Source organism: Rhipicephalus microplus, chromosome 3 (genome assembly GCF_043290135.1).
Source record: "Rhipicephalus microplus isolate Deutch F79 chromosome 3, USDA_Rmic, whole genome shotgun sequence".
Classification (NCBI taxonomy): Eukaryota; Metazoa; Arthropoda; class Arachnida; order Ixodida; family Ixodidae; genus Rhipicephalus; species Rhipicephalus microplus.
Window position 1 is genome coordinate 167,742,431 of NC_134702.1, and position 123,179 is coordinate 167,865,609.

The window sequence follows — 123,179 nt, forward strand, 5'->3', positions numbered from 1 at the left end:
TTGCACAGGGGAACAACGATACGGCTTGCTACGGATTGACTCCTCACCGCTTAGCTCGATATCGTGTTCGATCACCCTCGTGTTTCCGGGGCGGTCCGAAAACACGTATCCAAACTCGGAAACAATCCTTCTCGGGTCCTCCTTCCGGGCTTCACTTAACCTAGGCTCTAGGTTTATTTGCTCCCAGATTACCTTCGATCCCCCTTCGATTACCTCACTAGTACTCAAAACTTCCGCTCCCTCTTCCTCTGAAGCACTTAAAAGTAAATTAACGACTGCTTTCAAGTTACTGTGATAAATTTTGTTCCGCCGCCTTCCTAATTTCACTTCATAATTCGTATCGGGAAGCTTCGATATCACTTTGGCGGGCCCTTCCCAATGAATCTCAAGCTTGTTCCTTTTGGACGGCTGCAGCAGCATTACCTGAATATCAACTTCAAAAGCGCGCTTCTTCACCGATTGCTCGTAGTGCTCCTTCGACAGCACTTGTGCCGCGTTTTTGTGGCTTTCCACTAGCGCTTCAATCGAGAGATCCTCACGCTGCTCTCGATCAACTCTCGGCAGCTCGCTCCAACTTTCCGCTACAGGCGAGAGCGTTGCAACCCTCTCGCTCTGACTCAATGGCGCCATGTCGTCTCCCCCTACGCATACCTTGCCGGCCGCTTCCGCGACGGGCCGCTCGCGTGACCGCTCACATGACTCATGCGGAAAATTTCCTTTCTGGGGTTCCGTCGACCCGCCGACAAGGTCACTTGAGAGTTCACTGCATTGAACCAGATCAAGCTGCCGCGATAGCTTCCGCGCTTGCGATCGCGTGAGGGCCATGCACGCTAAGTTGGGGAAGAACGATTTGCCCTGCTCTTTGAGAAGCTGCTCTGAGTTGTTGGAGAAAAGATAAGGAAAACGATCATTTAGCGCGGCAGACACAGCCGCTTCGGTGCGAAGCTTACCGAACGGGCCTTCAATGACAACCGTGGCGATCGGTAAGCGAACACTCTGCTCCTCGGCGACTTGCCTGATCCACGCGCATTCTCCTGTAAAGTCATCCGGAGACACCAATGAAGGATGGACAACGTCCATGGTTGCGGTTGAGTCTCTAAGTGCTCGGCACGTTTTCTCATTCACCCTAATTTCTTGGAGATACGGCTCCAACAACCGCATGTTTTTTTCTGATTCTCGGATTGTTGCGAAGGCAAACTTTTCCTGACAGTTTCTCGCGATGTGTCCTTCCTTTTTGCAGTTGTAGCAGATTAGCGGCTTCCGTTTGTTTTCCGATTCAAATGCTTGTGTGGTAGAAACCTCACTCGATTTCTCCGCTTCTGTTTGCCCTTCCCCTACACTGTCCTTCGTAAGACACGGGTCCTTGAAATTACGGTGCGGAGCGGGTCTCCGTTGATCAGGTTTCTTTGAAAAGCCCTCTTTTCTCTCATCCTTTTCAACGCGCACTGCCCTGCTGTGCAACTTTCGGCGAGTATAATACTCCTCAGCTAACTCTGCTGCCTTGTTTAGCTGTACTTCACCAAGTCTGTCCTGCAGCCAAAGCCTGACATTATCCTCGATGCAGCGGTAGAATTGCTCCAATGCAACGCATTCCACCACTCTATCGCGGTCGTCATAAACACCTTCGCCATTGAGCCATTCAATTAAATCGGCCTTAAGACGAAACGCGAAGTCAACGTGTGACTCATTCCCCTTTTCAGCATACCGGAACCTTTGCCTGAAAGCCTCGGGTGACAACTTATAACGTCTCAAGAGCACTTCCTTAACCTCGTCATAGCTCTCAAACGCTTCCCTCGACAAGCAAGTTATCGCGTCGGACACTTCGCCGGGAAGAAGAGCTAACAGGTTCCGCGCCCAAAGAGACCGCTCCAAAGCGTTTCGCTCACAGACGTGTTCAAACTTGACGAGATACTTCGCCATGTCCTCGCCTACTGCGAACGGTGGCAGTTCGTCCCGAATTCTAAAACCGCTGACCTGAATCGTCGGAGAAGCTACGCTAGGCGCCTGCGAACACTGTAGGATTGCCAATTCTAGTCGTTTCATCTCGAGGCGCTCCTGTCTCTCGGCCTCCTCGCGCTCGCGACGTTTGCGCCTTTCAACTTCTTCACGTTCGCGAGCTTCGCGCCTTTCAGCTTCTTCACGAGCTTCTCGCCTTTCAGCCTCCTCGCGGCGTGCTTTGATATCCGCCCAGGCCTCATCGACTTCCTCCGCCGACACTCCCTCATCCTTCATGATCTCAAGGATCGCTTGCTTTCGTTTCGCATGGCCCAAATTAATGTCGAGTTCCTCACAAATTTCGATGAGTTCCTTCACTTTAAGGTTCTCTATCGTTCACACTAGCCTCTTGCTGTTTGCCCCTGTTAACAATTTACTTGCCGTACCCACTATAAGTCAACTAGCAAGACGCGCAAGCAATTTTTCACACTCCCGTGTTTACCCCCTCCGCATTAACTTTGGTTTCAAAGCGCTTCGACTTGGCTTAAAACGATCAAAGCTCACTTCAATGCTTCACACAGCCCTTCTCTAAACTACTACAACCTGAGCTAGAGTAGTCTGGTGAACTGAGGGGAAAACATCACGCACTCACCGCATCGATGTCGCTGACGCCGGCCGATCCCGCAGCTGCCAACCACTGTTGTGAAGCGGGCCGATCCCGCCGAAGCCACCACTGTTGCGAAGCGCACCTCCGACGACGTTACGAAGGGCGCTACGAATTCTCACTGCTGCAACCACTGTTTCGAAAGACGGCGACGCCAACACGGTCCCGAAGGCGCCACTGCTTCCAACTCCGCCGGGAAGGTCACCAGCCGTTTGGTAGCGTATGTTTCTCAGCTCGCGACTGCTTCTGCGCAGAGCTGATAAGACGAGCGGACGAGACGACGGTGAGTTAAACAAGGTTTATGTACAGCATATATACAGAGGCGTTATAAATTCGGCACTGGGGCCGACAGAGACTCGGAGAGCCGAGCTCCCCTCTCTAACACATAGGTCTGCTCTCAAACGGGTCCGCTCTGACACACATGTCAGCTTTTACCTAGGACCGCCGATCGCGACGCGCCGCAGGGCTTCTTTTAAATGCACCGGGTCCAACCAAAATGTCCAATCAGAAGCGCCGCTGGTCGTCAGGGCAGACTCCTCCAATGGGGTCGCCGCTGGGCCGCGTCAGACCCCCAGACATGAAGACGCCCGTTGTTTACTCGACGGGCTCGCTGGCGCTGACTCACCGCACGTGCGCGCCAGAAAGGCGCCGCGCGTGTTTACGCCGTTGAGTCGTTCGCGTCAGGCGGACTGCGGGCCGGCCTTGACACAGATTGCCTTTTCCAGAGGCACGGACGTTCGCTGTCGACTCGCAGGCATAACAAGCCGTTTCAATGAAACTGTTAACTATAACTTTTCTTACCGCAATACCACTTTGGACAACAATGGCGACGCCACCCGACAGCCGGTTGCTTTGCGAGCGGTCGTGGCGTATAACAGTGTAACCTTTTAGTATTTTGTTGTTTTTTTGGTCTCAGATTTGTTTCCTGCAAGCATAACGCTACAGGAGAGAAGCTTGTAGATATGTCCTTAATGTCGCTTTAGTTTCGTATCATGCCTCTGCAGTTCCAATGGATGATGTATGCCATTACGTGAAATGATGTGTATAAAATTTAGTATTTTGAGTTATTTGTGCATAAGCCAAAAAGCGACACTATTCGTGTGCTTCATCACTTCTTTTTTGTGGGGCCGAAAATGTGTTTCGGCTCCCTTTCTCTCCTTGGCAGGGAAGAGTGATGGGCTGCCTGATCGCCCTGCTAGTTGAAGCAGGGTCTGTGAGGCTTTCAGTGTCCGATGGACTCACGTCCATGGACTCAGCACCACCAGGGTGCTGAACAGTGTTGGTGCCCGGTGAGGATTCTGGCCTCCTCAAATGAGGCCGGCTACTCGGCACCGTTGTTATGACCTCTTTTGCCTCGACATTAGGTTGGCAGACACCAACACTGGTCGAGGCTTTGGGGCCTCCCTGAAAGAAGGCATTTGGTGCCTTTTTTCGCTCTTGTCTGGGGTACGGACCGTGGCCACTAGGTCTTGGAGTTCAACCTGTGTGCCTACAGAGACCGTCGGCGGTGCCTTCTCCCTTCGCACCGCTTCAGCGTAAGTGCCCTTTTGGGCAAGAACCACTCGCTTGCGCGCTTCTGGATACGGTATGCTTTCTTTGGTTTTCAGTGTAAGTATGTCTTGTTCTTTTTGCCATTCTGGGCAGGAGCGTGAGTACGCTGCATGGGGCCCCTTGCAGTTCACACAGTTTAAAGCGTTCGTGCACTCGCCGTCATCATGTTCATTCTGGCCGCATTTCATGCAGGTTGGATTACCACGACATGAATGAGACCTGTGCCCGAACCTCTGGCACTGGAAGCACCTGCGAGGATTAGGTATGTAGGGCCTCACACGTAGGTAAAGGTACGCTACCTTAACTGCAGCAGGAAGCGTCGTGCTTGGGAATGTTAGTATTACATTCCTTGTGCGGGTTTCCTTCTTATTTCTACGAATGATGATTGCTCGTGCGGCAAGTACACCTTGATCCGCTAAAGCATCCTCAATTTCTGCGTCAGTGCACTTGAGCAGTTCATTGTCCGATATTACACCTCGCGTGTAATTGAGAGATCGGTGAGCTGTTGCACGGACTTCATGTTGTCCGATGTTTCCTAGGTGTCTAATTTTGTCACTTTCTTCTTTGTTTTTCACTTCTATGAGGAGATCTCCTGAACTCATTTTTTTGCACTGTAATTGCTTCCAATGCATTCTTTGATTGCTTTTGCAATCGGGAATGGTGATATGTCCTGAATCTTAGTTCCAGTCATTGATGTTACAACAAAGAATTTCGTGTAATCGCTCTCTTTAGTAAGAAAGTTTCTATTTGCTTCGGTACGACCCCCTTTACGGGACCGATCATTGTGGAAAAGGGGGGGTACTTTTTTCCATAGAAAAGCATGTTCATTCGGTAGCTATGCTGGCCACCCACCATGAAGTCCAACAAGGGGAACGTATACACACATTAGCCATACATTGCTACTATAACCCTGTGGTCCTGACCAAGGGAAGTCAGTCCCCCAGGGTTAACCCTAGCCGCCAAGAAATTCGGAAGTAAACGGAAAAGAGAGGACGACAGGACAGGTAAGAAGTGAGCGATAAGGACGAAGATGTAGGGAGAGAGAAATAGGAAAAGGCGACTGCCGATTTCCCCTGGGTGGGTCTGCCCAGGGGTGCCATCTACGTGAAGCCGGGGCCAAAGGGGTGTGTTGCTTCTGCCGGGGGACCTTAAAGGTCCTATCACCCAGCGTCGGCTCAACCCCCAGGATCCCCTTTTCCCCGGACATGGCAAAGCCACACACGGCTAGGCGTGGGAGGGAGCCAAAACTCCCCCGTTAGCTCGGGTCCGAGGTGTCGTTACACACCAAACGCCTACTTGCGCAGGCACCCCTGCGGGGGAACGAATAAGTGTACGTTTCTCATGATGCCTGAGTGCCGACGTCGTCGGCTATGGTCACCTCTATGAAAACTACGGGGGTTGAGCGCACTTCTTTTTAAAAGGTAATGAGCCATTCTGGTTTTTTAATTGAATCATCAAATGGGCATTTACACGTGCTGGCGGCGAAGAAATGTATTTTGCCTGCAAGGTCATGCTACATTTACTGTAAGTTTGCATCTATAGATGGCCGTGGTTGAGAAGACGAGCATGCACAAATTTACTTTTCTGCTTAGCACTCATAGCGCTATATACCAAGCACATCTGAAGCGAAATACAATGTATATGGTAAGCAGCTTAGCGTTCTTGGAGCTGCATGCAGTCGCAAACTTTCTGTTATGACTGCAGGCAAACGCAGAAGAGTCCCACGCATGAGCGTGCCTCCTTCAGAGTTGTACCTAGTTAAAATTTCACTTGAGGAAACTTTTATGTGTGGCGTTCCGCAAATTTTTTACGCTTGTCACACGTGCACATTCAGTTGCCATCGAGCCGATAGGGGTGAAATTTTTGAATGACTTGCTCATAGCTGCAGCCAATCGCGATCATAAAATGCGATCCTGACCGCCGCTCGATCCCGATATGAAATGCACCGTGTACCAGCCAGTCGTATTACTTTACGTCCTTGAAGGAACATGCTGCGAGGTCTTGCTTACCACGATTTAAATGGCGATTTAATGTTTCAGTAAAGATACCTGTGTCAAGTTTTGACAGCTTCATTCACAGGCTGTATGACATTTTACGGCAGTTTTCAGAAGGCTAATTGGTTTCTGAAGGGGACCACGTTCTCGCCTGTTGCCGAAAACAACAGAGAGAACAAAAGACAGTGGATTTGGGCGCAATCTACAAACTTAATTCTTAAGCAAGGAAACCCGTAAGCTCAAGTCGACAATCACGGACGGAAAAGGAAACCCGGTCGGGAGCACGCATATGGACAACTAACACAGACACCCATGGGCAGAGGTGAATATTGTGGTAATAGTTAGCTTGGCAAGAGCAGTGACCTTTAAAAAAGATTCAAGTGGCACATTCATGCTGCAAGGAAGACGGTTTCGTCGAGTACGCTGGCTACATATGCAGAGACAACAGGCAATGAAATCGACTGGAATAAGGCACAAAAATAGAAAATAACTGCACTTCTCGGATTTATCTTCAATCTCCGACATTTCAAACAACAGTGCACATTCGTAAATGTAATGATAACAACTCCCGCCCCCCCCCCCCCCCGCCCCATGGATACGCATGTACCGTCCTAGACAACAGTTCCCGAGCCACGCTTTCATAGAAATACATAGGAAAGCGGCCTGGGAACTGCATGCGAACACATGCAGACAACGAAAGTGGCAGAAAGCACCCACTCAGATTTTAAGCGCAGGGCAAGTGGTGCACTAGACTGACTCGGACAACGTCATATATCTTCTGGAATGGCTGGTATGTAACGTGCAATACGTGGGCCAAACGACACGCTGTTTGGAATTAGATTCAACAAGCATCGGGAATATATGCGTGGCCTGCCAGGCCTTACAGATTCTAAACATAGCACACTGCTAGATCACAGCTTCGATGGCATCAAGGTTACACTCATAGAAAACAATTTTCGAACAATCAGTAACGAGAATAGCGCAAATAATACTTCATCTAGAACTTCAATACGATAAAAAAAGAAATGAGTGAACACCCAGGCACCCTGTCAGCGTTACGATCACTTAAGGACGCAAACGCCTCTCTCTAGTCAATTCTTAATCCCTACCCTTTCATTGCGACAGTAATATTACCCCCCACACAGCTGTAAGCGTATGCATCTGAAATGTAGAATTGTTTCGTCGCTTCAAGCACAGTCAGCACGCACAGAAAAGTGGTCCCGGATATCGTTGTTTTTTTGTTTTTTTACACACCTTTCTTTTCCCTTCACTGAGGGGAGCCAATAGTTATAATGAATATTGATGGCAGTGCCACATTACCGGTTTCGGCTTTTTCATTTCTTCCGGCGCCGCCGCCATGCACTCGAAGCGTTTAAGCCCCCCCCCCCCCTTCCTCACCAATTCGTCCTAAACTTCAAAGGTGGACAAGCCGCGAGCGGATTGCACCGAAAGGTGCAATACCGTGTCCCCTTGTGTCCACACTGTGCCCATACTGTGTCCATACTGTGTCCACTTAGGGTAAGGGTGGGTGCGTGGGGGTTATTGTTGTCAATAGAGGGGGAGGGAGTGATTTGAAATGAAGAGAAAAGTGAACCGCATAACTCCCTCTCAGGGGGAGCACACCTCAACAGTAGCTCACGAGGGATGAAGGTAGAGAAGGAATAAAAGAATAGGATTAAATGGTAAAGAGATAAAGAGAGAGGACGGAGAGAGCGAGGCGCAGGGACAGCAAACGACGGAAGTAAGGAGAAGACAGGAAAGATGGACATGGTTGCAGGAGTACGAGGACGGGGCACCACTGGCGAGAGCTCTTGTCGGCGACAGGAGATGGCGTAGGGCAAGTCCACCAGGTCATAGCTACGCTGTCGTCGACGATCGGCGTCAGGAGATGACGTAGGGCGAGCCCAGTCGGCCAGAGCTACGATGACGTTGGAGATCGCGAGGGCACAACCGGTCGACACGAAATCCAGCGAGCGAGTCCATGGCTCCTTTACTAATACAATGTTCACGTTGGCCTCACTCACTTGAGAGGCCGCCCCTTTCTAAGCTCGTGGCGTTCTTTTTCTTCTTCCGCTACATTTTTTGTTTTTTATTTTCTTTCTTTATGCCTTTTTACTCCTTCTTTCAACTTTTTACCCTTTTTCCTTCTTCGTTAATCTTTCCCGTCTGCCCGGTTTTTTCCTGTCTCAACAAGCTATAAGAAGACAGGACACACACACACACACACACACACACACACACACACACACACACACACACACACACACACACACACACACACACACACACACACACACACAGATATATATATATATATATATATATATATATATATATGTGTGTGTGTGTGTGTGTGTGTGTGTGTGTGTGTGTGTGTGTGTGTGATCTAACAGACAATAATGCCAAGGAATGTATAGGGGAAAATATTAGAACCAATATAATGTAAATAAGAAGAAAGAAAAGTGGGTGAAAAATAACTTGCCGTGAGCAGGAATCGAGCCTACGACCTTCAAATAACGCGTTCGAGATTTTTCCACCCACTTTTCTTTCTTCGTATTTACATTACATTGGTTCTAATATTTTCCTCTATACATTCCTTGGCATTATTGTCTGTAAGATCTCGTTAATATTGTGTCAAAACACGGGAAAACGAGCCCTTAGGTATACACTTCTTTCCCTTATTTATATGTATATATATATATATATATATATATATATATATATATATATATATATATATATATATTTATATATTCATCGTTGTCGCGTAGCATCATCATCTTGGAAGTGTGGCAGATTGGGCTAGTTGGTACGGTATGACGATAGTTATAGCGTGAGAGAACGAAACGACGATGCAGAGACAAGAAGGCCAGGAAGGACACGCTCGTGTCTTTCGTGCTCGTTCATCGTAGCTGTCGACTGCCGGTTCCTCGGGCCTAATAAATGCCTCCCAAACCAAGACTTCGTACGTGGTGGAGGTGCTGGGTAATCGACGCAAAATCGTACGGAACCGTCTTTTTTACGCAACAGAACGATGGGAGACGACGAAGAACTGGTTGAGGGTCGGATTATCTCCCGTTGCAGCATATCGTCTACGTTTTCCTCAATATTTTTCGTTTGACTAGAGAGACGTGGTACGGACGGTGATGCACAATGGATGTTTTGTCAGTTCGATTACGATGTGCTGTAGCGGTTGTCTGGTCCAGGATTTATGAATGAACGTCAAAAGAGTTTGCATGCTTTTCCACCAAATCAAGCAGCTGCTGCTTCTAAGAGTCTGTCAAGTCTTTGTTGATGGTGGCTGTAATGGCCGAGGAAGGAGCATGGTCTGCAGGATGGCTTTTAGAGGAGATAGGGGTAAGAGGCACGATGCACACAGGCTCCAGATTGGCAACGCAGGTGACAGTAGTGCCCCGCGGCAGTAAAATTTTATCTGATGTGGTGTTCGTAGCAGCGAAGACAGTTGATTCATTGTTGAAGTGAGCCATAGCTGATGTGAGAGCTATGCCTTTATTAAGGCAATGGGGTGACAGAGTGACCAAAATGTCACCAGAGTCGACGTCGTTGGAAAAAACTGGGACTAATTGATGTTTGTGTGGTGGTAACTCGATGTCTACAGCAGTGATGAGTCGAAGTGGTCTGTAGGTTTCATTAATAAACAAGTGGTCTGTGTCAGTAAGATGGACGACAGGTTGCGCACAACAAATAGCCGTAGAAGCAGAGGAAAGAAAGTACCAGCCTGAAATGAGTTCGTGGGAGCGCGGGGATAGCACAGCGAATTCTATATGATGAAGAATTTCGTCGATTTGCACACGGCCAGTGCCGAGAGAGGAAGGGCGAATCATTGTTCTCTGGTCTGTAACCAGTGTAGGTCCATCATAAGGCGTCGGGAATTTTCGAAGATGGGCACACGAATCAGCACAGACAGAAAACGCAGCCCCAGTGTCCACCAAAGCATCAACGTCTACTCCCTCAACTGTGACTGAAATTATAGTGTAAGGGCGCGATGGAGGAATTGGAGTCCTGTGTTGGAATGCAGTTCGTCCTCCAAAAACTGCATCGCTTAGTTTTGCGGATGCCGATCACAAGCGAGGGAAGCAGGCTGAAGAGAAGAGGAGCGACGGTAGGGCGACGGTGAACAGCGTCGGGTTGATCGATAACTACTGCGCAGTTCACCCGATGCTGGCGGAGACGGAGACCGACGTTGTGGTGACGAATAACGGCGGCCCTGGTACAGGGCTCCTGCGGTAGAGTCCCATTCGCGTATGTCGTACCCTCGACGCTCATCTTGCTGGCGCTTGCGGCAAAAGCGTGAAATGTGACCACGATAGCAGCAATAATAGCACGTAGGGCGAGTCGATCGATAAGGAGGGTAGTAGCTTGCGCTAACTGCACCGAGTGAGAGAGAGAGCAGTGAGAGGGACAGATGACGGCTCAGGCGGTGGTGATGGAAAGCTTGAGAAAGCTTGCGGGAGGTGCGGCAGCAACCAACGCGTGCGTTCGTGGCGGCGACGGCGAGCTGACGGTGCCTGATGGTGCGGCGGCGGCATGCGAGAACGATGGGAGAGTATGAGCGACAGTGGGCTGCAGGTGGGCCATGTGGGTCATGGACGTGAGCTCCTTCCTGATGACCTCCCAATGTCGTGGAAGAAGACTGAATGGGACACACTGAAGGTAGTGTGAATCCCATTGATTCTAATTATTCGCGTATGATCACCCTTATTGTGTCTCGTAGGTTTCGATACGCCGTAATACGGGCCGCGTCACTGTCCGGTTGTAAGCGCATAGACTCAAGTTCTTCGAAGCGCTGACATGTTGTCGCAACGTCAGCAATAGTAACCGGATTCTGGAGTTCAGGGGCATTGAATGCGACGGGTGCAATTCCCTTAAGGAGCTGGCGTACCTTGTCTGACTGTCATTGGTGTGTTAACCCAGCGGCAAAGTGAAAGAACATCCTCGATGTTCGGCTCCCCGACGTCCTCGATACGAGCATCCTCGATACGGCTCCCCGATGTGCTGTTTCTGAGTCGCGAGAGCTTTCTTTGCGTGAACGGAACGAACGGCCGGTGTGCCAAAGACATGGCGAAGCTGATATTTGAAGGCTGACCAGTCGGGGATGTCGATGAAGTGGTTGAGGAACCCCGTCTTCGCGACACTCGTTAGGTAGAATGATACGTGAGCGAGTTTGTAGGTGTTATACCACTGGTTAGCAGTGCCGAAACGTTTGAAATCGTCCAGCCATTCCTCCACATCTTCCTCGCGCATACCAGCGAAGGGATGGGGCTCACGCTGGAGGCTGTTAATGACGTGAGAAGGCGTGGCACGTGGGGGCGGAGTGGGAACAGCTGCAGCACCGACCTCATCTTGGTGCGATATATTTCCGGACACCTGGCCCAAGCAGCGGCCTGAGCGTAGCTCCAGAGGGTAGAGAGGTCGAGAAGACGACGCGGGATCTAACGGCACCATCCACCACGTATGAAGTCTTGGTTTGGAATACCTTTATTAGGGCCGATGAACCGGCAGCCGACAGGTACGATGAACGTACCAAGATGATGACGCTACGCGACAACGATGAGGATGCATGAGCTATATTACAGCAATAAGATACCGAAAATCAGCAATAGAAAAAATAACTACATGGACAGAATATAACCACCTCAAGTTTTCATGGCAACCCCACTGGAGCCAGTCCAGAAAGCTCGAAGTTTTAATTACTAAATTCTGATGTCGTGCCCCCCCCCCCTAAACATGTATCTACAGAGAGCTGGTCAGGCTATATCCTCCCACTGCGCATTCTGTGTAAAAATGGAATTACTAGAACATTATTTTTTGTATTGTCGCCGATACGCTATACTTCAAAAAAGGTTTCTAGTTATTCAATTTCTGAAAATAGGCGTTAGATTGACGGCGAAAAATGCACTAAGCTTTGGTGCCTCAGTTTTGGGACAATGCCACAGAGATGCTTTCAATGCCGTTTCCGATTATATTCAGGCATTCAAACGTATATCTTTGTGATCTCCAATCAAATAATTAATATTTATTCCTCCCCCGAAAAAATCCTAAATGGCAAAGAGAAGTAAACGCAGGTGAGTGGTAATCACAACACCTGAAATCTCAAAATTTCTCAACTTGACTTTTCTATTTTTCTCTCGTTCGCTCTCTATTTATGTGGTTTTGCTTACATTAGTCATATTATATTACAAATTCATTACACATAGTTAAAATGATCCCAGAAAAACTGCACTACGCTTTCTTGGCCAATCCCCCTTAGGGGGTATAAGCCATCAGTCCAGGAAAACAAACAAACAAACACCACATGATGATGACAAGTACAGGTGAAGAGGATGGGTATACTAAATGCCCACAATATATATATATATATATATATATATATATAGCGGGAGTAGTATTTCAATGGGCCAGTTAGTTTTCGTGAAGGTATGGAATATGGCACAACGGGAGCGTTGTCAACAATGATAAATATATTCATTTCCCAACAGTTTCGGGAGGGGTCCTCCCTTCATCAGGGGATGAGTTATACTAACGTGAACTTCCAAAATTCGTTGCTGCCGCGTCCCTCTCGCCTTAAAGGTTGTTTGCGAGAGTGAGAGAGAACTAAAAAAACAAAGAAAGAACAAAAGAGAAGAAAAAAAGAAAAAAAAAGAAAGAAGAAAAGAGAAAAAGAAGAAAAAGAAAAGAAAAAAAAACACTGTGAACACTGACTATGAAACCAAATGTCGGTGTACGTCCACATCCGGTTCTTATCCCGCGCTGGCCAGTTCTCGACGTGTGTCGGGCCACCCAAGATTGTCGCCGCGGTGGCGAGAGGGGTCCGCGACGGCGTGTGTAAGGAAAGGGTTTCGCCTTAATGTGTCAGTCGGCTCTTTACCTTTCATCTTCATCCGTTTCCCTTCAATGGCCATCAAGTGATAGGCGACCGTAAACACTTTGTATGTGCACGTGAGAGAAAAAAAAACAAAAAAGGATAGTGTACACGTACGAGTCAGTCAGAAAAAACAAGCATGGTCTCCAGCTATCAATCTTTGTCACCAGTTTCCTCCTGGCTTACTTCTCGGAGGCAGGAGAGTCTTCCGGGATCCTCGTTGATGCCGGATATATATATATATATATATATATATATATATATATATGAGATCTAACAGACAGTAATGACAAGGAATGTACAGAAGAAGTTATTAGAACCTAAGGAATATAAATAAGAAGAAAGAAAAGTGGATGAAAATATAACCAGCCATGAGCAGGAATCGAACCTACGACCTTCGAGTAACGCATCGAACGCGTTGTTCGAAGGTCGTAGGTTCGATTCCTGCTCACGGGTGGTTATTTTTTCATCCACTTTTCTTTCTTCTTATTTACATTTCATAGGTTCTAATAACTTCCCCTGTACATTCCTTGTCATTACTGTCTGTTAGCTCTCATTATTATTGTGTTAAAACACGGAAAAACGAGATACACTTCTTTCCCTTATATATATATATATATATATATATATATATATATATATATATATATATATATATATATATATATATATATATAATATATATATATATATATATATATATATATGAAACACTTGCACTAAGCCGGGCAGTGCATCACACAGCAATACTGGACGTCATGCATGAAAAATTCAATTAATTTTTTTATTTATACACTATTTTTGCGCAAATAAAGGTGCGGCCGGTAGCCAAAGGTTACTGTAAGTTTATAGTCAATATACCTGTAGTCGCTAAGTCGTTGTGTGCATATCTAATTTTTAGTAATAAAATCTTAATGGTCTGGCAAAATACGTAAACTCAGCATCAAATAGAATGAAAGTGTATCGCACACTAGCTGCGAAAAGAAATAAGCTAGCACACTATGAAACGCTTAAGAATTTGGAAAAATTACGCTATTTTGAGAGGTGCCGTTACTCGTATATGGTTGCTTACAGCCTGTTTCGAGGCCTTAGCTAGGTGATGAGAGTTGTCTCCAGGTGGCCTCTTCATATTTGCTATGTGCTTTATCTATAGGTGATGCTATAGGTTGTTTCGACGTTGATTCTCAGTGCGGATAGGTTCGAGTTATTCATTCATATAGTTTGAATGCACAGAAAGCGTGAATACACAGAGGTATTGGTGAGGGAAACAGGCTGGCAACTGCCAATTGTAGGGGCACAACGCCAGCCTGCTTAGAAAGTCACAGCCACGACGCTGATGCTCAAAGTTGTGGGATATAAACGCGCGCTCAAACCAGGCGTTCGCACCTATCTACAGACACTACATTGATGGCGTAGTGACATTCCACCACTTCGGGGTCTTCTCGCTGCCACCATTGTTTTTCCTGTGTCCTAGTATTGTTTTGTTGCTTCCCCTAACAGAAGTGTTGACCTAACTGTAGTGTTCTTGTGTTTTCGTGAGTAGTTTGATTTACCGAATTTCTGACACATACTCGTTTATGATTACTATAGTTTTCGTAAAGGTCACACAAATTTCTATTGTACATACCAGCTTGTCGAGCAGTCGCCTCTTTCAGTTTTCGTGGACTTGGAATTCACACAATTTTGCTGACAAATACTTGATAGGCCGCAAAAATTACGACCACCTTAAACAGCTTCCCTGTTAATACCCTCGACCGGACTATTTTTAAATTGCTTCCTCTGACCAACGCCCCCTTGACACCATAAATGTGTCAGACTTAAGAAGCTAGCACAGTCGAGAAAGCTAGCACATGAAAAGAAGAAGTGCCGAAGGATGCAGCCGGATGAACAAACAGAAGAACAGCAAAGCGAACAGGGATTGGATCACGGACCACCATGGTGTCACCAGTCCAGTGCGTCTTTGGGAAGACGTCTGACGATGGCGTCCTCACAAGGTGCCACCACGGCGAGCTCCATTGGAACCAATCGTGTGGTAGCCGCTGTCCTCATCCTGGCTGCAGTGGCCTTTGTCGCCTACTTGGTGCTGGGGCCACCTGGATCTCGGAGAAACGAAGTCCTCATCGGCAGAAACGCCGTCGGTAAGAGACGAGCGTAAGTGAACCGATTTCTGTCTTCTCGTGTGAGAGGAGTCCGCAATACGGTACCTCATTGCCAGGCGTCTTGCCAAGCTTCCCTGTAGTATCATAAGTGTCGTTCGCCTCTAATAATGATGGGTGCTGTATGATTACGACTTCGGCATATTGAGGTGTTCGAGAAATTCGAGAAAGTAAATACATCGATTACTCGATGGATTCAGCAGCTTCGTTTCAATTCGGCGTTTGCGTGCTTCAGTGTTAGTTTTTGTGATATGGCTCCTTTGCTGGTCGCCTAAGCTAATCGGCATGGCTGTACCATCACGCAATCGAAGTTGAAGTTTGCAGTTTATTCATCATTGAAGCATACATCTTCATTCAATGGTTTAAGGGGAAAGGAGAGCGAAAAGGCAATTAAATGCCTGACAATGCGTCAATCCCCGCCCAGACTTACAAATTATTAGATCGTTATGTCACATCACGGCACCATACTGCGCTCTCAGAGATACAATGCGTGATCTCAGCTTTTTGCTCTGTTCGCCTGTCCACGAGCAATGTCAGTGTTGTGTTCTGCGTGAGTTTCCAGGCAGGTCAACAACCTTGAGTGCAATACATGCAGAGCCACACATTTGCTACGTCTGAGTAGCGTACGTGCGCCTAGTATCATTCACTTAGGCCCGTTTGTATTGTTTGTGAAATATCAAGGCATGTGGACGTCACCCTCGAAAAATAAGCAATAATTGCCTGTATTGAGGTGACCATGTCTAAATGTAGTAACGTAGTTTGCTGATCCCATGGCGCAGAGCTGTCGTCGACAACAGCACTGAAAACGTAGTCACCGAGGAGGATGAGCACGGTCAAGCAACCGAGACGGACATTCCGGACAGCGACTGGATTCCGGCGGAAGAGGAAGCGAGGAAGATGGCTGCGCGTTCCGTCATTCAGGCTCCGGCTTCACGCAAAGGACGTCGCAGAACACCTCATCAGAGCTTCGGGGCAGGCCGCAATCGTAGTTTTGTGGCCGCGATGTGGGATAGGCGCGCAGCTACAAGCTTCGAGTTTCCTGCTCGCCTTCGTTCTGTAACTCGTCACAGAACAACATTTTCTACGTCGATGTAGTGAACGTGTACCTGCTATCTTTCGGCAGATGGAATTTTGTATTCTTAACATATTAGAATGATTACATCTGTTTATGTAACTTTATACCTTGCATCAAGGCTGTTCTCGGGAGCGCAGCCAGTGCCTTCTATATATTAAAGAAGGCGCTGGCCCAGCTTCCGCAATAAAGACTAACGAGAAGACATGGTTGTCAAGGAGATGCTTCTGTCAAAAAAAAATGGCAGATACCGTGTGCAGTGGGAATTGATAATATGCGAAGCACAAATGAGGAAGGTTGATTTCTCACTTCATAATCAGCATGATGTTACGATGCCGACGGACGTAGTACACAGTAAACACAAGTAGAAATGTTATGCACACTCGCCTATGTAGATGACATGCAAGTATGTTGTTTAAGGTTGCGTAACGACGGCACTACTGATATATGCAATACCAGCACCCAGTAGTGGTAGGCATGTAGATTAGGCCGTACAGGACTTCCGCGTCACGATTATCATGTTTGCGCCCGGCATTTGTGTTCGTCGCCCATTCATGTTCCTCAGTACAAACTTTTGTATATGTGAAGCGATCGAAACGGCCAGGAACGCACGTGCGGGGAGCGTAGCATGTAGTCATGTAATACATGACACGCATGTCAGGTATAAAATGTTTCGACCTGTCATTTACCTTCTTCGTTTATTGATACACGTAATACCAAATTTGGTATATGTGAAGCTAGCGAAACTGCCGCGAGCGCATCATGAGTGTGGCATGTAGTCATATTGTTACATGACATGCATCTAATCATTATCATGTTTGTATGTGTCATTTACCTCCGTCATCTATTCACGTCCCGTAATACCAAATTTGGTATATGTGAAGCTATCAAAATGGCTGCGAGCACATCATAAATGTGGCATGTATTCATGTTCTTACACGATACGCATATAATAATTATCATGTTTGCAGCAGTCACATACCTTCGTCTACCATTCACGTCCCGTATTACTAATTTTGATATATGTGAGGCAAGCGAAACGGCCGCGAGCGCATCATGAGTGTGGCATGTAGTCATGTTGTTGCATGACACGACTGCCATGATTTTATTGTTAAGGTCTATCGCTTGTGTTCAGCACGCAATCATGTCATATTATACCAGTTTTGCAACATGCCATGTGAGCAAAACCACCGCAAGAGCAGCAATACCAGGAAATGTAAATCATGACATTCATGACATACGTGGCATGAATTTCATGTTACGACCAGTCAATTATTCTCACCATGCAGTCACGTTATGCCGTAACACTTTTGGTATATATCTCATCAAAGAAACGGCTAGGAGAGCTAAAAGTCGCAGACGGCTAGATAATTGATTGATCGATATATAGAGTTACTTTCCTCCCCCTTGACTAGCTTCAACACTAGCTAAGGAGGGAAGATGTTTGAGGTTTGGAATGGGTCCCCTCGATGACTCGAGTGCACGGTGGCAGCGCGAAGGAAGAGCCGTAGTCCGGTGAAGAGACGTTTTATTGCAGCCTCAGGCTACTGCCCGAGTCCAAGCCCCAACATTCGCTCTCATTTCAAATTCAAACATCCTCTTTTCAACTCTCGGTTGAACAAAGAGTCTTTACAAACACCAATTACATGTTGGGACTCGTATCATCGCAACCAATCGCAGAAACACCTTCATAACAGGTACTACATTGGTTAAAACCACGTTACCATATAAAACACGCAAAGAGATAGGTTCTGCACGTGTGACACTCTCTCCCATGCCAGGCCGTGCTACCTCCTTCGGCCGAGTTCCGTGGACAGGACAGCCGTTCTCACGCTCCAGCCCCGTCAGTTCTCTCATTATTTGTTGCTTCTTAGAAGCCTCCTTAAGAGCGGTGGGTACATCGTTGGGCTTCGTGCACTTGCCAGGTGTGCATGCGACAGCGAGGCGCCCCGACATCCTAACAACAGCGGGGGAGATTATGGTTCTTTCCCTGCCGCCACTATGTCTCGGTCAGCCAAGTGGTCGCGTCCCCGCGTCATTCTCAATGACACGCGTGCATGACAACAATGGCTTAAACTCAGACGTTGGCGCCTGACCTACCTCTTGCCAGACGCTTTTTCGAGCAAGCTTCCCCCTTCTAATCCCGAACGGGGGCGACCTTGACGGCTCCGTTCATGGACTGTGCGAACGAAGAAGTCTCCTTTCTTTCTCATGCTCGGGGTCTTCCGCGTTCGCCTTCGCGGAACCGATCGGCTTCGCTAGTTGACGGGCCAGGAACTGGCTACGTGCTCTACATCAGCCGCATTAATTGCGCTGCACCCAACACGCTGGTAATTGGTGTCTCATACTAACTTATGGGGTTGAACACTCTTAAAAAACAGATTTGACCTTCCTGTCACCCACGAGTCACCTATCAGTCACCCCAGTCACACAATACCTTGTATTGTAAACTCGACCGATACAAGATACCTTGTGTGAAAACTCGACCGTTCTGTAGACCTGGTCTGCAGATTTCGTGCAGAAGCCGAGCAGACGGAAAGCACACTTTTCTGATAATGTACATCCAGAGTGCGTGCGCGTAGACGTATATAACATATATGTATGCATCTACAAATTTTCGAAGGTGGCATGTTTGATGATAATGATTTAATTGATTCACCTTTTAGTCACCCATCAGTCACCCACCAGTCACCCCAGCACATACCTTGTATGCAGATTATATGCAGATGCCGAGCAGAGGACAAGCAGACTTGTTTGTTAATCTGGGCCCTTTGAGCGCGTGCGTGGGTGCATATAGTAATGCGTATATATCAATACATTTTGGGTCATGAAGACGCCGAGCAGACGGCAAGCAGACTTCTCTGTTTATGTAAGTCGTGTGTGTGAGTGTGGGGATGTATATATTACATTCGTATATATCTATACATTCTTGGTCATAACACAAATAATAACAATAACTAAATGAGCTTCACCTTTCAGTCACCAATCAGTCACCCACCAGTCACCCCCGTACAGACTTAGTCGGCAGACTTTCTGCATACGCCGAGCAGACGGCAAGCTGACTTGTCTGTTCATGTGGGCCCGGTGAGTCCGTGTGTGGATGTATCTATTATATACATATAGGAAGTATTCACATGACGTCATCCACAAGGGGCGCTAGTGCTCGGCACGGCAGTCATCATTTTCGTGGTATCGAAAGTAGACGCCCTCGTAGGACCACAACAGAAAAGCCTGGCTTTTGCGTGTTTTTTTTTACAGTTTTGTCAAGATTAAGATGCAGTAAGGCATTCAGAAGACTTGCTTTCATTACCATGTGGTTAATGCTTACGCTCGTGGGCTGAAAGAGCCTGAAAAGTCGCGTTACGTGGAAAAAGTGCGCCTGTGCGGTGGTGTTGACTCCCTGGACTTGAACGAAGTGGAGGTGAAGTGCGGCGTCAATCTTTTGCCATCTGTAGATTTCACAGACATGAAGGATTACCTCGTCCACGCGACGAGCTTCATAACTCGTGAGCAGCTGAGATCTTACAAGGCTTTGGAAGCTCACAATTATCTGACCAGCGGTTGGGTGCCTCAAAACACTCGCTGACAACGAAGTGGTCATTGTTGGCAGGGTGAGCAAATTTATTTCATTTCAAAACCGGCACGTGTTGTGTAATAAAACGTTGGTGTGAACCCGAGCAGTGATTTTTTTTAATCGCCGCGTTACTTCAATAATTTCATGACTGTGTAGGGGAATATGTAGTAGTGGTGGTATGCCGACATTTAGAAGTAGCGACGGTCAATTTTATCGCATTTCCTCCCTTATTGGCGTTGTGTGCCGCAGTGATCGCACAGTGTAGTTGCTAAATATGCCCGTTATGCGAACAACTTTTTACGATGCATGTTGCGTCGGCAGCTGCGTATACATTGCGTCGATTTTTCGGTCGCACAACGAGCACTTTCTTATCATAGGGGCACGGCACTGCTTCCGCCATGCGCTGCTCACAAATGATCTTCTTCCAGGCCACACTGTAATGGACCGTACACTCTTGGCTGCCTGGCTTTTTCCCGCTGCACTTCGACGAGCCACCACCGCTTAGTCCGGTCCTGCTCGGATCCCCGCCGGGTCTGGATGCATCCGCTCCCAACGCCTGGCAACCCGGATTGGGCATGTTTACCGGTGACGCAAGCGGAGCAAAGCATAAATTGGAGCCAGCCGCCAACACCATCGGGCACGGCACTGCTTCCGCCATGCGCTGCTCACAAATGATCTTCTTCCAGGCCACACTGTTATGGACCGTACACTCTTGGCTGCCTGGCTTTTTCCCGCTGCACTTCGACGAGCCACCACCGCTTAGTCCGGTCCTGCTCGGATCCCCGCCGGGTCTGGATGCATCCGCTCCCAACGCCTGGCAACCCGGATTGGGCATGTTTACCGGTGACGCAAGCGGAGCAAAGCATAAATTGGAGCCAGCCGCCAACACCATCGGGCACGGCACTGCTTCCGCCATGCGCTGCTCACAAATGATCTTCTTCCAGGCCACACTGTTATGGACCGTACACTCTTGGCTGCCTGGCTTTTTCCCGCTGCACTTCGACGAGCCACCACCGCTTAGTCCGGTCCTGCTCGGATCTCCGCCGGGCCTGGATGCATCCGCTTCCAACGCCTGGCAACCCGGATTGGGCATGTTTACCGGTGACGCAAGCGGAGCAAAGCATAAATTGGAGCCAGCCGCCAACACCATCGGGCATGGCACTGCTTCCGCCATGCGCTGCTCACAAATGATCTTCTTCCAGGCCACACTGTTATGGACCGTACACTCTTGGCTGCCTGGCTTTTTCCCGCTGCACTTCGACGAGCCACCACCGCTTAGTCCGATCCTGCTCGGATCCCCGCCGGGTCTGGATGCATCCGCTTCCAACGCCTGGCAACCCGGATTGGGCATGTTTACCGGTGACGCAAGCGGAGCAAAGCACAAATTGGAGCCAGCCGCCAACACCATCGGGCACGGCACTGCTTCCGCCATGCGCTGCTCACAAATGATCTTCTTCCAGGTTAGTTACTTGAACCATGCCGTGTGTTACAAAACGAACAATTACTGCCTTATTGCGGTGTCGTGCCCATTAGAGTTGTCTTGCGTTAAAAACATATCTTGAATTGTTCATTATGCATATCTTCTTCCCTTGTTCACTTGCTGCTCTTGCTGGAGGGCGATGTTGAATCGAACCTTGGCCCGATGAGTAAGGCAGAGGGTGTTGCCTTCGAATCGGCTTTGGGGGCAATTGAGAAACTGCGTACTGAACTGAAGTCTGTTTTGCTTGAACTTCAGGGTATTAAGGCGGAACAAGCAACTACTAATGGAAAAATCCAGAATCTTATAGCGAAAGTAACTGCTCTTGAAACCGGTGAAATCGATCCAGCTTCCCCTGAAGTAGTTCTTTCTCAAAATGCCTTGCATGATATCTCAAGTCAGTTACAACAAATAACTTCCAGATGCAACGATGCAGAAAACAGATTAAGACGTTCCAACGTGATATTTTTCGGTTTAGAGGACGACGAAAAAGAAAATTGGGCAGCGTCTGAAGAAAAGGTCATCAAATTCTGCCCAGAAAAACTCGAACTTGCCACTACAAGTGTGCAGTATGAACATAGCATCTACCTGCTGAGGCACTAATATTCGTGTATTGTGCTAGCACGTTCGCTCTCACATTTCTGGTGAATGTGCGTGTACTGGTGGGTTGATAAAGCTCACTGGTAAATGGTTGCCTGAAGCACAACAGTGCTGTTTATGTGCAAGTGTCACCTGCATGGCTTGTCCGAAAGTGGTCCTAGGTTAAGGAAAAGCTTTCATAATTGTTTTCTCACCACCTTATTCTCCCTTTTGTACAGGTTCTTCATTCTCAGTCCCTTAGTGAGAAACCACTGCACCCCTTGCTCCTTTTGAAAGAAGACGGGTATGTATGAAAGAAGACAGGTACATGCAAGGCTGGCTTAGGGGAAGCCTGTTCTCACATTGGCACTATTTTGTTTTACATACAGGCTGTTGTGAAGAGGCGAGATGAACAAGCTTGCACCGATAAAGAAAATGCATGGCTACCACCACCTGTACCGCTTGTTGAAGCCGAACGTGTGTCAGAGGTGAGATTTTCCTCCTCGAAAATGAAAAAAAAACGGGTAATGGAGGGTGAAACACCACATCGTGGGAAACTGCGCAGGGTGCACGTTGAACCTACCACCGATGAAGAGAGGTCAAACTTTTTATCAGCCTGCCACCAAAGTGGGAGCAAGCCGGCAGTGCTATCCCTCGACCCGCAATGCGCTCATCACGTCATCCCTCAGGGATGAAGTGATGAGCGCATTTATGAGCGATGAAGATGAAGTGAATTTTGTTGCAGCGGCTGCAACAAAATTTACAAGTGCCGTACTCACAGACATGCAGCAGGATGATCAACCCAAAGCATGGAGTGCCATGATGAAGCAATGCTCCAAGCTGGCTGAAAGCATCACAGTTGAGCTACAGGTACCGTATTTTTTTTTATTTATTTCGTTCACAAAACTTACATGCTTCCGCAGGGGTATGTGTGAGAGGGGTGAATTATATAGTGTTGGAGATCACGTTACTGCAAGCATCAAGACACCTTTGTACTTAATTCACACCTCTGAGCATCAAATATTGTAATGGCGTGTGAACGAAATGGCTTTGGGAAACCAGTGAGTAGACTTGAGTATAAATGTGAATCCAAATAATAGTAATAGTAATGCTGATTTTGACTAGATGGGACCTTAGGTGGGCAAAAGAAAGAGACACTCACCTGGAATCACTCAAGAAATACATATTGTGCTTTGGACTCTCTCAGACTCACCAAAATTAACCTCAGCTGAATTCGGACTCCCACTCATGAACAGTTTCTTAAGCTGTGCTCACTCGGGCTCTCAGAGAGAGAGAGAGAAACAACACTTATTTACGCATCCGGCGTGCAGGAAATCACCGGCCACGCAGGGCGCGGGTATTCCTTATCTGAAGACTATGGCTAATACAGTGCTATAGTCTCAGGGCCTAGATCTTGAGGACGTTGTGCTCCGGCTAGGCGTTGGATACTCGGGCTACTCCGCTCCCTTTTTCTTCTGCTTTGCCAGGGCCTCCTCAAGCCGCTGGATGGCCCTTCGTTGCGGGAGGAAATGCGATAAAATTGTAATGTGTGAGAGTATTACCTGCAAGTATGTGTAATTCCACTTCAAATATGTTAAGCTGAACAAAGCACCCCGAGGAAGTTGGTTCTGTTCTGAATATAAAGAGAAATGCAAAAAAGTATAACATGTTTTATGCATATAAGCATTTAGTTTTCCTCTCATTACCTGTATGAAACAAACAACATCTGAAAAAGCTAAATCATGAACATCGTCTCTCTTTACAGTGTACCAGACGGAACTGCAGAGTTGCTCAAATTGCACAGTGCTGCACAAACAAAGACCACTTTGTCAAGCACAGTGGCGCCATCCTTCTCTGACGCAAGCATATCCACAGGCAGTGTGTATTTTAGTGTGCGTTAATTATTCCGGAGCAGTCCAATCACTCTTTCAACATGAATTTTCAGATTATCAAGCTTTTTTCTTTTCTCCACTTCACTAGCTGAAAGCTGGGGCATGTATTTATTGAAAGCAGGACTTGCAATCTTTGCACAGTGTAGTCCAACACTCACCAATGGTGAAGCCCCTATCTGCCAAAGCATAATCCCCAGGCTGGAGATTATTAAGCACGCCACATTTCTCTGTTATCACCATGTCACTTGACTGACCACAGCATCCACGAGAAATAAACGTAGCAACGTATCACCTCCTTCATAATAGGTATTTCTGTTTGCTGAGTTTTTGATTATTTGGTTGATTTTTTGTATAGTGCCTGTCTTTGTACGCGCAATAGCCTAAAACACTGTATTCGTTCGCGTAACATGTATTTGTTCTACCCTGTTTTGCTTTATTGCCTGCATTTGTTCAATGATATGCTGTGTTTCCACCCTGCTAAAACCTCCCATGAGGATTGCAGTATCTGTAAATAAATAAATAAATAAATAAATAAATAAATAAATAAATAAATAAATAAATAAATGAATAAATAAATAAATAACACCCTGCTAGGTGATGCCGATGAGATACCTCAGTGCAGAGTGGGGCGTTTATTGTTCGACCACGTGTGCGATCTAGGCAAGAGGACAGTGGTCGCTCTATAAACACCTCAAAACAGTCAAGTATTACGGCTAGACTTTTACCAAAACATTGTCGAAATGCCATAGGCCTTGCTTGCTGCAACTGTTCGGATCCTGGCCACTTTATAGCCTGGTCGAGGAGCACAAAGGCCTCGTCAATCCGCGTGCTGAAGACCATTGACACAGTAAATTGGGATACATTGAACCTGCAGATGGCAACGGATGCTGTAAATGCAACACCACACTGCCCGTGACAGAGTGCACTGGTAAAAAATAATAAACACTGCGCAGCACTCCTTAGATCAATGTAAAAAGGTGAGTGCCTGTAGGCCAGGTCCTGCATTGACACATTCAAACGAAGACGGATGAGAAATATTAGCATTTCCTGGAAAAGGGTGAGGCTGTGTCGACTTGTTCGTTCCATTCCTGCTTTGAGCATTTCAAGGAGGGACATCAAAACAGTGAAATTCGGCAGTCCCGTGTAGAACTGCAGCATGTCTTCATTTTCTTTCAGGCAGTTTTTGGTGATTATTTGCTTGTTTAATTTGTTTCTCACTTCCCCGATCTCTGAAAGCAGGTGCCGATTTTCAGTCTCATTGATATGAAGGGTTTAACGTCCCAAAACCACCATATGGTTATGAGAAACGCCGTAGTGGAGGGCTCCGGAGATTTCTACCACCTGGGGTTCTTTAACGTGCACCCATATCTGAGCACACGGGCCTACAACGTTTCCGCCTCCATCGGAAATGCAGCCGCTGCAGCCGGGATTCGAACCCGCGACGTTCGGTTTAGCAGCCGAGCACATTGGCCACTAGACCATCGCGGCGGGGCGCCTATTCTCATTCTCTAGGTTCTCTAGTTGTTCTATTGTCAAGTCCGTCCCTTGAGAAAGGTCTACCTTCCCTGAAAAATTCACTCAACAGTGCACAATCTACCTAGCAAAGCACAATCAAAAATACAGCAGTCTAGCATGATGATTCAAAACTTTTGTTCGCCTATTTTCATTAAAAAGGCCATAAGGGTACTGTTACAGTGTAATGAAACACAAGCAATTTTAACTTTATGCAAATACCACCTCCGTTATTGCATTCTTGATCTGGAGACTTCGGGATGTGAGGCTCATCAGCAAGAGGCAGTTCATTTTCGGCGGGCACAGGCGAATCAAGCACAGCACTGGTTTCTTTGGGTGGATTCAAATGCAGTTCCTTTAGGGGACTTGCCGACCGCTCTGTTCGTCACCGTTTCCTAACGTACCTGGAAAGAAACTTCCATTCAGCTACTGGAGAAAAGCAAAACCACCAATCTCCTTTTTATTGGTGAGATTAAAAGCTTTTCTGAATTCAGAACCATTTAAGGGTGGACAATTTGTCAATGGGCAGACATACCGCGATAGCAAGCGTTGCCATCCATTTCTTTGCATGCCCCAAATGAGGCGACGGCGCCCAGTTGGGATTGGACTCGTCCATCAGATATTCCGGATGACCTGCGTAAAGTAGTGATGTCGGTAAGATATATATCCTAAACGCCCAGCAGCTGTTTACGGTCGCCAACGGCGACCGAAAACGAACGTGGTACAACGACCTGCGAACATTTAGGACTTACCAGAAATGAAGTGCTTCCCGCACACTCTGTAGTGGTCTGCACCGTGGTCGATGTGTAGATGTTCTTGCGGTTGATACGAGCAAGCCATTGCGTTCTCCTCCGAATGGATAATTCCTTTGTGCACGCACAATTGCGAGTGATCACTTTAGGAAGGCAGAAAAAACAAAGCCCTGCCACATTTCCGCTGTTCCCACTTTTTCGCGAGCGGGAACTGCATCCATACACAGCGCAGTTTACTATTTTGCCAGAAAAAACGAAGCTTAAAGGAAAAAAAAACACGTTTTGAAGCATAACATAGCGGCTACCGTACACCTCACTGTCCTTTGGCGCACCGCTGAGCCTGCTGAGCTAGCTTTAATACTACAGCTATGGCAACCGGAAGTAGCCACTCACTGTCGCCACCTGGCGGGCCGGCAGCAGTGAATACCTCCTATACATCTATACATTGTGGGTCATGACACATTCTATATTAATAACTAAAGGGGCTTCACCTTTCAGTCACCCACCAGTCACGCTAGCGGCCCTCGTCTGCAGATTGTCTGCAGAAAGGCTGCGGCTTTCCTGCATTTACATGAGACAGCCTCTCAACTGGTAATTAAATGTTACTATTTAAAAGAATGTTGCATATAAGACCAGTGTAGACTCAAAGATCTGTGTATTTTATTGTTACCTCATAACCGCCATAATTCTGCACGCATTTTGGCAACATATAATTGTGAAATTTCGAAGCATAAGAATTTTCCTACTGACACTCAATGACTGGTCAAAATACCATGGCTATATATACCGGTTGCTCGGTGTTAGGTTGTAAAGTGCGAGTAAATATGCATTTGGGGTTTACTTTGCTGTTGTTGTGTTTATGTGTTGGGCACGTGTTTGCTGGGTGTCTGAAAGGTATATTACCCTTCCGCGCTGCCTGTTCATTGAATGTTTGGGCTAACGCAAATAGAAGCTATTAATTACTTTTAGTTCACCGGGACAAAACACTGCGGGTATTCCGCAGAAATGCTACAGAATTTCTGTAGACTTCCTGTAGATGTTCCGCAGATATTCTGCAGGAATGCTGCATCCTGCGCGGCTACAAATGCTCTGCAGAATTTCTGCAGAACGGGTGTACCAATTGCCTACTCGGAGGTGACAGGGGGTGACAGGAGGTTTGTCACTTGCCTTCACATATTCCGTATTGCGGGTGATTATTGGTCTGTATAAGTTCTGCAGGTAGGATGCAAGTTTTCTTGTAAGGGCGTCCCAAATCCACAATATGATTATGAGACACAGCGTAGCGGAGCGCTCCGGAAATTTCGAACTCCTGGGGTTCGTTAACGTGCACCTAAATCTGACCCCACGGGCCTACAGCATTTTCGCCTCCATCGAAAATGCAGGCATCGAAGCCGGGATTCGATCCCATGACCGGGAGTCAGCAGCCACTACACCAGACGGTGGGGCGTAAGCGGCTACATAGATAGATAGATAGATAGATAGATAGATAGATAGATAGATAGATAAATAGATAGATAGATAGATAGATAGATAGATAGATAGATAGATAGATAGATAGATAGATAGATAGATAGATAGATAGATAGATAGATACGCTCAATGTCACCGACGCTCAATGTCACCGATGTTCCCTGAGAAATACTTCACTTTTAAAAGAGAAACGGTTCGTAAAACGCCGAGGAAGGCTTTTCGTTTCTGCTTCTCGTCTATTGTTATTGTGGAAGTAACCACCCATATTAGCCACTTGAAACTTTGTCCTCGTTAAACAAGGTTACAAAGCACACGAATACACGCAAGAAAGTTTTTCATTTTTCTCTACTACAGTTTCGCAAATAACAGTATTTCGCTTTTTTTTCGTTTGCACCAAAGACATTGGCTCCGGCCTTGCGAAAGCGCCCTCTGCATACCGTCACCGTTTCTCTGCCAGCTGTTGAAACGTTTACGCATGTCTGTTTCTAGGCGCATCGTTATCCTGTTATTCTGCCAATGTTTCTTTCTTTTGTGGCACAAATGAAATCAGGCTTTAGCAGAACAGCAAAAAAATTCAAGTAAAATTTGCGTTTCAGGCTTCAGTATTGTATGGCATTTTCCAAATGCGTTGTTTCTAGCGGCACGTGTAAAAATGACGCTCTGTTAAAACAGCTTTCAGCCTCTATGAGGAACGCGTTTATTGCTAGGTACTTTTCAATGAGGCGCCTTGCTCGGCGCTCTTCAACTCGACGTGCAGGGGGCTGTTCCACGCGTTTCGACATTGCACCCGTTGTGTTCCACCTCGTGGCGGCGATAACAGGGTGACTTTATGGGAGCGCTGCGGAAGAGGTCGTAAAGTTTTACAGAAGAGGCGCCCTTTGAGCTGTATGACACACCTGCGTGTTATGCACGGCACCACAGTTGCACTAGCGTGAGGACCTTATCGAAGCCGTCTCGTCAGCATCGCGTGGTTTTGGGTGCAGCACTTGACCCAAGTGAGATCCGTTCGTTATATCGTCGACTACCAGACGAGGCTTACTGTACGGTATCCAAATACAACTGGCGACCTGCGCAGTTCGTGGAATAACTCGAGTGGTGTATTGATAGGAAGCACCGTGAGTGACGCATGACACGCGGGAGTGAGTGGCTACACTCATACGAGAATCCTTATGACAGCCTAAAAACTCGAACATTGGTTAGAAATGAGATGGCACACAGCAAACTTTTGCCGAATTTACTGCAGATTATCGTGAAGTAAATATGAGTAGTAGTCTGGTGTACGTGCTGGAGAAAGCACGTCTCCACAACTCATCGCAGTGTTAACCTCAGCCTTCGCTTGCTACATTACGAGCCGCTGTATCCGTCTACCAAATCAGCAGCCGTGATTCAAGTCGATTTAACGATGACGGTGCCTCTTCCTCAAGATTGCTGCTGGAGCATACCGGTGGTGGCCATGTCTGTGTCCTTCCTTCTCTGTATGACCCAGTCAAGCACGGGGTACCTGTACGTGCTCTTCATGGAGAAGTATCACGTCAATCGAGAAACGGCTTCGTGGCCGGAAAGCATCATCATGCTCACGCAAAACCTTGGAGGTAAGGATGACACACAGCGTTCGATTGTCGCTTCGCTTAGGTGTTGCTTAAATATTCTGCGCGAGGTTCTTATGTGCCAAGTACTTGATTTGATAGTGAGACACGATGTAGTGGAGGGCTCCAGAAGCTCAGACCATTTGGAAATTTTGAACGTGCACCAGCCGTGTACACTACGCGGCGTGATTAGTAAACGTGCCTCAGTGTGTGAATTCTTTGTGATAGTGTCAGTGAAGAAAAATTAAACGAGTTTTAGCCTTAAATGACGTGCATTCGCTAGTATCAAGAGATGAGGGAGAGATTATTTCATCGGGTGCAGTGACTTGAGGACTAGGTCTCCGCTGAAACTGTTGCCGACATCTTTCGGGTCTTGGCAGCATTTTCAGCAGGCTCAGTGATGTGGCCGCCCACTGTTCCTCAGTAAAACTTTTGCGGCGCTGCATAAACACCTGGAGGCAAGCCCGTGGGATGCCTCCGACATCCACCCGGTCGTCACATAATTGGCATGTGTTTTTATTGCATTTGTCGGGGTAACAACGACTGTACGCCACCGGATTAGGATGGGTGTTGGGCGTGAAACGAGAGCTGTTTCATGCAACGAGCATGAAACAACGAGAGTTAGCTTTGAGCAGATGGGTCGATTGAAATTTGCCGTGCTGATCCTAACCCATGCTCCGCATCGCTGGACACTGATAGCACTCGTGCGTTCAGAGTGTAAGATAGTGCATTTGATTTCGCATTTTCATGGGCCGCACTGAATTTTTTTATATTTTCACTATCAGACATTGCCCTATCTACAAAAAAATCAATATTCCTGACCAACATATAAACGGTACCGTTATAATTGCTACATCGTTTCACGTTATGTCATAGAGAAACAGCTTAAATGAGAGTATTGCTTATATCACGTGTCGCTGCCGGCAATAGAAACACTCAGCTAATCAGTGTTCACTTGGAGGAGTAATGTTTGTTTTCAAGACTGGTCGACTCAAGAATACATGTGTTGAATTGGCTTGAAACTCATTTGTCTCGTTCGTCATAGACTGGTCTTTCTTTAGATATATTAACTTGCAGAAATAAAGCATAGCTTAACTTTCACATAAGTGACGCCAACAGGAACCATGGTATGCAGCACGTAGAGGCCAATGTTAATGGAAATCAGCTAATGAAAAGTGCAACGTACGGCAATCGTGCTCTTTTAAGTATATTGTAATTATTCCGATAGATATAAACAATAGAAAGGGGACCAAAATACAGGTTGTCCCTAGAAGGGACCGAACCTGTGACTTTCAGATGTTAAATCGTGGGCCTCGTATTCGATTGCCACAGGTTCCTTCAGTGCCAGCACCAACTTGTATTTTAATTCACTTTAATTTGTTCACATCAGTATCGCAACTATTACAATGCACTTAAAGAGCAAAATAAATTTTTCTTATAGCTTTCTAAGCTTAGTTATTTGCTGAGTTCATTAATGCTGAGTCAACCAAAGAAATGAGCCGTCCAAAGTTTCCTTCCCGCGTTCAGGAGCCAAAGTTAGAAACAATCACTGCGTGGATTGACTGATCGCAAACAATTATTCATAAACAAGAGAGACGAGGGAGCGGAAAGGGTGGGTTCCTAGTCCAGGACTCCAGTGGCCATTGCTGTACGTTCAGCTTAATTCAAGAGACCCTTCAGGGTCTCCAGGTCGGCTCGAGTGAGAACGGCCTCCCAGGGCTCCCTTCAGTAAGGTATGTATCGGCGGAGAATTTATGTTTTGTGGCCTGGACATGCATTTTCACATAATGTGGGGAAGAGATAGCCGCCTCCCGCACCATGGGAATTGACCGGCGTACATAATTGGCCACACTGCGTGCCATAGTGCCAAGTGCGGATAGGTGTTTGTCCGTATCTTTCGGTATTTGCGAGCGTCTCCTACTCCGACTCTGCGGATGAGGAGACGCGTATATTTTGCCGTTCGTGACGCTGGTGCTCCAGGATGTCATGTGAGTAGTTGTCTTTTGGTATTTTACTTGGGGCGTCGTAAGCTTGGTTCGCTAGCTCGCGAGCAAGTTCGTGCGCCCGTTCATTTCTTGGGACCCCCGAGTGTACGGACACTATGTGATGCTAACGGATTCGTGAAGTACCTAGCCTAGTAGGATAAGGGTTAGTCGGGGTAGAGGTCCGTTTATAAGCATTCGACAAGCCGCTTGCGAGTCTGTCAAAACTGCTACTGAGTACCCACTTGCGTCTGCTTGTTCAATTACCAATGGTATGGCAGATGCTTCAGCTGTGCTAATACAAAGGGTTCGCACTGAGGCCGAGATGGTTATATTGAAATGATCGGAGTAATTTACTGCCTTTAGAACGTGACCATGAGTGGACTTTGCCACGTCCGTGTATATTACGTCATGGTGCCCACCAAAGGTTTTAATGAGTTTTTTTTTACTCATGCTGTTGGCCTGTCGGTCGTTACAGGGTGGGTAAAAGCGAGACATTTGCATGGTCAACATCGTGGGACTTGAGAAAAGAAAAAAAATAAGAATCCATAATAAATCAGAAAAAAAAACACAAGCATACATAAAAAAGAAAGAAACCATACTACATAAGAAACCGTACATAAGATACCCCTCACAAGAAAACATAAGCGTACTTAAGCGAAATAGTTCCTGTATAAATGTTTAAATTATACGACATCATAAATGCACAGTTAACAAGCGATGTTAGAAAATATAACCGACCATTACCGTACAAAAACACCCAGCAGTACATGCGAAATAATCTGTACATACACCGATCAAACAATACAAAGCTAACAACACAATGCAACAACTGAACTCGGACAACCACTGAATAGACAGCATGCGTAAAGGCGTGCGTTTTTAATGACCTACTAGGTTACTTTCAAACTGTTCTACACTATTACTTTCTCACGTTTGTAGTGCCAATTGATTCCATTCTTTAACGGTTCTTGAAAAGAAGGAAAACGCGTAGCTGTTAATGTGCATCTGAGGTATTTCGAAAGTACCATCTTTGATTCTTCGCAATGCTCTACCTTGTCGTGCTATCATGTACTTAATGCTATTGATGTTGAATTTGTTTTTAGAAAGAAGGTAAAAAAAAACTTTAGTCTTGCTATGCGCCTGTGTTCAGCAAGCGTGGGCAAGTTTAGCAAACCGAGTATTTCGGTGACGGAATCTGTACGAGAGTATCGCGCTAGAATAAACCTTGCTGCTCGTCGTTGAACTCTTTCCAGTCTCTGAATTAACCCTGACTGATGAGAGTCCCAGATTATACTGGCATACTCTAGCGTGGGCCGAACGTAAGTCAAATAAGCTGTTAGGTTTACTGACTGTGAGGCTAATTGCAGTTTCCGTCGCAAGAACCAGAGCTTCTTTTCCGCAGTTTTGCATATTTTGAAAACATGGTAAGACCAGCTTAAATTCGTGGATATATTTACGCCTAAGTATTTCAGCACGTCAGCAGTAGAAAGCACCAAGGAAATCACTGTGTAATTAAACTAGAATGTGTTATTTACTTTATTTGTTACGCGCAACAAAACAGTTTTATTCTCATTTATTTTCATTTTCTATTTGTCGCACCATTCTTCTACTGTCCTAAGAGCGTCACTGAGTAACTCCTGATCAACTGGGCTATCAATTTTTTTGTACAATAGACAATCATCAGCGAAAAGCCGGACAGTGATTCTTTGATCAATTTCAGAGGCGATATGATTAATATAGACTAGGAATAGCACTGGGGCTAACACAGACCTGTCTCGCTCTAGCCGCACGCTTGCGCAATGATAAAGTAGACTCATGTTCTTCGGAATGGGAAAAACTATCACTCGTTCCCGCAATGTATCGGGTACAGAAACGAGGTCCTCCTCACAATAATGTGGTCGTATAGAAAAACTTAGGTCGACCCGTGTCCCAGCCTTCGAGCGGTCCAGGCGCCCCCTTTGCCCTAGCATAGTCGCTGCCCTCAGCTCCTCGAAATTGTTATAATGTCCGAGTGCTTGTAGCTTTTGAGAGGATGTGCCGGGTGGGAGTCCCAGGGCCACTTTATACGCCATCCGTATGATCACGATCACTTCCTTGGTTTCGCTATAGGGCTAAGCTCTTGATACCGCAGGCTATATGTGACCCTACTGACAACAAACGCGTGTACTAGTCAGATGGCTTCCATCTCCGTTAGACCTCTGACTTTTCTCGCCACTCTGTTTATTATCTGAGCTATCTGCTTGGTGGTCGTTCGGCGCTTTGATTGTGATATCGGCTCTATGATTTGCTTGTGGCCGTAAACCTAGGACTCGGATTCTTTGTTTTTCCTGGATCACTGTGTTACCAATTCATAGACTGTTAGTCCAATCCAAAACAGGTTACTTTCTTCCACAAACTCATTAGCTGCTTGTATTGCTTCTTGTAGGACCTTCCCTTTGTACCCTAGAGGGCCTGTTGTCACCCACAGCGTGATGCCGTCCGCATATAGCGAGAGTTTTAAGTCTTGAATTTGCTTCCGTCTCCTAGCTAGCCTGTTCATGCCTACATTAAATAAATGAAGAGATAATATAGCCCCTTGAGGTGTACATTTACCTGGCTAGTGGAATTTCGATGACCTGATGTTGTCTATTCCTATCGTGGCTTTCATATCTTTGAGGAAGAAACGTATGTAATTGTACTCTTTCTCTCCGCATTCTACCTTTTCTAGTTCTTCGAGTAAAAGTGTGTGCGACATAGTTTCAAAAGCACTTTTCAGGTCTAGCGCTACAACTATGTGCTCCCCTTCCGTAGGACTATTGGGTAGGACCTCCTCCTTAAAGGCGAACTCCGGCAATTTTTTACCATGCCTGAATAGTGGTGTTTTTATGTTCTTTGGAGACTCTTCTCACGTGCCCGATAACATAAATGCTCAGAAAATTTGAAAAAAATATTACCGGAAAACCGCAATACTGAAACCGGAACCAAACCAAGTGCGCTTCTACGTGTGACGTAAAAATTTACCTGACGCTGCCTGAAACTGCCTGATTGCACATAATGCCCGCCAGATAGATGGATGGATAGATTGATATGGCTGTACCTTTTAGATTGGGCGGTGGTATAATGCCACCAAGCCGTAATACTTTGTGAACCGAAAACTAGATTTTTTCTCTTTAAATAGTGTGGGTGAGGACTTGCACTTTGCAGTGAGGGGTTTATTTTCACTCGTGCCTTGACTTTAGCCACCAATCAGATAACCTCCTCCTAGTTAGTTCTAAACGCTTCAAGTCTATTTTGCCCTCCCTGTCCCTAAACCCAAGTGCTTTGAAAACATCTGCGCCAGCATCCTGAACTATAGGGTGAAGCCCTTTAATGAACATTATCAAGTGTTCGGCAGTTTCCTCTTCCTCTCCACACGCACTGCATACCGTGTCTACCCCTTCGTATTTGGCCCGATATGTCTTGGTTCGCAATTCTCCCGTCCTCACCTCAAACAGGGGAGAACTACTCCGAGTATTATAACAGATCCTTTCCTAGGCAATTTCCTGCTTAAAAGCTCGATAGATCTCTAGTGCAGACATCTTAATCATGCCGACTTTCCGCATGTCAGGCTCCGTCTTCTTAACTTTCTTCTTAACCGATAATTCCTTTTGGTTTTGCCCCGTGCTATTCTAAGTATTTACCAGTCAACTTCCTGGTTCGCTTCCTCCATTTTGTATCGACATTCTTCATGTACAAGTAGCTGAAAACCTTCCTAGTCCAACGCTCTTCCCCCATTTCTCTCAATCGCTTCTCAAATTTTATCTTGCTGCTAACTTCCCTGCCCTCAAATGATGTCCATCCTATATCACCTTGTACTCCCTGATTTGGTGTATTCCCGTGAGCTCCTAAAGCAAGCCTACCTATTCCACGTTGCTTAATTTCTAATCTTGCTTGAACTTCTGATCTCATGCACAAGACCGCATTGCCAAACGTCAGCCCAGGAACCATGACACCTTTCCATATTCCTCTCACAACATCATACCTATTGTAATTCCACAGTGCCCTATTTTTCATGACTGCTGCATTCCTGTTACCTTTCGTCGTCACGTATATTTCGTGTTCCCTTAGGTACCCGGCTTCATTGCTTATCCATACGCCCAGATATTTGTATTTATCTGTTATCTCTAGCGTTACCTTCTGTATTCTAAACTGACTACCTTCATAATCATTAAAAACCACGACTGTTGACTTTTCCTTACTGAATCAGAAATATAACTTATCTCCCTCATTACCGCAGATGTCCATCAATCTCTACAAATTTTCCTCGTTGTCGGCCATTAGCACTATATTATCTGCGTACATCAATGATGGTAGTGCCTGTTCAATGTGTTTTCTTTATTTGACAAAAGAGAGGTTGAAGCCCTGTCCACTTCCCTCTAATTTGGCCTCTAATCCTTGTAGGTACATCATGAATAACAAGTGTGACAGAGGACACCCCTGCCTAGGCCCACGTTTTACATCTGTAGGCTTAGATACCTGTTTTTTCCACTTTATATCTGCCTTGTTACCTTTATAGATATCCTTTAAGATTAGTTACTCCATCTTCCACTCCTAGTGTGTCCAGTATTCCCCACAAGTCCTGTTGAACCACGCTATGGTTGCTTCCTTGATATCCAAAAATGCTAGCCGCAGGGGCCTGTGTTCCTTTTCTGCTATTTTGATACACTGCGTCAGTGAGAACAGATTGTCTTCCAACCTCCTGTGTTTCCGAAACCCATTCTGCAGTTCTCTCAGCACCCCCTCATCCTCTATTCATGCCGGCAGTCTTTCGTTTTTTAATCTGCATCGCCAGCCTGTAGACCACTGATGTCACTATTATAGGACTGTAGTTATTTATGTCAGCTTTGTCCTTCTTTTCTTTATAGGTCATGCTCATCCTGCTAAGTTTCCATCCATCGGGGACTTCACCTTCGATTATTATTTTGCTCACTGCCTCTCTCGAAGCCTGCTTAGACTTCGGACCTAATGTTTTTATCAGCATAATTGGAATGCCATCTCGGCCTGTTGATGTATTACTAGGAACCCTCCTCTCAGCCCTTTCCCACTCTTGTTGTAAAAAGGGGGCGATTGCGCCACTTGATTCATCCTTGTCTATTGTGGTCCGCAAAGCAATTCTTTGTTGAAAATTTTCTGCCACCCTTGTTCTTATATATTAAATAGCTTCGTCCCCTTCTAGCCTAGCACCTTGAGTTGTAGCTATAAACCTCTGCTTTTGGCTCGTCTCATTTCTTAGGGAGTTTAGATGGTTCCGAAATTTCTCAGCTGCTTTTCTATCCTTTTTGTGTACTTCAGCCAGCCACTGAGCTCCCTTTCTTCTAATCTTTTCATTGATCAGAAGGGATGCATCCGTTTTACAGCTTAGAAAGATTCCCCATTTTCTTTCAACATCATCTGTCGGTTCACTCCGCTGCTTAGCATGTCTAAGTTCCCTAGAGGCTTCCTGACGTTTTGCTATGGCTCTTTTAACTTCTTCATCCCACCAACTCTTGAGTTTGTGTCTTCTTTTCTGGCGTGACTTGCCACGTGCCTTAGCAAGCTCTAGCTCAAACAGTCTAAATATATTCGTGTATGTCCACACTGTTTATTATCCTCAGTGATTACTTTCTCACTTTGTTTGGTAGCTATTTTTATTTGCCTTTCTGAATAAAAATTTTCCTGTAGTTGCTCAGCTTCTCTCCTTCCCCCTTTCACTGCTCTTTCAAAACTTAGCTTGATACGTTTGTGATCACTACCCAGGCTTCTGGAGCCACCTTCATATATGTGCATTCCCCTGAGCTTATCATACATCCTATGTGACATCAGTGCGTCATCTATCGTCAACTGCAGCCTTCCTACCTCACATGTTATTTGCCCTTCACAGTTCTTGGTACTGTTGCAAATGATCAAATCATGTCTTTCACACATATCCATGATCATTTTGCCTGTCGGATTGGTATACTCATCTGTATCTTTTATGTGCGCATTCGTATCTCCTAGTATAATTATCTCGCACTCTCCTCCCAACTCCTCAATGTCTTTTGATATACACTCTACCATTGCCTGATTTTCCTCTCTGGCCATTTTTCCCGTCCACAAGTACACCAAACCAAGGAGTGTCAGATTGTTAGGAGGTTGTTACATGTCCGTAAGATGTGTTTCTACAAAACCGTATACCATCAGCCTCTTTCCCCTTAACTCTTCTTCTATCTCTTCCCACTTCAGCCTGTTCCTGCCACCCTGCATGTTAATATACCCTATATCTGAATTGGCTCGGCGCTCATGGCTACGTCTATTTCTGCCCCGGTCTCTACCTATCTTAGATACTGGTGCGACTTTGGAATCGTAACTGTCCACACCACCTGTCAAAAGACTCCCTGGTTGTTTTCCTCGTTACTAGCTACCGTGCATCTCGAAGGGCCCGCATGCCCCCCAAAGAGCTACTGCGCGTCCTTCAAGTCGCCAACCCACCTCATGACCTAGCTGCTCATTGAGGTCAATTCTGTCTCGTTGAAAACCACCACACCTGTGCACCTCTGTTTATTTCCACCACTTCAAAGCCTTTCTCTTGACTCATCCGCCATATCTCTTGGTTTGAGTTGACGACCGTTCTTTGCAGGTATCCGTCACGCACCGGTACCACCGGTATCGTGCATACCACTATCTGTACCTGAGGAGAAGTAGCGCGCATGTTGATCGACCCCTTTCGCCAGTGTGGTCGCTAGTCCTGCCGTATCTTCATTTAATACATCGTTCAAACCGCCTGAAGTTATCACGAGGTTTCGTCTATCAGCTGTAGTTTTCAGTTTTGCGCTCGCTTGCCTCATGACTGCTTCCAGGTTGCATCCTGGGAACGTCCCTACTGCAACCCTCTTGTTACCTCTTACCCATTCTTTGATTGCTTCTGCACATCGATTTAAATTCGAGACCCCAGCGATTATCACATGCTGTGACTTTTCAGCTGGAACGTCCTGCATCTGGGGGTTACTTGCACCTGTGACGCCGGCTGCTTTGTCCCCTCCCAGCCCCAACACTACTTCGCTGAAGCTGGGCCTTGCGACAATTGAACCAGCTGAACCTGTTTTTTCCAAACTTGCTAGCTCTTTCTTCTCCGCCGTTCTAGTTACCGGTGCCCTACTGTTCTCTCCGTCGGCCACTCCTTTGTTCACCTTGGCTAGTGCTTCCTCGGCGGACTTCAGCCTTTCTCCCATTGCCCTCGTTTTTTCTTGCTATGTCGCCAACGCAGTCTCCAGCTCGGCGATTCTCAACAGCAGTACACTCTGGGCAACCATCGTTTTCTCCATTTTTTCCTCGATCTCACATTGCCTACACTTCGCGTCAGCCTCTTTTTTATTTGCTTCTGCACTGGAGTCCATTTTCAAACTCACTCCGCATCCTAAACACTTTACAGCCTTTTTAAACATGTCTTTATGGAGCCAATTGTCCTTATGACTTGTCTCACTTGATAATTACAAAACTCGATCCCCGCCCGACGAAAAAGAGAAAGTCTAAACTCTACTACCAAAAATTGCGTGTTCAATGTACGTGCACCTGCCCCACGGGGTGGCAAAAGAAAAAAACACACAAAGAAACAAACTCACGCACACGCACAAACTAGTGAATACCTGGTGACTGACCCCCGCAAAAGCTTTATATTTTAATAAGTGCTACAAAAATTTTAACTCCTCCCTTATAATTTTAAAGGCAAGCTCAAAACATGCAAAACCACTTTTCTGCGCAGTCGATCGGGAGCGCTCAAAAAACACGTCAACCCACCGTGCTAGTCCGAACTGAACCTTGCTCTACCTGTCTACGCCGCCCGCGGTGACAGGCTAAAACGCTTACGCTGGTATGGTGAATATATGGCAAATTCTGTGTGGCTCACAACGCAAAACCACTTGGCACCTATAGCACGCCCACCAACACGGAAAAAGAAATCGCACGCTCAACCAAAGAAGCGCCGGCTAAACCCACACAATCTATAGCAGACAAGCACACGCTGCAATGGCACGATCAGTTCGTCACTTCCGCCAGGCGAAACTCAACTAGAGTGTACTAGAAGTGTTGAGTGGCGTGACCGCACCTCACCGCCTGACGCCTTCCGCGTTGCCCTTGGCGGCGGCACTGCAGTCTAATAGTACTGAAAGAGCCACGCACCGCAGGCACGCTTTTTGATGCAGTTTTTTTTTCCTGTACATCATTCATGTCTAACACAAGACGTCATAACCCTTGACTTATGAAACACCAATCTACTGAATTTGAGCTCCACAAAGCTCTTGTAAAATATGGCAAATTATATCAAGGGCGTGTCTCATTCTGATTTCTCCTAGTCTTTCTTTCTTCGTTCGTTAGGCATCTACAATAATCAACATAGCTGAGCCAATTTATTGGAAGTTAGCTGTGCTCAGAAAGCTCTGAAATAAAAGAAATGTCGTATGAAACACACGCAGAAAAAGGCCGTAAATAAAGAGGGGAGAGGAAGGGAATCTGAACCCCCTACATCATCATATTTTTTTTTTCGTCATTTAACTTTTCAGGGTATACTAAAATATTTACACGCATTCACAGCGACCACCAATTGCCAAAGTTAGTCTTCCTGCTGGACCCTCCCCTCCCCCTAAAAAAACGAAATTATCGGGTAGCACTGCGTCGAACGTTTACAGTTGGAGAAGCTGAATATAGCGTGTTTTTATACAAATGCGCACTGTAAATTTCACGTTTTCGACAGTATGAAGTCTCAAAGCTAGTTCAAGTCTAACAACATAGTCGAACGAGAAATGCACCGCGCGAAAATACTGGCTGTTTTAAGGGGCGATTGCATGGATGTTGTCAATTCGGTGGTGACAATATATACATACATATATATATATATATATATATATATATATATATATATATATATATATATATATATATATATATACATAGCTGTTGGGAAATATCTATAGTTATGTTTGCTGACAAGGCGACTGCTGCGTTATATCCCCTATCTTCACGAAAACAAACTGGCCCTGTGATATATATATATATATATATATATATATATATATATATATATATATATATATATATATATATATATATATATATGCATTATTGTCTGTTAGATCTCATTAATATATTCTCAAAACACGGAAAAGCGATCCCTTTGGTATACACTTTTTTTCCTTTTATATATATATATATCCCCAGCCTTCGTCAGGGCATGACGAAAGCTGGGGATCAGCCTTCGTCATGCCCTGACGAAGGCTGGTCCCCAGCCGTAACGTTGGCAATAAAGCATCGTTTTTCGTTTGCTCGTTCGCTTGTTCTGGTGACTTATAACTCGACCCGAATCCAGGAAGACTTTCAAGAAATATATATGTATATATATATATATATATATATATATATATATATATATATATATCGTCGTGGTAGCTCAAGTGGTAGAGCATCGAACGCGTCAATCGAAGGTCGCAGGTTCGGATCCTGCCCACGGCAAGTCATGTTTTCACCCACTTTTCTTCATATATACCTTACAATTCGGACTAATATCTTCCCCTATACTTTCCTTGGCATTATTGTCTGTTAGATCTCCTTGATATTGTGTAAAACACGGAAAAACGAGCCCTTACCCTTAAGTATACACTTCTAAATTTCTTTAATATATATATATATATATATATATATATATATATATATATATATATATAGGTATGAGATATGGCACAACGGGAGCGTTGTCAACAAGGATAAATATATTTATTTCCCAACAGTTTCGGGAGGGGTCCTCCCTTCATCAGGGGATGAGTTATACTGACATGAGCTTCCAAACTTCGTTGCTGCCGCGTCCCTCTCGCCTTGAAAAATGTTTGCGAAAGTGAGAGGGAACTAGGAAAAGGAAAAAAAGGAAAAAAGGAAAAAAGAAAAAAAGGGAGAAAAAAGACGAAAAAGAAAGAAAAGAAAGAAAGTAAAAAACAGGAAGAACCACTGTCAACACTGAGAACGAAGCCAACTGTCCGTCTACATCCACATACGGTTCATATCACGTGCTGTTCAGTTCTTGACGTGTGTTGGGCCACCCAAGATTGTCGCCGTGGTGTCGGGAGGGTCCGTGACGGCGTGCATAAAGAAGGGGGTTTCCCCGTAATGGGTCGGTCGGCGGGCGGCGTGCGTAAAGGAAGGAATTCCCGTTAATGGGTCGGTCGGCTATTTACCTTTAATCTTCGTCCGTTTCCCTTCAATGGTCATCAAGTGGTAGGCGAACGTAAACACTTTGTATGTGCATGTGGAAAAAAAAAGAAAAGAAAGGACAGTGTACACGTACGAGTCAGTCAGAAAAAGGCATGGTCTCCAGCTATCAATCTTTGTCACCAATTTTCTCCTGGCCTACTTCTCGGAGGCAGTTGAGTTTTCCGGGGTCCTCGTTGATGCCGGCCACTACTGTATGAAATTTGAAAATAAAATATGCCTCATGCTGTTCGCACTCGCGTCTGTTTGAGAAACCGGACTGCAAAAGAGTTACACTGATATTTTCAAAACTGTGGTTTGGCAGGCGCAGATGCCTAGATAAAGGTAGCTTCGGCAGTGAAGTGGCGTGGTACCAGTGATTATTGAACCGCAGCCAAAATGGCGTGTATGTTTGGCCGATATATTTTTGTCCACAGATCTTGCAATGTAGCATGTATATTACGTTACTGGAGTCACAATTAAGGCTTTCAGTTATGCAGACTTTGAAATCCGAGAAGTTCGCTTTGGATTCACGTGTTGTGACCATCTGTGGGCATACCTTGCATCGAGCTTTTCCGCAGGGATGGCACCCTGATTGAAATTTGGGGGTGGTTGCTTTTGCTCTGACAAGAATGTCCTTCAGATTTTTATCCCGGCGGTACACCACGTGAGGTGGCTTCGCGAAGATAGAAGTTAGTCGTTTGCTTTGCCTGATTATGTTGAAATGGCGGGACAGTATGTTGTTGATTCGTGGCGCTGATGAGGAGTAAGTTAGTACAAGGTTCGTTTGGGAAGTCGTTTTAGATACTCTGTTTGGTCCCTTAATAATATCATTCCTGTTCACGTTCCGAGAACCTAGTATGGCATCGTCAATAATGTCTTCCGGATAATTTTGTTTCAATAAGGAATGCTTTAGGTGTTCCGCGTGTCTGTCGAATTCCCGCATATCGGTGCATATTCTTCGGTACCGGTAGGCCTGAGAATATGGAATACCCGTTTTGCAATGCTTTGGGTGGCTGCTGTTGAAATGTAGGTACAATTGATGGTCTGTAGGCTTTTTGTAAAGGTTTGTTGACAAGCGGAAAAGACTTCCCTCATCATGGTTCCATATCATAAAAATATCGTCTAAGTATCTTCTAATATCGTCTAATATCGTCTAAGATACTTAGACGATATTTTTATGATATGGAATCATGATGAGGGAAGTCTTTTCCGCTTCATAGAGGATTTTAACAAATGCCACCCGTCAATAAAATTCACGCACAAAATTTCCAAAACTAGCATTAACTTTTTGGACGTCACTGTCACGGACTAAAATGACCGCTTGTCAACAAACCTTTACAAAAAGCCTACAGACCGTCAAATGTACCTACATTTCAACAGCAGCCACCCAAAGCATTGCAAAACGGGTATTCCATATTCTCAGGCCTACCGGTACCGAAGAATATGCACCGATATGCGGGAATTTGACAGACACGCGGAACACCTAAAGTATTCCTTATTGAAACAAAATTATCCGGAAGACATTATTGACAATGCCATACTACGTGCTCGCAACGTGAACAGGAATGATATAATTAAGGAACCAAACAGAGTATCTAAAACGACTTCCCAAACGAACCTTGTACTAATTTACTCCTCATCAGCGCCACGAATCAACAACATACTTTCCCGCCATTTCAACATAATCAGGCAAAGCAAACGACTAACTTCTATTTTCGCGAAGCCACCTCACGTGGTGTACCACCGGGATAAAAATCTTAAGAACATTCTTGTCAGAGCAAAAACAAACACCCCCGAATTTCAATCAGGGTGCCATCCCTGCGGAAAAGCTCGATGCAAGGTATGCCCACAGATGGTCACAACACGTGAATCCAAAGTGAACTTCTCGGATTTCAAATTCTGCATAACTGAAAGCCTTAATTGTGACTCCAGTAACGTAATATACATGCTACATTGCAAGATCTGTGGACAAGAATATATCGGCCAAACAGACACGCCATTTCGGCTGCGGTTCAATAATCACCGGTACCACGCCACTTCACTGCCGAAGCTACCTTTATCTAGGCATCTGCGCCTGCCAAACCACAGTTTTGAAAATATCAGCGTAACTCTTTTGCAGTCCGGTTTCTCAAACAGACGCGAGTGCGAACAGCATGAGGCATATTTTATTTTAAAATTTCATACAGTAGTAGCCGGCATCAACGAGGACCCCGGAAAACTCAACTGCCTCCGAGAAGTAGGCCAGGAGAAAATTGGTGACAAAGATTGATAGCTGGAGACCATGCCTTTTTCTGACTGACTCGTACGTGTACACTGTCCTTTCTTTTCTTTTTTTTTTCCACATGCACATACAAAGTGTTTATGTTCGCCTACCACTTGATGACCATTGAAGGGAAACGGACGAAGATTAAAGGTAAATAGCCGACCGACCCATTAACGGGAATTCCTTCCTTTACGCACGCCGCCCGCCGACCGACCCATTACGGAAAACCCCTTTCTTTATGCACGCTGTCACGGACCCTCCCGGCACCGTGGCGACAATCTTGGGTGGCCCAACACACGTCAAGAACTGAACAGCACGTGATATGAACCGTATGTGGATGTAGACGGACAGTTGGCTTCGCTCTCAGTGTTGACAGTGGTTCTTCCTCTTTTTTACTTTCTTTCTTTTCTTTCTTTTTCTTTTTCGTCTTTTTTCTCCTTTTTTTTCTTTTTCTAGTTCCCTCTCACTCTCGCAAACATTTTTCAAGGCGAGAGGGAAGCGGCAGCAACGAAGTTTGGAAGCTCATGTCAGTATAACTCATCCGCTGATGAAGGGAGGACCCCTCCCGAAACTGGAAACTGTTGGGAAATAAATATATTTATCCTTGTTGACAATGCTCCCGTTGTGCCATATCTCATACCTTCACGAAGACTAACTGGCCCATTGAATTATTACTCCCACTATATATATATATATATATATATATATATATATATATATAAATATATATATATATATATATAAATATATATATATATATATATATATATATATATATATATATATATATATATATATATATATATATATATATATATATATTTAAGGGAAAGAAGTGTATACCTAAGGGCTATTTTTTCCGTGTTTCGACGCAATGATAATGAGATCTAACAGACAATAGTGCCAAGGAATGTATAGGGGAAGTTATTAGAACCAATGTAATGTAAATAAAAAGAAAGAAATGTGGGTGAAAAAATAACTTGCCGTGAGCAGGAATCAAACCTACGACCTTCGAGTAACGCGTTCGATGCTCTACCACTGAACTCTCTCTCTCTGTCACGCTCGTGATGCGCTCTGTTCGTGATCACGCTCGTGATTCGCTCTGTCACGCTCGTGATGCGCTCGCGGCCATTTCGCTAGCTTCTTATATACCAAACTTGGTATTACAGTACGTGAATGAATGACAAAGGTATGTGACTGGTGCAAACATGGTAATCATGAGATACGTGTAATGTAACAACATGACTACGTTCCACACTGATGATGCACTCGTGGCAGTTTCGCTAGTTCCCCATTGTGCTTTCACCTGTCGTGGTAGCATAGCCTTATTGGGTGTCGTGTGACTATGCTGGAAGACAGAGGTTCGACTTCCGGCCACGGCGGCCGTATTCGAATAGGGCTAAACCGCAAAGAACATCCATATGGCAGTGGTGGCACGTATAACTCTATCAATTGTATATGATCGTGCTTTCACAAATGGACTGTACATTGGTATCAGGTTTCCTGAATGCTGCAAAAATTAAGTGTGATGCTTTGTTAAGCGCCTCGTTGAATTCATGAGTGCTGTTGGTGCCATGAAAAACTAAAAATGCGTGGGCTTACCAAGTATGTCGACACCGGAAAAATTCATTATTTGTGTACAGTCTAAGGTAATCGTTAAAGCAAGACTGCTTGGGAAGTAGAGCTCCTTGTATTCGTTACAAATTGGTAGTATGAAACAACACGAGATTGATTGATATGTCGGGTTTAACGTCCCAAAACCACCATATGATTATGAGAGACGCGAAACAACACGAGAGACACATGGAAGTGTGCGGAACATCGTGCGAGTGCCTGGCGATAAAGAAAGAGGGGCTTTTACTCTAAACCAATAAAACAAATAAAAAACGTAACTCCGCATTGCTTGCATCAATCTCAGCTAAAAGCAATCGCTCGCGACTGGCCACGGCCGGCTAGGCTCAGCGTGCGCATGCGCTCACGCAAGACCACCATGATTGAGGAGAAACTTGAACACTGAAGAAGGAACGTTGCTCGTTTTGTCCTTGCCGCGAGAGAACCGGACGGGTGAAGCACCCGAAAGGAAGGAACTCGCTGCGCCGAAGGAGGAACGAGCTCCTTTCTCCATTTTCGCACCCCCCCCCCTTTTTTTAGAGTGTATGCATTCACTGATAAAGGCTCTGAAACGTATTGAACACGCTATAAACGAGCAATAACACTTTCGCAGCCAACCGCGCGTGTGCTTCTAATGCAGGTGCTCTTGAGATCTTCAGTACCATGAGACTACAGCGCCACCGCTACTGTCACCCGCCGGAGAATTAGCCGATATGCGGCGCAGCCGCCTCGTTCGTTCCACTGCACCATTCTTGTACACAGTAACTAAACGTCACACACACAATGTTCCCATTAATTCTGGCAAGCGAGGGGAGTGTTTCTAGGCAACCTATAAAATTTATTTAAAAATAAGCGGAACTCTCAAGCCTGTAATTTGGGATCAATGGCGCAAACGGGCAAATAAACGGACCCAGTGAATTTCATTGAGAATCACTCACTTCGAAGAATCGCTGGAGTGTGCCTTTAGGTCGAAGAAATATGTTCTGAGTGGATAGCTATCTACTAAAGCCATACATGTCCGATAGCAGACTACGATCTTCTACGTAATCCTTGAGCCTCGTGTGAATGACTTTTTCAAAGAGTTTCCCTACGCAGGATGTGAGGGATATAAGACGGAAGTTCTGCAGACTGTGAGATTTGCCGGCTTTCGCAATAAGTATAATGGTGGCATCTTTCCACTGTTTTGGAAGGTGCTCAGTCTTTCAAATCTGCTCGTTGAAGCATTTGAATAAGCGTACAAGCTGCTTGTCGTTTAGATTGTGTAGCATGGAATTGGTTATGCCATCTTTTCCGGGTGCTGAAATTTTCTTAAATGCTTTTGTGGCCGCAAAAAGCACTGCTTTACTTACAAAGGCGTCTAGCGTGTCATTTTCTATGCCTACGTAAGCGCGTGTTCCATACTGCGAATTTTTTGTTCCGATGTATCGCTCCTTAAGATATTGCAGCAATTTGGCGTTGTCGCCTTGGTACGTGCCCCTTAGTCTTCTGATGGATCGCGTAGTTGCAGTTTTTGTATTTTCTGGATCGAGCATACTTCTTTCTATGGCCCCTGTTTTCTATGTCGATAGGGTTACCCTTAAAGAGTCAGTAAACTGGGCCCACTTTACCGCTTGCAGTTTACGCGCGTATGCATTAACCTAGTCTGAGAGTTCTTCAATCCTTATTCCTAATTTCCTTTTCAGCCTTCGCTGCTTCCATCTTTTGGTGAATCCCCGCCTACAGTATAAAAAATGTAGAAAATGCGAGTTGACCAGCAGATTTTCCGTAGTTAATATAATTTTTCTGGGTAGAGGCTTCATAGGCCTCTTCAAGGCCCAGTGTCCATTCTTCCACGTTTTCTGGCATGGTTGAAGGGAACGGGTACTTGCGATATATTGGCCAGTTGTTTTAAACGTGTAGCCAAGTCTGCGTTTGAATTTGAGTGGAGAAGCTTAGAATAAAATGGTTACTTTTCAAGTTTTCCTCTAAGTTTTGCCAGCGCCCGCCTCGAAAAATCAGCGAGAAGGCAAGGTCCGGGCACGTATCGCCACTTACGCTATTCCCTGTCCTAGTAGAAGTGGACGGCAGCGTTTTCAGTTGTAGGCCTGCATTTTCTATGGCATGAACAAGTAATTTTCTTTTAGATGGGGCTACAAAACTGGGGCTACAAAAGAGATGATCTCTTTTGTAGCCCCAGTTGGAGTGTGTGGCATTAAAGTCGCCCACGAGGATAAGTCTGTCTTTCCTCTCCAGGTGTCCTATGCCGTGGGTAATTATAGGCGCGAAATCAGCACCTCTTTCCTTAGGTGGGCTATATATAATAACTATGAGAGTTTTGGTCCATCCTCACTTTGTTTGAAGAAGTTTCGCTATATGGTTTTGTGTGTGACGCTTCGTTTGAAGGAGTTTCGCTCTATGGTTTTGTGTGTGACGGCGATAGGGGCGTAGCTAACGTTCGACGCAATCTTTTTGTTCACCAGCGTCGCAATTTCCGGGTAATTCGAATTGTAGTGCGTATAGTAGTCATGCAATTTATTAATTCCCTTGCCAATTTTTTGTAGGCATATAACGTCTGGTTTAAGAATCGCCGTGTCGATTTAGCACTGTAGGGCAGCCGCTTTATTTTGGAAAGTGCGACGATTTTGTTGCCAAAATCAACGGTGTCATTTGTTTTTGCATGATTACTGGCCATGGCTTGTATCACTCCCCACATCTATAGAGTCAGAGACACCTTGTTTGGCTTAGCGAAGAGTGAGTGTGCTTGGACTACCTGCGGCACGCTTACTATTCAGTTGTTTTAGAAGCGAAGCTCCCTAAGGCGTGGGCTGTGCGTCCCCTGTATGTGGCTACCTCTTGTTTAGTTCTTGCAGTGTTCACTAGATGTTGGTACCGTCTCCTGTATATATCCATCTCTCCTTTAGTTCTTGCAGTGTTCACTAGATGGCAGTACTTGTAGCTTACGATGAAAAGATCCAAAATGTTATAAATTAGACGGTAAGACTTGTAGTTGATGATAAAAGATGCGAGCTTTTATAAAATAGGACTGATGTCACATATAGCACGTGTCATTGGTGGAAGGCAATCGTTTGATTTAGTGCGGCGACGTATGCTAGAGGGAGCATTGTACTAAAATTAAGTGGGCAAAATGTACGGAGGATTCATAGTTTACCAGGTTTACCTCCGGAGCTTCGCCGAGCCATCATCATGCACTCCGTGGATATGGTGGCACTTTCTTTGATTAGTGGCAAGCTCATCGACTTGTTTTTTATATTTTGAAAATTGTTATGCAACTGCTTTTGAAAAGATTGCATAGCCTGCATTTGCTGCATCATTTGCTGTAGCATCGCTTCTGTTGAATTTTTAGAAGCAAGATTTGCTTCCGCGCCTTTTGCTTTCGGTTGCTCTACTTGAGCCATTAGTTTATCAGTCCTAACAATTTCCTGTTTGATTTCGTCTAGCGTTTGTTTGAGCATGCGATTTTCTTCCAAGACTCTCTGGTACTCAAGATTTGATGTTATGGGAGCTCCGGGAGAAGCCATCCCCGCAAAGCCCACTTTCGTATGGTCGATGGTTTCCGCAGTGTTTGCTGGAGGTGGTGTTTGCTGCGGTGTTTTCCGCGATGTTTGCTGGGGTCGGGAGTATTCACGTCTGCCCGTCTACTCCTCGATATTGATCGCGATTGGAAGCGTGATGTCGCCTTGGGCCTTTTGGCTGGTCGTGATCGGGACTGACTCTTGGGTTATTTCTTGACTTCTTAGTGCAGCGAGGGCCATTCTTTGCCTTCGCTCTTCGAATCATCTGAGCAGTCTGAGCTGAGCCATCTTGGTCGAGGCACTTATTGCTAGGTTTTTCCTAGGATTATTGCTGGATGTCCTCGCGTACGCGACGAAGCGTGTTTGGTGTTTCAGTTTGTTTTTGTTCTCCTTTTCTCCTCCTATATGTTCTGCCCCACAAGAGATGCAGGTTGGGAGGCAATCGTGATTTTCCTGGGTTTCTCGCATACCACATTTCCGACAAACTGGCAGACCAGGCTGTGGGCAAACGTTTGTGATGTGCTGTAACAGAATTTAATAATGCTCTTATATCTGTTACACGGCAACTCACCACCCATGTAATATGCATATAGTTGTATCATTGGCCTGTAGAAGGTAATGACAGCAGTCTTGGTATCACCGAGCATTCGTGCTTCCAGGATCTCGACTCCTTCCGCGCGGGTTCGTAGGTTCGCAAGCAGCATTTCGGCAGGTGTGTGAGGCGGTAGGCCGTGTATTACACCTTTGCCAGTGCCCTCTCCGGTGTCCTCGTATGGATTGACTGCATGCTTTTTTCCATGAACGCTCAGCTCCGTTATGCGACGGATGCGGTCCGCCATGGCTTGGTCTGGCGTCGACACCACAAATATGCACTGTAAGCAAAGGTTAGCCGAGATGGGAGTTTCTCTAGCACATGAGCCCACAAAACTCCCCTGCCCCAATTATTTACTCCCTGGTAGGGAGTGAACTCGGCACATGTCATCGTAAAACGCCCCCTCCTTAATCACAGAGTTTATGAACGACATGACCTTGGTAAACTCCCCAGGGAGTTTCAGGTCACGTGGTTACAAACTCCCTATAGGAGCTTTAAAAACCCTCTTTGGGCGTGACGTGTGTGTGTGTGTGTGTGTGTGTGTGTGTGTACGGGCATATGTTTGCACGTCGGTGTGAAACACATGTGCTTTCTGTGGCTAACCATGTAAACATCTGTCAACAGGCAACGAAATTGTAAGTGCAGCGAAGAATAGCAACGACCGGTTGGTATTTACTGGGAACATTTCAATATATTTTGCACCGTTAAACCACGCTGCACATCGGTCCGATTCCTCAACGAAACGTCGTGAATGCCGCGCTTCAAAGGGCCGAGTAACAAAAAACTTCGAAGAATAAATTAATGGTAGCAAAAGTAAACTGTTACGATCTTCAGCGGCTGCTCCTGGAGTTTCACCATCAGAAACTTCGAAGTGGTCTGAAGTAGGCCTCGCTCGACTACGGCAGGCTGGCCGGCAACCGGTCTGAGAGTTGCGCCGGCGACGCGCTCGCCCCGTCTCCGCCGATAGTGGCTTCTCGGAGTGTCACCGGTATTTCACCGGCTGTAACATCTAAGTGGTAAGAAGGCCTCGCTATGCCGTCGGTATCAAGCCGGCATCGTATCGAACTCGCACTGCGCGCCGGCCACCGCGGCAAGCGCTACGAGCTAGCACCGACTACCGGCGATGCAAAGAATGTGTTTCACAAAAAAATGAAGGCTGCTGGGACGTATAACAGTCTTCTGCGCCTTGCGACCGCAGCTGTCAATGACTAACTACAAGGCGAGCGCCGAACGAGGCGGAGTATGATTGTCAGCGATTGCACCGTAAAACTTCGAAGCGGTTCGAAGTAGGCTTCGCTCGACTACGGCAGGCTGGCCGGCAACCGGTCTGAGAGTTGCGCCGGCGACGCGCTCGCCCCGTCTCCGCCGATAGTGGCTTCTCGGAGTGTCACCGGTATTTCACCGGCTGCAACATCTAAGCGGTAGGAAGGCCTCGCTATGGCGTCGGTATCAAGCCGGCATGGTATCGAGCTCACACTGCGCACCGGCCGCCGTGGCGAGCTCTGCGAGCTATACATGCAATGCATGCGAGCAATGGGAACAGCGGCTGCGAACCGTCTCATTCGCTTAAGTCTATCGCTCCGTAGCTTAAACTGCGTGGATAGCGGACACCTATTTCTGTGCATGGGAAAAACGAGACGTAAACTGCACATCAGCAAGCATTTTGTGACCGCCAGCTGTCATTCATCGAATCACCGTGCCGTACTCGTGAGTGAGGCCTAGTCGTCGAACGCGGTAGCGGCGGTCTACCTCGGTTCATCGCTGGAGCTGCTAAATGTGCCTCGTTAATGTGTTCATTCAAGGCCAGGCGCACTTTGTGTATGATTCCGTGCATTTTACGGGTCCACAAACAGTACTGCTAATGCAAATTCAGCCCGTACGACAGAGCGTCAACTGATGAAACTTTTTCGCTATAGTAAAAAAATAATAAATATTAGGCAGGCTTAGGATAAAAGGCATGTGTGTTGAAGTGCTTACATCAGACCACCGCAAGTTCATACTTACGCCGTGCGTATTTATTGCCTAATTAACAGCAAAAAACAAAGGCTTTCACCAGGGCGACATGGGAGGTAAAAATGTGGTGCCTATATATACCCGGTGACTATATGGTAGGTGTGTACTGCGTGTGGCAAGCTGTGGTGAGTGCGAGTGTTGTGGTATAACGTGAACATTGTGATAATGTTTGTGTACTGTAATCATTGTTGTGCGCATTAAATGTTATGTAATTAAAGTTACGCTAGCGCATGGTACGGCTGCTGACGTTATTTTTTTTTGTCGATGCAAAAAATTTACTCCCATACTGACCTGAAAAAGTTCCCCAATGGATGTAAATAAAAACCCCCCTGGCACCATGCAAAAACCCCCTACGGATGGGGAGTAAATTTTTTACTCCCAACGGAGGGGTTTATAAAACTCCCATCGGGGCGTGCGCTAGAGGACAAGGTCATTTACTCCCATCTCGGCTTATTTCTGTTTACAGTGTGCTGGACCCTGGCTTTAAGCGTAGACGAAACTTCTCCTCACTTACTTGATCCCGGCAGGCTGTTATCATGGCTTCATCGAGTTGTGGGCTTGTAAAAATTATCAGTCCCTGATGCGGCTGAATCACCACTTTAAAGTCCTTTTTTGTAGTGGTGGCAGTTTCCGCGAGAACGGTTTCCGTCTGTCGGAGGGTGTCACTTTTGAGTGTTGCGGCTGACTGGCGTTGCCTTCGTATTCTCCCACGTTGGCCTTCATTTTCTTGCTTTGCGCCAAGGCTTTCTTTTGACGTAGTGTTCGCTCCGTTTTTAGCTGTCCTCGTGACCGGCAGCGTTTCGTACTTGTGCTTCCGCGGGCGTTCGAGAGTCTGGTTGGCTGTTTTGCACCGGTGTATCGGCGTCTTGGTATTCTATTCCGTCTCGATTGTTTTCGAAGGCATTAACTGGCCACATCGATGTCGTGCTCCTCATCGCGTTCTCTTGCGCCGCCACAGCAGTCGCCGCAGCTGTCGGGACGGTCGCCGTCGGCACCGTCTGTTGCAGAGATGCCATCGACATTTCCGCGTTGAAACGGCCGCTTCCCCTACTTGAAGGCGAGCTTAGCGTAGCCGCTTCTGTGTGGAAGACTTCTTAGAAGCATAGTGGCGTGAAAATTGGCCCGGCTCCAAAAGTGTACTATGCACTGGTTCCTCTTGAAAGCAGTGGTATCAAGCCTTCTCGGATGCTGAGGAGGTACACCCGGAAAACACAAGAAAATTGGGGAGCCCAATGCAGTCGCGTCTGCTCTCGTCGGCATCCGCCTCCCGTTTCCAATTCATGGAAAGGAAACCATGTTGCGAATGATCAGTAGCCCTTCTTGCAGGTGCTGTTTCTGTGGCTCAAGTGTAGGAGGGGATAGATGTTTGTTTGATGACCCGTAAGGCGGGCAGTGAAGGGGACGAAAAGACTATATCTGAAATTCCACCTTCAGATATCAGTACCCCCGCAACACCAAACTCCAGGCCTGGATAATTTTTAGAAAATGGGTGCGCGCCAGCATTCAAAATTTAAACCGATGTGTCAGATATGGCTTGGAGAAGCCGTAGAATGGCTCGACTGTGTCGGTGTAATTGGGATGCCATGAAGAGCACGCTGGCAGATCAGCCTCCCATATCTTTATTGATCTCGGGCTTAAGGACGCTCTTTCGTCGTCTGTGGGTCCGCGGGCACATGCGATGAGCATGACAAGAGTATCTCCTGCATTGGAATCGGATGCGCAACTTATCGAGAACTGCAGTGGTTGTCTGACTCGCAACTAAGCCCAGGTTTGTTGTGCATGGCTACCAAATGTACGGAGGCAGCCCGTAGTCTTCAAAAAGAGCACAGGAAAAAGAAGGACGGTAACTTGGATCCCAAGGGCGGAAACAAGAAAACTGGCTTTATTTTAAAAAGAAGTCACAGCTTTGCATCAAAGGCACTTTAAGAAGGCAACAGTTTGTATTCTTTGCCGAGCCTGGTATCTTTTAAAATGAGTATTGGCCCCGTGTATATAAACCCCAAGTGATGTTTGTTCAAACACTTCTAGATGCTTTAAATGCTAATATATTCGAGATCATACCATCAGTTAATTTCCTCTTCCTCTATTAGCTTCAACACTAGCTAAGGAGGGAAGATATTTGAGGTTCGGAATAAGTCCCCTCGAGGACTCGAGTGCACGATGGCAGCGCGAAGGAAGAGCCGTAGTCCGGTGAAGAGACGCTTTTTTGCAGCCTCAGGCAACTGCCCGATTCCAAGACCGAACATCCGCTCTCTCATTAAATGTTGCTTCGTAGAAGCTTCCTTAACCTATTCAGCCCTGGCTTATTTATTTTGGTCGGATACACTTTTTGTGCACGTTTTTTTTTGTACTTAGGACCTCAGAAGACCACATACAAAAAATGGAGCCACTGGTACGAGCATTTTTGGATTAATTAACGTCGCATCAAATGAAGTAATTTGGGCCCAGTGGTTGGAAAAAGAAAAAATGGCTTCTTTTATTCTGACAATCAATGGTGTACACAAATTGCAAACCAACGTCTTACTTTTCAGCCTAATACTAACTGAAACAGCTTCGGTACGTCGTCCCGAAAATGGCGCTTACCCGCGTCCACTTACGCGCCTCGGCTTCCCGGAAGGTCTTGGTCGCGCTTCTTCTTCTTTGTGGCTGCTACCTTCAAAAACGTGCCGCAATATTGGTGTCAATCGCAGTGGGCATCATTGAAGAACTATGCCCCCAAGAATGAGCTGTATTGGTTATGTTTACGAGATACTAGGGGAAATGTTGTGTGGTAGTGTCAATTCACGCCGCCAAGGCCGAAAGGGTAAAGAGCGGTGAGTACACAATTGGGCTCCGTGCTCTTACCAGGTGTGCATGCGACAGCGAGGCGCCCCGACATCCTAACAGCACTCGGCAATGACGTACAGCGGAGGAGGTTATGCTCGTCTCTCTGCCGCCACTATGTCTCGGTCAGCCAAGTGGTCGCGTCCCCGCGTCATTCTCAATAGCACGCGTGCATGCCCACAATGGCTTAAACTCAGAAAGTGGCGCCTGACCTGCGTCTTGCCATTTGCTCTTTCGAGAAAGCTTTCACCTTCTAATCCCGAACGGGGGCGACCTTGACTGCTCGGCTTGTGAACCGTGAGAACGAAGGAGTCTCCTTTCTTTCCCGTGCTCGGGTCCTCCGCGTTCGCCTTCGCGGAACCGATCAGCTTCGTTAGATGACGGATCGCGAACTGGCTACGTGCTCTACATCAGCCGCATTAATTGCGCTACACCCAACACGCTGGTAATTGGTGCCTTATACTAACTCCTCTCCCCTCAAGAGTGTTACTGGATACTCGATGTCCAGTAACGCGATAAAAAACAAACAAAAAAATAGCTCAAAATAATCTTACTCTCGGTGCGTGCACATGCGTGAGCCGATTATCACTTCCATCTCAACAGGCGAACTTTCGCGTCCTTCGGCGAAATAGACACAGCAATAAATATACATAATGCCCTCAAATAGTCCTCCGACGTAAAGCACTCTCGTAATGCACAAAACTGAATAATGCACTTAGGATGAAGTCCACAGCACTTGTCAGTTCGCATTAGCTTGGCACAGTGCACACGCACCGTGGATAGTCTGGCGGCATATTGTCTTTTAAATTCACAACACCACACAGTCATTGTCCCAAAACGGCAGACCCACAAACCATTCAATAAAACAGAGTTCGAAAAGCTTATTGATCAGCTTCCAGAACCATATGTGTTAATTGGAGATTTTAATACTCATAGTTTGCTATGGGGTGATACCAAATGTGATGCGAGAGGTCGTGCAATAGAAAACTTTCTTCTCGCATCTGGAGCCTGCCTGCTCAATAAGGCAGAGCCAACATACTTCAGTACCACACACAATACATATTCATGCATAGATTTAGCCATTGGGTCACCGTCACTCCTACCTTACTTAGATTGGAAAGTTATTATTATTCCTTTTGGAAGTGACCATTTTCCAACTCTTTTAGTAACAAAACAACGGGATGACCGGCCATCTTATCCCAAAAAGTGGAACTTTCATGTTGCAAACTGGGTGAAATACAGAGAGCTATGTACACTACACCTCGAAGAGGTAGACCATCTGGAAGTAGAAGAGATGGCCAACTATATTTCTGAATGTGTTCTTACTTGTGCAAAAAAGTGCGTACCGCAGTCCAGGAATGATAAGGCTAACACAAAGCCATGGTGGAATCGGGAGTGTGAAATTGCTAAAAAACGGCAAAACAAAGCATGGAGGGTTTTTTCTCGCTACCCAACAGCAGAAAACTTGATAACCTTTAAAAGTTGTAAAGCGAATGGCAGGCGTGTTCGCCGTATAGTCAAACGGGAAAGCTGGACACGTACGCTATATATCCTCAATAATCTCCTACACAGACGTCAGCAAGGTTTATAGTAGGGTGCATAAACTTAAAGGACAAGGCCCAAATCCCTTCTCTTTGTTGAATGACAGCGGTGATACAATAGAAGAACAGGCAAACGCTCTTGGCGAACACTTCAACAAAATGTCAAGCTCAGGAAACTATACCACTAAGTTCTTACGCCACAAAAGCATAACTGAAAGTGTACATCTGTGCCGGAACAAGGCTGTATCAGACGGATACAATAAACCGCTAACACTATATGAACTGAAGCTCGCCCTTGGTTCCTGTGGAAGTTCTGCTCCTGGTTCTGATACAATTACCTATGCAATTCAGAAATCTCCCTGATGAAATCAGAAATCTCCCTGATGAAACCCTGAACTGCCTTTTAGCACTTTACAACAAGATCTTCAATACCGGCAAAATACCCTCTGCTTGGAAAGAGGCAATAGTACTACCAATCTTTAAACAGGGCAAAGATCCCTCTTCGGTAAATAGTTACAGGCCTATCACCCTCACAAGCTGCCTACTCAAAGTGTTTGAAAAATGATTAACTGCCGCTTGGTCTATTACTTGGAATACAACGGCATATTAGACCCGTGCCAGTCTGGTTTCCGTACAGCTAGATCCCCAACCGACAATCTTGTCCTCCTAGAGTCGTATATACGTGACGCGTTTGTACACAATCAATACTGTCTGTCTGTTTTCTCCGATCTTGAGAAGGCATACGATACTGCCTGGCGATATGGAATCTTGCAAGATCTACTGTCTTTTGGAATATGTGGCAGGTTGATTACCACCTTAAAAGATTACCTGTCTGAAAGGAAGTTCCGTGTAACAATAGGTAATGTGTTATCGCGCACATTTCTTCAAGAAAATAGAGTGCCGCAGGGAGGAGTATTAAGCTGCACACTATTTATAGTTAAAATGAACTCTCTTCACTTTGTTATTCCACCTGCGATATCATACTCTGTATACGTGGACGACATTCAAATTAGTTTCAAATCGTATAACTTGACTGTATGCGAACGCCATGTACAGTTAGGTGTTAACCGACTTGCAAAATGGGCTGACGAGAATGGTTTTCAGTTTAACACTGACAAGACTACTAGTGTGCTGTTCTCGAGACGACGAGGTGTGCATCCTGACCCATACATACTATTGAATGGAGAAAACATAGTCATCGCGAAAGAACAAAAATTCCTCGGTGTAATTTTTTATTCCAAACTCACTGTCACGGACGGCTATTTTCGGCGACACCGCGTCACGGCAATTAACGGGCGCCGTACTCCCCGACTGACCGTGAGAAACGGCGGCACATGAAAGGGAACTGATAAGTGCAAAATGGGGTGCTCTCCTTAGAACGTCGCCGCCCACGGTTAATCCTTTATTAACTGTGGCGGCGTCTGCAAGGTCGTAGAAGGCCGCGGTATACTCCGTACAAGGATTAGACTACAAGACGCCCGGTGAGAGCTAAGTGGTTGACCGTTCCCACGGAGAAAAGCGTGGGAAACGCTCTGGTGGCCAAGCCGTATGACAACAACCCGACAGGTTGTCACTCTCGCTAGTTGCGGGCCCTCTCCCTATTAAAAAGGGGTGGGGTCAAAATATTTTTGGGGCGGAGTTTCCCCTCAATTAAACGCGCATGATTGGACCCAGGTAGAGGTCTCTTGTCCACAAGGAAGAGAGCGAGGAGACACGAGGGGGATTTAAGCGCAGGATTTTGCCCTGCTAGGCAGACTAGTCGCTGACCAAGATGGTGTAGAAACAGATCAACAAGCATCTCTTCTAGAAGTTTTTAGTGTGGCTCTGTATCGGCTGGCCACCTAAACTTAGCCGTTCGTCTAGTTGTGACGCGATATTAACGTCTGCAACGTAGACATCGGGACTTCGCCTCGAGTTAGCTCAACCTGCTCGAAGTCACCTGCAAGCACTAGCCTCCCGGAGCCACCAGCGTTGCAACACCGCCGACATCGCAGTCGTGCCAGAACTCTCTTCGACCTCTCGCATCCGATCGTCGGGGACACAACGCTGCCGGTCATCACACGTATGCCTTCACCTGTTTATATCTTCGAACTTTCTCCTCTGTAGTTCTGTTGTGCTAGTTTGTGTAGTTTGTAATAGTTCTCTCGCGTAAGCTGATTTATTGTTTTTATATGTATTTGTATCAAATGTTGATGTAATTTGTTAGCTGTATTGAAGTGTTGTATTAGATCCCAAGTGCTGCAATATCACTAGAGTAAAGTTTGTTTTGTTTTCTCACGTCTCTGATCTCTTCATTGTCTCTGCTTGCGTACGGAACGAACCAACCTGCTGTCATTCCCGTCACCGACTTCGCGCTGGCGACGCTAGAGTGGCAGCTTGTAACAAAACTGGCGTCCGCGAGACAGGACGTTCCGTACAAGAGTAAGACAGTGAGGGGTGAACGAGAACCGTGCGGACAGCGGGGTGATAGAGCCGCACAGTTGAATCGGTTGTAGCCTGCATAAGATTGCGCTGGTTTTATAGTGGCATTATAGTGACAGTTGCAGTATGGAGTGTATAAATTTTGAAAAGTGGATCGCGTACGGTAAACAGTTAGGCCTTGAGGGCGCCGAACTGAGACAATGGGTTATGGAGCAGCAGGAACAGGCGCAGGCGTTAGCCAGAGAAGAGCGGGCACTGGCCCGGGAGCAAAAAGAAACGGAGAGAGAACGCAAAGAAAGGGCAAAAGAACGAGAAGCGGCAAGGGAAGCGGCAAGGGAAGCCGGAGAACGGGAAGTGCAGTTACTGCAATTAAAGATTCGCCTCAGTGAGGGTAGCAGGGTTAGCCGATCCAGCAGTGAGCACGGCGATGCCGGCGAGAAACTGTCATTTGAGCGAGACACATGGTGTCAAGGGCTACTCACGGTTCTGCCTTGCGAGGCAAATGAAGCTGTTGCGCGACTCAGTCAGCAGAACGCGAACAACGAGGTAGTTAAGGCAGAGATGTTCCGGATATCCGGAACTTCTGTCTGGACAAAAGGAGAGCAGCTCAGACAAGAGTCTGAAAGAGAGCGCGAAGCAGAAAGACAAGAGTCTGAAAGCAAGGCGCGTCGGAAAGCGTTGGACATTGAAGCGCGTCATGAAACGCCAGAACCAGAAATCGCGCTAGAAAAGGGCCCGCATATTCTCGAATGCATCCATATAAATGATGTAGAGAACGAGGCCTTGGCCGGTCTCGAGGTAGAGACAGTATCAAAAAACGGTCCTAGCGAGGATGAGGTGTGTGCCAGCAGCCCCAATGGACCCAGTAAGAAGCTGGAAACCATCCTCATGCCTCGAGAGGACGTCTCGAGATCGTCACATGCAGATAGGGTTAGCACAGTGGCTAAACACAGCGAGAACGCGACGCTTCAGGAGTGCAGCGATGCCATCGGAGAGGGCCCAGTTAATGGTTTCATCAGCAATAACAAAGATAATTTGGCCCGGCAGTCCGTCGTGACACCAAGTTCAAAATGTTTGAGCGTGGGGCAAAATGTAACACAAGCTCCAACGAGCTTCCCGACTTCTCAGTTCCCGACGCGACTTGATGATGGCATCGAGAGAAAGGGGGCAAGCAAACATCGCCGGAAACGAAAGAAGCGGAAGCGCACTGCGCTGCGCAAGCCTAGGTCAGGCCCCACTCAGTCGCAAGAAAGACGAGAGGGTAGGCCATTAGTCCGTTTCAAGGAACGTCAATGGTGGCGTTCAGGGAAGCACAAGCGGCGAGCAAGGTGTAGAGGGAGGAAACGAGGTACGCCACCCCAACGCAGCGTGTGGTTCAGTTCGACAAATTCGGGAAAGCGGCCTTTGCCGAAGGGTCAGAGTCGAAAGGGCAGAGTGGCTAAATACCGCATAGGGGAGAACACAAAAGAAAAATGGCACAGGCTTCCCCCCTGCTTCTCGTACCCCTTTCACATTACCGAAGAAAGCCGGCCGAAGTGCAGAATGAGGCGTGACGGCAAAACACAGCCTAACGTTCGTGTGTTTAGTAGCCTCAGGCCTGATGGAAAACCGCCGAGACCGTGACCTCATCGTGTGCGATTCAAAAGAATCTAGTTGAGAAAGGGGGAACGGTCAGTTCTAGTAACTTTTGCACAGGCGTGGTAAATATTGTTACTCAGTTGTACGCCAAGATGTGTATTCAACTCTTTTAAATTTTGGAAGTTACGTGATGCGGTGTAATTTTTTTAAAAGGGAAATCGCCGAACCAAAGGCTGAAAAATAGCATCGAAGTAATTGAATCATTGTGCGAAAATTTGCATAAAGGTAAAAACCAAGAAAATGTGTTATTTTTCTAGTGTTCATAGGTTTAGTGTTATGTCGCATGCCTTCACTGTCATGTGGATATGGCGTGAATTGGCATTTAAGGAGGAAGATGTTAGCATAAACCGAATGATTTTGTAAATTGATTAAGATTGGCGTGACCCGGTACAGTTGTCGTTGCGCGCATTGAGAATTGAGGTCTATGAGCATGTTGTTTTTTTTCCCTTTCGTCGGTTGTTTTTTTTTTGTTTTTAGGTGCGTATTTCATTGTATAAGAAGCGTATTTTGAGTTATTTTCTTTTTGCTTGGTGCATTGGTTGTTTTTACTTGTTGTAATGCACATTGAAGGATTGCACTACAGTAGAGGAGCGCAACGGTTCCATTTTGTTTCGTAGTGTACATTCGTGCAGTGTATGCTGTATTGATGGCTGCCGTACACGGCTATTTCTTCTTGTTGTTTGTATGGCGCATTGATATTGTTGCGTATAACTGAGGCTGGTACTCTAACAATTGGTTGTTTTTCTTTTGTTGTTACTTTGATGCACTCTGCCTAATGATGTTGTGTATGAGAGGGACAGCCCACATGTCTCCCTTGTTGGTGGTGTTTTGTTCCTTGTTGTCGAAAAAATTCCCCTCCGTGCGAACAAATGTTATGAATAACATTCTGAAAGTGGGGGGCAATGTCACGGACGGCTATTTTCGGCGACACCGCGTCACGGCAATTAACGGGCGCCGTACTCCCGACTGACCGTGAGAAACGGCGGCACATGAAAGGGAACTGATAAGTGCAAAATGGGGTGCTCACCTTAGAACGTCGCCGCCGACGGTTAATCCTTTTGTAACTGTGACGGCGTCTGCAAGGTCGTAGAAGGCCGCGGTATACCCCGTACAAGGATTAGACTACAAGACGCCCGGTGAGAGCTAAGTGGTTGACCGTTTCCACGGAGAAAAGCGTGGGAAACGCTCTGGTGGCCAAGCCGTATGACAACAACCCGACAGGTTGTCACTCTCGCTAGTTGCGGGCCCTCTCCCTATTAAAGAGGGGTGGGGTCAAAATATTTTTGGGGCGGAGTTTCCCCTCAATTAAACGCGCATGATTGGACCCAGGTAGAGGTCTCTTGTCTCCAAGGAAGAGAGCGAGGAGACACGAGGGGGATTTAAGCGCAGGATTTTGCCCTGCTAGGCAGACTAGTCGCTGACCAAGATGGTGTAGAAACAGATCAACAAGCATCTCTTCTAGAAGTTTTTAGTGTGGCTCTGTATCGGCTGGCCACCTAAACTTAGCCGTTCGTCTAGTTGTGACGCGATATTAACGTCTGCAACGTAGACATCGGGACTTCGCCTCGAGTTAGCTCAACCTGCTCGAAGTCACCTGCAAGCACTAGCCTCCCGGAGCCACCAGCGTTGCAACACCGCCGACATCGCAGTCATGCCAGAACTCTCTTCGACCTCTCGCATCCGATCGTCGGGGACACAACGCTGCCGGTCATCACACGTATGCCTTCACCTGTTTATATCTTCGAACTTTCTCCTCTGTAGTTCTGTTGTGCTAGTTTGTGTAGTTTGTAATAGTTCTCTCGCGTAAGCTGATTTATTGTTTTTATATGTATTTGTATCAAATGTTGATGTAATTTGTTAGCTGTATTGAAGTGTTGTATTAGATCCCAAGTGCTGCAATATCACTAGAGTAAAGTTTGTTTTGTTTTCTCACGTCTCTGATCTCTTCATTGTCTCTGCTTGCGTACGGAACGAACCAACCTGCTGTCATTCCCGTCGCCGACTTCGCGCTGGCGACGTTAGAGTGGCAGCTTGTAACACTCACCTTCATCCAGCACATAAAACAGCTGAAGTTAAAATGTCTCAAGACCATGAACCTGTTAAAGATTTTATCGTATCAGTCGTGGCGGACAGACAGGGACTGTCTCATATCTCTGTTTCGAAGCCTGGTTCTGTCACGCATAGACTATGAATGCATAGTATATCAGTCAGCTTCAAGGACAGCACTGAAAATGTTGGATCCTGTATACCACCTAGGTATCCGGCTGGCACTTGGTGCCTTCCGTACCAGCCCTATTCAAAGCCTTTATGCAGAGTCAGATCAGTGGCCACTAGACTATCAGCGCACGTATCTAGGAGTCAACTATGCAGTTAAGATCATGTCTCTGAAGCAGCACCCATGTAAAACACTTATGAACGATGTGTCTACTACCCCTTTATACCTAAACCGTCCTTCTATTGCCCCACCATTTCCATTGGCAATAAGACCTGCAGTAGAAAAACTTGCAATTTTTTTCAATGACTTGGAGGAAAGTGACCATGTCGAACACATCCCTCCCTGGCAGCGATGTCCAGTCACTTGTGACTCGTCTTTCAAAGACATCATAAAGGAAAATTGTCCAAGTGCACTTATTGAGCAACATTTCTTGGCCCTTGAACACAAATATCGTTCAACCGCGTTCTTCTCTGATGGCTCAAAGTCTCAAACATCTGTATCTTGTGCAGCCTATGGACAAAAGTTCTCGGACACCAGAACCATGCATACACATACCAGCATTTTCACAGCGGAAGCCTATGGTATCCTGCTTATTATACAACACATTAAACAACACAAGATACAAAAGTCTATAGTGTACACAGATTTTTTAAGTGTTGTCAGGGCCCTGTCTTGTGGCAAGTACAGCAAGAACCCTACTTTCAATAAGCTCCTTAACGAAATTTATGCAGCCTACAACCTAAAACTTTCTATTGTTATTTGCCGGGTTCCAGGTCATTCTGCAATTGCGGGCAATGAAATAGTGGACAAGAATGCAGGAGAAGCCGCTGGTCGGCAAACCATAGATATAACCTCTGTTTCGGGTGTAGATCTAAAACCTGTTGTACGTAGAGGTCTACGCAACCACTGGCAAGCTGAATGGGACAGAGAAGTCGACAACAAACTCCACGTTGTCAAACCCCAGCTGAGAAAAGTTATCCCCCCAAAACTCAACAGGTTCGCCGAAGTCACTCTAACACGGCTCAGAATAGGCCACACTTATGCTACACATAAACACCTTTTGACAGACACTGATCCACCTACATGCATACACTGTGGAGAGAGTCTAACCGTTGTGCATGTCCTCATACAATGTCCTGTGCACGACTGACCCATTTCAGGGAGCTCTATCGATATCATATCCCACTTCATCCAGCGCTGTTTTTATCACTTGATGCAGTGGTTGACCTTAAGAGACTTCTTCATTATCTTGGGAAAGTCAAATTTTTAACAATTATATTATTCCATCCTAGCCACCAGGCTGCGCCTCAAGTGTGAGGTACCACCTGGTGCCTAAAAAGTATGTCTGAGCCTTTGCAGTTCTTGCCCAGGCAAGGACTTCAGCTGCAAAGGTCTTGGGCCTTGCAGACTAATTTATCATCACAGACTTAAGCCAACGAAATGGTTTTAGCAAAGTTACATTCCTTTCAAATGCACAGTGTTTTAAATGACTCGTAGTTATTTGTTTTAATTTTTAATCAACTTTTATTCATTTGTTTTAATTTTTAAACTAATAACCGAAATGAAACAACACTTGTACTGGCGCTCTTTGGCCTTAGATGCCCTTGCGCCAATAAAACTTAACGTAATAATAATAAATGTTGCTTCATAGAAGCGCACTTGAGAGCGGTGAGTACACCGTTGGGCTCCGTGCGCTTACCAGGTGCGCATGCGACAGCGAGGCACCCCGACATCCTAACAGCACTCGGATATGACGTACAGCGGGGGAGGTTATGCTCGTCTCCCTGCCGCCACTATGTCTCGGTCAGCCAAGTGGTCGCGTCCCCGCGTCATTCTCAATAGCACACGTGCATGCTCACAATGGCTTAAACTCAGAAGGTGGCGCCTGACCTGCTTCTTGCCAGACGCTCTTCCGAGTAAGCTTTCCCTTTCTAATCCCGAACGGGGGTGACCTTGACTGCTCGGCTTGTGAACCGTGGGAACGAAGGAGTCTCCTTCCTTTCCCGCGCTCGGGTCCTCCACGTTCGCCTTCGTGGAACCGATCAGCTTCGTTAGATGACGGGTCGGGAACTGGCTACGCGCCGAAATAATTGTGCTACACCCAACGCGCTGGTAATTGGTGCCTCACACTAACTCCATCTGACAAACCAATCGGCCAAGTGCAAAAAGAATTTGACGATATCTTCCCAACGAATGCTAAACACTCGCCCTCTAAATATTTCACTGGCTCATTAGAACAAGACCTGTCTTAATTAGGTACTAATATAGTCATTGCAGCGGATGAGTGGTGAGAAAGAAGGTGTGGGTATTTTTTTCTCTCTCATTTTTCTAGTCCTTTTCATTACGCCGGGCAAATTATACAGCAATATTTAAAATGAAATTACGGCCGTTATACTAGCTCTTCGTAGTCTCCCTGCGACTCATTCGACAGCTGTGATAGGGTGCGACTCGTATTCCGTGTTTTCATTTGTATCATCGTCGTCAGCATCAGCAGTACTAGAAACTTTTAAATCATTAGTACCAGCAAACATTCGTCTAGTGCCAATGATATGGGTACCAGGCCATCGTAGTGTACTTATAAATGAGATGGCTGACTTACTCGTGCGAGTATCCCTTGATCTTTCGATTGTGCCAATCATGCCACTTACAGCTTATGTAACAGCAGCGAGGTCCAGAAAACTTTTCCTTCTTGAAGACTCATCAAAAATTACAATACCGAATCCAGACTTCTCGCACCTGCACTTCGCATGGAATAATAAATGGTGTGCGCCGCATAAATTCGAAATCTCCATCACAAGATAATGTCAATTGCCGTGTACCACCTCTTAATTTTTACATAAATAGGTCTTTTGCCAATCCCTCTGTGCTCAAGCTGTAAACCTGAAAATATCGGCCACTTTCTTCTCACATGCCACCGTTAGTTATAATCAAAGAAAAGTTTGTTTAGAAATTTTAATAAAAAAACTAGGAGCTTGACTTACTATACTTCAAATATTTTGTCCATTGGGGCTGATTCATTAGGACTAAGCGACGTGCACGTATGCGGGACCCTCTGCGAATTCCTATGTGACACAAGAAGATTACCTTGCTAAGCCATTTATCAGCTCTCAATTTTTACTAGCCAATCTAACATTTAGTATTTACCTATTACACTGTAATGACCTAGCCTTCAGAAGAATATTATATAATGATCACACCTCAGTTATTAAAGAAATTCTATTATTTCTTTTCTTTCACCTTTTTCACATCGTGCCAAATTAATCCCTCCAAGTCAAAACAAAGTAATCCTATTTCCCTAGCCTGGATAATCTTAAGGTATTGACTTCATTAACCGCCGGCTTCTTGGCCAATGCCCCTTGTAGGTGAGAGCCTCGAGGAAGTATCAAGCCAGCAAACAAGCCGCAAAGGCGAAGCTATAAACACGATAGCAACACTCGGAAGGTCACGCGAAGATTGGCAAGCAGATCGAAACGTGCCCCGCGTTTCTGACTCACAAATGGCGTACGAAATGAAATCACATGTACAGATGAACGCGAATAACTTACGATGAACGGTATAGAACCTGTGAAACGTGCATAGCCACTGGATACCTAGCTGTGTCAAAAGAAGTTTTCTCGGTGGCTGTGTATACTCGTGCGCATGTTGTCAAGTGCAATTAATGACTGTGGCAGCGATGATTGCACAAAATCAGTTTCATTGAAAAGGTGAAGCAATCGATGCGATAGCGACAAATTTCAATGTTATACGAAGTGAAGCTGACAGTCAATTCATTTAGATCCCTCCGCAGGGGCGTCTGCGTAGGAAGGCGTTTGGGGCGTAGCGACACCACGGACCCGAGCTAACGGGGGAGTTTCGGCTCCCTCCCACGCCTAGCCGTGCGTGGCTGAGCCGTGTCCGGGGAAAAGGGGATCCTGGGGGTTGAGTTGACGCTGGGTGCTCAGACCTTTAAGGCCCCTCAGCAGAGGCAACACACCCCTTTGGCCCCGGCTTCACGTAGACGGCACCCCTGGGCTGACCCACCCAGGGGAAATCGGCAGTCGCCTTTTCCTATCTCTCTCTCCCTACATCTTCGTCTTTATCTCTTACTATTTATGTGTCCTGTCTTCTATTCTCTTCCGTTTACTTCCAAACTTCCTGGCGGCTAGGGTTGACCCTGTGCAAATAGCCTACCTCGGTCTAGGCGCATTGGGTTATAGTGGCGTTGTACGGCTGGCGTCTGCAGGTTTCAGCATCCGCAAACTTGTAGCGTCCCCTCGTTGGGCTCCGTGGTGGGTGGCCGCCAACGCTGCTGAACAAAAATAAGACAGGCATGCATAGAGCATTCCCCCTACTGTCTGATCGTACCGGCTTAAAGCGGGTACGCACCGATGATATAAATTTTTTGAACCAGCCAAAAGAAAAATATCCTTGCTTTCATGTTATCCACTGTGAAAAAACTGAAAAGTAAGCCAGGACCGTCTCTCCTTTTCTAGTTGCTAGATGTCTTACCGGAACTCTTGGCACAGCATACAAGGTAACCAAAATGGCTAGTGGAGACCTCGAAATCCGTGACAAAGAACAATTTGAAAAGCTAGACCGTCTTTCAGAACTCGGTGGCATACCAATAACCATAACACCACATAGATCAGTGAACACAACTTTCGGAGTGGTATCTGACATGGACTTACTTGACTTGACTGAGACGGAACTTTTGGAGGGGTGGAAGAGCCAAAATGTCACTAATGTACAGAGAATCATCATCAGAAGATATAATAAGGAAACACCGACAAAACACTTAATACTCACGTTTGCATCCAGTAAACTACCGGAATCTATTCAAACAGGGTACACAAAGACATCTATCAGGCCGTACATACCAAACCCTTGTCGTTGCTTCCGATGCCAGAGGTATGGCCATGGCTTTAAAACCTGTCGTGGTCGCCAGACTTGTGCACAATGTGGAGTCCTAGGCCACGTGTCTGAGAACTGCAAACAACCGCCACACTGTGTAAACTGCGAAGGAAACCATGCCGCATACTCACGCTCCTGCACATGCTCGAAAAAATAAAAAAATAATTACGTTGAAGGTGAAAGAGAACATTTCATTTAAGGAAGCACGGCAAAGAGTAGCACCATTCTATGGACCTACATACGCTGATGCGGCGCGTCAGGGGGCACCGCCGCACCAGCCCTCGCCACTCCTTCGGCCCGCGCAAACCGAGCCGGTGGTTGTGCCACCTGCCCCCAAAGCGGCTGTAGTCCAGGCTACACCGCCTACTCCCAAACACAGACAGGAGACTCCAGAGTCCTCGGGTCTCAAGGCCTCACCTCACCAGGCGAGGCCCGAAATTCGAACTAACAGCCCGCACGTGCGGGCATCCAGTGCCTCCGAGGAGGCAATGAATACGTCGGTACCCTTGGTGCCGAAAGAGTGGCGTGGCTCCTTGGAGCGCGCCAAGGAAACAAAAAAGCAGATAAAAGGGCCTGGTGACGGCCCTGTTAAGTGAACTCAAACTCCCTGTCTAAACAGCCACTCGCTTTGCGTACACACAGCACTATTTTACATTCACCATGAACACTCAAATTATACAATGGAACGTCAGAGGCCTTCTCAAAAACCTCGACGACATCCAAGAACTCTTACACGAACACTCACCAAAAGTGCTGTGTGTACAAGAAACACACCCTAATTCAAAACACACAAATTTTCTTCGTAAATACGTTATTTTCCGAAAGGACCGTATTGATGCCATGACATCATCCGGAGGTGTTGCCATCATAGTGAATCAAGGAATCGCATGCACACACTTACAACTCCAAACATCCCTTGAGGCAGTGGCTGTTCGAGCGGTTCTTTTTGATAAACTGATCACACTCTGTACTATTTACATTCCTCCTAGCTATCAGCTGCAAAAACGTGATTTGCACTCTTTAATTGATGAACTTCCGGAGCCTTATGTTCTCGTTGGAGACTTTAATGCGCATAGCAGGCTATGGGGTGAATCTTGGTATGACGCACGAGGTTGACTGAACAGTTCCTTCTCTCGTCGAGCGCGTGTCTCCTAAATCAAAAAGAACCAACCTATTATAATCTCGCTAATAACACCTACTCCTCCATAGACCTAAGCATAGTATATCTGTCTCTTGTGCCTCTACTCCAGTGGAAAGTCGTCAGTAATCTGTACGGAAGTGACCACTTCCCCGTAGTTTTGAGCACAACTACAGTAACTGAGTGTCCACCACGTCTGGCTCATAAACACCAAGTGGCTCATAAACAGAGCCGACTGGGAACAGTTTTATACCATCGCTCCTCTAGGTTGGAATGACATATGTACTTTAAACATTAATGTTGCTGTCAATGACTTCACAGCGTTTTTGATTGATGCTGCAACAAAATGCATCCCACAAACAAATGGACACCCTGGAAAACGGCATGTGCCATGGTGGAACTCTGAATGCCGAAACGCGCGCAAACAGCAAAACAGAGCTTGGAGGCTGCTTCGGAACTCACCGACAGCCGAAAATCTTGACATCTTCAAGAAAATAAAGTCTCAAGGCAGGAGAACGCGTCGGCAGGCCAGATGAAAAAGCTGGCAGAACTTTTTGTCAGGGATCAATTCATACACACAGGAGGCTAAAGTCTGGAACATGTTCGGTAGGATAGCAGGAAAACAAGTGCACACACTTCCACTCGTAAATACTCAGGGTGATACCTTGGAAGATCAGGCAAACTTCCTCAGTGCACACTTCGTAGAGGTGTCCAGCTCATCCCACTATACTGACACTTTCCAAAAATACAGAACAAGAATAGAAAAGCAGAAACTCGAACACAAATGCACTAGATACGAGGCATATAACCAAGCTTTCAGTCTAGCTGAGCTGCGAACGTCTCTAAACTCCTGCAGTATTCTGCCCCAGGTTCTGACCGTGTTGTGTATGAAATCTTAAAAAAACTACCAATCGAAACACGAAAAACCTTACTTTGTTTGTACAATGCTATCTGGTTTTCTGGCACTATCCCTACCTCCTGGAAAGAGGCTATTATTATTCCCATTTTGAAAGAGGGCAAGGACCCTTCTTTACCTTCGAGTTATAGGCCTATTGCACTTACAAGCTGCTTGAGCAAATTCTTCGAAAAAATGATAAACTGCCGACTTGTACATATTCTTGAAACAAACAATTTGCTCGACCCATTTATGTGCGGGTTTCGAGAGAGTAGATCGACCACACATCACCTTGTTCGTATCGAGGCACAGATCAGAGACGCTTTTGTTCATAAACAATATTTTCTCTCTGTGTTCCTTGATATCGAAAAGGCTTATGATGCAACATGGCGCTTTGGAATTCTAAGAGACCTGTCCAACCTTGGCGTGCGCGGAAGTATGTTTCACCTAATCGAAAGTTACCTGTCAAACCGGACATTCCGTGTCCTAGTGGGCACGGTTCTTTCCCAAACATTTGTGAAGGAAACAGGCGTGCCACAAGGTGGTGTACTTAGCTGCACACTTTTTCTCATCAAAATGAATTCATTGCGCTTGTACATACCTCGCAATATGTTTTATATTACATATGTCGATGACGTCCAGCTTGGCTTGAGATATTGCAATCTGGCAATGTGTGAGCGGCAGGTTCAGTTAGGTTTAAAAAAGGTCTCCAAGTGGGTAGAGGAAAACGGATTCCGACTGAACCCAAAAAACAGCACGTGTGTCTTGTTCTCCCGAAAGAGAGGCATGCACTCAGAACCCGACTTTGAACTGAACGGTCAACGTCTGTCTGTTAATGTGGAGCATAAATTCTTAGGATTAATCTTGGGCAAGTTGACCTTCGTACCGCACATTAAGTATTTAAAACAAAATGTTTAAAAGCCATGAATGTATTAAATGTGTTGTCACGTACTACGTGGGGTAGTGACAGGCAATGTCTCACGAATCTGTATAGAAGCCTCATTCGCACCCGCTTAGATTATGGGGCCGTTGTTTATCAGTCTGCGACTCAAAGTGCTTTGCAGATGCTGGACCCCGTGCACCATTTGGGAATCCGCCTTTCTACGGGTGCTTTTCGCACCAGCCCCGTAGAAAGCCTTTATGTTGAGTCAAATGAGTGGTCGCTTCATCGGCAGAGAACTTACATGTCCTTTGTTTATTTCTTTAAGGTGAAAGCAAACAACAACCTCCCCTCATACTCTACTATTAATGATTTGCCGAGCTCAATTCTGTTTCAAAACAGGCCTTCGATGAGGCAGCCGTTCTCAGTTCGCCTGAAGAGTCTAGCTGAGGAAACTGGAGTCTCACTTGAACACAGTTTAATGGTTCCTGTAGCATACCCGCCACCGTGGCAATGGCAGACTATAGACTGCGATGTGTCTTTTCTAGAAGTTACAAAACGTGCGCCCATTGTCCATATTCGAACATACTTCCTGGAACTTCAGCACAAGTACAGACATCCTGAGTTCTTTACAGATGCCTCCAAGTCTAACTCCTCTGCGTCCTACGCTGCTGTCGACCAATCCATTTCGGATGCTGGCCCTCTACATCCAGGCACAAGTATCTTCACAGCGGAAGCTTTTGCGATACTTGTGGCGGCTAAACACATCAAGCAATTACAAATACAAAAAGAAGTCTAACTCCTCTGCGTCCTACGCTGCTGTCGACCAATCCATTTCGGATGCTGGCCCTCTACATCCAGGCACAAGTATCTTCACAGCGGAAGCTTTTGCGATACTTGTGGCGGCTAAACACATCAAGCAATTACAAATACAAAAAGCAGTAATTTATACGGACTCCCGCAGTGTAGTAACGGCTCTGCACACTCTTAAAAAAACCAAAAAAACCCAGTCCTTGTCCCACTTTACTCCATTTTGTGGACACTGTACACACTCAAACAACATGTTGTATTGTGCTGGGTGCCAGGGCACCATGAGATTCAAGGCAACGTAAGGGCGGATCAGCTCGCTGCATCCGTCCACAAAAGCACTGCCCCTACACCCATATCAAACCCGGCCCTTGATCTAAAGCCGTCTCTCAAACGAAACCTCAGGGACTACCGGCTGAGCAAGTGGGATACACACACACAAAACAAACTACACATTATTAAGCCACACCTTGCTCATTGGCTGCCCGTATCGAAATCGCGTCATACAGAGGTAATACTAACGAGACTCAGGATAGGACACACATACACGACACACACATATCTTTTGTCCGGTGGCAATCCACCATTGTGTGACAAATGTGGTGAAGCATTAAGAGTCCTTCACATGTTAATACAGTGCAAACACTTAGAAACTCCAAGAAAACAACATTTTCCATTACTCTACCGACAACATATACCTATACACTCTGCAATGTTCGTCGGTAGGGAACCGCTTTTCAGTCATAAATCATTGTTAACGTTTGTAAAAGAAATTCATAATTTCCATATCATATACCCGGGCATTCCGTAGCACGACCTCTCCAGAGAGGTTTTTGCTATGCTGGCTACACAAGAAAGCACTTGCCTCACGGCCCTTGGACGCAAGTGTATGAACGAGTGAGGTTCCTGTGCTAATGCCATACATGTCCACCATCGTTTTTCATTATCACCAACGTTTGTCACCTATTCACACCACACACACCTTTCACGGCATCGTCATGCTTTTATTGTATTTTTTACCCGCCTTACCGCGAGAAATTTTATGGCCCTTATACAGCCGCTTGTAACAATCATTGTCCATATTTTTAGTAAGATGAACTGGCGCTCTTTGGCCGTGAAAAGGTCATTGCGCCACAAAACGTCAAACATCATCAATTCATTTAGATTCGATCTCACGTAACTCTACAAAATGCTGGTGTAAAGAACACAGTGGCTCCAGCTAGGCTTCTGGCATCATTTTTTCGTCTTGAGAGCACAGCTCATAGAAGATCCTGCCTGCTGTGGGGGCACAAGGCGCGCACTGATCGTTGCCGTGATAGCGCGGCAACCGTAAGCACCCCCGCCTCCTTTGTTCGCTGGAGAAATAAGCGCGCGCTCAGACGAACCCGGCCGGAAAGGCGATGTTCGCTCCGCAGAAAGAGGAGACTAGCGAATCCTTCCTCGATATATGCATGAACGGATACATATACATATACGTGAATTACGGCGGTGGTGGCGACGGCAGAAAATCAGCCGATACTGTTCATATAATTGATATCGCAATAAAAAGAACACAAGGCCTAAGCGGAAAGCGCAGCACTTTTGCAGAGAAAGCCAGAGAGAGAGAGAGAGAAAGAAACAACAATTATTTACGCATCCGGCGTTAGGGAAGTCACCGGCCACGCAGGGCGCGAGTATTCCCTATCTGAAGACTATGGCTGTAGAGTCCTATAGTACCAGGGCCTAGATCTTGAGGACGTTGTGCTCCGACTAGGCGTTGGATAATCGGGCTCCTCCGCCCCCGTTGTCCGGGGCGTCAGCTCCCTTTCTCCTCTGCTTTGCCAGGGCCTCCTCAAGCCGCTGGGCGGCCTTTCGTTGCGTCGTTGAGTCTTCGGAGCATATCCATGCTCCAACCTCTTCGGGATACGTGGCGTCCTGGCATTGCCCGTTCCCATTGTTCCCAGCACTGTTACACCCGCCCGACATGATGAGGTGGAGGGTGGCTAGTTCACGCTCGCACACGCTACACTTTGCGTCTACAAACATGTCGGGGCATACGTGCCGGGCCAATGCTGGCGTTAGCACGCCTTCTGTTTGCAATTGTCGGAGCTTCACTGCTTCCGCACGTGACAGTTCACGATGCGGGGGCGGAAAGGCTCACCTGGCCTCTCTTTATGCCGCCAGGATCCCTCCGTAGTCAGTGAGGAGATCGAGGTCTTCTTCACATTCTTCACCGCTGGTTTTGAGGAGACGGGCTGCCGCGGTCCGGCACGTGATGAGATCACGGGCCACAGCGTCTGCCTCCTCGTTGCGGTTCTAGATGTCGGGAGACAGTTGTCGTCCCATGTGGGCTGGGAACCATTTGAGGGCAATGGTTTGTCCTGCAGCGGCGCCGCGAGCAGCCCGCGAAGCCGCGATGGACCTCACTAGCCGCTCCGTGCCCCGCCAGACGATGCTTCGGACAAAATTATTGATTGCCTGCTTTGAGTCGCTTAGCACCGTGCGCGTGCCCGGCCTACTTGTGGTCAGGGCTATCACCTCCTCCTCTGCCTGGCCGGCTGTTCGGGAGCGCACGGTGCTTGCTGTTAGTACACTGTAAGCAAAAGTTAGCCGAGATGGGAGTTTCTCCGGCACACACAGTAAAAATTTTTGCACCAAAAAGGGTGTAAAAAGGGTGCTTTTACGAGAAAGCACCCTTTGCAACACCCTTTAACACCCATAAATGGTCGATTGAAAAAAAAAGCACCCCTTTGTTTGGGTGCTTGCCTCAATAGCACCCTAAAATAGGCTCTAAGGGTGCTTTTGTGCCTGAGAAGGGTGTAGGTGCCGATTCATCAGATGGAATATGCAGCATAAGAAGAACACATAATTATAATATTTGGGATTTTACGTCTCAAAAACCTCGATATGATTATGAGGGTCGTCGTAGTGGAAAGCTGCAGAGATTTTCTCCATTTGGTGTTCTTTAATGAGCGCTCATATCGCACAGTGCAAAGGCTTCTACCTTTTCGCCTCCGCCTTAATTCGACTGCCACGGCCGGCATCGAACCCGCGACCTTCGGATTGGCGGCCGAGCAGCGCAGCTACTGCACGAATATGTGGACCTTGCGTTAAATGACGGCCTAATTGACTTAGAATGTGTGAAGGTGCTCTCCGAATACAGCAAAATGTCAGCAGAAGCAAATCGCGTTTCATCTATAATGGCAATTAACTGCAATCCATGTTACGAAAGCTTTCCTTAGCGTTGGTTATAAGCTGCATGTTTGCTATGGATTATATACACACAAATAATGTTCGCCCGAGTATGGGTGTGTGTGCGTGTAAGCGCGATTGTGTGTACACCCGTGCATGTGTGCGTGCGCGTGTATGTGCGAGTCCGTGCTTGTGTTAAGCGTGCCTGTGCACATGTGTACGCCCATGCATGCATGCGTTTACGGTCGCGTGTGTGTGTGGCCGTATGTGTGTATACGTGTATGTGTGTGCGCCTGTGAATAAGTACGCGTGTGTATCAGCCCGTGCGCCCTCGAATTTCGTGTGTGTGGTGGGGGAGGCACTGCTTCTTATTGTTTAAGGTCCCACACCTGTTCAAACTGGGAGTCTATATGGGAGGTGGCTTAAGGAATGGCGGTTGTCAACGCACTGTACATGGACTATTCAGTACATGGAAAACAGCTGCACATTTTCGTACCTGATCGTTGCTTACGAACTTGCTGTGGTAGCTGATTAGGTCCGCTGAGGTGCTTCTACGCTCGAAAACGTTGGTTATGACCAATTCCCACGGAAAGCTGTCAGTGCACTTATGCACAACCATCGTTTATATTAACAACGTTTAACAAGAACATGCCCTGCCTTTGCTACAGGGGCTTAGCTAGCTCATTGGGTAACCATATGGAATTATGTGCTGATCATGTGGTCAGCAAAAAGTTTGTTATAACAACATCGGCACGTTTCGCGGTGCGTGACAAGCCTTCTAAACATCTGCGACTGTGGATTAATTTGTTCCAGCTTCGACTACGCATTCAGTGTTTGCGGCACCATACGCGGAAGTGCCAGACACAGACAATGCAAAAAGAAATTCCTCTGGAAAAAGGTGTAGCGATGCTCTCCCGCTAATGCCACCGAGGACGAAATAATTATTGTTTCTGGCCATTCCATGGTGCACTTTGTTTTCCGCAAGTTTTGCTTCACTATTTCTCGCCCACTGCAATCGCATTCCGTCAAAATACTCCAAGAACCCGAGGCTGGTAAATAACCTGCGTCGCTGTGCGACTGGCTGGAAAGAGAGTTGCCATTTACAAGGAGTCATTCCACGACGAACGGCCATCCGCCGTATGCGCCATAGCGTTTGCTCTTCGGCGCCGTCTTGGCGGGTTTCCCGCTACTCCCCCCCCCCGCGCTCACCCCGGCCAGCGTTGCTCCCACAACGGCGGCGTAGATAAGCGAATAGTTGCGTCACCGAACACCTGCGTCGACAGCTGCAATGCCGCCGCCAGTGCCTCCTCCTTCTCTCTCTCAACGTCGCTCTCTCTGTCTCATCGTCTTTCAAATGCGCTGCGTTGGTCTGGGGTCTCGGTCGCTGTGTGTGTTCTAGCGAACAGGCGCATATTCAATGGTGGTCACGCATGACACCATGTTCGAAGTGACGCTCGGATTAAGGAATATTCATGGAGTGGCGGACACGGACAACGTGGGCCTGTTAAGGGTGAGTGTACTGTTTTCGTAAATAGTAATCATACAGCGCTAGCTGGGCGCCTGCAGCAGCTCTGCCGAAGTAGGGCGCCAGCCATTTACAACAGCATGCGTTCGTGGGCCTGTTGCAGATGCCCGATTAAACGTGTGACTTAACGAGTTCCCACTGCTATGCGCGATGTTGTTTAAGTGCCTGCATCACTCATACAGTGAGTGATGTGATCACTTAACAAGGGCGGGATTAGTTGCTGATCGCACATTGTCTCTACACTGCACAAAGTGATTGATATTGTTTTAAGATGTGCTTTGGGCTACACCTTAATAACATTTCTATTAATACTCAAATGTGCAACGTGCTTCTGTAGGTGTAAGCGTAAAAAAAGAAAGAAAAAGCAAAAATTATGTACAGAGGCGCACTGTACGAAATGGCTTTTTTTTTGCTTAAAGACGGTATAGTTGGAGGTGCTGATATGCCGCGATGCTCCCAGCACGTGCGCCTCGGTCTTTTAAGCTATTTAGGACAAGTGTCACCAGCAACAGGGAAAGATCTAGCAGACTTCCAAAGGCGCGTTGTTGTGGCCATCGCCGTGCGTTGTTTTCCCTCGTTTCTGTTTGCTGTTTTCGTGCTTCGCTTTCATCTGCGATAATGTTCGGCGTTATAACAGAATCGAGAGAGTATACGTGACTGTTGGAGCTATGTGCGGTAGCTCCAGCATAAGCCATGGCTGCTGCAACGTAGTCGGCGTCCGCGCGCGTTGGTGTCGTTCGAGCGCTCTTACTTGCGTGATTGTGTTTAACTGAGTATTTAGGCACGGGTTACGTTTGTAAATCCCGTAGTCAATAATCGCTAATAGCGTGCCCCTAATTGCCATCGGAGGATGGGCTCGGTTGTTGAAATATGCCAGACGCTTTTTCTGAAAGCAAGCTTTGAATTTTTTTAAAAAAAAGAAGTACTTTCATACGTGCAAGGCAGTGCCTATTGCAGGCCCGCAACTCTTTAAAAACTGGACGAGCTATCACATATTTTATCAAATTACAATGAATTAAGATGATTGAATTATAGATGACAAATTTCTGTGCTAGATTAGGTGCACAAAACACATGTTCGCAGCCCTACGTCTAGAAAGCAGGCAAATAGGAAGCACAGCGTCAAATTTGGATTAGATTCCATTGACGGAGCGTCTTGTGAGAGTAGAAAGAACGAGAAAATTGTTGATTTTTGATGCCCTTATAGAGGCAGTCAGAATTGCACTGATTGGTGACTTGTAACAATACCTCAGATTGTTAGAGGCGTGATTAAAGTCAGTAAATCTTTTACTTTTTTTTTGCAGACCTCTTCGCTAGTGCTACGCCCAAGATCATTTGTTCTCATGTAAAAGAGAAAACAGAGATGTCTTCACTGTTTGTACATGCAAAGGTAAGTTTCTTGTGCATTTTGATTAATGTTACATGTCCTGAACGTTGTATTTTAGGAATTGTTTTTCACACTGGCTCACTACCGTAGAAAGAATTTGATTCTTAGGTGAGTTCAGGCTTTCGTAAGTGCCATTTTTGAGCTGTAGTCTTACACTTCACCTCATTTCGGGAATTTGCTGTATGCTGGAAAACTCTTATTTTTATCATACGAAATTATTGGAATGTATGGGTTGTATGCTTCGGGTTCAGTGTAATGTCAATTACGCGCCATTTCGAAGGATACACACTACACATTCTTTATATATGGTGCTGCCAGAACAGCACGAACATCCTTTTATGAGAATTCATATTTGCTCTTATTACAGGATGAGAGGGTGCCGCTGACGTCCTGCGTAGTCTACCCCCTGGCCCCAGCCTAGAGCAAGCCTACTTCCTGAACCTCCACATGGATAACCGAAAAATCTTCCGTGTCAGTAATGACAAAGAAGGAGTGACAGCACTGATGAGTTGATTTTTTTTATTTTCAACATTGTCTACGGCCGCAAGGCCTTTAACATCCACCGTGATTGAGCGGCTTTTTCTCGGCGTGAGTTTGGAGTTTATCAAAGAATTTGTTCAAGCAGTACGACGCTGAAAATTTTAGTGTCACAATGCCTGAACTACTTTTTTTAGTGTGGTCATGGTAGATGAACAAACATTGTTATTTGTGTAAGTTATTTTGCTTAAATATAGCTGGACCATTCCATGCCAAACGTCCCAGCCACTTTGGCGACCATCTGAATTGTATTTGAAAAAAAAAAGTGCTGACTTACTGCGTTGAAAACAGTGAACTGCTAGAATATTTCAGCGAGAAAAAATTTTTTGTTCATGTGGCTGGCTTATAACTAACTTCCTGGCATAATGCCGTCTGCGTGCTGTGTGTGGAAAATTTCGTTTTAAAACTACCGCTTATTTTTTCTAAAGCAAGTTCGGTCTACCTGTTAAGTAAATGTGCTTCTGTAAGGTATCTGAAGCTCACTAATAATAGTGCAATTTTTTTGCCACATTCGCTTCCAAGAATAAAGCCAAAATGTGTTATGTTTGCATTTTTTATTGCAATATTGCACTTTGTATGAATATCTGAGCAGTGAAAACTTACCCCACAGAAGGTATATTTTGAGGAAAAAATATCTTTAGACCTCTCAAGCTGCTGAAATATATGAGAAAATATCACGAATTTCACAAAATTGTGATTTTTGTCCGTATTGAAATGCAATTTGCTCCATGTTGTGATACAATGAAAACTCATCATTATACCTAAATTGTAAGAAAATGAAATTTTTTCTGTAATAAAAATCTTATCGCAAAAAGGACAGGAAAGAGTGCTGTCAACTGAATTTTATTGAAGGTGCTATGAGCGTTTTTATACTGAGCACAAGACCAGGGCTCATCTGCAACAACACATGTGTGACCATGACAAAATAATTTTAACCGAGAAAAGAATACTCTTTTTCGGAAAAGATAAGTGAAGGTGTACTGATGCATTGATCCTTGGCCTTCCTGATAAAGAGTTCTAAAATCTCTCATTTTTCTGCTTTCTTTTTTTTTCAAAAACCGTGTTTTATGAAAGCTAGGACTACACTTACATTCTTTACGGTGCCCGGCCATGAGACTACTATAGCCCTTCTTAACATTTAAAGCATGCTGTCTTGCTTGATCATTGAAGCATTGCCCAGTTTGTCCTATGTTTACTTTTCCACATGTTAGCGGCATCTTATACACATTAGATTGGCATTCAGTAAACCTATTCTAGTGACGAATGGTGCAAGATTGACTATTCCTGTTGCTGTAAGTACATGCACTTTTGAAAGCTTGCAAGGAGTGGAAAACAACTATGTCATATCTGCTGGCTCTTTTCCTAAAATTGTGAGACACCTTATGTACGTAGTACCGTGTGACATGCAAAGGTGATTGGTCATTCTCTTTTTCTTTTGGTCCTGTTTCCTTTAACTTTACTTTCTGCAGGAGGGTTTCGCAAACAAGTGTGATGATGCTGTTGGGGTATTGGCTGGTGCTATCAGCCCAGAAGTGCTAAGAATGTTCTGCCTTTTTATAGTGGGCATTCAAAATTAGTAGAAAGAGGAATTGATACCACATGTACTCAGGCCACCCTTCAGAAGTCATGTTAGCACAAGGGTGAGGTCAGGTTTAAAAACCAGATTAAAAGACTAAAAGATGCTGGGTATCCCAACAGAATCATCACACCCGTTTGCAAAACCCTCCTGGAGAAAGTAAAGTTAAAGAAAACAGGACCAACAAAAAACAATGACCAAAACCTTTGCATGTTATACCACATCACGTGTCTCACAATTAAAAAAATAGCCAGCAGATATGATATTAGCGTGTTGTTTTCCACCCTTTGCAAGCTTTCAAAAGTGTGTGTACTAAACAGCAACAAGAATAGTCAATCTTGCCCCATCCGTCACGAGAATAGGTTTACTTAATGCCAATTTAACGTTTGTAGAAGTATTTTTTATCAGGTAAACCAATGATCAGTGCATCACTACACGTTCACTTATCCTTTGCCGAGAGGGAGTATTCTTTTCACAGTTAAGATTATTTTGTAGTGCTCACTCGTGTCGTCGCGCATGAACACGGTTCTTGTACTCCGTATAAAAGCGCTCGTAGCACATTCATTAAATTCACTTGACAGTCGGTGCTCTTTCCTGTCCTTTCTGTCTCTTCCTAAAGTTGTCGCGCTGTCACTAGCCCACAACCACGATGAACCAACTCTCTCAAATTAAGCTCTTGTTGCGTAACACGTAGACCGAGTTTCGTATGGAAAGAAGGAGCGGTGCTTTTACAATAAAATTTTTCACATACAACACCTAGACGGCATTCAGGAAGTTCAGAGGGCAGCCACGTGACCAAATATTTTTCCTCTCCTAAATATTCCAGAAGTTCACTATTTTCAATGCAGCACGAGTTTTTCGAATACATTTGAGATGGTTGCCAAAATGGCTGCGACATTTGGCATAAAGTGACCCAGCTGTGTCATTAGCCATAATTATGCATTACCTCTTTTGTTTTTTGTGTGTTTTGACTCAGTTTTGTGTTCGTTTTTAGCTTATTGTATTTCTGATCATTGTATTGGTTTTTTAAGTATTCGCTAAAGTTATATGTGCGAAAACCCGTATATGTTTGCATGTACATCATTTCTCATAACCAATTGTTATACATCCAGGAATACAAAGCTTAAACCACTGTGATTGTATACAACTGAAAACACTATAGGTATACATTTTTGTGTGCATAACTTCTCGGGATAGGTTGTGTACATGAAGGCGTATATAGTGAAATCATGGTGATTGTATATATTTGAAAGAATCATAAGTATATATTTGCCTGTATTTCATTCCTATTAACCGATTGTGTACATGAAGGAGTATTAAACTGGAAACCACTGGGATTGTAGATACTTGAAAGAATTATAGGGATATATTAGCGTATATTTCATTTGTAGTCTCTATGTACTTGAAGCAGTATACTAAACTGAAACTAGTGTAATTGTATGTTGCAAAGAATTGTCAATGAAGTGAAACTGAATGAATATAATAAACATTTGAGGTGTTGCATGTGTAGTGTACGTATACGTGAACGTATGTCTGGTGAAAAAGTTGTGTGGCAGAAGAAAAGTTTATGTTTTATTTGCCTAATAAATAAACGCAATATGCAGGGGCAGCAAGGCTTCATTTTCTGTAACTCGCATTATGCATATACTGTGAAGTATATATAGATCCAGCACAAGTTCATACACGATAGTACGCGTTTATATTTTTGCCCAGACGCAATGAATGGAGCTCGACAGGTGGCGCACCATTGATAATCAGGACCACTTTCTTCAAGTAGTGTGTAATCAGTGCATGCTGATATCTATTAGTGCAGTCTAAAAGAATACTGGCACCCCTGCCATGGGCACTCAACACCCTTGTGCACCCTTCTCGCACCCTCCTCAGAGGGTGCTAAAAAAGTGATGGACATCGAAGGCACCCTTCCTTAAGGGTGTTTTTGTAACATCCTACAGTGTTTTTACATGTACACCCTATTCTAAGGGTGCATGAAAAAGCACCCTTTTTGGAAGGTGCTGAATTGACACCCTTAGGGTGTCGTCCACGGGACAAGCTCATTTACACCCTTCTGGGTGTAAAATTTTTTTACTGTGCATGAGCCCACAAAACTCCCCTGCCCCAATTATTTACTCCCTGGTAGGGAGTGAACTCGGCACATGTCATCGTGAAACGCCCCCTGCTTAATCACAGAGTTTATGAACGACATGACCTTGTTAAACTCCCCAGGGAGTTTCAGGTCACGTGGTTACAAACTCCCTACAGGAGCTTTAAAAACCCTCTTTGGGCGTGACGTGTGTGTGCGTGTGTGTGTGTGTGTGCGTGTGCGTGCGCGCGCGCGCGCGCGTGTGTGTGTGTGTATGTGTGTGTGTGTGTGTGTGTGTGTGTGAACGGGCATATGTTTGCACGTCGGTGTGAAACACATGTGCTTTGGGTGGCTAACCGTGTAAGCATCTGTCAACAGGCAACGAAATTATAAGTGCAGCGAAGAATAGCAACGACCGGTTGGTATTTACTGGGAACATTTCAATATATTTCGCACCGTTAAACCACGCTGCACATCGGTCCGATTCCTCAACGAAACGTCGTGAATGCCGCGCTTCAAAGGGCCGAGTAACAAAAAACTTCGAAGAATAAATTAATGGTAGCAAAAGTAAGCTGTTACGATCGTCAGCGGCTGCTCCTGGAGTTTCACCATCAGAAACTTCGAAGTGGTCTGAAGTAGGCTTCGCTCGACTACGGCAGGCTGGCCGGCAACCGGTCTGAGAGTTGCGCCGGCGACGCGCTCGACCCGTCTCCGCCGATAGTGGCTTCTCGGAGTGTCACCGGTATTTCACCGGCTGTAACATCTAAGTGGTAAGAAGGCCTCGCTATGCCGTCGGTATCAAGCCGGCATCGTATCGAGCTCGCACTGCGCACCGGCCGCCGTGGCGAGCTCTGCGAGCCACACATGCAATGCATGCGAGCAATGGGAACAGCGCCTGCGAACCGTCTCATTCGTTTAAGTCTATCGCTCCGTAGCTTAAACTGCGTGGATAGCGGACACCTATTTCTGTGCATGGGAAAAACGAGACGTAAACTGCACATCAGCAAGCATTTTGTGATCGCCAGCTGTCATTCATCGAATCACCGTGCCGTACTCGTGAGTGAGGCCTAGTCGTCGAACGCGGTAGCGGCGGTCTACCTCGGTTCATCGCTGGAGCTGCTAAATGTGCCTCGTTAATGTGTTCATTCAAGGCCACACGCACTTTATGTATGATTCCGTGTATTTTACGGGTCCACAAACAGTACTGCTAATGCAAATTCAGCCCGTACGACAGAGCGTCAACTGATGAAACTTTTTCGCTATAGTAAAAAAATAATAAATATTAGGCAGGCTTAGGATAAAAGGCATGTGTGTTGAAGTGCTTACATCAGACCACCGCAAGTTCATACTTACGCCGTGCGTATTTATTGCCTAATTAACAGCAAAAAAAAGGCTTTCACCAGGGCGACATGGGAGGTAAAAATGTGGTGCATATATATACCCGGTGACTATATGGTAGGTGTGTACTGCGTGTGGCAAGCTGTGGTGAGTGCAAGTGTTGTGGTATAACGTGAACATTGTGATAATGTTTGTGTACTGTAATCATTGTTGTGCGCATTAAATGTTATGTAATTAAAGTTACGCTAGCGCATGGTACGGCTGCTGACGTAAATTTTTCTTTGTCGATGCAAAAAATTTACTCCCATGCTGACCTGAAAAAGTTCCCCAATGGATGTAAATAAAAACCCCCCTGGCACCATGCAAAAACCCCCTACGGATGGGGAGTAAATTTTTTACTCCCAACGAAGGGGTTTATAAAACTCCCATCGGGGCGTGCTAGAGGACAAGGTCATTTACTCCCATCTCGGCTTATTTCTGTTTACAGTGTAGTTTACCGGTAGTAGCGCTGACCACCACCGCAGCGAAGGCGTTGCATCTTCCCGGATACCTTGCGGCATCCACGTAGACTGTGCCCTCGTCTCTCTGATGTTGACGGGCCAGAGCCGCTGCTCTCGCCGCACGCCTGCATGCATTCCTTTCCGGGTCCGTGTTTTTTGGCCGCGGGTAGACGATGATCTTTCTCGCTGCCTCGTCGCTCAGGGGGACTTGTTCTTCTAGCTCCCCGTCTGGTCTTACTCCCGGGCGTTCTCCAGGAGGTATTAATCCCACCCGATCAAGTAATCTTCTGCCCGCGGCTTTGTTGCTCAGGCGGCTCAACTGCGAAGCTTTTTGGGCCTCGCTGATCTCTAAGAGCATGCTGTGTGCTCTCAGAGACAGCAAGACCGTTGTCTTTGTGCCTTGTAGGAGCCCGAGAGCCCCCGCGTAAGCCTTCTGGATGGCGGCGTCAATCTTGGCTCGTTCCGCGCCGGTCCAGTGGTGGAAGGCCCCCGCATATGCCGCGTGGCTTATAACGAAAGCCTGCAGCAGACGCAGTAGCCCCTCTCTTTCATGCCCCGGTAGCGGGACGACACTCGCTTGACCAGGCGCACTGTGACGCCCATCTTGGTTGTGATGTTCTTGACTACCGTGGCGTTGGTTTTGGTGCCGTCCACGAACATCCCCAGGACTCGAAGCCCCGGGACGTGCGGGATCTGCATACCGTCACTGGTGCGCACAATGATGTTCTCGGCCACCCCTCGACTTGCCTTCTTTCTGTGCCTCCCACGTGGTGGCAGGATGAGTAGCTGTGATTTTTTTGGCGAACACCGCAAGTCCGTGCTGGAAAGCGCGGACTCCACGGCGTCCACCGCCGCATGCAGGCCCGCCTCGATGTCTCCGTCGCTTCCACCCGTGGCCTAGATGGTTACGTCGTTGGCGTAGAGGCAGTGTAGGATTCCCGGGCCCAGCGCCTCCAGACGCCTGGCCACCTCAATCATGACGATGTTAAAAAAGAGCGGCATTTCCAGAACACGTTTCAAACTCTCTTTGGACTAGTAATACAGGCACGCTTGCAAGACACCCACTATTTCATTAATTGATTAGATGGTTGGCGACCACGAAGAATTGCGGCTGAGACCCTTGTAAGGGGTTGGAAGCGTTCGACAAACTACTTGTAGTGCATGTAATTGGTATATTGTGTGACGCCTGTCTATGCAGTTCACTTTCTGGGACACCTTGTTGTAATTTTACACTTCTACCACGTTATATTGAGTATGTTAACACGGTTCCTTCCCGACATGACGCGTGTATAGGATTTTTGTGCGCAGGAGTTTCGAGCACCCTGACAGGCGACAAGTGCGCGTGTGTTTCGCGAGAGCATGGATGAGCACGCTGATGTACTAAATGAACAAGACTTGCTCCTGACTGGCTTTCCAGGGTTGAGCCTCTGGCTTACATAAAGGAATTCTAATAATGTATTTACTCATATGGTGGTTCGCTGTATTGACATTGTTGCGTTGCGTCTACGAATATAAAAAGCGTCCACTATTGATGCTTGTGGCGTGTCAAGAAGCTGGTAATAAAGGAAAGAAAAACTGGCATGGCTCAGTGGTAGAGTAGTGGGCTGGCAGGGAGTGATCCAGGTTTGAACCTCGTTTCAAATTTATCGGTATTTTGTTTTTTTTTCTTCTTTCGTGCGATGACGGTTACGGGCTCTGCCGATGGTAGCGCACAAATACGTCACCCTTGTTGTGGTCTCAAACAACTTTCGGTGTAAAATAATGTAACAAGAATAAAGCAAAAAGGCAAAACATGCATGTTCCCTCAAACAGCGGTGCTTTTTGATATTCAGGACGCGGCTGGCCGTCTATAGGCACAAGACACACCGGATGGAATACTAGCAGCAAGGTGATGCATTTGTCTGCGGTGATAAATTTCTGTGAAATGCGGATCGCGTTGCAGTGGACTGCTGTGATATTCACGAGCATGAAGTACAGGAAGAAAGCAAGCGGCTTGTGTAAGCATCGCAACACAAATATAGAGGGAGGTAAGCAATAAACGTGGAAATAAAAACGTTTAACAAAAGTAGAAAGGAAGCGGACGAAATCACAGTTCTCATGGGCTAAAAAGGACGCAACAATAATGCCAAACGCACAATTGAAACAATAGGGCTGGATGTCCGTTTGTTTGCGTCATTTTCGACAAAGTGAAAGCAAGGGAAGGTTACTTGGTTATTACTGCCCTGACTGCTCAGAACATTGACAAAGGGTATGAACGAAGTTGGCAAGATGGACAACCGGTTGCAGTCGCGTGTATATATATATATATATATATATATATATATATATATATATATATATATATATATATATATATATATATATATATATATATATATATATATAAAGGACAGAAGTGTATACCTAAGCGCTCGTTTTTCCGTGTTTTAGCGCAGTATTAATGAAATAATAATGAGATCTAACAGACAGTGATGCTAAGGAATGTACAGGGGAAGTTATTAGAGCCAATGGAATGTAAATAAGAAGAAAGAAAAGTGGATGAAAAAATAACCAGCCGTGGCCACTTTTCTTTCTTCTTATTTACATTCCATTGGCTCTAACTTCCCCTGTACATTCCTTAGCATTACTGTCTGTTAGATCTCTCTCACACACACACACACACACACACACACACACACACACACACACACACACACACACACACACACATATATATATATATATATATATATATATATATATATATATATATATATATATATATATATATATATATATATTATATATATTGTTAAGGCGTTTATTAGCCGGCAACGAGCAAGAATATATAATGGCGACAGTCACAGCCAAGCACGGGCTCTCAGCGCGAGCGGCGTCCTTGTTGGGTAGCCCCACTAGAAGGTACTCAAGAGTTCGACCCATTTCAGAGTTCGGAGGCTTCGCTACAATTACCCTGGAGTCGAAGAGGGAGCCGCTTGGCGACCTAACAGCTTGTTATTATGAGCGGGTCATAATAAGCCTTCAGGCGCTCCACGTTGACGATGTCTCGCCCACGGCGGCGCATGTCCGAAGATTGTTCAACGGGTTCGATCAGATAGTTGACGGGTGAGGTGCGCTCGATGACACGGTAGGGGCCTTCGTATTTGGGACGTAGTTTGGAAGAGAGGCCAGCTGCAGAGGTCGGGATCGAGAGCCACACAAGCGCACCAGGAAGGAACGTGGGCTCAGAAGTGGTGGAGCCATCACGAATACTCTTCTGCCGCTCTTGCTCTTGCATCGTAAAAGTCTTGGCAAGCTCGTGACACTCTTCAGCAAGCCTGGCTGTCTCGGAAATAGGTGCACACTCAGATGGATCCGGCGTGTACGGGAGGATCGTGTCCATGGTGTGCGACGGGTGCCTTCCGTACAGCAAGTAGAAAGGTGAAAAACCAGTCGTGCTCTCAGGGGCGGTGTTGTAGGCGTAGGTGACGAAGGGCAGTATATTATCCCAATTAGTGTGGTTGGCTGCGACGTACATAGAAAGCATGTCGCCGAGGGTGCAGTTAAAGCGTTCGGTGAGGCCATTCGTCTGTGGGTGGTAAGCAGTAGTTTTGCGGAGGACAGAATGGCACTCCGTCAGAATGGCTTCGACGACTTCCGACAAGAAGACACGGCCTCGATCGCTGAGAAGCTCTTGGGGTGGTCCGTGGCGCAGTATAAATCGATGCAGCAGGAAGGACGCAACATCGCGCGCAGCAGCCGCAGGGAGAGCGGCGGTTTCGGCGTATCGCGTTAAATTGTCAACGGCAACGATGGCCCAGCGGTTACCAGCCGACGTCAGAGGAAGTGGTCCATACAAATCGATACCTACGCGCCCAAAGGGACGGTCAGGGCAAGGTAACGGTTGTAGACTGGCGTGCGACATGTGGGCTGACGGTTTACGGCGTTGGCAAGTGAGGCAAGAGCGAACGAACTGCTGCACATAGCGGTACATCCCGCGCCAGAAGTAGCGTTGTCGAATGCGATAATAGGTTTTGAATACCCCAGAGTGCGCGCATTGCGGATCAGAATGGAAGGATTCACATATCTCTGACCGCAGACTGCGGGGTATCACGAGTAACCACTGCCGGCCGTCGGCGTCGTAATTGCGTCGGTGTAGGAGGCCGTCACGAATGGCGAAATGGCGAGCTTGACGACGCAAGGCACGCGTGGATGGCGTTGCGGATTGATCAGAGAGCATGTCGATGAGCGGGCCGATCCAATTATCCTTTCGCTGTTCGGTAGCGATGATGTCAACATCAATGGCAGAAACAGCAGCGGAGGATACTGAGCAGAGCACATCACCGTCAGGCAGAGGGGAGCGCGAGAGGGCGTCGGCGTCAGCATGCTGGCGTCCGTTGCGGTACAGCACGCAGATATCGTAGTCTTGTAAGCGAAGAGCCCAACGGGCGAGACGGCCTGAGGGATCCTTCAATGATGAAAGCCAGCATAGTGCATGATGGTCGGTGACGACATCGAATGGGCGACCATATATATATATATATATATATATATATATATATATATATATATATATATATATATATATATATATATATATATATATATATATATATATATATATATATATTGTACTGGTGCACATCGGCGCTACCTCTGTGCCAGGGAGAGAAAAGACAACGAAGTTCGTGTGTCGCGCTTTCGGCCTCCATATTATTGGTAGGAGACTTCAATTCTCATCACACTTCGTGGGGATTCAGAACAGATGTAAGTGGAAAGCGCTTGTGGGATATTGTTGCTAAAAATAATTTAACATGCATTAACCAGCGAACCCCCACGTTTGTATGAAATCAGTCTCATTCTGCGATTGATCTGACTTTCTGTAGTCCTAGCCTCTGTATTTCTTCTTGGCCTACTGTAAACTCGGGTACAAATAGCGATCATTTTCCTATATTGTTTGAACTTGTATGTCCCGTGACTTCAATCATCAGGCAACCCACTTCTCACATCAATTTTAAAACATTTGAACAGACACTACGTGTGGCTTTGTCAAAACGAACCGAGGTAAATAAAGAGCGAAATGTTATCAACTTTAAGGATGTTATAAAACAATCTTTAAATAAAGCTAAATTCACAGTTCAGGTCTTCAAACAACCCCCTTTGAATCATTGGTGGAACTCTCATTGTTCACGTAATTACAGGCTAAGAAAATCCGCGTGGCGAAAACTGCTCTATAATTAGTGCCCTAGAAACTGGAGCGATTACAAATACGCGGCTGCAATTTTTAAGCGAAGAGTTGCCACTGTGAAGGATAATTCTGATAGCCAACGTTCCGAGTTCCTTTCAAAACCTGGCCACAGGAAATCACTTTTCAACTTCCTTAAAGCAAAAAAAGTAATCCCACCATCAACAAACCTTGAATCGATAGTTTCAACGCCACGTGAGTTGCCTACCTTTCTGTAAAATATTGCTCAAGGACTGGAAAGCCGCTTCACGGCTGCTAACTTTTACCACTCGCCGTGCCCTGTTAACAGCGATGACTTTGAAGAGGTTACAGCGTCGGAAATAGCACAAGTAGTGAAAATATTACCAATTTGATCCAGGTTCCGATGGAATAACTGCATCGGTAGTAAAAACAATTCATAAAGTATCACCTCAAGATTTACTTGCAATAGTTAACCACTCCATTAGACATTCGTGGATTCCGCCTGAATGGAGAATCGCGAAAACAATTCCTTTATTAAAGAAACATGGAGCTAGGTTTACTTTGTATAACATTAGGCCTATTTCACTAACATCTAATCTGGTAAAACTAATAGAAAGACTTCTACACAATAGAATAGACAACTGTTTCGACGAAAATGCAATTTTAAGCCCATGCTAAATTGGATTCAGGTGTGGCTGCTCCATTTGGTGTGCCCGTGTTGATCTGGAAAGCAGGATACAACTAGCTCGTTCTAAGAAACAGGTTTCCACCTTAGTAACTTTAGATATTGCAAAGGCTTACGACAGTGTGGAACACATTAAACTAATAAATTCGCTAACGCACATCGGGTTACCCAATTACTTCGTGGCATGGGTTTACTCCTTTCTAAAAGATAGAGAATTCTATTGCTCTCGATCTGGCATGTCGTCTTCAAAATATAAACAAACTAGAGGTCTCCCCATGGATCGGTTCTTTCACCATTATTATTTAATATTTTATTGCGCACAATTCCAGTACAACAGGATGTACAGGTGTATGTATGTGCTGACGACATAGCATTTTTGCCACAGTTACAGAAATACATACATTTTATCAGATGCTACGGTTTTATATGAACACTCTGGACGCATGGTTCGACGACATTAATCTATCATTAAACATCAGGAAAAAAGCAGTCGTAGATTTTCCTATAAGTGTTCCAGTGCAGATTTCTATACTTTACAGACAGGACTTTATCACGCAGGTGACATCGACTAAATACTTAGGAGTGACTTATACTGAAAACCTAAATTGGAGTCCACACATAAAAAATATGGCAGCTAAAGGAGCACAGGCGCTTGGAATGCTATGTAGACTCAGCAATAAACGTAGTGGTTTACGTCGTGATGTGCTAGCAACGATATATTGTATGTATATTCGCCCAATATTGGAGTTTGGCTGTGTCTTGTTTTCTGGAGCACCCGCCTACAAAATTAGACCAGTGGTACTACTAGAACGCGAAGCGCTATGGTTATGTCTTGGGCTCCCAATATTTGTCGCAATTAATATTTTATATAAGGTTCCAAATACAAGCAGTCCGTACCTTCCTAAAAATATATGTATCCCCACATAGGAGATCACAATATGTTTTCATTAATGAGCCGACGTCCTTTTTAACCATCGGTGGTCTAGATTAAAATGTCCACAAGTCATCGTCGTACAGAAGCTCTTTGAAACATACAAGTTAATATTCGTGAAGTACGGGTACTAAAAACACTTATTCAAACAATGAAAATAAAATTTGACAATATTTTCCCTACTAATTACAAAACTCTTCCCAGTAGATACCTAGATGCCATTTTGAGAGACCACCTGGCAAGATTAAACATAAAGATTGTAATAGCAACGGATGCTTCAGTTCGCGAAGAGAAGGCAGGAGTCAGAATTGCATCTTCAGTGTTGGATTGGTCTTTTTTGATTCGTTTACCCGATTTTGCACCTATTTATCAAGCGGAATCACTGGCCATTCTCTTAGCGTTACGAAAATTACGTCAAGCAATAACAGGTGCTATTATTCTTTGAGACTGCTTGTCTGTGTGTAGTTTATTAGCTGCGCCAAATATGTCCAATGCTTTAAGTATTTTACGACCTTGCCCCAAGACATTTACGACTCATTCGCTTAGTGGGGATACCAGGGCATAAAGGTTTAACCCTCAATGAATATGCAGATGCACTCGCAGTGGTCTCACATAATTATTCCATGATTTCTATATTACCGACGCTATAGCATTTATCGCCGTGGCACGCTTTGAAAAATTTGTCATGTCAGATCAGTTTGAAAATTCTCCATTGGCAACATCGCATTTTTCCCATCTTTAGTACCCTTGGAAAAATCGATGGTGCTCCTCTAGAACGGCGGAGATATCAATTACGAGACTAAGATGACGAGTCCCCCCCCCCCTCAACATTTATATACACAGGTCTGGTCTGGCACAGTCTCCCCTATGCCTCCACTGCAACGAGAGGTAATCCCTTCATCATTTCCTCTTAACATGCAGGTTATACACAAACCAACGGAGGAGACTGTTAGAAGAACCTCTCCGTAGGTTGGATCTAAATTTATCCCTTCCGGTGGTCCTCTCCTTTGGAGCAACTGAAAAGGGATTTAGCCACAGGAATGTTTGCGAGGTCATATGCGACTTTCTAAAGGCAACAAAACGATTAGAATGTTAAGCTGATGCATAAATTCACTTTATTTCAGAATATATTAGCCTGTTCGTCCTCTTTATTACATCTATTTTATTTCTAATCTATCGTTTCCCAATTGGTTCTTGGTTTAAACATCGTTATCTAAATAATCAGGGTGGTAAAACAACTCCACCTCACAAATGAGGCACCGTCCGTTTCATGGCCGATCCCCCGTGGTGGGTTGCGCCAGGACTCTGAGGAACAACCAACCAACCAACCTGTTTTCTGTGCTGCAGCTGTCTTGCTTGCCCTGGCGAGTTTCTTGCTGAAACTCCTCTGAAGCACACGCTTGTTACATTTGATGGAGGTGCTGGGTCGTCCCCTTTTCGCCTGTAGCTGTGCAGCCGTACTTTACCATCTGCCTCCGGAATGACCGAGGACACCGCTCCTTCCCAAGCACCACCTACGGTCATGTGTGCTGGGACGCTTGGTCAACATGACTCTCCGATGTTCAGTGGCACCGACGAACTTGACGTCGAAGACTGGCTGATAGAGTTTGAGCGTGTTAGCGGTCCCAACAAATAGAAAGACCCTGCTAAGTTGACGCGCGTCACCTTCTATCTGGCCGACCTGGCGAAGCTATGGTACTACATCCATGAAGCTGAGTTCACCACCTGATCGGCATTCAAGCAAATTATCGCTTCGTTCTTCGGTCGGCCTGGAGTGCGCAAGCTTCGCGCCGAACATCACCTCCGTGCCAGAGCACAAAGGAACGGTGAGACATTTACGAGTGTAAGGAAAGGACTTAAAGACACCGAGGAACGTCAAACCAAAACTGAAGAAGACGAGCGGAGGGCAGGTGGCACGAAGGCGACCACAAGAAATGAGGAAGAAGTGAAGAAGAAGGCACGTGCGATTACGAGTCAACTGTGTGCCAATCAGCTGATGACCAGTGGTGGCCCATAGAGGTGGCGTGCCACGATTGGGCCACGTGCGACCATTACGTGGCAGTAGGCTGTGTGGCTGGGGACGAGTCGCAGCAGCGGCAGACGGAAGACAGCGGGCCGAAGCGTCGGACGCAGGCGATCCAGGTTCCGGCCAGGGAACGCGGCCGTCCACGCTACTGCCGTCCACCTACCAGCTGGGGCGGCGTTGCCGGCACGAGTACTGCATCTCGGGGCGCGGCCTGGCCTGCTGTTCTCTTCCTTGCTGAGGGCATCGCGGATCTCGGCGAGGCGTCTCCACGGTCAGCCGTTCGACACAGCGATGAACGTGGCCTGGCTAATGGTCACGGTTGCGTTGAGCATCGAGTCTCGGCGCACGCTCTTCGCTGGACGGGCTGGCCATGCCCCGCATGGAGCATCGCGTCTCCGATGCGGGTTGACTGCTCCGTGGCCGCACCCACGCCATCAAGCGCCGGTGTCACCAGAGCGTCGCACTTCGGCAAGGGACGAGCGAGATGTTCTGCCGGGCGAGACGCGGGAGTGTGCACAGAGGAGCACGGAGCCGGGTGAGGATTCAGGGTGGCCGAGGATCGAGGGGCCAGGGGAGTTGCTGGCTGAATCGAGGATCGCCACCGGTGCCGAGCCGTACCGAGAAACGTGCGAAAAAGAGCTCGAGGGTGCAGGCCAGGAAGGCAGACGAAGCAGTGCGCCGCTCGAGAGGACGAGTTCCTGGGAGCGTTCCTGAGCCGGACGTGGGACCCGTACGTGTCGGCCAGGTCGAGCTCCGGTGTGTCCGGTCGAGGTCGAGTCCGTCGGCCTGTACAAGGTCCAAGGACGGGGCCTGCTGAACGGCTCCTGCCTGGGTGCAGTGGCCGGGAGCAGGTTCGTGGGCGAGGCCTACCGGACGTGGTCCTCGGGAGCCGTGGCCTGACCCTGGACTTCCGGAGTTGCGACCCTGACTGCTGGGTTGGCCGCGACATCTGACTAAATGGCGCTGCACACGGTAGCGCATCCGTGTGCCGTCAGCCGTTCCAGCCGTGCCACCTTTGCCCTCGCGCACGTCAACGACCGCATCATGTCGGGACGACGACGACCGAAACTGTGAGGCAGTGGTTTCTGTTTGCGAGCCGAGAACTATACGCGCTGAACACTGAGTAAGCGTAGCCGAAAGCTCTCCGCATAATAGAGGTCTGACTCTCGTGCAGGTGGCGTGATGCTTGGCGTGTAGGGTTGTATATATAGTTTTATTTTCACCTGCCATTTCCTCTCTAGTGTGCAATATAAAGCTTCTTTTGTTCGCATCAATTGTTGATGTTTAATTCTTTTTCGTCCGCTATCGACAAACATAGTGACGAACATCCGTAACCATCACAACGAGTTATATAGAGGACGTCATTGATCTATGTAAACGCGTGAATGCATCTATGGCGGAGTCTGACAAAATAAGGCACACACTGAAAGGCATAGATGACGATGCATTTCATATGCTGGTCGCCAAGTGCCCTCAGACAGTAGCGCAAGTCATTGAACTGTGCCAAAGCTTTGACGAGCTGCACAAAGAGCACCTTTCTACCCATCGCGCCGGAATTCCGACAGTGGAAGTCTCATCTTTGCAAGCTAAGAGCACTGGCGCTGAATATTCCACCTTACTGCCGCAAATTGAACAATACATCCGTGAGAAAGTGGCTCTTCAGCTCTCTATTGCCCCGTCTGTCACCAACAGTCCCACGGCACTGGATCACTCGCTCCGTCGTGTCATTCAAGCTCAAGGTGCTGAGGTGGTTCCACCTCCTGTACCACCAACGCAGCCTGCAGCGCCTCTCACCTATGCGGAAGCCGTTACCCGTCCCTATGCTCGACCATCGCCAACACCACCCGCCCCAGTCACCAACACTCGCCACCACGCCCTGTTCACCCCACGCCCTGTTCAAAAGGAGTGTCTGGCAGTTGTTTGTGCAATTGGTAAATTTCGCACCTACCTCTATGGGCGTCAGTTTGACGTTGTTACCGACCACCACGTGCTAAGCTGGCTGTCGTCTTTGAAAGACCCGACTGGACGCCTGGCTCACTGGGATTTACGATTACAGGAGTACGATATACGTGTGATTCATTGCTCTGGACGAAAACACTCGGACGCTGACGCCCTATCTCGAACGCCACTGCCTTCCGACACTGCCGGTTCACCAGCTTTCACTTGCTATTCATCATCTCTGGCCATCACCGACATGCCGGAAGAACAGCGCAAAGATCCCTGGATTGCTTCCCTGCTTGTCATTTTGTCCCAACGGGCCGCAAACTCCGCCTCACGCACCCTACGTCGTCAAGCCCAACACTTCGCACTTCGTGAAGGCTTGCTGTATTGTCGCAATTACGTGACCGAAGGCCGCAGGTGGCTCCTCGTGATCCCCCGTCATTTACGCGCGGACATTTGCAGTGCCTTCCACGACGACCCTCAGTGCGGTCACGCTGGCTCGTTCAAGACGTACTCGCGTCTTCGCCTCAGGTGCTACTGGCGAGGCACGTATCGATACGTTCGCCGGTACGTTTAGTCGTGCCCTGCGTGCCAACGTCGCAAGGTTCCTACTCACAGCACCGCTGGTCCTTTACAGTCATTGCCCTGCCCTGCCCGACCATTCGAGCGCGTCTGAGTCAATCTCTTCAGTCCACTCTCGACCACTATTGGCGGCAACCGAGGGATAATAGTCACCATCAACCACCTCACGCGGTACGCAGAAACATCTGCGCTACCAGCCGCCACCGCGAAAGACATCGCCTGGTTCCTACTTCATCATCTCATTCTGCGCCATGGGGCCCCACGTGAATTACTTAGTGACCGCGGCCGCGTCTTCCTCTCAAATGCCATCGAGGCTCTGCTCAAGGAATGCCGCATTGTACACGGTACCGCTTCCGCATACCATCCTCAGAGTAACGGCATGACGGACGCTGACGCCCTATCTCGAACGCCACTGCCTTCCGACACTGCCGGTTCACCAGCTTTCACTTGTTATTCATCATCTCTGGCCATCACCGACATGCCGGAAGAACAGCGCAAAGATCCCTGGATTGCTTCCCTGCTTGTCATTTTGTCCCAACGGGCCGCAAACTCCGCCTCACGCACCCTACGTCGTCAAGCCCAACACTTCGCACTTCGTGAAGGCTTGCTGTATTGTCGCAATTACGTGACCGAAGGCCGCAGGTGGCTCCTCGTGATCCCCCGTCATTTACGCGCGGACATTTGCAGTGCCTTCCACGACGACCCTCAGTGCGGTCACGCTGGCTCGTTCAAGACGTACTCGCGTCTTCGCCTCAGGTGCTACTGGCGAGGCATGTATCGATACGTTCGCCGGTACGTTTAGTCGTGCCCTGCGTGCCAACGTCGCAAGGTTCCTACTCACAGCACCGCTGGTCCTTTACAGTCATTGCCCTGCCCTGCCCGACCATTCGAGCGCGTCTGAGTCAATCTCTTCAGTCCACTCTCGACCGCTATTGGCGGCAACCGAGGGATAATAGTCGCCATCAACCACCTCACGCGGTACGCAGAAACATCTGCGCTACCAGCCGCCACCGCGAAAGACATCGCCTGGTTCCTACTTCATCATCTCATTCTGCGCCATGGGGCCCCACGTGAATTACTTAGTGACCGCGGCCGCGTCTTCCTCTCAAATGCCATCGAGGCTCTGCTCAAGGAATGCCGCATTGTACACGGTACCGCTTCCGCATACCATCCTCAGACTAACGGCATGACGGACGCTGACGCCCTATCTCGAACGCCACTGCCTTCCGACACTGCCGGTTCACCAGCTTTCACTTGTTATTCATCATCTCTGGCCATCACCGACATGCCGGAAGAACAGCGCAAAGATCCCTGGATTGCTTCCCTGCTTGTCATTTTGTCCCAACGGGCCGCAAACTCCGCCTCACGCACCCTACGTCGTCAAGCCCAACACTTCGCACTTCGTGAAGGCTTGCTGTATTGTCGCAATTACGTGACCGAAGGCCGCAGGTGGCTCCTCGTGATCCCCCGTCATTTACGCGCGGACATTTGCAGTGCCTTCCACGACGACCCTCAGTGCGGTCACGCTGGCTCGTTCAAGACGTACTCGCGTCTTCGCCTCAGGTGCTACTGGCGAGGCATGTATCGATACGTTCGCCGGTACGTTTAGTCGTGCCCTGCGTGCCAACGTCGCAAGGTTCCTACTCACAGCACCGCTGGTCCTTTACAGTCATTGCCCTGCCCTGCCCGACCATTCGAGCGCGTCTGAGTCAATCTCTTCAGTCCACTCTCGACCGCTATTGGCGGCAACCGAGGGATAATAGTCGCCATCAACCACCTCACGCGGTACGCAGAAACATCTGCGCTACCAGCCGCCACCGCGAAAGACATCGCCTGGTTCCTACTTCATCATCTCATTCTGCGCCATGGGGCCCCACGTGAATTACTTAGTGACCGCGGCCGCGTCTTCCTCTCAAATGCCATCGAGGCTCTGCTCAAGGAATGCCGCATTGTACACGGTACCGCTTCCGCATACCATCCTCAGACTAACGGCATGACGGAAAGCTTCAATCGTACCCTGGCCGACATGCTGGCGATGTACATGTCGGAAGACCACACAAACTGGGACCGCGTACTTCGTTTCGTCACCTACGCTTACAACTATGCGTCTCAAACTACCACTGGCTTCTCTCCCTTCTTTCTCCTGTATGGACGTGAACCCTCATGTTTAATGGACACTATTCTGCCGTACCTCAGAAACAAGACGTTTCTGAGGGCAATCCCATCTCTTAAGCTGCTGCTTATGCTGAAGAGTGCCGTAAACTGGCTCGCTCGTACACCACGCAAGATCAGTCGCGCTGAAAATTCCGTCATGACACAGCTGCGTCTGAGGCCCATTACTCCCCGGGAAAGCTGGTTTGGCTTTGGGTCCCGTCCACAACTTCCGGGCTTGCCACTAAACTTCTGTCATGGTACCACGGTCCTTACCGCATACTGGAGCAGACATCTCCCGTAAGCTACGTCGTCGAGCCGGTCAACGCATCGCCCGATCATCGCTGCCGAGGCCGCGCAACAGTTCACGTCACGCTACTTAAGCCCTGCTACGACCCACCTATAGAGTCTTTTCCTTAAGTCGCCGTCACCTGGGTGGCTCCTCTTTGTGCGGGGAGAAAATTGTACCGGTGCACATCGGCGCTATCTCTGTGCCAGGGAGAGAAAAGATGACGAAGTTCGTGTGTCGCGCTCTCGGCCTCCTGTTTTCTGTGCTGCAGATGTCTTGCTTGCCCTGGCGAGTTTCTGCTGAAACTCTTCTGAAGAACACGCTTAATGCGTGTTCTTCAGAGGAGCTTCAGCCATAATGAGAGAAAAACAAACGCTATATATATATATATATATATATATATATATATATATATATATATATATATTGCCACCTACTTCTAGTAGTGGGTCGTATGCCGAGGTCAAGGCTCACACCACAGAGAAGAAAGAAGTGCGCGTGCCCCCCCCCCCCCCCTGCTCTGGCAAGCAAGCCCAACCGGCGCGCTTGGTTAGAGCCCTGTTGCTCAGACGTCAAAAAATCTTGCCGACACCCCCTGGAGCGACGTGACAATTGGTGGAGGTGCGGGGTAGCCCCTCACGGATGTTTCAGGCGCCTCCTGGAAGCGACACCACAAGCCCAGTGCGAGTCAACACTCCCGTTCATCGGACAAGCCGCAGGATCAGGGAATTGCCACCTGAAGCTGACCCTACAGTTCACCCCAGTATGATGAGCACGTTCGTTCAAACCAGTTTAACAGGTACGGAAAACCCCCCGGTGACTCGGTACACCCTCGAAAGTCCACAGGTTCCGACACCGTTTCATGACACCGAGCTCGAAGACGTCGAGGACTGGTTGGTAGACTTCGAACGCGTGGCTGCTTTGAACGACTGGAACGACGCGGCCAAAATACGGCGTGTGTATTTTTATTTGGAGGATGGAGCACGTACCTGGTACATGAATCACGAGGAACAGATGACATCGTGGCCCGAATTCCACCGCCGGGTGTTGGATACTTACAGAAGTGCTGATCGCCACGAACGAGCGGAGCGAGCGATCCAGGCCCGCATCCGGATGCCCAATGAAACTGTCAAGACCTATGTGGAAGATATGACGCGCCTGTTCCGACGGGCTGATCCGAGTATGACAGAAGGAAAGAAGGTGCGTCACCTGATGCGGGGAGTTAAGGAGCAGCTTTTCGCTGGCCTTGTACGGAGCCCTCCGAACACGGTCGCCGAGTTTTTGTCCGAAGCCGTCACAATGGAAAAGATGCTTCAGCATCGATCCACCCTGTATGAGCGGCAAGTGAACAAGCCCACTGCTCAAGTTCTCACGGCTTTTGGGAGCAACACCGAGTGTCTGCGCGACCTTATCCGCTCTATAGTACGCGAGGAGCTGCAAAAGGCTGGCACACCACCACTACCTACGGTGAGTTCCATTGCAAGCATCGTCAAGGACGAGCTGCATCATGCCCTTCGTGACCCTGTGAGTCTGGATAACGCCACACCCGCCCCGGCTGACTACCACCATGCGACCTATGCGTAAGCCTTGAAGCGCCCAGCTTCCTCTTCCCCGCTGTTTGTTCAAGCACCTCCTACGGTTTCACTTCAGTCGGCGCAGCTTCTACGGTACTACGAGAACACACGCACGCCCCACTCCTCGTTTACGCCAGCCCTGTGCATCTTGCGGAACAACCAGCCCACTACGTTGACGACAGACGTGCTTCGCCTCGGAAATCTGATGTTTGGCACACTCCTGATCGCCGACCTTTGTGCTTCCACTGCGGTGAAGCGGACCATTTGTACCGCCACTGTCCATACCGCCGCCTCGGGCTGCGCGGCTTTTCAGTATATTCAGCGCCTCTTCGGTATGGCCAGCGACCCCGGGACATTGAGGACTACCTGGCTCAACAGCGCATGCCACCGCCTTCTGGACGGCAGCCGCGCTCACCGTCGCCGAGGCGCTTTTCATCTTCGCCACAGCGCCATGCTGGCGCACGGTCCCCCAGTCCCCGCCGGGAAAACTAACGCAAGCGACCCTTGGAGGCGAGGTCGCTGGCAGTCGACGTGCTGAAGACCTCCGATCGACGCTAACAGCAAAGGGTGTAGATTCGACTGAGCGATATGTGCGGCTTTCTCTGGATATACCGGTGCTGATAGACGGCTATGCTGTAGGTGCTTTAGTTGATACCGGGGCTGACTATTCGATACTAAGCGGGAAAACGACCAGACTTACTAAAGAAGGTAATCACGCCCTGGCATGGCTCCGTGATTCGAACGGCTGGTGGCCACACCGTCGCTCCGCTTGGAACCAGCACAAGTACAGTTCGCGTCTGCGGTTATACTTTTGTAGGAAGTTTTCTTGTGCTCCGTGAATGTTTACGCGACGTTATTCTTGGTGTTGACTCCCTGCAGGAGTATGGAGCTGTCATTGATCTTCAAGAGAATCGCATCACCTTCTCAGCCGACCGAGCAATCGACAAGCAGGACGACCAACAACGTTCCGACGTTCTTCGCGTTTCTGCTGAAAGTATAACGCTTCCTCTAAGAGCCAGTGTTATTGTCGACGTTACTTGCTGTGGATTGCGAAATGGCGAAGCGATTGCAGAAAGTAATTTCTAACACCTGCTGACTCAAGGTGTTTGTGTAGCTAGGAGTATCATACAGCTACGTGATGACCGATCTCAACTGCTCGTTACAAATTTCAGCAACGAACACCGACACCTTTTCCGTGGCACTTCGTTAGCATTTGCAGATGAATTAAGAACCGTTCCCATCTGCTTCTCGTCGGACGCAGGGAAGGCCACCGATACGTCTCTAAACAATATCGATATTAATTCTAACCTCACACCAGAAAACCAGACAGCACTGCCAAAACTCTTGCTTAAATTCAAGTCATGCTTCGCTGCTTCCTCTAAGGTGCGCCAGACTTCTATCACTAGGCACAGAATCGTCACTTACGACGACGCCCGCCCAGTACACCAGCAGCCTTACCGTGTGTCAGCGAAGGAACGAGAAGCCATTCGTACGCAAGTTCGAGAAATGCTTGACGACGGCATCATCGGGCCTTCCAACAGTGCGTGGTCCTCTCCGGTCGTCCTAGTCAAGAAGAAAGACGGAACGCTACGTTTTTGCGTCGATTACCGGAAGCTGAACAGCGTGACTAAAAAGGACGTGTACCCGCTGCCACGCATCGACGACTCATTAGACAGATTACGCCGCGCCCACTATATTTCTTCTTTCGATTTAAAAAGCGGGTACTGGCAGATTGAGGTTGACGAGCGAGACCGCGAGAAAACAGCTTTTGTTACCCCTTATGGCCTGTATGAATTTCGAGTCCTTCCTTTTGGTTTGTGCTCAGCACCCGCAACCTTCCAGCGAATGATGGACACTGTGCTTACTGGTCTGAAGTGGCAAACATGTCTCGTATACCTTAATGATGTTGTCGTTTTTTCTGAAACGTTCCAGCAACATCTTGACCGCCTCAGGAGTGTGCTACAGGCTATTCAATCAGTAGATCTTACACTCAAACCGCAGAAGTGTCACTTTGGTTAGGAAGAGCTCAAATTTCTTGGCCATGTAGTCAATGCGAATGGAGTACGACCCGAGCCCGACAAACTTGCCGCTGTAGCCGCGTTTCCGCATCCTACAGACAAAAAGACTGTTCGGCGCTTTCTGGGCTTGTGCGCCTACTATCGACGATTTATTAGAGGGTTTTCGAAGATAGCGGAACTCTTGACTCGCCTTACACGCGACGACACACCGTTTGTATGGGCTACCAAACAACAGGCTGCTTTTGCCGAGCTACGACAGCGGATGCAGTCAGCCCCTGTTCTTGCGCATTTTGACGATGATGCTGACACAGAGGTGCACACTGACACCAGTAACATCGGCCTCGGCGCAGTGCTCGTCCAGCATCAACACGGCAAAGAACGAGTCATAGCCTATGCCAGCCGCTCACTGTCCCGTACCGAGCTGAATTACACGACCACAGAGAAAGAGTGTCTCGCAGTAGTGTGGGCGATCACCAAGTTTCGCCCGTACCTCTATGGTCGTCCATTTAAAGTGGTGACGGACCACCATGCCCTCTGCTGGTTGGTAAACATTCGTGATCCCTCTGGGCGACTGGCCCGATGGAGATTGCGTCTACAGTAATTTGATGTTACCATCGTATATAAGTCTGGACGTAAGCCTGAAGACGCTGATACACTGTCGCGTGCACCCATACCTTTAGTCAATCACGATGAAGAGGACGATGACGGTTTCCTGGGCGCCCTTAGCTCATCTGACTTGAGCAGACACCAGCGAGAAGATGAAGAGATTCGACTGCTCATCGACTATCTGGAGGGTCACAGCGCCGTTATGCCACGCCATCTATCTCGCGTCGTGACGTCTTTCTGCCTCCGAGATAATGACCTGTACAAAAAAAAAACGCCCGCTCTACGAGCCGCGCTTACCTCCTCGTCGTTCCGAAGGACATGCGGGACGAAGTCCTCTTCGCGTGTCATGACGAGCCCACATCTGGTCATCTAGGTTACTCGCGAACGCTCGCCAGAGTAAGTGAGGCGTACTACTGGCCCGGACTTTCGGCAAGCGTGAAGCAGTACGTCAAAAGCTGTCGTGAATGCCAGCGTCGAAAGTCGCCACCAAGCAAGCCGGCTGGATTACTTCAGCCAATTGATCCACCCCACAAGCCATTTGACCAAGTCGGCATGGACATTCTCGGCCCATTTCCTTTATCGTCCGACGGCAACAAATGGGTCATTGTTGCAACTGACTATTTGACCCGCTATGCTGAGACACAGGCGATACCACGAGCCACGGCTTCTGAGGTAGCACAGTTCTTCATGTGCCACATTGTTCTGCGCCACGGTGCTCCATCTACAGTGATAACCGACAGAGGAACAGCGTTCACTGCACAGCTTATTGATGAAGTTTTTTGACTGAGTAACACCAGGCATCGAACGACGACTGCTTACCATCCGCAGAGCAAAGGCTTAACCGAGCGACTAAATAAGACAGTCACAAACATGATATCCATGTACATCGACGTCCAACACAAAACATGGGATCGCATTTTGCCTTATTTGACGTTTGCTTAAAACACCGCCGTTCAAGAAACAACCTGATTTACACCGTTTCGCCTTCTCTACGGCCGCGAAGTTCAGACGATGCTAGATGCAGTGCTTCCTTGTGAAGGCGCCGATGAATTAACAACTGACGCAGAAGAATTTGCAGAGCGTGCCGAGGAAACTCGCCAGCTCGCCCGGCTACGCATTGGTCAGCAGCAACAGGTTGATGCACGACGTTACAATATGCGTCACAATGACGTATCTTACAGTCCGGGAGACCAAGTTTGGATTTGGACCCCTGTTCGACGCCGTGGCCTCTTCTAAAAGTTGCTGAGCAGATACTTTGGTTCGTATAATGTATTACGCTGCGTGAGCGACGTAAACTACGAAGTGGTTCCGGACGCTACGTCGTCACGATGGGTACTACGAAAACAACCGACCTCTGACATAGTTCACGTGGTGCGCATGAAGCCTTATTTTGCGCGTTCCTAAAAGACCACTTTTCCTGTGTTTTTTTTATTTGAGCTCCGACAATTGCCTCATCATTGGTGAACTTATCGCGTCTAACATTTGATTATTGGTGTCCTTTTTCATTGTTTAAGCTACCTTGTTTTTGTTTTTTTCAATAACATTACAGCATCGGGACGATGCTCTTTTTTTTTGTTGAGGAGCACTATTGCCACTTACTTCTAGTAGTGGGTCGTATGCCAAGGTGAAGGCTCACACCACAGGGAATAAAGAAGTGCGCGTGAGCCCCCCCCCCCCCTCTCTGCTCTGGCAAGCAAGCCCAACCGATTCGCTTGGTTAGAGCCCTGTTGCTCAGACGTCAATAAATCTTGCCGACACCCCCGGAGCGACGTGACAATATATATATATATATATATATATATATATATATATATATATATATATATATTGTTACGAGTAACTTGTTTAATGAGCTATTTGCAGCGCAGAGAACCCGACGAGCAAGATGGCGTCAGACCAGCATCCAACGGAAAAACCCACTTCGTCCTCCTCTTTCATGCAGCCGTGTTTAGCGGCTGTTTTGTATCATAACCCCCGGTGCTAAATTTACGCAGATGATGTCGAAGGGGGGTAATAGGGCTTTAGCCGAGCCACGTGAACGGTGTCGCTCGGAGCTGACGATGACTTTGTTGGATCGGTTGGAACAATCTCGTACGTGACGTCTGTCACTTGGCGGACGATACGGAATGGTCCAATGTAGGGCGACAACAGTTTTTCCTACATTCCCACACGCCAAGTAGGTGACCAGAAGCGCACGAGAGAACCCGGAGAAAAGTGCACGTTCCTATGGTGAGAATTATAGAGCTGTTGTTGGCGCACCTGTGAAGCCTGTAGACGGTTACGGGCGACTTGGCGCGCGTGGTCGGCGCGGGCAATGGCTTCACCAGCATATTCAGTGGCCGCAGGTAGTAACGTGTCTAAAGGTAGAGTTGGGTCCCGGCCATATAGTAGATAGAAGGGCGAATATCTGGCAGTGTTGTGACGAGATGAGTTGTAGGCGAACGTCACATACGGCAAATGAATGTCAAAATCATGGTGGTCTGGCGCAACGTATTTGGCAAGCATATCGGTTAGGGTCCTGTTAAGGCGCTCCGTGAGGCAATTTGACTGGGGATGGTACGAAGTAGTAAATTTGTGCTTGGTATAGCAAGACCTCAGAATTTCATGAACGACAGCTGATAAGAACGTGCGGCCACGGTCGGTGAGAAGTTGACGGGGAGCACCGTGCACTAATATTATGTCGTACAGCAGAAAGTCCGCAACGTCGGTAGCACAGCTGGTCGGGAGTGCTCGTGTGATTGCGTACCGCGTCGCGTAGTCCACGGCAACAGCAATCCATTTATTTCCGGCTGTGGAGAGTGGAAAAGCGCCCAACAGGTCGAGACCAACTCGAAAGAAGGGCTCGTTGGGAACGTCGATCGGCTGAAAGTAGCCGGCTGGGAGGGCAGACGGCGTTTTGCGACGCTGACAGGGCTCACAAGTGGCGACATAGCGTCGAACAGAGCGGGCAAGTCCAGGCCAAAAAAACCGACGTCGTACCCGATCGTATGTGCGAGAAACGCCCAAATGGCCCGTCATGGGAGCGTCATGAAGTTGATGCAGGACAGTGGAACGCAGGTGCGCTGGGATGACAGGAAGTAAGTCTGATCCGAAGAAATCAAGGTTGCGGCAATATAGGATCACGGCTTTCACCAAAAAACATTCGTAGGGACGGGTCGCGAGGCGTTGACTCCAGTTTGTCAATGATGGCTCGTAAAGAAGCATCCCGACGTTGCTCTTCGCCAATGTTTAACAGCTGCGACACGGAAAAAACGTCTGTTATAGCGTCAGTATCGGTTGCTTCGCCAACAAGGTAGCGGGATAAACAATCCGCATCCTGATGTAATCGCCCTGTTTTGTATATTACAGAGAACGTGTACTTTTGAAGGCGCAGAGCCCAACGAGCGAGACGTCCCGGGGGGTCCTTCAGGGAGGCTAGCCAGCAGAGCGCGTGATGATCCGTGACAACACGGAATGAGCGCCCGTACAGGTATGGGCGAAACTTGGCGACTGCCCATACAAGGGCGAGGCACTCGCGCTTCGTGATGAATAGTTGCGCTCGGCTGGAGATAGCAGTCGACTTGTGTAGGCTATAACACGGTCGTGTCCGCGTTGTTGCTGCAATAGCACAGCTCCTATGCCGTGTCCACTGGCGTCCGTGTGAACCTCGGTTGGCGTTAATGGATCAAAGTGAGCCAAGATTGGTGGCGTTGTAAGCAATGTCGTAAGTTGCGAAAACGATGACGCTTGGTCATGGCCCCAGGTAAACGAGGCGTCTTTCTTCAAGAGGTCTGTGAGTGGGCGTGCAATGGTCGCAAAGTCCTTAACAAAGCGTCTGAAATATGAGCACAACCTCACAGAACGGCGGACATCCTTTGTGGTCTTCGGAACGGGAAAGTTCGTGACTGCGCGAATTTTCTCTGGATCTGGACGCACGCCTTGAGCATCGACAAGGTGACCGAGCACGGAGATTTGACAACGAGCGAAGCGACACTTGGAGGCGTTAAGCTGGAGTCCGGCTCGACGAAAAACGTCCAGAATAGCTGACAAACGATCAAGATGCGAGTCGAATGTGGGCGAAAAGACAATAGCATCGTCAAGGTAACACAAGCAGGTGGACCATTTCTGCCCTTGGAGCAATGAGTCCATCATTCTTTCAAATGTGGCTGGTGCAATGCAGGGTCCAAAGGGCATCACCTTAAACTGATAAAGACCATCAGGAGTGATGAATGCAGTCTTCTCACGGTCCATCTCGTCGACGGCTATCTGCCAGTACCCTGATCGAAGGTCAATAGTTGAAAAATAAGTGGCACCGTACAGGCAGTCGAGGGCGTTGTCGATGCGAGGTAAAGGATAAACGTCTTTTTTGGTACTTTTGTTAAGGTGACGGTAATTGACACAAAAGCGCCATGTTCCATCTTTCTTTTTAACAAGGACGACTGGAGAAGCCCAGGGGCTGCATGAAGGCTCGATAATGTTTTTCGTAAGCATTTTGCCGACTTTATGTTGTAATATTGCACGCTCCGACGCCGACACACGGTAGGGGCGTCGGTGAAGGGGGGTTGCATGGCCAGTATTTATGCGATGGGTGACAATGGTCGTTTAGCCCAAAGAGTTCCTGGCAAAGTCTAAAATGCTACGATAGCCCTCAAGAACGTGGCAAAGCGCTGCAGCTTGCTCAGACGTGAGGTCCGATGACACCATTCGCTCGATGTCGGCGCCCCAAGAACGTGATGGAGTGGAACCACTGACTGAGCTGCAGCAATCGTCAACTCTGAAGGGCTCGACATGGTCATCTTGGAGAGCAGTAATTTTGGCCAGGGAGATACCCTGTGGCAGAACTTGGGTGGTGAGTGAAAAGTTGACCAGTGGAAGGAAGGTGCGGTTTCTCTTAATCGTCAGAATCATATGCGGCACAGCAACCCCATGCGTAAGCATCACTGCAGGAATTGGGGCCACCATGTAATCACCACCAGGTACTGGCGGCGTGGAGGATAAGTCGACATGTGTGACAGAGTTAGGAGGGGGGCGCGTGAAATCAATGCAGCAGAGGCTGGTTTGCGGTGGGCTGGTCGGGTCGGAAAAGAGGGGTAAATCGAGATTGAGAGAGTCAGCTGAACAGTCTATGAGGGCAGAGTGCGTGGCTAGAAAATCCATACCGAGTATGAGTTCATGAGGGCAATGTTCGATAACGACGAAAAGAACGAAAGTGCTTCTCTCCCCAATAGACACTCGCGCAGAGCACATGCCGAGAATTGCGGCAGTTCCTCCATCGGCGACTCGTGCAGATCGGTTGAGGGCGGGCGTGACAACTTTTCTAAGTCGGCGGCGAAGGTTAGCACTCATAATGGACACATGTGTGCCAGTATCTATCAATGCACTGACACGAACATTGTCGACAGTAACGTCCAAAAGGTTCCGGTTCGTTGTTAATGTTAATCGAGGATTTCTTACGAAGGTCGTCAACGCAGCTCCACCACCATAATCTGCACGGTGTGGTTTTCCGGTCGGAGATGCTGCGAATAGGTCGGGGAGGCAGCACGGCGTTGTGGGGGCGACCGGGACTGACGACGAGCAGGGGACGGTGACTGGTCGTAGCGAGGTCTGCTCAGAGGAGCTGTAGGAGCGGAAAATGGGGTCGGCGTTGATGGAGAAGTGGTGGGGACGCCTGGCAAGCAGAAGTGGTGTGATACTGAGGTGCATAATGGGACGGTGGAGCCCAGCGGCTGCGGCAGTGACGAGTGATATGACCAACGCGTCGACAGTTAAAACATATGGGCCTGTCATCAAGAGTACGCCATTCGGACGGATTGCGTTGTATGCGAGGTGCAGAAGGGGTACGATAAGAAGGCTCAGCAGAGTATACGGTAGGAACAGGATGTAGGCCGACATTCGATAGCTCTTGACGAACGACCGCTTGTATTAAAGAGATCGTGGTCGGGGAAGGCGCAGGCGTCGGTAATGGCGTGGCTACCGGTTGTGCTGCCTCGACCTCTCGACGAATGGTGCGTGTAAGGTTGTCACATCGAGGGGCCTGGTGGAAGGCATCGTCACACGAAGAAGTGGCCGCTGTGTTCGGAAGGCGCACGATGCTTTCGGCTACGCGGCGGGCTTTAGCTTGTTCGAGACGTCGGCATTCTTTAAGGATTGTGTCGATGCTCGAGACGTTGTTAAAAACCAACAGGCTGAAAGCATCGTCAGCAATGCCTTTCAAGACGTGGTTAACCTTTTCGTCTTCCGACATGGACTGGTCGGCCTTCGAACAAAGGGCCAAGACGTCAAGAATGTAAGAGACGTATGATTCGGTAGAAGACTGAGCCCGTGTGGCAAGAGTCTTCTTCGCAGCGAGCTGACGACGAGATGAATCGCCAAACAGGTCCCGTATTTTTTCTTTGAAGAGATCCCAGCTCGTTATGTCGGCTTCGTGGCTTTCAAACCATGTTCGCGGAGTGCCATCCAGGTAGAAAAGCACGTTGGCGAGCATGAGCGTGGGATCCCATCGGTGAGTAGCACTGACGCGCTCGTACCGCTTCAGCCAAGTGTCGAGATCGATCGTACCATCACCGGAGAAAGTGCCGGGATCCCGGAGGTGCGGGAGTGTGACGTAAGTGGTGGCTTGGACTGATGAGGGCGGCGTAGAGGAAGTACCAGCAGTCGAAGCAGTCGAAAGGTCGCCGATGTTGCGACCACTGCGCGTCTCCATCGAGGTACGGGGGTCGTCCACCTCCACCAATAATGTTACGAGTAACTTGTTTAATGAGCTATTTACAGCGCAGAGAACCCGACGAGCAAGATGGCGTCAGACCAGCATCCAACGGAAAAACCCACTTCGTCCTCCTCTTTCATGCAGCCGTGTTTAGCGGCTGTTTTGTATCAATATATATTGCGTTTGTTTTTCTCTCATTACGGCTGTCTTATGATTAGTGTAATGAAGAGCCAGAGGGGTTCTCGCATTGGATGTAAGCTGAAGTTCGCAAAGACGAGGTCCATACACGTCCCCCCTTGGCCCCTGGTTGTTCTTACAACAACACGGATACACGGTTGAGAAACGTGCATGAGTGCAGAAGACAGGAAACGTGCATGAGTGCGTTAGCCACAAAACAAAGTACACCTAATGCCTTAAATATGTGTACCGGGTACCTCGCTTATCAACAGAATGATAAATGGTGTAATGAAAGCTTCATCGCCATGACGTCTAGTGACTACCTTGCATGCGTTGTGTCGCGATGGCAGAAAAAGAATGTATGATCTGAAACGCGCTTGTTCTTCATTATCATCAGTGACATCGTCATCGATGGACGACGGCTGACACTGGAGCTGGCAATCGGCAGTTTAAATCATTATTTAGCTAACTAACAGTCGTAGGCATTAAAAATGCAGACAGTATTGGGAAAGCTTACTGTCTATGCGGCACATACGTTCTATTGGGTATGTGCCATGGCTCGACCAGTACAATTAGAGATTAGAGATAAAAATTAACAATTAAGCAATTAGAGATAACAAATAAAAAAGGAGGAATGAAGTGGAGCGACATCCAATACAAGACATGGATTTAGTGTTTTTTTTTTTCAAAGCACTTCGGAAAATTTTGTGCCTCCGGTATAACACCCACTTAACGCGCAGACAGCCTGGGTTCAACCCTCACTCGGCTCACTCGCTGGATTCCCTGCCGACCGGTTGTGCCCCCGTAATCTCCGACGGCAGCGCAGCTCTGGCCGACTGGACTCGCCCTACGCCATCTCCTGTCGCCGACAAGAGCTCTCGCCAGTGGAGCCCCATCCTCGGACTCCTGCGACCGTCTCCATCTTTCCTATGTTCTTCTCACTTCCGTCGTTTGCTGTCCTGGCGATTCGCTCTCTCCTTCCTCTCTCTCTATCTCTTTACCTTTTAATCCTATTGTTTTAATCCCTCCTTTACCACACCCGCCGTGAGCTACTGTTGAGGCGTCGTCCCCCTGAGAGACCGTTATGGGGCTCACTTCTCTCTTCTTTTCATTTACAATCACTCCCTCTCGTCACACAGACCCGAAAATTTCTATTATTTTTCCTTCATTTGCGTTTTTTTCAAGTCATGTATAAAATAAAGATTTTCTCTCACAAACAACGACGCTGACGGTGAAACTTCTGCGAAACGAGCTCTTTAACGCTATCACAGCAGTACAACTGTGTATGGTTTATTAGCCAGTTGTTCTGTATGTAAAAAACTAATCCAGAAGTAAGCCCAAAAATAATTATGTGGAATACGGTAGTAACCGCCTACTCCTGACGTGGTTTCTGAAATCATTATCGGGGGCGTTTGATGCAGGTTTCGTGGTCACAGTGCTTCGCAGCAGAATCCACGTCTTCTACGTCACACTTTTTGCGGCTATTCTGTGCTGTGCTGGTCTTGTAGGCGCAGCTTTTGCACCAGACATGAAGTGGATGAGTGTCATGCTCGGCGGAGTCTACGGTGAGTGTGGCATGTAGTATACTATAATACATATACCTCTTGCAGAGGGTTTCGCGTAAGTAGAAGCGAATTAAAGAAAATGGAAGATCCTTGAACCTTCGCCTTTAGGGTTGAACGCGATAGCGATATCCCGTTCCTATAGTGTACTTCAAACACTTACATGAAATTTTTTCAAACTTCCTATGCACCCTTTACGTGAGAAGAGTGAGCAAGAGCGGTGCGAAAGAGGGAGGAGCGTCTCGTAGGAGAGAATAAAGCCTAGTAAATGAAGGAGCCGGGTAAGAGGAGTGAGAAACTCTGCTGAGCGAAGTTGTAGTTGTGGTATCGCGCGTTCCTGAGTGTGCTTTGTACGCACATGAAAGTCGCTGCCACGGAAAGTTACGTGATATGCCGCGTACATGCGATGTCGGATACCCTAATGGTGTGTGCTGCTTGAGCGGTAGGAAAGAAACCGACGTGGCTCTCCATTGGGCGTCGCAAAATGAACCCCTACGCTTGAGGTGGCTGAGTGCCTTGCCTCTGCGCCAGCGCGCGAAACAGCTAAGTGTCTGCCCGCTGCAATTTCTTGCGGAAAATTACGGGATTAAACGCGACTTGGACAACAATGTGTCCTTCTGAGCAGTGCTCTCTGGTGTTGGCGGTCACGCAGTAGAGAGAGGCAACGTTGGGTATGGCAACTGCAACGTCAGAAAGCCTGTTCAGTAGGGTGATTTAAAGTGCCCTAACGTCGTGCGGACCACTAAAACAGGCTGATATTTAAATACAAGCATTTGCCTGGCCCGAAAGTGTCACTACAAGATTTCTGGACCGTTACTCCAACAAGCAATGTAGGCTAAATATTAGAAATCTCAGGTTCTAGCTTTGCACATTCATCAGGATATTTTGAAGGTGCATTCGAGTACGTTTTCGGCATTACTATAATTTATGCTGAGAAGTATGAGTTGCTACTGACTGTAGATTGTGGAGGTTTGAAACGAAGAAAAGTGCACGCCTATATTTCGCGCATTCTTATAATGCAGAAAAAGTTATCAAACTCGCAATAAAACCTACTGCATATTTAGGATCAACATTGAAAAATAGGTATCGATGGACACTTTCGGAGCTGCAGGTTACATATGAATAATCGTTCAGCCAACTGAGAGTGCGAGCGAACACACACCCAAGAAGCAGAGAGGCAAACAGCACGGACGCTATCTATCCTGTTGCATATCCTGTTACATATAAAAACCTGTTATTCTGTTATTACCAGGTATATCCTGTTACATATGAATATTTTTTATGTTCGCAGGTGCCTAACCTGAATTAGAGAGTAAATACTAAAAAGTAATGACGTAAATATCTGGTGTCGTTGTAATTCTTGCTCTATTAGGCAGCCGTAAAAATGATTGGACTGTTATTGCTAAATGTGATCTTAGACTGTTAGGACCATGATGGGTATACAGCAAGAATTTGATAATTTATGAAGCAGCTGACTAAAGTAACGTAAATATATGCCTATGAGATGAATGGCGTTACTAAGAATTCTCCGAAACCAAGTTTTTTTGTTTGTAACAATAATGGCAAAATTTGTCTGTTAGTACGTCTAGCTTTGAAAATATTTTTAATAGTGGTACTGAAGCCAACACAAAACGGGAGCATTAGCATTTCCTAATATTTTTTTTTTTTACTTTTACAGGCACAGGCTCTGGAGCTTCGATCATTTCGTTCACAGTGTTCACGATGTTGTACTTCGATAAGTACAGAGCCACGGCCACATCCTGCAAGTACATCGGCTGGGCCGCATCTGGACTAGCTGGACCCCTAGTTTTCTCAGCGGCCGTAGTAAATTACGGCTTGTCAGGAAGTCTACTTATCGTTGCAGCGATCGGATTGAATGCCCTGCCACTGGATATGTTCCTCCGCCGACCCCGACCACTTGTGTTCAAGTTTCCTTGTAGCGAATCACGCAACCTTTCATCTGAAAAGGGCGAAACTGGGAATGCTTTGACGCGAAATACGATTGATACGAGTGCACCTCAGGAAAACTTAAAGAACGCGCGTCCACTTCACTGTCTGCTGAAGTGGAAACCGGGTTTTAATGCGCAGGTAGAAAGTATGGAACCTACAAAGACTTCCCGTGGCGGCATGACTTCAACTTACGAGAAAGGCGAAATAAGGACTTCACAAACGTCACTGCAAGCAATACCCTCAACGAGCCTCCGGAGAACCTCTGATGGCAATGGTGAATCCCGAAATGGGAATGGCGACTATGAATCAAGTTGTCATCCCCGCAGCACGCACGTTTCTCACGGAAAGAAGAAGTCTTCAGATCAGCAGATGGCACCCTCCAAGTCAAGCAAAAGTATCTTGGAGCAATTGACAATATTTCGCAAGCTCGCTTTTTATGTACTCATCGTTGTGTATGCCCTAGCTGATTGCGCCATATCCATGCACACTACGACCGTAGTTGACTATGGTCGCGATAAAGGTTCTCCACTCGAGAAGGCCAAGTTAACAATAACGTATAATGCAGCGGGTCTGTTTGTAGGAAGGACTGTGTTGCCGTTTGCCTCGGACAACGTGGCCAACAGCCGGTGCGGGTTTGCCGTCGCGTGCTTCGTTGGTGCCGGTCTGTTGTTGGCGCTCATGTCAGTCGTGCAGTCACTACCTGCTTTCGTTGCATTGAACCTGCTGTTAGGAGTGTGTCAAGGGTTCGTGACTTGCATTCGAAGCGTCCTGGTCAACGATTACTGTGGAGTGGAGCGGCTGCCTACGTTCTTCGGAATTCTCGGAATAGCTCTTGTGCCACTGTCGTTTAGTGGACCAACAATTATAGGTGAGTGGAGCCAGCATAATGCGAATTTGCTGACTTGTGATGAACCTTAGCTCAATAACGTGAAAACTAACGTACCAGCGAATACATGTACGCAAGAAAAAAATGGGTGTAACACAAACACTAAACTTTCGATTGCGATTTATGAAAACAACGCTGCCGCACGAAACATCCCGTGAATGCCCAGCCTCACGTCCTCCACCAACACTGGAGGAAAAGAGCATAAGTGGGTAAATAAATATGACACTTTACGTATTTTTGTGGCAGGAAATGAGGATGCGTATGCTTAGTGTGGAAACGTTCCTTCTATAAAGCACAGTTGAAAGCCCAGCCAGTGGAGTGACATGTCTATGGAGCCAATGGAGACAGCAATTTGGAAGCGATGGTAGGTAGCGCCGTTTGGGTTTTGTAGGGAATTGTAAAAAGACTGTGAAATGACAATTTCACTAATAGGTGAAAAAGGTTTCGTTACCTTCTACACGAAAAAAAAATGCCGCCATATCCACGAAGTGAATGATGATGAGTGGGCGAAGCTCCGGAGGTAAACCTGGTAAACCACGAATCCTCCGTACATTTTGCCCACTCGATTTTATTGCAACGCTCCCCCTAGCGTACGTCGCCGCACTATATCGAACGATGACACGCGCCATATGTGGCATCATTCCTATTTTATAACACCTCGCATCTTTCATAATCAACTACACGTACCGCCGTCTAGTTTATAACATCTTGCATCTTTTGGACGGACGGACGGACGGACGGATGGGCGGACGGACGGACGGACGGACGGACGGATGGATGGACGGACGGACGGATGGATGGATGGACGGATGGATGGATGAACGGACGGACGGACGGACGGACGGATGGATGGATGGATGGATGGATGGACGGACGGACGGACGGATGGACGGATGGACGGATGGACGGACGGATGGGCGGACGGACGGACGGACGGATGGACGGACGGACGGATGGACGGATGGATGGACGGACGGACGGACGGACGGATGGATGGACGGACGGACGGATGGACGGACGGACGGATGGATGGACGGATGGATGGATGGATGGATGGATGGATGGATGGATGGATGGATGGATGGATGGACGGACGGACGGACGGATGGACGGATGAACGGATGGATATGGCTGTACCCTTTAGATCGGGCGGTGGCTAGCGTAATACTTAGAACTGAACGAGAGGTGGCTACATATAGGGGACGCACAGCCCACGCCTTAAGGAGCTTCGCTCCTAATATATTTTTGAACCAAATATAACTAAGAATATTGTTTGTATAATTTATATATGCGTATAAAATTAAATGGGTTTCAAAAGCACCAGGGTGTTTTGATATGGCGGCTGGCCTTCCGCATAGCAGACGACATCGTCATCGTCTGCTTCTGCGTCATGGCTGACCGCGGCTCGTTGTATTAGCCCTCTTTCTCAATTTTTATCGTTTCCACATACTACATTGCAGTAAACTGCGCAACATAAGCTCATAAATATCTTGCATACTTACTTTAGTAAGTTGTGATGCCGCGTACAGGCCGAGCGAAATAACAACGCCGGTCACACAAGCTTGCAACAATGAATAGTTTTATTGCAAGTCAATCGATCGATGTTTACACAAAATAAAGGTCACGTAAGTGACATTTTAGTAACAATATGCATGAATCAGTGTTCATGTGCAAAGAAGGTATACGTACTACGCATAGCCCCAACGCAGATGCCCGGAGCACAGAAGCTGTCCAGCACTGGCTGATATATCCATCGCACTGCATGAAACCTTCGCTGCAGTAAGTAAAGGCGTACCGCTCACGCCCCTGTACTTGTGTAGCTCAAGATTTCGCAACAACTCGTCGACAGTATGCGGTAAACTTTCTGTAATTGGCATCAACATAATTGCGTGCCTTTCACGAGCAGTGTGGCGAGACTGTTTGTTTCCTGGTCCGCACTGCCAACTAAAGTGACTCACTTTCCAATTTTCTACGCTTTCGCACTTTGAAAACATCTGAATGCCCAAAATAAATTAGGAACAGTTTTTTATGCTTACCATTCCGAAGTCATACAAATAAAATTGTCGAAAAAAAAGGCTTCGTTCGGTTTGGTATACCTATGGCCACAGAGTTTCTCAAAATTAACTAGAGGGCACTCTGGCGCTGCGATCGTTCAGCGACCATGGGAATGATGGGTAGTACACACATTTTCCTAGTCTTCGTACTTGCGGGCGGCGAATCGTACTTGCGGCTTCGTTTATTGCTGTGTTTCGATTTTGTTTTGAAAGAAAGATTCAACCTTTTAAACTTCGTGACCCAATTTGGAACGGTAAGTCTAAATGAATAAAGGGGTGAAGCGCAACCGCTGAACATTTGCTGACTTTTGTTTCATGAGAAAACAGCTTCAAGCCACACGAACACACACGGAGCCAAAATCTGGCCAGAAGTACGAAGTTTAGACAAATCTGTGTACTACCCATCATTCCCATGCTCGCTGAAGCGCCGTGTGTTGCAGCTCCCATAGACACTAGCGCCAGAGTTCCCTCTAGTAAGTATTGTGGGAAACTCTATGCCTACGGCGGCCAGGTGCGCTGTCGTCGTTTCGATGGTGGCTACTCCTCACGCAGTGGCTGAGAATCTCACAACATGTCATGGGCCTGGCCCAGCGTTCATCCGTGGCTGACGCCTTTTTTTTTTTTTGCGTACGTGTCCTGTGTATTCAGTGGTACCCCTATTTTAATGTTTAAAATGCGCCATCTAGCTCGAGAAAGGGGTTTTCACGTGAAATAATCTGCTGCCACTGGCAGCCTGAAGCTTCAAGCTGCGAATACGAGCACAGTTATGGACAAATGCTGAGGTTTTATTCCTGCAGCATTCTTTTGAAAGCATTTCAGGAGAATGGTTGGTGCTTAGGATAAGAGGCAGCTAGGCGGGTGCGCTTTATTGGTGAAAACAGCCCACACACTCCGGGAAAAACTCAACGGACGTATTCGAGCAGTTTGCTCAGTCGCTTGCTTTCACCAACAATTTGATATTACCTCCAATTAAAATAGCTTTAGTAAGTACACACAAAGGGTGTATGCCGAAAGCTCACCTTTCGAGTACGAGATCTCGGTATATCAAAAATCCGGCAACACATTCCATTCATGTCTCAGCAGTGTAATGAAAAGTGAATAAAGCACACATTTCCAAGTTTATATATTTTTCAACCTTGATAAATTGAGCAGTCAGCTGCGTCCGGTGTAATATTCTTATATTGAATTCAATGAAAAATGGTGCTCAGCCAAACTTCCGCCTTCTACTTAGGTATCTGCTTTTTTGTGTGTAAAGGTGCAGAGGTTCCTAAACGAACTGGTGCCATTTCATATCTCTGATTGCTCATGTTTGTGCCTCGGCTCTGTCTGCAGTATGGGCTGACGGCTGTGTTTTGCCGAATTTCGAAGCGAATGCTCCTCTATTTCTTTTTTGCAACATTATTGCGTTTCTAAAAGTGCTTTTACCTTGAGTGCTTCAATGCAGTTATAATTTCTTTTTATTCATTTCCACCAACTTGTTTTTGTCGCAGGTTTTTTTCGAGACACTCTCGGGTCGTACGACAACTTCTACCGGATGCTGGGGTCCGTGAATATTTGCATCGCGGCATTGCTGTTCGTTTTGGTGTGGCGTGACAGGAAGCGAAGGAAATCACGGGACTTACCTATTTCTTCCCTGGGAGACTAAATCGAATTGGTTCAAACAAGTTGAGACAACAACTTTTCGCCGTCAGAAGTTTTACTGACATTTTTGAGCATGTAGATAAAGTTTCATTGACACCACGTAAGTTCTTATCTATGCGCGTCCTCAGAGACTTGTTCAGTTGTCTCGCAAAAAGAAATTGTGAAAAAGTTCTCGCGGAGCACGAGAAGTGAACAAAAACATATTTTGATTAGCTTCTGTCTCTAGAAGAGCGTTCGCTTTTTATGGACACACAACAAAAAGGGGAATTGGGCTAGTTGGTTTGTGTTTACTTTGAAGCAGTGCAAAAGGCGAAACATGAAGAATAAGGCTAAACACCCCGTCTACAGCTCTCAGGGTTAGCCATATGTCCCCGCTTGGGAGACGGAAATGAGCACCTTACTTTTTATTTCTCTGGATCGCTGCTACTCTTGCATGTGCCGCCACCAGAGCTGGGCAAAGATACTTTGAAATTGTATCGCGATAAGATACAGGATGCATAAGATACAGGATGCTGAGAAAAAATGTACATTAGATATAGATACAAGATGGCACCGTGAGATTTGCGTCTGATACAATACTTGCCAATTGTATATTAAGATACTTCGATTTCAGTCGCTAATTTGTTGGTATAGACTCCCGTTATGTATTAGCGAATGTCTATGCACAAAACAGTCTGCATAAAATTTCCTAAATGTGGCTACTTCCATTTTATTGAAGCGTTGTATCGTACCTCAAAAGTTTTGTCCTACTTTATCAAAGTAAACTGGTGTTTTCCAAGAAAACTCATTAGGGTTTGTTTTAGCTGCTTAACAGAATGGCTCAGTTAGCATGAGGTATGTAAAACAGGGTGTTGTGTTGTGGCGCAAGTTCTGCGGGGCCTGCAAAGCGCGCAGTGTGTTCTCGACCCACAACTAACGACGCCGATCGGTACCGCAAAGGGAGGCGCGGAAGACCAGCGCATGGGAACAAAGGCGAATCCGTCGTTCACACGGTCAGCATCGTGAAAGCCACCCCCAGTTTGGGAAAAAATTTGAAAAGCTCACAGGGAAGCGCGTCTCAAGAGAACCAGGTCAAGCGCGGTCGTCTGGTTTTAAGTTCATTGTTTGGCACTCACGTGTGCCCTTTGAGAATGCCACGTGGACCCGACCACTGGGCTCACCGTGACATAGTTGTGGTATCCATGCACCCTTTCGTGACAATACTGCTTTCCGAGCATGCGGGTTAGATAGCCCCCCTCTCCTCCTCCCGCTAAACGTCATCACTGAGTGTTCTTGGGATGGCGGGGTGCCTCGCTGTCGAATGCACACATTGTCAGCGCACAGGGCCCGACGGTGTGCTCCCCGCGTCCAAGGCGGCTTCTACAAAGCGACGCTTAGTGCGCAACCTGGGGGAGCTCGAGACTGGGAAACGGCTACCAGCGGATACGCAGGCTAACAGGGGAGAGAGCGTGACGATACGCGTTGAGCAGGGCAATCCCCTCACATGTTGTATTTGTTAACGTGCTTTGCAACGATCCAGTGTCTGTTATGAAACTCTTCCTGCAATTGGTTGTGAGGATGCGAGCCGCCCGTGTTATTGCCTTGTGTGGAGACCATTTGTTTGGATGTGAAATGAGAGCGTAGGTTTGGGCTTTTACCCGGGCAGCCAACTGAGTGCTGCAATAAAACGCCTCTCCACTGGACCACCTCTTCCTTCACGCTGCCACCGAGCACTCGAGTCATCGAGGTGCAGTCATTCCGAACCTTGTTGCGTTTGGTGGGCCACCCTTTTGCCACGGCTGCCAAAACGAAAGAAAGGGAGCCGCCTCATTTTGTGGAGATAAGGAGCAGCGCCAAGACGCCCTGCTGTTTCCGTGTGCTGGGCGCTGCGTAACTGAAATTTCTCTACGGAGCACCTCTGTCCTTCGGGTTCACGCAGAGATGCGACACGTGGCGTCTTCGTGTCCCGGTAAAAGCCACAATGCCGAGCTTCCGCCGATTATGGACGTCGGACCATCACGCTGTGCGTCTCTGACTGATGAGCCGCCGACGCTTAAATCAGCACCAGATGTCCAGGCATAGCCCCTCGGAGGCGCCCAGACCGGGACTGCCGTTCGACAAAGCATGGGTGGTCGGCCCGAGCGGCGAGATGACAGACTCAGTTCACCCTGCTCAAGCAAGATTCGCCGAAGGAGGCAGCATCGCCGGGACCATATACGCGTGTTGGATTTGTGTATGTGTATTTGTTGGGGGTGGTGCCGGCCTAATGACACTCGTGTGTGATGTGGGACATGTTATTGGACAGTGCCATATGGACCTATTCCCCGATCTAGGGATCTCGGGAGATGAGACTGTATTTAATCAGCCCTCGCGGGCTGCTTATTCTGGTTCACGGAGCTTGTTCAATAGACAGCCTTTTTCAATGTAGAGCTTCAGGCCAGAGAGTCCGTGCCATGTAAATAATGTAAATAAATCCTCTCTACGAATTTCAATCTCCTCCTGCCTCGGCATCTTGATGCCGGATCTCCGGTGCCGCAAACCCCGGTCGCAACAACCGCAAACACCTTCCCTTCTTAGCTGTGTAGAAGCTAGCCGAAAAGTAAAGAAAGTTAACTAGCCCTGTAGGCCGGTGTTTCTTACTTGGTTCCTAATTGATAAAGTGAGTGAGTCAGATTGACTTTAATAAACAAATCCTGAGGAGGTTGAGAAGGAACCATTCCGACCCTTAATTCAACCTGGAGGCTCCGCGCAGGATGACGCTGGCAGCCGAAGGCTTGTAGCGATGTCCCGTGCCCTCTGGACCACCTGTAGTTGCTGCTTGTATTCGTTGCTCTTGAAGGCTTCCTGCCAAGCCCCTTGGGTATTTAGTTGTGCTGCGCTGTAGGTAGGGCGCAGCCAAAGCATGTGTTCGAAATTGCAATAGGGATGGTTTCAAAGGGAGCATGTGGGTGGTGTGTCGGGGTCGACTCTGTGTAAGGTGGATGGTGTTATGTACGTACGTGTTTGCAATCTTCCTAGAGTTAGAGCGTGTACTTTGTTAAGTTTTGGGTGTGGTGCAGGGAAGGCACTCTTTGTCCCCGGTAATGTGAAGTGATCTCGTGGTATGTGAGTGCTTTGTCCTGGCTGCAGAGATTCTCGTACCGCCCACTTCTTGAGGGGTCATTGTCCGCGGCGTGGCGTGTGAGGTCACGCATCAGGCGGTTGACCTGTGAGAATTTTTTATCTACTGGCGTAAACAATCCGTTAGCTACGTATACTACTGTCTTAAGTGCAATCAGTTTTTCTCCAGTGAGAGAACATGTGCACGCCAGAAACGCCTCATACATATCTTACTGTCACGTAGTGGCGACTATGAAAAAAGCAGCAGTAACTCTGGTATAGATGAAACTTTTTATTGGGCTAGCTTGTACCCAGAAAACTAAGTAACTCAAAGTACAAGCAAATCGCGTTACACTCCAATAGCTACAATAAATATATCTGACCTTCAGCAATTCGATCATCGGCAGGAGACGCCTTCTTTTATACACCAGTGATCGCACCTTCCAGTGTTATCGCTGCTGTTCTCGTAAGCTACCGAATGAACGAGAATCCATGCGTTCCTGTGCGTAATCTGAATAATGATCGTTGAGGTTTTTTTTCCTCCTAAAATTACGATATCATTACAAGCGACGCAGAAATAGACGACTCCAAAAATATAGAACACGTGGTGCTTTAACGGGGAATCAGATCTATGTCCAGATGCGCCTCTATCGTATTTCACCTCCACCGACATGTGGCCTCCGCAGCAGCGTTTCCGCGTAATGTGATAAAAAAAACTGACACAATTCCAAAGTTTACGAAACATTGCCGGGAGGCTTGCACTGAGCGGGAATAATTTTGTTTTGTGGTTTGGACGCGATCATACTCAAATGAAAAAAAAATTAAGAGCCCGTTGCACTATAGTTGCACAAATTGTCGTAGGACAACGCCGCTGTTATGCTATTGTCACCTATAGCTTCGAGTACATGGAAATTAGTAGCAGTAAAAAAATGGAGGCCTAAAATAGACAAACAATTAAAACCTAAATAAAAGAGCCGATTCATTTCAAACATGCACAGTAAATAAATTCACATACACGATACAGGTGGCGCTTCTATAATAGCTGTGACAATTAGGCATGGAGTATGGTCAACTCACGTGTTAAGGTACGTTGACGATGAAAATTTAGTTCCTATATAAAAATTCTCTGAAATGACTTGTTTAGAATTTCATAAGAAAAATGGACTATTTCAAATAACAATGTTTCTCCGATCTCCTTCCCAAGATCTTTAAAATGGTTCCTCTTTAAAATGTTTCCTAATCATTCCCAATAATGTTATGCACACTTCATTTTACCATTTGCCAAAAAAGCAAAATGTTTGGTGCTGTATACGCAACGCAGGCCCACGCAATGTCGAAATCGTTTCCCAAATCGTCTGAGAAGCGGAGTTCAATCAGCGAATAATATTTCGCACGGTAGAATAGCCATCGCAGTATCTGTATGTAAAGATGCATGATGCATTATTGAATGTAACGGAAATACAGACACAGACACTCGTCTTGCCAGACGTATCCCGGTAGAGCATCAGATACAAGATACCCAAAGTATATCTGAGGTATTATCTATGATACATGTATCTTGGATACTGCCCAGTCCTGGCAGCCCGCCACGTTTTATCGCATGGTGACACCTCCGTGAAGGTCCGTCTCGGCTGGCCAATTAAATAAGACAAAATGCAATGCCAGTTTGGCCCAGAAAGTAATTGGTATACTGCTTTCAGTGGCTAATGTTACTTCGTGAATGATATAATACCCTTGAAAAGGTTTGAAAAGACATAAATGCAGCATCTTTATCTTTGTATGCATGTTGCAACTAGTCAAAATAGTTTACGCGCTGAGGTCGATGTGGAAATTTGTGGCCTCAAGTGGAAACCATTTTACAATTCTGAATTAATTATATACGTTAAGTCACTATATCATATGAGGATTACAGTAGAACGCAAGCTTCATTTATTTTCGTATTCACAGTAAAACTTTTTTTAGAGTATAGGCTATCATTTCTTATTTTATGGCGTTTCTTAAAGCAATATTTAGTATCCTTTATTTGTTTATGTAAGAAGGTATATGAACCTATACATTACGGCACATAACGTAGCCATATCTGAGCCGTGTAGTCAGCCTGCAGCTAAGTGTTGAGACCTTTTAAACGAGAGCAGGGTATTCCCATCCTGTTTCTGCGTATTCATTTCATGGCTTAGGGTGACTGTGCGCAGAACATAAAAAAATATATTAAGCGGCAGATCCCACGTACAGGGGGAATCGATTATTTGCGAAGCACTAATAAAAAAAGTTGATATGTCACTTTGAAATTAGCACAAGGTTAATATGCGGATGAACGTAGCACACAGCAAACACAAGTAGAAATGTTATGTGCACTCACGTATCTACATGAGATGCGAGTATGTTGTTTATAGTCGCGTAACGACGGCCGCACTAATGTTTGCAATACCAGCTCAAGCAGTGGTACGTATGTAAACTATGCCATACATGAATTCCATGTCATGATTATCATGTTTGCGTCTGCCATTTGAGTTCGTCGCCCATTTACGTCACGTAATACCAAATTTAGTATATAAGAAACTGACGAAATGGCCATGAGCACGCTATGAGCGTTGCATGTAGTCATGTTTTACATCATACGTATGCCATGATTATTATGCTTGGAAGTGTTATCCACCTTTGTCCATTCGCGTAACGTATTCTCAAATTTGGTAAATGCGAAGCTATCAAAATGGCCGTGATGGCGCTGAAAGTGAAACATGTAGTCATGTACACATGACACGCATGTCATGATTATCATGTTTCGACGTGTCATTTACTTTTGTTGTCCATTCACGTCACGTAATACCAAATTTGGTATATAGGAAGCTAGCGAAATGGCCGCGAGCGCATCATGAGCAAGGCATGTAGTCTTGTTCATACATGACACGCATGTCATCATTTCCACGTTAGGGCCTGCCACTTATGTTTCCATGCAGTCACGTCATATCGTACCAGTTTGTTTTATGTCATGTGAACAAAACCACCGCAAGAGCAGCAAGATGATGACACGTAAATCAAAACATTCATGACATATAATTCATGATTATAATATTATGACTATAGTCACTTCTCTTCGTCCTACAGTCATGTTATGCCATATCAATTTCGGTACATATCCCATTATAGAGACGGCCAGGAGAGCTAAAGTAGTAGGCGGCTAGATAGATAGATAGATAGATAGATAGATAGATAGATAGATAGATAGATAGATAGATAGATAGATACATAGATAGATAGATAGATAGATAGATAGATAGATAGATAGATAGATAGATACGGTTAAAGTAGTCGAAGTTCGCTAAGAAATGCTTCACATTAAAAAAACATTGAGGATGCAGACGTACTGAAATGATGCCGCACGCTTCTTTACGCTGGGCTGATTAGTACTTGCGCTTTTGATCACAAAAGTTATAGTACAGCTTGAACACTGAACAAATGCGGACCCTTATATAGAACTATACCATTTGGATGCTCTTCGTGCATAATAAGCGCTTAGGTAGTCCTTCATAATCACCAGCACCACCACCACCACCACCACCATCATCATCACCACCATCATCATCATTATCATCATCATCCCACTACGCCCACTGCAGGGCAAAGGCCCCTCTCATGTTCCACCCATCGACCCGGTCTTGTGCTTTCTGCTGCCACGTTATAACTGTAAGCCCTTTAATCTCATCGGCCGGCATAACTTTCTATCTCCAACTCGCATGTTGGCCTTCTCTAGTAATCCAGTCACCAATAATGACCAGCGGTTACATTGATTACACGCTACGTGTCCGGCCCATGTCGATTTCTTCTTATTTGCAAACATGATATCTTTAACCCCGGTTTGTTCGCCGACCCTCTGCTCTCTTCATGCTCTTAGATTACACATATTTTTTTTTATTGCTCACTGCGTCGTTTTCAATTTAAGCTGAACCCTTTTTGTAAGCCTCCGGGTTTCTGCTCCGTAGGTAAGCACCAGTGAAATGCAACTCTTATATACCTTGTTCTTGATGGTTAGTGCTAGATTACATTCATGATTTGAGAGTGCTCGCCAAATGTGATCAACCCCATCTTTGTTCTTCTAGTTTCTCTACTCTCATGATTCGGCTTCGCGGTTACCGCCCTTCCTAAGCAGACATAATTTTTAACAGCTTCCAGCGTCTCTCCATTTATCGCAAAGCGTAGTTTTCCGCCGATACTGTTGTCTTAATATGCATACATATTGCTTTAAACTATCCCAGAAGACAAACAAATGTCATTGAAAGGCTGCAAACCATGAAAACCTCGAATAAAATAGACAAAATAGAGCAAGTGGAGCTTTCTAAGTTGATCAATAGGCGTAAGGTGGCCAGCATAAGAAAGCATGATATAGCATGAAGGGAATCGAGCATGCTGTAAAAAGCGGGAGAAGCCTAAAAGCTGCGAAGACAAACTTGTACACAGGTAAAAATTGATGTATGCATTAAGGAACAAGGCAAGGTAACAAGAAATATGGGTAGGATA

The 123,179-nt window shown here is 46.9% G+C and overlaps 2 protein-coding genes across 2 annotated transcripts; both read left to right on the forward strand.

Annotated features, from left to right (window-relative positions):
- The first annotated feature begins 14,953 nt into the window (after window positions 1-14,953).
- Window positions 14,954-16,365, forward strand: LOC142803429 (uncharacterized). The gene is made up of 2 exons (XM_075888554.1): window positions 14,954-15,178; window positions 15,963-16,365. The coding sequence occupies exons 1-2, from the start codon at window positions 15,006-15,008 to the stop codon at window positions 16,276-16,278; spliced, it is 489 nt and encodes a 162-aa protein (XP_075744669.1). The 5' UTR covers window positions 14,954-15,005; the 3' UTR covers window positions 16,279-16,365.
- Window positions 16,366-28,159: 11,794 nt separating this feature from the next.
- Window positions 28,160-118,057, forward strand: LOC142804010 (uncharacterized). Its single transcript, XM_075890476.1, has 4 exons — window positions 28,160-29,103; window positions 108,915-109,058; window positions 110,734-111,873; window positions 115,436-118,057. Exons 1-4 carry the CDS (start codon window positions 28,914-28,916, stop codon window positions 115,588-115,590), a joined length of 1,629 nt encoding a protein of 542 aa, XP_075746591.1. The 5' UTR covers window positions 28,160-28,913; the 3' UTR covers window positions 115,591-118,057.
- Window positions 118,058-123,179: the final 5,122 nt, after the last annotated feature.

What these genes read in the sequence shown, in the direction of transcription:
- LOC142803429 (XM_075888554.1), top strand. Translation starts at nt 15,006, where the DNA reads ATGGCGTCCTCACAAGGTGCCACCACGGCGAGCTCCATTGGAACCAAT. An exon ending in GCCGTCGGTAAGAGACGAGC is followed by an intron (nt 15,179 to 15,962) that starts GTAAGTGAACCG and finishes CCCATGGCGCAG; the next exon opens with AGCTGTCGTCGACAACAGCA.
- LOC142804010 (XM_075890476.1), top strand. Translation starts at nt 28,914, where the DNA reads ATGACGGTGCCTCTTCCTCAAGATTGCTGCTGGAGCATACCGGTGGTG. An exon ending in CATGCTCGGCGGAGTCTACG is followed by an intron (nt 109,059 to 110,733) that starts GTGAGTGTGGCA and finishes TTACTTTTACAG; the next exon opens with GCACAGGCTCTGGAGCTTCG. An exon ending in TAGTGGACCAACAATTATAG is followed by an intron (nt 111,874 to 115,435) that starts GTGAGTGGAGCC and finishes TTTTTGTCGCAG; the next exon opens with GTTTTTTTCGAGACACTCTC.